Here is a 144,179-nt window from a genome sequence, read left to right as displayed (position 1 = left end):
GTTTCACCATTGTAATTTTTAATGGTACCCATCCTAAAATGAAAATGCATGAAATAAAGTATCACCACACCAAATTTGGTGCTTTTATCACAAAGTGAACGACCATATGACTTAACCGCCCCACTATAATGATTACCATTAATTTTATACTTGAGAGAACAAACACATTTTTCTGGTAGGAAACTTAATTCTGGCCTTTTCCTGTTGAATGCTTCTAAATCATGATAGAATCAAGTGTCTCAGTGATAATGATTTGCCTCTTTTTGGTTTTGCTGGAGTGGAAAAGCTCAGTTAATGTACCCTTTCTCCAGCTAAAGTACATGAAGTGCAAACAATTTATCAGGTGCAGTATTACAAAATGTTCCATAACATTGGTGCCAATGAGTTTTATACATAAAGAAGTAATGTACGTGTATGTAGATCATCAAAGGTAAGCTTAATAACTAGCACTTACTATATACTTGCAGAGTATGTCACAAAACACTCAATATACAGTAAATAGCATATGTGTGTTTTTCATCTATGCTTATTAACTGTCTGGTGTTTAGATTCTTCACACCTGTTCCACTATCATCTAACTCACTTAGCTTGTTTTCAAGAAATAATGGAAGTTATGCCTTCTTTGGGGCATCATATGTGGTATCCATGCAGTACAGTAGCTGTCTCTTGTACCCCCTATATACCCTGAAATGTGGACACCGTGATAACTAGAATATTATTTTGTTTAAGGTCCCATTTGTATAAAATACGCATACAATTAAGCCTCTGAGATCAGGACAACTTTCCAATAAAACAGCATAGTGGGGTCTCAGAATAGTATTGTGGGAGCCTCTAGCTATATTTTATATAGCTAGAGGCTCTCACCATACTATTCTGAAGCCTCTGAGATCAGGACAACTTTCCAATAAGAACAGTATAGTGGAGTCTTAAGGTGTCCAGAATAGTGTTGTGAGAGCCTCTAGCTATATTTTATATAGGATACACACACACGTATGTATGACTGTTTGCTACTCCTAAACAATATTTTTTATGTACAGTAAATAGATCATAACATGCCCTTTGTACTGAAGTTGCTCAATCGTTTCTGTCTGTACCTTTTGTTATTTCACTGAAATGGCCATCAAATCAAATTCTTTAGGTGTGCTATTCTCCTATACTTTAATGCTGTTCCTTTTACATGAGAATTTTGGTAACCTTACAATTTGGCATGCAAGAGAGAACTTTCAACGATATAAAAGTGCTCAATGTACATTTTGTGACCGAATTTGCAAGAAAGGTATTCCACACACCAATTTTTACCACTTTAATGATACATAACTTAATTTAGATTGGAAAGAAGTTATCGATTGGAATTTTGCAGCTTTGAGCTATAACATAGGGCAATGGAGGAAGAAAATTTTCAGAAACAAAGTTATTCATACAATTGGGAATTGCATGTGGAAGACACAAATCCAGCCTTTAAGAGCATTCATCGCATTATATGGCATAAACAAAATTTGACTTAAAAGTTCCTGCTGCCACCTATTTGCTCCACTAATGATTTCTTCTATCGGCATTTATCAACAGCATATATTGGGGTCAGCAACAGCCTGCCATATACACACACATATGCGGTACAAATTTAGTTTTACAAATAATTCAAAATAGTGTATGCTGAATGCGCACATGTACGTACATATACAGCTGGTGTTCTATGAAGTGCAGTGGTAGACAGGGACACTGCTCTGGTACAACAAATCCATAACAGTCAAGCTGTGCAAAAGGTGTAGTGGTACTACAACTGAAGTTAGCTATAAACTAAAAGTAAAAAGTATTGGTCTAGCTGAAATTTTAATTATTGGAGCAATTTCTTGGTGATTTACTTCACAGTTTGGTTATTCTGTCTGCAGCTTGGCTATTTTGGCATGGATCCCATCATTTACTACTTTACATCTGCTCTACTCAAGGCAGAAAGTGAAGCTGATGTTGAAAACAGAACTGACAATTTACTTATGTCTAAAACCATTTAGTTAATGAGATTACATAATTTAACTAGTATAAATTTACTTAATCCCTCAGCATAAAAGTAATAGGGAACGTGTTCATTCTGGTCACCTCTGCCAGGCCTGCCTTATTAAGGAGGTGGTTGCATTAAACATGTTAAAGTCACTGTGGACACAAATGACACAATTAGGAGACTGTTACAATGGTCAGTTTACATCAGGTGACCTTATTATACAGTGATCCAGATGGACAAGTTTCACTGTATAGTAGAATATTAGAAGTATTGCGCAATCACAAATGCAGTAAAAATGCCACTAAAGCAAACAGGCATAACACGGAATGTGATCAAAGGAATCAAATGAAACTTGGTGTATGACTTTTGACTCTTGATACACTGTCTTTGTGCCAATTTTGAAGAAATTTGAAAAGAGTGGGTTAACATTTTAATTTCTTTGATAATTTAGCATGGAATTACCAAAATACTAGAATTTCCTAAGTTAATATCCCAATTTGCCCAATGCTGACGGAGGTCCAGCAGGTGGTTTTGAGTAGTCCATAGTATGGAGAAATATTTTGCGGCATAAAATAAACTATAGACCATATTGGAAGGTTCAGCCAAAAAAGCCACTTATTCTACCGGACTATATTGGTGCATCACTAGTGGCACTTAGAATATACATAAGAAATACATAGTGTTTACAACTTTTCCAACAGATCTATGGTACTATATGTATTAAGACTAACAGCAGATGGATCAACAAGGTTCCAACGTTCACTTGAAAATATAAGAATTCTGGTCTCCAGCAGATACCTTTCTTCAATTCGCAAATTCCTCGTGACCACAATAAATTATTTTTAAAAACTAGTAAACAATGGAAATCACTACGCATGATGAGGTGACGTACTTTGTTTGTATTTCTAGACCATTGCATGTAGCATTCTAGTACTAACCAGATATGTATATTCTTTAGGCAAACAATGATTTCACCCATTGTTACATCAGTGATATGTTTACAAAAAATAAGGATTACAAATAACTCATTTTATTTTAAAAGCTAAAATTTTTTAAAGAATGGATCATCTCCAGTATTTTTTTATATAAACGTCACGAGCGAACCTTTATGCAACTGAAATATATTATAGATTTACTATTATTAACACTTTACAGTGACCAGCACTGAAGGTCTGACAGCAACATGTGCTGTAGCCTTAGGATTACCTAACCTAATTTCAGGGACTTAGACCTAATGACTTGACTTACTGACTGACTGATAAGGTGTAACAGAAAAGGGGCCAAAGTAAGGAAAAAAATCCCTCCAACCCCAAGATTCGAACCGCAGGTCACCCAATGTCTAGTTGGGGCCACACTCTAGTCTTCCTCCAGGAGGGATGGATTTTCTTCCTTAAATCGAAAGTATTTATTATTTACAGCAATGTAGTTGCATTATTATTCATACACCATAACCATGGGATGCATAAATAAAATGAGATCGATTTCAAACTCCTAGATAGTCACTTAATGGGAGTAAAGCAGGGATATGATGACATTCACAATCCTAAGGCAAATAGGGTACTATTGGTAGAATGTAACACAATGGCAAATGCCCCACTCCATCTCTCCCTATGTATTCGTAAACTTACTTATTTAACACGATCTCCATTGGAACTCCAGTCTGCAATGAAACAAATTACATAAAATTAATTTAGAATACAATTACACATAAATTTAGTGTAGCCACCTATGATTTGTTTATACTCCCTCTAAGCCACCAACATTATAATGCACCTATCAATGTAATGCCTGACTACCACTAATACAGGCTGAGGGTGGGGAAAGGTCAGGGATGGTGGGGGAATTGATCGCTATAATTATTTCCCTGACATAATGGGGATTTGTCTTCACTAAACTGAGAAATTCACTCAGACAGCAAAGGTGTGTGCTTACAGTTTAGGAAGGAGTGTCTCGGGTACTAGCTATTACGTTCATACTAGAATCCACTCGAACTAACTCATCACTAGACCAACGCCACACGACCGTACAAATCTCCTCCTAGCCGCCCCAGTATTCCCGGGGTTTGCATCACCAGTATTTCCCCAGTAGGTGGGGAATTGTAATTTTCAATTTTGCTAATCCCACATCAGCCCGTATTAGTGGTAGTCGGGGATTACATTGATAGGTGCATAATAAATATACCCTCTGTGGTGACACCACAACACGAGCTTACCTTAACAAGCGCCACTTTTAGCCATGCTGTACCGAAGTCGATAGATATCACCGCCACGCCATCTGTAACACGAACACGTGGAACATTCAGAACCGTTAATGTGTGTTCATACCAGAGCTAAGAGACAGGAGAATCACCCCAGGGAAACTAACAGTAACACGTTTAATATTCTGCCTCCACCCATCAATGTTGACCAGTCAAGATCTGATTTTTGAGTTCCTCAGACACTTCTAGACACCTACTGTATTCTAATGATTTTGCGTGCGGTGCGCGGCACTGAATGATTGGTTAATTTTAAGCGCTCATTAAAATATTTATGCGGACTTGAAAAATTGTTGCCTGGCAGTCCTTTGTGGGAGTTGAACTGTGTTTCATGCTCCCACTCCCTGCAGTTTGGTCAGTATAGTCTGCAGGGATGGCTGTGTGTATGCTGGCGGTCCATGCGGTGTTTTGTAGGTCTGTGTAGCTATGTTTAGCTGCTTTTTGCAAGTGGCTTTTTATCTTTTATAAGTTTAACAGAGATCGGGGCGGATAGGAGTGCCACTAGGGCCGGAATAAATATATATATTTTTTAAAAAGACTTGAAAATTTGAGATTGTAAAGCCGTACACATTACGCGCGCCCTTTAAGTCTATGCATAGGTCTGTGGAAGATCTAGAGCTGTCTCAGGTCAAGTTTCATAGAGAATGGATAGTCCACTCTCCCACGCTTCACATTTGAACCTTCGTTTTAATACTTTGTTAGCTATTTGGCGCCGCCCGCCTTTTGCAAAAATGTAATAACAAGCGCAGACTTTTGTTTTTTATCAGTTAGGCACTGGAAGGCGAACACTGGAGGCTATTTCGAGCATGTGGCTACCGGATAATAAATTGACCACCGGATCGTTTTTCTGTGCCCATGAGATCCAATGTGCCCAGTGCAGGGGCGGATCCAGGGGGGGTTCCATGGAACCCCCCTTTTGAAAGAGCCTCTCTTACTCGAGATACTGTAATAGAGCAGTCAAATCGATATACTCTAATAGAGCAGTCACAGTAGTCTTTTGAGGAGCAATGTAGCAAGTTATGTATCTAGATATAAATAAGGAAATATAGTTGGTATGGGTATCTATGGTGAGGGGTAGCTGTTGTCAGTAGGTGATGACCTTTTTTAAACCAGGCGCACGCCCACAGCCGGCCGAAGGCCGGCTGTGGGCGTGCGCCTGGTTTACTGTAATTGTTTTCGTAAAAGTGTGTGTGTGTGTACCTATCTACCTATGTTTGTCCGTACGCACCCACGTGAGCAAAATCGTTTAATAACGGTAAAAGCAGCTTTTACGTAAGAAGTAAAAGTGAAATGAAGTCTGTATTAAACTTCTGCACAGGTGAACTTTGCTCTGAGGTGGTTTCTTTTCGGCGGACTGAAATACGGGTGTGGTGACTTTCCTCAGACTACCTTCCCCTTGAGGTTTTCAGGCATTTAGCAACTGAAAAACAACGGTGCAGGCCTCGTACACTGCCAGGAATAGCCTATCGCTTCGAGTTGAAAGGGGGCGTATCCCTTACGTACGCAAACGAAAATGAAGAGCAGCTTTGAGGCTTTGTCGAGAGAATTTGTGGGAAAAAACACGTTAGTCACACTATAAAACAGTTTAGAAGATAGTTTTGTGCGTAATATGTTGGTAAAAGCGGTTTATTTAACAAACGCTTCCTTAGTAGTGCATAGCAACGTAATTGAACGAATTACGAATATTTCATGAATTACAAAATACGAGAAATAGCTAATTATATTATTGCACAACCCAAACTACCCTATTGTAAAGTAGTAATACATAGTTGGTTAATTCATAGTAGTATATACTGTCTATAGTTATTCCAGATGAGTTAGCTAGCTGCATGGCGCCTGGTTTTTAGAAGTAGCACAACATCAACTTGTTTTTTTTTGGTCTTCAACTTACAGTTTGCAATTCCAAAAATAGAACCCCATTTTTAATAGTCTGGATCCGCCCCTGCAGTAGGAATACTGCTTAAGGATTTTACTGAAATTGCTGATGATGATGATGTAATAATTTAATTATAAGTCAGGAGTCTAGTCTCAGAGTCCATCCTCCTCAAGATGACTCCGGAATGAGGGGGAGAGGACTTTGCCCCAAATGCCCCATCCTGGATCCGCCATTAAACACATAGAAAAATGTGTATAACAAATGTAGCTACTAGGAATTTTCAACTAGAAAAGAGACCATAGCACATCGATAAAAAGTACTGAAACAAGCTGAAGTAGTGCATGATAAATCACAATAAAACAATAAGAACTGTTATACCCCTACTGTGCATTTCCATTATGGTATCTTGAGCACAGTAGAGACTATATATATAACATTTCTTGTTGATTTAATATCGTGCACTACTCCAGTTTGTTTCAGTACTTTTTATCGATGTGCTATGGTGCCTACTCTAGCTGAAAATTCCAATTTTTTTGTGTACTTGTACACATACAGTTGGAGGCATAGTACACAGGTACAATCCCAAGATCAATCAGAAGTATCAATACTCTCCATTGCTGAAGTCACACCAATATACCCATGTTATGTATATCAATGCAGTTATAATAACTATTGCAAATACCGTCAAAAATCCATAATAGAGATTTTGTACCATATATTAATTGGGAAGGTTTGGTGCTTAAATTTGGTGAGGAAAATAGTAGGCAAAATTGTGAACTTCATAATTGGAGGGTTTTAATTTAGTAAATTTACCAAAATTTGCCAAACAATTTCCCTGCTAAACTTTTCTGTTATTATTCTGTATAGTACTTGTCTGACGTGTATAATTTCTTTTGCAGGATCTGTATGTAACATTTTTGATGTCACAGCTATACTTCATAAAGTCACAAGAAAAGCTCCAGATGGGGAACAATACAGATATTAGCATCACAGATACTATAGCAATTTAGTATAGACTGCATGTCTGTGAGATGAGACAGTCTATACTAAATTGACCAAACAGTATATAGACTGTCTGTAACTGTCATTTAGTATATATATAGACTGTCTGTGAGATCAGACAGTCTATACTAAAAAATAATAATCTTTTTTGGTTGATTGGTTTTGAATGGCCCCCAACAGGAAATTAGACATTACCTGCTGTAGAAAGTAGTCTAGTGACATAACCACACAAAAATATATAATAATTCATGCATGAATACATGGCCAAGTCCACAATTCCAAGAAATCTACAATTACAAGATTTATCGCACTGCAATACAGAACACAGTTTTTACTTCATAGTAATGATTCATTGCACAACAAGGTGAAGCCAAGGAAGCAGCTGATAGTTGTGTACTGTGATATTATAGTATTTCTGGAATTCAGCCAAGGCCACCCTTCCATCCCAAATATGTAGGTGTAGCTTGTGTCCACATGCCCTGTTTTCATTGGCCCATGTTGTGATTTTTGCATTTGTTTTGCCTGGGCAATTTGAAACAGTGGAAATGGAAACTGGCAACGGAATGTGGAAATGGAAAGCGGAAATGGTCAAATCGTCATATAAATGTACCCTAGAATAAAACCCTTGTTTAGTGGCCACCTCTTAAATACCACCTTCTTATAAAGACCACCTCTGTACAAAACCACATTGTAATTAGATTTAAAAGATGACTAAGAACCACTTTATGTTCACCTTTGATAAAGACCACCTCTTTACATCAAACATGTATTTCATGACTCATATCAATGTCATCTCTTTGTCCACACTTCACTCAAGTCATATATCATCATCGCTTAGTTTGTACCAGCATAGATAATACTATGATACCAGAATGTGTCATACAAACATATTCCACAAGTAAAATGTAGTTAATTACACTACAACCTAGTGAAGAGCCTAGTCTTTTTAGTTGTTTTGACAAAGCGATCTGACATAAGATGTTTGGAACCTAGCTATTATTGCAATGTGAAGAGGTGGTCTTTATAAAGCCATCTTGGAGATCAAATTATAATGTGGTCTTTGTACAGAGGTGGTCTTTATAAGAAGGCGGTCTTTAGGAGGTGGCCACTAAACAATAGTTTTACATTTATATGATGATTTGACCATTTCCGTTTTCCACTTTCCGGTTGCCATTTTCACTGTTTCCAATTGCCCGTTTTGTCTTGTAAGTAGTTGACTAGTTGTGTATTTTCCATTACCATGTACAATGCAAGTGCCCAGGTCTACATAGTTAAACTGGTCACCCATGATGTAGGAACCACCACAGACTACTGAAGTATTATGCTAAGCGGAAGATTTCACCAGTACTGTTTGATTTAGCTACCTTTGGCTTTGAACTTTAAAAATTTGCATTTTGTGGTTACAGTATATGTTCTACCACAATACTGTATTAATTTAGTTTTATATAGTTACCTGGTTTTAAGCTTTCATGCTAGTCCATAACATGGTGTAATGGTAGTTTACCTTTGTGTTGTTATGCTCCATAATTATATTTGGGATGGAAGAATGGCCTTGGCCAAATTTCAGAAATACTATAAATCACATTACACAACTATCAGCAATTTTAGCTGCCTCCTTGGCTTCACCTTGTTGTGCAATGAGTCATTACAATAAAGTCAAAGCTGTGCTCTAGCTGCATTGCAGTGTGACGACTTCTTGGAATTGTGGATTTTTGATGTTAACTTGACCATGTATCCAAGCATGAATTGTTATAGATTTTGTGTGGTCATGTCATACTATGTCAATCACTACTTGCTAAGTCTGGTAATGTTTAATTTCCTGTTAGGTCATAGTATCATTATAAAATTTAAACCATGCAGCATAATATATGATATATTACTGTTAATTCAGAAGACCTTTAACATTCAGCAATGCCATAAGACTTGAAAGCAAAACAATAACACATTTATGTGCATAGTTAAACAGTCATACCATGTGGCCCCACTATCTTTAACATAAACATATTTTGGAAGAGACAGATTATCACAGATAAACTCCCACAATAACCGTAAATAAATTTAGGGCGCTCGCACCATTTTAGAAGGGGCTTCAGCTGAAACCATTGCAACCGGCCCCACCCTCCTGTATCCGCCACTGGTAACTATATAATATTCTAACCTCCACTTGTTTAGGACATGAAATTGAAAAGCAGCCAGATTAGTCCAGGCCAAATACAACTGTTCTTACAGCAGCTCAGTCAGCGGTACAGTTTTGTCATAGCCGTACCTGGCGGTTTCAGACGTCGATCACTCACAGAAGGCACAGCTCAGCTAGCTATAGCTACAGCCATTCAGCAAAGTTCACTTGGTCCCCACAACTGAAAGAAAAGGTGAGACGCCGTAAACACAGTCAAGTTTCAGTTAGTCGCGTTCCCGGGGTTTATAGCTAGTAAATCTATGGTCGAGTAGCTAAAACGTCCCGGCTACTCGGCAACCGTGGATATAGCACACTACGTAACGGTAGCTAACTTGCTTAGCCGGTATATATGACTCTTTACAACCCGAGGCCATCTAAAATGAAGTGGAATGAATACTAGAAAAGTCAAAGAAATGGTACATATATAGCTATCACCTTTCCGTTGTATATCAAGAAGGTCACACCATATACACTGTTAAAATGAAGAGTAACCACAACTCTCAAGGAGTTCCCAGTGTAGGGAGGATTTAACACCCCTGGAGAGTAACCATTACTCCAAAGGAGTAACTGGGGAGTAACACATGCTCTGAAGGTGGTGTCACTTACTCTTCAGAGTAATGGTTATTCTCTTCAGAGTGTTGGTTACTCTCCATGGGGTGTTAAATCCTCCCTACACTGGGAACTCTCAGAGTGGTGGTTACTCTTCATTTTTAACAGTGTAGCTATACGTATATAAGGTATGATGGTATCACCAGTGACCAATTATCGACATCCTAGGTGAAGGGACCTAGGTCCTGTGAACTCCTAGTTTTCACTGTCCACGAGTCTGCTAGGTGATCTTTCAGCTATAAAGTACGTAGTTATGACCCCTTTTATTGTAGCTAGACCAATTTACGTATTTTAATGCTCTGCATGGTAGCTACACTGAAAGTAATCCACTGCCCAGCGGTATACAATTCAGTGTGAGGATCTATACGTATGTGGGGCTGTGTGTTTCCATTGTTCACAGTACTGGTATAATGTTGATCTTGGCCCTTTTGAATGATTTGTCACTTTCTTTTCCACTGCAGTTTAAACCTATAGTAGAAGAGGATAGAAACCATCAGAATAGCCCAGCAAACAAGTACATGTAAGTTTACAGGGGAATTAGTTATTTTTATGGGGTCAACAATACATAGCTACTAGTCAATAATCAGTTGTTTACACTATAGACTGCCCCATTATAAACTTTTTGATTATAATAAGGTAGGGGCGGGCGTTTCCGGACAAAGTTTGTACACGTATTAGAAAATTGTTTATTTCTCCTCGAGAGAAGAACGGATTCTAACATGCTTGGTGCCGAATTGTAGCCAACGAACTAGGCTATTGGTGGTATAAATTATGAGTGGTAAAGTGTAGGATGCTAGGAGAAAGAACGGCCTGAACTTGCAATTTGAGAAAATGCTAAAAATTTATGTGGCTGGGGTTTCCGGACACCGGTAAAAGTAGGCGTACCTGGCATTGCTATGGGAATTGCTGCACTCCACTGAGTGCCGTGGCCCAGCAGAGACTGATAGCGTTCTGTTTGGCTGGTTACTTTGTTTATGACAGCGATTTTTTTAGCAGCAGAATTGCGTTATGCTGCTCCGGACCTTGCAGTTGCCGGTCTTACAACGCTTTCGAAGATTCGACGTTTGATCTACTGCCTGGAAATCTGTACCAGCCCTTACCTGAACACACAAACAGCATACTTTAGCAATGTGGCCCAGCGGATCCTTGCTGCAGGCTTTTCCCGTTCTCCGGGCTGCTGGTTGCGAGGTTGATTGCGCATTCAAGTTGACACGACTCAGGTATTGGGCTTGGAATCCAGTTGTACTATCTTTAAACCGTATATTCGTTCACTGTATAGTGTGATTGACAATTTGTGGTGCATATGGTCGCTTAGAATTACGAACGATGCCCTCAATCTACTGTTAACACGCGTATAGAAAGTTTTTTACACAAAATATTCTACATGCGCAAGCAAATCGTGACGAATCTCAGTAATCCTTGAAGCTATCGAGATAAAACTTTGGTATTTTATAGCACACAAGTGTGGTACTTAGGTACTCAAACCATAGCCTGATTGGTTTCATTTCATCCTTCAGTAGCGGATTATAAACGAAGTGTCCGGAATACACAGCTGTCCGGAAACCCCCTTACTTACCTTAGTAGTTACTGCATGTAGAATTTTTTAGACACGGTTAGCTATAGCTACACAAACCTTCATATATAGGTAGTTCTTTGTCGTACTATTATACGTACTACTCTATAAGGTCATTTACATTATTGAGTTTCCATAGCTGATGGTAAAAAACTTGCACAGGCTTTTATTTTAGGCTGTTGATATTTAGCCGGTCATTGCAATTTTTTTTAAAAACTTTGAAAAAATCGTGACACAAAAAGGTTTAAGAAACGAAGAAAAAAAGCGTGACGTGACCTAGACTCGAACCCACACATCCAGGTTTAGAGTACCAACTTTCTATCACTGTACCACCGGTGCTTGCTGGCTACTCCTTTTGTTTTTGTACTATTTAAATGTTACAAATATAAATATTATATAGTCTAACCATACCAGTGAAGAAGAAACCAAAGCTGAACCTAACCCTAACGCTAACCTGACGTTTGCCTGTAATAAATGTAATGATGACTTTCACTTCGCTCCAACCCTAGCTCGCCTCGAACTCACCCAAAAACTTACCTTCATACAACTAGTGTGTTGATACTAGAGTTATAGGTGACACTTCCCAACAAACGACTGGCTAAATAAATATTTGCACCGTGACCGGTGACCGGCTAAATATCCATTTCGTTTATTTTATGTAGGGCTATGGTTAACATTACATAAATTAATCACTTTTTAACAAAATTAGCTGGAATGGACCTGAAAATGTGGACACCGGCATAATTTGAATGCTAATCAGCTGAATACATTGCTAATTAGCAGATTTTATTGTCTCAACTATGATGATCACTGTATATAGCAATACATTATTAAAGCTAAACATGTGTGCATGGTGCATAGTGGGCACGTGCAGGAAGTTGGCTTCTTTATTTTCTGGGTTGAATGAAGAGGAAGTATATCTACTCCATATCGGGACTTCTGTCTTATAACAACTATCTACTATTGCAGCACCAGTTCATTCTCTTAGAAACATACAAGGCTCATAACTGTCTTCATTGTTCAGTAAATCATGTATCAAGACACACAATAGTGTGTCGTGCGGCCCAAGAAGCCGGCGCGCCACACCGTGACAGGAAGAAAGAAAACGCCATTTTCACACCTTTGTATCTCGGTGATACCTTATCCGATTGGAACCAAATTTGCTGCAGAGTTTCCCGCCAGCTAGGGGAGACCACATTCCACATTTGAAGGAAATCGCTCAAGCCATTTCCGAGATACAATCAGCCAAAGTTTCGGGAGTTTTTTTCCATTTTTTTTCTTTTTTTTTCTCCCTCTTATATTCTTCTTCGTCTTTTCGCACACTTACAAAAATTGCTATAAAACGCAAACACATACTCCGATAGCCTTGACATTTGGCACACAGAAAGGTAGTCCAACAGCGAATCCTAGTATCAAATGTGGTGCAAATCCGATGAATGGTTAAGGATTTATGACCAATTATTCGCGTAAAACAAGATCAATTTGTTGTCACGCCTACAAGGTAAACCGCTTTATGGAATGAGTTGAAAATCGTTTTGTGGATAGATCAGCCATTGTAGGAGTGCCTTTTGGTGGTTTGAAAGCAATCGAAATAAAGATCTTGGAGATATGACACGAAACCGAAAGTGTATGTTGGAGGTCCATGCGGTGTTTTTGTAGGTCTGTGTAGGCACTGTAGGTTTAGCTGCTTTTTGTCTTTTATAAATTAAATTAGGTTTAACTTCTAGCAAAAAAAAAAAGGTGTAACAATTACGCAATTGAGATTCTTGAATAAAAATACCAATACTTTTCACGCCTACCAGGTAAACCGCTTAGAGTAGTGAGCTGAAAATTGGTACGTAGCTGGAATAGTCATCATAGAAAGTACTTGCAGTATTATTATTATATTATATTGTTTAATTAGCAGTGCCCGCCTGGGGCATAAGTGCTAATGTACATTAAAATTAAAAGTGATTGTATAATAGTACAGAAGAATAGGATTTCAAACTGCTGAGTTATGATTCCAAAGCCAACTCCGTGTAGCAAATGCGATATCGAGATACTCAGTCATCCTAATAGAACATTCAGCTAGTTCATGACTTATTGTAATGCTCATTAGCGTGTTTCCCCTAGTGGGCTTTGTTAATTAACAATAATAATAATAATACTCCATTATAGATTTCTATTACATTGCAAGTTATGCTGTAGGGAGTTCAGCAGCAACCAGTTAATATTGTAGATAGTTCAGCTACAAGCAAGTCACCCTGTAGAAAGTTCAGCAACAAATATATCGCTGTATCAAGACACGATAGTGTGTCGTGCGGCCCAAGAAGCCGGCGCTCCACACCCTGGTATATTTACAGGAAGAAAGAAAACGTCATTTTCACACCTTTGTATCTCGGTGATCCTTTATCTGATTGGAACCAAATTTACAATACAGTTGCCCGCCAGCCGGGGGAGTCTACATTCCAAATTTGAAGGAAATCGCTCCAGCCATTTCCGAGATACGAGCTGCCCAAGTTTCGATTTTTTTCCCCCTTTCTTTGTGTTTTCGTGCACTTGCAAAAATTGCTATAAAACGCAAACACGTGCTCCGATCGTCTTGAAATTTGGTACACAGAAAGGGAGTCCAACGGCGAATCTTAGTTTTAAATTTGGTGAAACTCCGATGAATGGTTGAGGATTTATGACCGATTATTCGCATAAAACAAAATCGATTTGTTGTCATGCCTACAGGGCAAACCGCTTCATCGAATGAGTTGAAAATTGCTATGAACATGGAGTAAGGCCACTCCAATTGGTAATTATGTTTCTGGTCTACCGCCTGCATCCTTTTTTACAGAAAGTGAAATTTCAGAAATACATGGGGAATATGCCCGCATCAGATTTTTGAAAAAAAAGCTGGATTTCAGAAACAAATATTGGGCTGCCACAAACATGCCAAACTACTGCTTATGGGTCACTATATCAAGACACACGGTAGTGTGTCGTGCGGACCAAGAAGCCGGCGCGCAACCCCGTGAGTATATTGACAGGAAGAAAGAAAACGCAATTTTTGCACCTCCGTAGCTCTGTGCTGCCTTGATGAAACAAGACGAATTTTGCTGTGTACAATTCCTCCAACTTCAGTACTCCACATTCCAAATTTGAGCGAAAACGTTTCAGGCATTCCTGAGATATGCGACTTCAAAAATTGTCTTAGTTTCTTCGTTGTTTTTTTCTTCTTATTTTTCTTCCTCTTTTCGCACACTTACAAAAACTGCTATAAAACGCGAACGCGTTATCCGATTGCCTTGAAATTTGGCACACAGAAGGGGGGTATAAAGGCGCATCTCGGTACTAACCTTGGCTGGAATACGATAAACAGGCAAAGAGTTATGAGCGATTATGCACGAAAAATAACACCAATATGTTGTCACGCCTACAGGGTAAACCGCGTATGGGAAGAAGCTGAAAATCGGTGGGTGAATAGGTTAACTATTGAACCTCAAACCTTTTGTGGTTTGAAAGAAATCGAGCTAAAAACCAGGAAGATACAACAACAAAACCAACAGTGTGTAGCAATTACGCAACCGAGATTAGCTAATAAAAAAAGAATACTTGCCACGTCTACCAGATAAACCGCTTGGGGTAATGCTTTGAAATTCACTGTACAGATGGAGTAATCATCTTAGAAAGGCTCTTCAATGGTGTAGAAGAATCAGACTTAAAGCCACGGAGTTATAACACGAAATCCAATTTGGTGTAGCAAGTGCGAGATCGAGACACTCTAATAGAGCAGTCATCCTAATAGAGCAGTCACCCTGAACAGAATTCAAGAGATCAGTTAGAAATAAGTAACCTGTATAGAGATCAGCTACAAACAAATCACCCTGTAGAGAGTTCAGCTACAAACAATTCACCCTGTTCAGACATCAGTTAGAAGAAGTTTTCTTGTCGAGAGTTCAGTTACAAACAAATCACCCTATTGAAAGATCAGCTAGAAGATGTCACCTTGTAGATAGTTCAGTTACAAAGAAACCACCATGTAGAGAATTCAGCTACAAACTAGTGACCCTGTAGATACATCAGCTAGAAGAAGTCACCTTGTAGAGAGTTCAGCTATAAAGAAACCATTCTGTAAAGAGCTCAGCTGCACACAAATCACCTATACAGAATTCAGCTACAAACAAATCACCCTGTAGAGAGATCAGCTAGAAGAAGTTACCTTGTAGATAGTTCAGCTACAAACAATTCACCCTGTACAGAGCTCAGTTAAAAGAGATTTCCTTGTAGAGAGTTCAGCTACAAACAAATCACCCTGTAGAGAGATCAGTTAGAAGAAGTTACCTTGTAGATCGTTCAGCTACAAACAATTCACCCTGTAAAGAGATCAGCTAGAAGAAGTTACCTTGTAGAGAGTTCAGCTACAAAGAAACCATCATGTAGAGAATTCAGCCGCAAACAAATCACCCTGTAGAAAGATCAGCTAGAAGAAATCACCTTGTAGAGAGTTCAGCTTCAAAGAAACAATCATGTGAGAGTTCAGCTACAAACAAATTGTCCTGTAGAGAGATCAGCTAGAAGAATTTACCTTGTAGAGAGTTTCAGCTACAAAGAAACCATCATGTAGAGAGTTCAGCTACAAACAAATCACCCTGTAGAAAGATCAGCTAGAAGAAATCACCTTGTAGAGAGTTCAGCTTCAAAGAAACAATCATGTGAGAGTTCAGCTACAAACAAATTGTCCTGTAGAGAGATCAGCTAGAAGAATTTACCTTGTAGAGAGTTTCAGCTACAAAGAAACCATCATGTAGAGAGTTCAGCTACAAACAAATCACCCTGTAGAAAGATCAGCTATAGAAGAAATCACCTTGTAGAGAGTTCAGCTACAAAGAAACCATCATGTAGAGAGTTCAGCTACAAACAAATCACCCTGTAGAAAGATCAGCTATAGAAGAAATCACCTTGTAGAGAGTTCAGCTACAAAGAAACCATCATGTAGAGAGTTCAGCTACAAACAAATCACCCTGTAGAAAGATCAGCTATAGAAGAAATCACCTTGTAGAGAGTTCAGCTACAAAGAAACCATCATGTAGAAAGTTCAGCTACAAACAAATCGTCCTGTAGAGAGATCAGCTAGAAGAAATTACCTTGTAGAGAGTTTAGCTACAAAGAAACCATAATGTAGAGAGTTCAGCTGCAAACAAATCACCTGTAGAGAGTTAAGCTACAAACAAATCTCCTTGTAGAGAGATCAGCTCGAAGAAGTCACTTTGCAGGGAGTTCAGTTACAAAGAAACCACCATGTAGAGAGTTCAGCTGCAAACAAATCACCTGTAGAGAGTTCAGCTAGAAACAAGTCACCCTGTAGAGAGATCAGCTAGAAACAATTCACCTTGTAGAGAGTTCAGCTAGAAGAAGTCACATTGTAGAGAGTTCAGCTACAAAGAAACTACCATGTAGAGAGTTCAGCTGCAAACAAATCACCCTGTAGAGAACTCAGCTACAAACAAATCGCCCTGTAGAAAGATTAGCTAGAAGTTACCTTATAGGGAGTTCAGCTACAAACAAATCACCCTGTAGAGTAGAGATTTCAGCTACAAACAGATCATCCTGTAAATAGTTCAACTATAGATAAGAGTCACTCTGTAGTAGGAGAAGTCATCTCGTAGAGAGATCAGCTAGAAACAAGTAACCTTGTAGAGACCAACTACATAGAAGCCATCCTATAGAGAGTTCAGCTACAAACAAATCACCCTGTAGAGAGTTCAGCTACAAGCAATCACCCTGTAGAGAGTTCAATTACAAACAAATCACATTGTAGAGAGATCAGCAGAAACAAATCTCCCTGTGTTGAGAGTTCAGCTACAAACAAATCACCCTGTAGAGAGTTCAGCTACAAGCAATCACCCTGTAGAGAGTTGAATTACAAACAAATCACATTGTAGAGAGATCAGCAGAAACAAATCTCCCTGTGTTGAGAGTTCAGCTACAAACAAATCACCTTGTAGAGAGTTCAATTACATTTCAAGTCCCTTAGTAGATAGATCAGCTGCGAACAAGTTATCCACTAGGGAATAATAGACATGTAATAAATATAGGTATATAATTTGTATAATTACTGATAAAATCAAAAACAGTTAAAGTATTAAAAATTTGCTTCATCTTTTTATTCTTCCTGTGGTAAAGAAAAACGATAGGTTAAAAAAGCCCCAAGTTTTGGGGTATACAAATACAAAAAGAAGTGATATCTAATCAAAACAGCCAAGCTGTAAAAAAAGGTGCGGCCCATAAAAGACCATGGTGAAAAAAGATGTGAAATCCAAGGTGGAGGCCAAGAAATGGCTGTGATGGTAGGTTAATGGTAAAATTTTTAATAATCACAATTCAGGTGAATTAGGTGCCGAAACACAAATATAATTCACATGAATTGTCGTTATTAAAAATTTTACCATTAACCTACCATCACAGCCATTTCTTGGTCACCACCTTGGATTTCACATCTTTTTTCACCATGGCCTTTTAGGGGCCGCACCTTTTTTACAATTTGGCTGTTTTTGATTAGATTTATATTACAAGTCACAGTCATTGAAGAGAGTTTAGCTATCAACAAGTCATACACCCTGTAGAGAGTTCAGCTACAAACAATTCACCCTGTAGAGATTTCTGCTACAAACAAGTATTCATGCAGAGAATTGAACAACCAAAATTCACCCTGTAAAGAGTTCAGCTTTACTAACAAGTTACTCTGTAGAGAGATCAGTTAGAAACAAGAGAGAGCTCAGGTAGAAAACGTCACCTTGTAGAGAGTTCAGCTACAAACAAATCACACTGTAGAGAGTTTAGCTAGACACAAGTCACCCAGTAGAGAGATCAACTAGAAGAAGTCACATTGTAGAGAGATCAGAGAAACCATCCTATAGAGAGTTCAGCTACAAACAGATCACCCTGTAGAGAGTTCAGCTACAAACAAATCACCCTGCAGAGAGTTCGGCTACAAAGAAATCATCATGTAGAGAGTTCAACTGCAAACAAATCACCCTGTACAGAGTTCAGCTACAAAAAGATCACCTTTAGAGAGTTCAGCTAGAAGGATCACCTTGTAGAGAGTTCAGCTTCAAACAATTCACCCTGCAAATAGTTCAGCTACAAACAGGTCACCCTGTAGAGAGATCAGCTAGAAGAAGTTACCTTGTAGAGAGTTCAGCTACAAAGAAACCACCGTGTAGAGAATTCAGCTGCAAACGAATCACCTGTAGAGAGTTCAGGTACAAACAAATCACCCTGTAGAGAGATCAGTTAGAAGAAGTCACCGTGTAGAGAGTTCAGCTGCAAACAAATCACCTATATCTTTTCTTCTTCCTGTGGTAAAAAAAAATAGGTTAAAAAAGTCCCAAAAACCGGCCATAGGCCGGCTTTGGGGTATACAAATACAAAAAGAAGTGAAATCTAATCCAAAACAGCCAAGCTGTAAAAAAGAGTGTGGCACTAAAAAACGCTATGGTGAAAAATGATGTGAAATCCAAGGTGGCGGCCAAGAAATGACTGTGATGGTAGGTTAATGGTAAAAATCATAATAACGCCAATTCAGGTGAATTTTGTGCCAAGACCAAGCGCCACCAAATTCACCGTTATTAAAATTTTTACCATTAACCTACCATCACAGCTATTTCTTGGCCGCCACCATGGATTTCACATCTTTTTTCACCATAGCCCATTTGAGGGCCACACTCTTTTTTTACAGCTTAGCTGTTTTGGATTATATTGATATAGGCATGCCTCAGCATTAACGCATGTTGGTAAAGACACTGTAGTGGTCTCCATCCTTCACATAGTCAAAATTATTATTTTGTGGTAATACTTCCCACCATAGTAATGCAGTGTAGGAATACCATGACTAATTACTTGTCTTAATAGCTGTCCATGTATTCACTGTATTTTATATTTCCAGGTAACATGAATGCAATGATGAGGATTTCATTCATTATACTGATTACATCCTTTCTGATAACACTGGTTACTGCATTGACTGGTAGGTTCCTCTATGTAATGCATGTGTAGAAAATTAAAAATTTTGTAAATGGAGGTTTTGTATAGTAGTCCATCTTACACTGTATAATATTTATATGTTTTAAGTTCATTAGTCACGAGGTCAGGCAGACATATTATGAGAGAGCCAGTTACCTAGCACCAATCTGCTTACTTCAACTATTGGAGTAATATAAAGTACAAACATTTTGAATGATTCCGGTCTTATTCTTATTAGATGGATGACACTGAGTCATTAACATGTTAACTGAAAATGACACTTTGTGTTGCAAGCAAAAATAAATGGGACTGTTCCCAAGCAGCATACTGTTTATTTCTGCCCATATATATTTGGCGAATTACAATATGTACAATGTACAGTGCAAGGACTTACCATACTCTTCCTGTGTCCATTCTGTACTGCTGATTATAGCAAGTACTGATGAATCAAAGCTTAAAATGTGACCGAATTTGGAAAATCACCCATATGGGTGCATTTGACTCCTAAAATATTTAATGATCAAATCACAAACTTTATAGCACAAATCTACTTTTTGATGGTTTTAAGCCATTCTCAATACATTAAATTACAAGAAAAGTCTTGAAATATTTTCAAAACTGTACCCTGCTCTTATTAGCAACCCACTAAACATGAATATTCTAATTATTTCACGTCCACCCATATGGGTGATTTTCCAAAATTCAGTCACAGTTAGTGATAGTTTTAGTTTGATACTGACAACTATGTGTGCTATAAAGCATTTTAATTCTAAGTATGGAATTTAAATCACTGACAATTATTACATATGGTGATATTTAACTCAGGTTTTCAGAAGCCCGGAGTGGCACTGACATGTTCCAGTGGACCAACCAATAATATAGTGAGTGTGACATGGAGTCCAGTACATGAAGAGCATGATTCAGTAGAGGACATTTCAAAGTCAGAGAGATTTCAGTATTGCATAGTTGAAATAGATTGTGAAAATGGATACAATGAGGTATGCATACAGTAAATTATGTAACCAGGCCTGCAAAAACAGGGCACGTGGGTACATACTTTTTCAACTTTTTCATGGCTCGATTCTTTTTCCGTTGTGCTATGGCCATGACTTTTTTTCCTCTTATTTACAGAATGCTATTCCAGTATTGAGTTATGACCTGTTATGTGATTAAGTATGGTTTGTGGTTTTGTGCACTGTTTTTGCAGGCCCACACATAATCGTGACTGGATCTGCTAAAGGGGTCTTGTAGCCTTTCAAGTTTGATGAGTCATAACTCATCATATGTTTGACCTACTGTCTTACAGTAAAATTACATCCAAGAATATAATAATGCTATTTTAGGAGTGTAAGGTATTACAAGCATTAACGTTACAGATACTTATTGTGTACAAAGAGAAATATCAGTATTACATACAGTGAATCTCAAGAAATGCAGTCATGTAACATAGATGTGATCAGATATGCGAAAAGGGGTTGTATAGCCTTTCCAATTGCATGTACTTGGCAATCCATAACTTGATGTGTGAGCATGGTAATAGCCTGAAATTTGGTCACTAATTCATCATATAAATACATCAGCCACCATGTAGAAAAATTCTATATCATATACCACAAAGGTTAAGTTTGTGTCATATGAAGTATATCACAATTATTACATTAATTGCAATTATATAAGCATATACATACGTCCATACTCTTCATTGCACGTATGTTAAAATTTAAGCTGGAGTTATATACCACAAGTAAAAACTACTCATGTTTACCAAGTTTTTACTACTGCCATCTGCTATACAGTTGAGACAAGTGACTGGAACTACATATGTGGAAACCTTAAAACCTCTAAGTTTATATTGGGAATGGCTTGTGGCCACCACTTAACCATCAACATTAACTACTGCATACCATAAGTCTGGCATCCCCCAGTTTCCCACACCATAAGACTATGCACTTAATTGCATCATTATACTGACCAGTGCATAAACAAATATCAATTTTAAGCTTCAAAGGTTTGGATTCAATCTCCAAGCTTTGATGAATATAGTTTTCATTTTTCACACAGTTGGTAATGGCATAACTTATAATGTAATGTAACCTTATTCGACAACAACAAGAATTATGGGTTTTGGAAATTGAATTTGTTGTTTTAGCTACGTTTGGTACAATAGTTTCATCTGTATAACAAGATTGGCAGCTGGAGAAAATACAAAATCAAGATGTAGCTGCTGCTACAAGATCTTACTCAAGTACACCTGTACTGACTTGACTTCTCCATTAGCGGTGGGTATGATCACAAACCAATTAACTTTTCAAACAAAGGCTTTGCACACAACGATGTACTTTCAATTACTTTCTAGAGTCTCAAGTGTTACTCTCCGCAGCAAAATGGTTCACATTGTCAGATTCTTGTAATCTTATACAATAAATTCAATCACTAATATGAGCTAGTTTGCTCATGCACTTATTCAAACATCATTTGCACCATTCAAACAATGCATCCTTAAAATCATTGAATAAATGCAGTACATTTGTTTGTGTACTACATTATGTATAACTGCAATGCAACAATTGATATAACCAGGATCTCATATTAAGTACTTATAAACTCCTGATATAGCTGATTGGCCAGATCTATATTTTGTGGCAGGACTAAATAATAACATCAATACCCACAATATGTATTAATTTATTCTCGGTAGTCAAAAATAAGTTACCTAGGCTACACATGTTGTGTCATTCAGATGTGTAGTTACAAACTTGTTAGTATGTGTATTGTGTTTACTGTAGAAAGTTGATCAGTGTAGGAGAGGTAAAGTTGAGAATCAAGTTTATGAGTGGAGATCAGTTCCCAAATCAGAAAACTTTTGCAGTGTCACTGTTAAATATAGAGATTTCTATGATTCAGATGGAACAGTGTTGAGTACAAAGAAAAACTGTTATTTTGAAAGTAAGCATACTGCTGTGAGCATGCATAATGTATAGTACGTATTTTATAATCACTTGTTAGAAAATTTTGATTCTTCTAATCCTTGTACATTTCATTACCCATGTCCCTGCTATAAATGTATGTATTCAATGTACATACACCTAATTAATTGTAGCTACTTTAGTTTTAACTATAGGCTACTATAGCACAGCTAGTAGACCTTCAGTGTATCCTTTACTAATCTCAGTGTTTGTAACCATATCCTTTTTTGTATTATACACTGTAAAGCATTAATAGTAATAATAACTATCGTTAATTTCAAGTTTAAGGCTCAGCCTGTGAAACCTGTTCACATACGTACAGTAAAAAGTACAGTAGCAAACATTAAGTTGCAAATATAATATTAAATCATCCCATGTTCATCTACATACGTAATTGAGATCTAATTGTTGAAACATTAGCAATGGAGTAAGGTAAGCTTTTCCAGTCATTTATGACACAAATACTAACAAATGTAATCTTGAACAAAAACCAGTATGAAAATCTTGTAATTATGACCACAGGTAGCATTGGGTGAGAAATATGTTGAGGGGTTTACATCAATTAGAAAATGGCATGCATAAAGTGCTTTGATCTTTGGGAGATAATGAGGTCATTAAAATCCACTAAAGTGGTTAAAAACCTGCTAGTAGAAAGTACCTCAAAGCATCCAAATTTCACTTTTGATCATTTATTTGCTATGCATATTACAGGCTAACAGCCTGCAGTGGGTGACTTCACACAAGCCAACATGAGTTTGACCACTCCATTCCTTTTATATGCATGCCTAAAGCAATTCAGTTATGGGAGGTGCTGTTTAACATTGTAGCTACATTTCTAAGGATGAACGGAGAAGTTCAGTAATATGACAGAAAATTCTGTTTATCACCATCTGTTTTCTAACAAGTATATGCAATGATGTTCACTGAGCATACTCAGCATGGAAAGCATGCTGGAGGTGCATGCTCCTCAAGGAAGTTGATCAAGCAAGAAACAGTTAGAAAGAAATAAAACTGACTCCTTTATTAGAATATCTGGCTGTTCTAATAAAGTATCTCAGTTTATTAGCTCGCTTTTTGGGCATCAAGGACATACTAGCTGAGCCCCACAAAGTGGTCAGGTTACATACAGCCTGACCAATAAGATCAGTGGTACCACCCCTGGATCCATCAGGTCACCAGGGGCGGATCCAGGGGGGGGCACAGGGGGCACGTGCCCCCCCCCCCCCCCCCCTCCCTTAAAAAAATGTATATAAGATCGAGATACTCTAATAGAGCAGTCAATCACCAATCACTCTAATAAAGCAGTCACAGTGTTCATGGGGAAGTGTAGCTTACTTAGGAAGCTATAAATAGGATTTTATTTTACATAACATACGTGATATAATATATTTGGTAAAGGATGACTAGCTATTATTGTTGTGACCTTTTTTTTTTTTTTTTTTTTTTGCTCTTCAACTTTTTTTCAGCAAGGTGCTCCCCCTCTTTCCAGACTCTGGATCCGCCCCTGGTCACATTTTGTGTAATTACTAATTAATCTTAATCGTATTCATCAACAACCCACAACAAATAAATATGTGTAAATTTCAGCAGAACTATAATATTACTGTACTTCAACTCTCTTTAGTTTGTGTACCAGCAGTTGTTATCTATATAGTCAAAGGTGTCATAGTATTTTAAACTGCTGTACATCTAAAGTAGGTTATAAGGTTATAATTATGAGATGAAGCAGTACTTTTGTCTGAAAAATGAGATTGGTACAATTATTGTGAGAATCATACTTACCATTTGAGTTGTCCTTATTTAATTACTGCTGAGGACTGACTTTCTTTTGTGATCTCTCGCAATAAGCAAAACTCTGTGATTTAATACATGCATATAAACAAAGTTTAAAACTTGTACATGGATTAACACTTTAGCACACATCTACTCTCCACAGATCCTATAGTTAATGTCAGTGTTACTCCAGTCAATACCACCACTTTGGGTCAACCACTGATGTTGGAATGTACTGTAGTCACATGGAGTGGTCTTCATGACAGTGCGGAGGTTGTGTGGATGACCAACAATAATGAAAGCAGAAGAATAACTGTACAAAATGTGGCTAAATCTTCTGTGAATAATTTAACAATGTATACAGACAATTACAACACCTCTGACATTACTCTACAAGACAATGGAGATGAATTTTCTTGTCAAGTTGAATTCAACATACCATCATCAGTAAATTATTCAAATGTTTTTATTCTTAACATTACTGGTAAGTAGTGAAGTGTATACAGTAGTGAGTATTTTATGTAGTTGTATGAAACAATTGCCACATAGATAATTATGTGATCATAATTCTCAGTTTTTTAAGGTCTTGAAATCTTTGGGTAAAGATGTGAATTTTATTAAGTTTTTTAAAAAAAACTGTATTATTGAACATTTTTGGCAAATTTTGTGGTAATTTTATCTAATCCAAAACAGCCAAGCTGTAAAAAAAGAGTGCAGCCCTCAAAAAGGCTATGGTGAAAAAAGATGTGAAATCCAAGGTGGCATGCAGTCAAGAAATGGCTGTGATGGTAGATTAATGGTAAAAATTTTAATAACAACAATTCAGGTGCTGCTATATCTACCATGCATACATATTCACACATATTTTAAAAGATGTGTGTGCATGTAAGCAATTGTTGAGTTATATCAGGCTAACCTTCATATACTAGCTGATGAATTGCTCTGTGAAGGGATGCGTGATCTACCATGCTATGAGGTGTGAGCAGTGTCATAGTGATTAGGCATTGTGCTATACAATAATTGATTTTGATGTCAGACTCGCATAGTATATAAGCATAGCTACTGGAATCAGTGGGTGTGGTTACAAGTTAGATTTCATAAGACATCAATGCAACAATTCAAATAAACACCATTATTAACATTATAGAGGATAGCTATACAATGTTTATATAGCATAATATTATTGTAGTTGATAACTATATAGCATAATATTATTGTAGTTGATAACTAGTTATCAAGTGGTCAGCGATGTAGTAGAGCTAGGGAAGTTTGTTCTGTTGCAAACTGGGCTGCCACTGCAATAAACTCTGCTAGCCAGCTGAGACTTTTTATCAAGCTATATAAAATAAATGTGTTAGAAACAATATAGGCATGCATTAGAGAAAGAACTTCATCACCAACTCGCATGTTCCTTGCAGATGACTTATGAGTAGAGCTCTTGCAAACTAAATCTACTCATGATTCTGCAAGACGAGAGTACAGCTTTACTCGTAAATCGCTAAAGTGACTGAAGAAAGCAGTGCAAATGAGTGTGACATTGCATTTGAGCAGTGCTGTATATAAAAAGGTTGTACTACAGCTGCAAGGGAATTTTCTGTATAAAAAACTTGAAAACCCAAAGACTGTAGTCCCAAGGGTGAAGAGTGTATATATCAACAAATCCCACTTCAGTTGTGATAACATTGATATACATCAGACTTAATTATATACATAGCCAATATTTCCAAGTAATTGTGAAGAATATACAGTGTATGGAAGCATGTTTGATGATTTTCGGGACTGGAAGCTGACCTTTATGATTCATTTAATGTTGGTCAGTAAAAACTGTAGTATGACCACTATCAGTGATTTGTCTCTAGCTGACATTGTTCACTTGTCAACTACCTTCCAATGATAGTGCCTGTTTTGGTTGGTGTGCAGGGTTCCATATGATTATGCAATAGAACCAATGATATGATCAGCCATATGTAAGTCCTGATTGTATGAGGCTTGGGGGAAAAATACCTGGGGGTTCCGCAAATTTAAAGCCATAGGGATTTCTAAGCCATCACACCTCAAGCTAATCTTGGGATGGAAGAGCTACCCTTGGAATGGGGGGGAACTGGACTTGATTCTGCCACACAAGACTCCCTTCAGTGTCTGCACAATTTTTCCCTTGGTAGAATAATACCATAATCCCATACTATTTGTTTTTTATCATCATTTAATGTAATTGGTTCCTTTTTTACATATATACTACCAGCCACAATGTTGAAGCAACCCATACACATGGTGTGCATGCGCTACACAATTAATACCTACTAATCTATGCTACCTCTAGTTCTGTGATGTAGATGTTCTGCACATATGGTACATAGCCTTTATATACTCTCCCGGGTTTTTTGCTAGCTGCAATGCTACTGCACAAGCACACATATTACCTCCCTTCATTAATTTTGTTTAACAAGTTAAACTCCATACTGTGTATGTACACAGTATTATTGTATTAATTTTGCTTTACACTTTATGATAGTAATGATGCGGTCAGCCTGTTTTTTATACAAACACATTGCCTGTTTTTCTTCTCTACACAGTTGCTCCATATAATGTAAACATCACTGGTAACATCACATACCCTCATGGGAGTCAGTTACAATTACATTGTTCATCAGAGGGTGGACCACAATTAGAATACAGTTGGAGCAGGACTAACACATTGTCAAATGACACAACTACTAACACCAACAACCTTACTATTAGTAAAGTAACTGCACTTGATGGAGGAAATTACACTTGTACTGTCACTAATGATGCTGGATCTAGTAATAATACTGTCACTGTCTATGGTGAGTTAGTTCATATCACATATTTCTGCCGGCATTTCTAACTTAAGTGTATTTGTGCGAAATTTTGAGTGAGTGAATTAGTTAAAATATCATTTGATGTTGTTAATAGTTGGACCAGTGTTCACTACTCATCCAATGAATCAGGAGGAGGTTATTAATAACAATTTTACACTACAGTGTAGAGCAGAAGGATTCCCTACACCATCTATGCAATGGTACCTCAACAATACCATGATCACTAATAGTAGTAATAGATATATTGTTGACACTACATCAATGAACAGTATTACTAGTGTACTGAGAGTTATAATGGCTGACGTTACTGATACTGGCCTGTACCACTGTGAAGCTAATAGTAGCGTGTTTGTTGATAATGTGAACAGTGACATGATGAATATCACTGTAGTAGGTGAGTGTGGATTAGTACAGTAGTATACAAGTACATAATGTTTCCTGCAAATATACAATACATTGACACACTGCTGTACAATACACATACTTTATGCATACTTCAACAAAATGTAAAACAAGGCTTCCACACACATCCAATTTTCTGACTTTAACCCACTGTAACTTGACTACTCAGCAAGCTATTGGCCTAAACATTTCACAAAGTCCTTCCATGGTGCAGTATAATACCAGGTCAAAATTTGAAACTAATGGCATACTCCTACATTGAGTTATGGTACTTCAAAGTCATAAAAGTGGACGTGTGTGGAAACCTTGTTTTGTGAAATTCAGTCACGCATAGATTTGGTTTGCTCTTGACCTCATAATAAAAGTGATCACTATGTGGAATGGCTATATAGACTAAAGTGCTTTGCCAACATACAGTAATAGTAGCATGCTATTTAATAGTGACAATGTGAAATTTAAAGCCGCAATACATACTGATATGCAGTTTTTTCTCACACCATTACTAAAAAATACAAAACCATAGCAATCCACACTAGATCAAAACCTATATTAAAATAGTATTCAGTGTATCATTAATTAGTAGAAATAAGCCCTCTAAACCTCCTTCTAATTCAGCATGTTCATTTAAATGCCCATGCATTGCCGATATTACAGGCATGTGCTTGCTGTGTTACATTTTGAAGTAAACTACAAACTCATTGTTGTGCCTTGATAGCTACTTGCAAACAGGAATGCAGCACTGAGTAAACAAGCCCATTACACCTCCTTCTAATTCAGTATGGCTGTTGCTTTCTATTTATAAGCCCATGCATTTCCAATGTTACAGGCACCATATCCCATACTGGATTGGAAAGTGCTAAGCACCACCTAATATCTATCTGTACTTTGCGCCCCTTATACTGTACACATGCAACACTGGGAGTGGATTTTATAAAAACATGTTTTGCTTACTGGTGAGTAGTAGGTGCACTGCTATGTATAAGGTTTGGCCTATTCATGTACTTATGTGAATTAGGTAAAACAAGTCAAAAAGTCGATACGAGAGGCGGGGTTTGTGAACTTGACTAAACTGAAGTGAATATATCATGAAACCCATACCAGTACATGTAGCATTAGTAATTATACCTCAGCCTTAAACTACAACCCACCATTTTCACAAACATGTGCAAATACTTTTATTTGGAAAGTACCTATACCAGTAGTAGGCCAATTGCCACCCACGAAACAATCTATATACTAAACTTACTAGTTAAAGCAACTGAGCTGTATCCAGTCAATAAAACAGAATCTTCTAATGAAAAGGAGTGTTTTAAAACTTTAGGTGCAAAACGTGGATTGTCACGTAGTTCTGTATGGGAATTATGTGTACTTTCAATCCAGGTAGTGGTGTCTATTATCTATGCAGGCACATAATTGCCATGTTTCAGACCTGAGCATGCCACTATAGGATTTAGAGACCAGGTTTTTCAACCAATCAAATTTCAGTATCACACTTGAGTATATCATATTTTCACAATTCTTTACCAGGGTCAGAGCCCACAGTCCAGCTGGTCTGGCATTGGTCTGGCTACTTTTCAGTTTGTAAACTGAATTAGTGATCAAGACACTTTAATAGAACAGTCATCATAGGGGTAAGTAGAATTCTAGGAAAACGGAAACAAAACGGAAACGGAAAGCGGAAACGGAAACGACCAGCGGAAAATGCCTAATAAAGGTTATCATGTCAATATACGGGTTAGATTTTACAGCATGATGCTTCTTTGTAACATTGTTGGACCCTTTCGCACTGTTCCGCTAAAGCGATCGAAACTCTTTAATAGAGCAGTCACCGTGCATTAAAATACTCTACTAGAACAGTCAAGAATGTTTTGTAAACTACGAGGACCTTTAAACCTGTGAATGATGGAGCAATTATGGCTGGCAGATTAGGTATGTAGACTAGCTAAGTCATCAACACTGACGGTTAACTATTCCTTTAAAACTATAAACATTTTAAAAGATCCAACACTGAAACATGCTTGAAGAAGTTTGTGAAGTATTCTAATTATATAGACTGAAGACAGTGTCTATATAGGCTATGTGCTTACACGCAGCTTCCCGATAAGAGTTATGTATGATAAGGTATGCTGTTAGCTTGCTTGTCAGTTCCAAGACGTGCATGGCTGGTCTCATATGGCACACACTAGCTATATCATCAACACTATAAATATTTAAAAAGTATCATCAACACTATTTAAAAAGCTGAAATAACTATACTCCTTGAAACCATACAAAAGATTCAACAATTAAGAATGAAGAAATTTACAAAGTATTCTAACCAATTGACAGTGTTTACATAAAAATGTTAGAAGGTGTATAGCTGCAACCTTGTCAAGATAAAAGTTAGGTATGTGGTAGATACAGCAGCGGCGGAGGAAGTAGTTGATATGAGGGGGGGCTCCGCTGAGCTGACCCAGACTTATTTCTATAGTTTGGTAAGGTGAGACCAAGAAAAAAAAAAAAAAAAAAAAGGTCACAACCAACTGACAAGAGCTTTCCACCTCACCAGCTACCATTTCTAGCTGATAAACTACATAAAAATCCTTACATAGCTCGCTACACACTGACTACTTTATTAGAGTGACTGCTCTATTAGAGTATCTCGATCTTTATCACGGTTTTCAGCCCCACTCCAAGAAAGATAATTTCGGTGTGATATCATTCTGAGGGGGGGCTAAGCCCCCCTCAGCAGACCGAGGGGAGCTTTAGCCCCCTAGCCCCCCCTTTCCGCCGTCTATGAGATACAGTATGTGTCAGCTTGAGGTGACTCCAATGAAGAGGCTGAGGGTTGCCAGCTACAGTACTATGATTCACAAGCTTTCAATACTAAAAGGCCCCTGGTGAGATACATGGCTTGCAAAACATTCTGTGACTGCTCTATTAGAGTATTTTAATGGACGGTGACTGCTCTATTAGAGAGTTTCGATCGTCTTAGTGGAACAGTACGAAGGGTCCAACAATGTTACAAAGAAGCATCATGCTGTAAAATCTAACCCGTATATTGATATGATAACCTTCATCAGGCATTTTCCGTTGGTCGTTTCCGTTCCCGATTTCCATTTCCGTTCCGTCATAATATTGAACATCATATTATTGAACAAACCTATTACTTATTTGATCACCTAATTCAAAATGTCCCCAAGGCAAAATATCTAGGAATAACATTTGATGAACATCTTACTTGGAAAAATCATATTCATAACATCTGTCATAAGACCAATTCAACCTTAGCTTTTCTGAGGAGGAACATCAATCATTGTCCAATTTCTGTAAGATCTCATTGCTATAAGTCCTTTGTCAGACCCATACTAGAATATGCTTCACCTATATGGGCTCCTCACCTTCAATCTGATATTTGTGCCATAGAAAAGATTCAACGTAGTGCTGCAAGGTATACAATGAACATTTACTCCTGGAGAAGTAGTGTTACTAATATGCTCACATCACTTAATTGGCCCTCTCTAGAATCACGACGTACATTTTGTAAACTAGTCATGTTTTATAAGATAATCAATTGTCAAATGGAAGTCCCATCTATCTCATTAACATCAATGTCATCAGTTACCAGAGGTCATTCACAACGTTTCAGAATCCCACAAGCAAGAATCAACTCGTACTTATTTTCCTTTTTACCATCCACTATTAAATTATGGAACACTTTGCCAGAAGATGTGGTCGATCAGCCATCTATAAACTGTTTTAAGGACGTTTTGTTAAACCATCTGAATTGACTTTGATTTTGTTTTGTATCTCTGTGTTGTACTCCTTGATGGAGTCATACACAGTAATAAATAAATAAATAAATCAATAAATCTACAGTATTCAGGAATGGGTTACCAATAAGGATATGTTGAATTCCACTTGACAGGAAAATTCATAATGTATAGTGTACAGTAATGAGTATCTATAATCCAAAACTGCCAAGCTGTAAAAAAAAAGTGTGGCCCTCAAGAAGGCTATGGTGAGAAAAGATGTGAAATCCAAGGTGGCGGCCAAGAAATGGCTGTGATGGTAGGTTAATGGTAAAAATTTTAATAACGACAATTCAGGTGAATTTTGGTGCCGCTTGGTCTTGGCACAAAATTCACCTGAATTGTCGTATTAAAATTTTTACCATTAACCTACCATCACAGCCATTTCTTGGCCACCACCTTAGATTTCACATCCTTTTTCACCATAGCCTTTTTGAGGGCTGCACACTTTTTTACAGCTTGGCTGTTTTAGATTAGATTTCACTTCTTTTTGCATTTGTGTACCCCAAAGCCAGCCTATGGCCGGTTTTGGGACTTTTTTAACCTATTTTTTTTATCACAGGAAGAAGAAAAGATGAAGCAGATGTTAAATACTTTAAATATTTCTGATTTTAACAGTAAATGTACAATTTATATATATATATATATATAATTCGTATATTAATACCATACCTGTTTCACTGTCCATACAAAAGTCTCAATAGTAGCAGTGAAATTTATCCCGTATTTCACTGGTAGCTGTGAAAAAGTTGTAATTGCAATTTCATTGGCTAGAATTTATGTTAACAATGTAGCACCAATTAGTGTTGACACGTGTTTAGTACATAGTGACAAATTGCGTACATAGCAATGCTAATGCACAGCATGCGTATATGCAGCGAGTATGGTATTAACTGGGAATAGCATGGATAGCAGTGAAATTTGGGATAAATACCATGAGTGTTGTATTGGAAATTTACCCATGCTATTACTAGTATTTATTACAGAGTTATATACATGGTTGTTTCTTTGTAACTGAACACTCTACAAGGTGACTTCTTCTAGCTGATGTCTTTACAGGGTCACTTGTTTGTAGTTGAACTCTGTACATGATGGTTTCTTTGTAGCTGAACTCTCTACAAGGTAACTTCTTCTAGCTGATGTCTCTACAGGGTCACTAGTTTGTAGCTGAACTCTCTACATGGTGGTTTCTTTGTAACTGAACTCTCTACAAGGTGACTTCTTCTAGCTGATCGTTCTACATGGTGATTTGTTTGTAGCTGAACTCTCTACAAGATAAATTCTTCTAACTGATCTCTCTACAGGGTGATTTGTTTGTAGCTGATCTCTATACAGGTTACTTATTTTCAAGCTGATCTCTTGAATTCTCTTCAGGGTGACTGCTCTATTAAGATGACTGCTCTATTAGGATGACTGCTCTATTAGGGTATCTCGATCTCGCACTTGCTACACTAAGTTGGATTTCGTGTTATAACTCCGTGGCTTTAAGTATGATTTTTGTACACCATTGAAGAGCCTTTCTAAGATGATTACTCCATCTGTACAGCGATTTTCAAAGAATTACCCCACTGGTAGGCGTGACAAGTAGTCATTTTTTATTAGCTGATCTCGATTGCATAATTGTTGCACACTGTTGGTTTTTTCATTGTATCTTCCTGGTTTCTAGCTCGATTTCTTTCAAACCACAAAAGGTTTTAGGTTCAATAGTAAACCTATTCACCCACCGATTTTCAGCTTCTTCCCGTAAGCAGTTTACCCTGTAGGCGTGACAACATATTGGTGTTATTTTTTGTGAATAATCACTAACAACTCTTTGCCTGTTTATCGTATTCCAGCCAAAGGTGTTACAGTGATGCGCCTTTATACCCCCCTTCTGTGTGCCTATTTTCAAGGTAATCGGATTAGGCATTCGTGTTTTATAGCAGTTTTTGTAAGTGTACGAAAAGAGGAAGAAAAATAAGAAAAATAACGAAGAAACTAAGCCAATTTTTGAAGTCGCATATCTCGGGAATGCTTGAAGCGAGTTCACTCAAATTTGGAATGTGGAGTACTGAAGTTGGAGGGAGTGTCCACAGCAAAAATCGTCTTATTTCAGCAAGGCAGCACAGAGCTACATTGGTGAAAAAAGTGCGTTTTCATTCTTCCTGTCAATATACCCAAGGGTGTTGCGCGCCGGCTTCTTGGGCCGCACGACACACTACCATGTGTCTTGATTTATATGTAGCTGTATGAAGCTAAATTCACATATATGCATCATGGTAAGTCACAGTTTTAAGGTCTTAGCTAAAGGTCCTTGGGGAAAGATGCAAATGTGAATAAGTTTTTTTTTAAAACTATGCTAGACTTTGTGATGGTTTATCTAACCAGTACTGATAGACTATTATATAAATACTTTGATGCCATATTTACTTTCAGAACAAACTACTACTTCTACTGTTACATCAACCTACACTTTAGTATCAGTACCACCAACTACTGCAACAAGTGCCACTCCAACTGTAACTGACAGAATGACATCAACAACAACTGGTATGTACTGTATGTGTATATAGAAGGTGTAGGCGAGCACCATGCACAATGTAAAGAACTAGCATTAACCTAATAGACCACATATTGCTGACAAAATACTCTAATTATACTAGAGGTGACAAGAAAGTGAATGTGCCATCAGCACTCTAGCTAACGACACATCCAGTGTATCCAAAGAGTAGAGTGTGGCTGTTCTTGAACATATGTACTTGAAAAGGGGAAACCTTGACCTTTTACAAATTCTGCACTCTTTCAATACAGCATGGATAAATACTAATCTCACATTGCCAGACCTAGGCATATGTTAATATTTTATATGCCAGCTGGTGACATTATGACTTATTTCCAGTTTTGTAGTGCTGACAGCATATGGTGTACAAATAATGGCACACGCATTCACAGGTAGGCTTGCGTCAATTATGCCAGCATAATTTTTAGCATAATAGGGGATGAAAAACATAAAGCAAAATGCTGGAATAATGGAGCATAATCATGAACATAATGGGAAAATTTCCACTACCATAAGTGTAACTTTTGCTATAACAGTCACAAAGTCAAGGCTAACCTGTTTTGAATGGTGAAACAATTCCTGATAATGAGTAGTAAAATGCACTACAGTCTTCTCAAGGGGTAGTCACTTCCATACAGCCAATTGATGCACTCGTGACTGAGATCAAGAAGTTTGATCGCCAAAACATTGCCTTGATCACTTGATTTCATCTTTTCAAGAGCATCGTTAATTGTAAAAGCTTAGTAAATTCTTTCAAAGGTGCTTGATCCCACTTTTGGAGACACCTTGATCACTTGATTCACTGCAAAAATACCCCTTGATCACTTGATTAAATCTTGATCCCAGTCGCAAGTGCATCAATTGGTGGTATGGAGGTGACTACCCCTTGCTTCTTACTACAAGTTTACACTCGACGGAACGAGTCAGTACTTTTCATTGTGGGTTTGAGCTTTATAGGACACATACAGTCATGTGCCAACTAGTACCAAGGCATGGCAAAGCAGTTTATAGCTATATCTAATGTGTCTCATATTCTGATTTTGAATAAAATGTGATATGATGATTATGATTATTGAAAGCTCGATTGGAAGACGATAGCTACAAGAGAAACTCTGATGATAATAAGGTTAGTGATGAGTCAGTATAGCTAGTGAATGTCTGGAGATTGAAAATAGTGAAGTATTCGAGATTCTCTAATAGAACAGTCAAACACTCTAATAGAACAGTCATCGCATGCAACAGAGAGAATGAGAACCATTAAGTGTTTACCCAGGAGGCTAATATGATTTGGCATGGTGGTGCAATGCAAGTTGCATAATGAGCAGTTGCTGTCCTTTGAATACCAATTGCTAAAACTCAGAAGATCTATCATAATATTATTTTTATCGATAATTATTTGCATACAAATCTACAGAGATATTAGACAACAAAATGTCTATAGCTTTTAAAGGACTGTATAGATTTGCCCCCAAAATCCTTGCTCTAAATGCCTACAAACTCTGGAGCAAATCTCAATTTCAAGCCATTGCTAATTTTTATATGTTGAAGATTGAAGTGACACTTTTCATTCACGTTCTATTGTATGAAGAACTTTTCTCATTTAGAAAAACTCACAACATAAAAGCATAATTCATTTCTGAAAAGCATAAAAACAAGCATAATAGGCAGAAAATTGGGGAAATGCCAAAAAGCATAACAGGCCAATTTTGGAGCATAATAGACTTAAGCCTATTTACAGGGTTTGGCGATGAAGAGCTATCGTTACCAACAGACAACAGTAATTAGTAATGATGTTGAGCCAGCTGTAACAAAGCCCCAGCACTACTAGCATAGGGATGATGAAAGTTTGCAAAAATAACATTGACCCTAGAGACTAGCCTCACAAAACCTTCATGGCACTTTGACCAAATTGGTTAGGTAGAATCAAACCCAAATGTATTATGTCTTCAGAGTAGTCAAAAATGCTCCAATAAGATACTACAGTGTTTAATCATTTTATTTAACACAATATTTCCACTGACTGACTGACTAACTGTCTAGCTTGATAACAGCTAAGGTGACAGGCATGATTTTTCATATTTGTAATGGAAATCACCCATGCTTTCTGTAGTGGCTGGAATGATTGCAGAGGCACTTCTCGTATGTTCTTCATTTGTTGGTTCACCAATCATAATCATGTTACAAGAAAGTTTACAAACCAGTAGAATGAGAAGCTAGAAATTTTAAGAGATCATAGACATAATAGGGAAACAGGGGAGGTCACCTACACCTGTAGATATACTACTTGACATTTAATACCTAATTCAAGGACTAGCTACTTTTATTTAAAATTCTTGTAATTTTTCCTTGTATTTGTTAGTGTTGATATTCTGTGAACAGGATAAATGTGCATGTCACTTTACTCCTGGACTCTCTCCCTTATTTACATTATAACATGGGCTCTTGAATAATTACACTGTAGAAGCAAGCATACCTTGGCAAACATGTTCAATTTTTTATCTTAGCTGTATAAATATAAATAAGCAGCTATTGAATTATGCTGTTGTAATAATACTAGCTATTTAAAAATTCAAAAAAATTAAAAGGAAGTAGGAATTGGTATAATATACATGCTAAAAAAAGTAAGGAAACAAGTTCAAAAATATTACAGTTGAAATGAGAAATGATCCAGCAGTAAAAAGTAAGGAAACAAGATTAGACGACTACATGCTAAAACAAAACACAGCTTAATCCTAAACTAGCCAAAAGTAGGGATTAAGCTCTGTCTCATTTTAGCAAGTAGTCGTCTAATCTTGTTTCCTTACTTTTTACTGCTGGGTCATTTCTCATTTCAACTGTAACATTTTTGAGCTTGTATCCTTATTTTTTGTAGCATGTATATCAGACGTACCAATCCCTATTTCCTTTAATTTTTTAAAAAAAATTGCTAGTTAGTTTACTTTTTTGTCTAGCTAGCTAGCTAGCTATATTATACTGTTTGTTTTCCACATATTATAAATATCACTTGACGCAGCTATCTTTTACCTTCGTACGTAATAAGCGCCTCTAAAATAATTATTGTTTTGTCTTGAAGCTATTTACAGTAACTGTTAAAGACTCCAGCTGGATCTCTATAATGGTGATGTTAAAGTAAAACATCGCTGGAGAGCCAGCCACTAAGAGTGGAACCCTCGCTTTTAGAAGTCTGGATCTCGAGGTGGATCCGCCCTCAAAGACATTATTAGCTAGCTTCCTTACAGAAAGCTAAACTGGTAATTAAGCGACTACCCAGCATTAATAAATGCTAGAGACAACTCCTTTGTAGTGCACCCGTTCACCCTCATCTTACGCACACATACTCATGCTTCGTTAAAATCACGTGTTTGGGTTGTGGCGCATGCCGCAACTATTAATTATTCTTCAAGAACAAAGAAGAGAATGAATGATGCAAGCAAACAACATAGTGCAGTAGACAGAATGTAATCGGAAAACGGATTCATGAATCCGCCGTCATTACCTTAGCTGTCTGAAATTTCTGGAGCCATATACCTAGTGCAACCGGGTCATACCGTACACAAGGAAATTTTGACGTGTCAAATTTAAATTAGTCAATTGTTTACAAACACCTTTAAAAGTACAGGTTTTACCTACAATTTCTTAATTTTCATCAACATTTTATTCGTCAAATCTGCTGAAGTGTGAATTTGTCAAATTTTTCTTACGTCAAAATTTCCTTGCGTTTGGTACAGCAGGCCAGGCAGGCAGGCAGACGAAATCCAGGTGAATTTCAAAAATTTTAAAACGCACTGTACATCGAAACATTCAACTTTTCTCTTCGTTTACCCAAGGTACAGCATCATTACAAATGTATTTCAGGTGGTTTTTTCAGGTAAAATGTATTGCAAGTCCGCTTTTAAGGTGCGAAAATCCATGAAACCATATGCCAACCTCTACTATACAGTACTATTGTACAGTATGATAAGATAGCTAGTCAGTTCTCATTATATTTGCATAAAATGATATTGATGTTTTTGTATTATATACAATAATACTCATGTTCACTTTTACTATAGGGTCTATCCTGGTAATAACCATAGTGACGTCATCAACAATCATTGTAATTATAGTGATTGCTATCATCATTTGTGGAGCAATCGTATTGAGAAATTGCAACAGGTATAGATCTAGTATAATGATATTGACATGCATACTTAGAGAACATGCATATAGAGCAGCAATTCCCTCTCACTTGAATCTGTAAAGTGAATGACTGTAGTAGTGTTGGACTTAAAAGTCTTGTTCTAAATGAAGGCCAATGAAAGCAACTACAAAAGGTTATAGTAATTTTAAAACAAAGCTTTCTGCAACTTGTTATTAGCTTGTCGAAACAATTAAAAGAACAACATGAATTTATTAGCTGTGTATGATAGATTAAAGAAAATAATTGTCCAGAATTCTAGTTATATGAATAAATGTTATGTTCATTTTGATTTGCATTGAGTAGGAAATACAAAGCACTTGTGCATCATAAAATTATTTAAATGTTTTTGCTTTGTATAGCATGTTCACTAAAGAAATAATTATAATCTTATTGTGTGTACATGTACATCTTAGTTTTTACATATAGAGAGACTAAACAGCCATCCAAGAAGCTGCCAAATTGGGTAAGGCCATTACCATATAGCAGAAAATTTTGGCAGGAGAAAATTTTGGCGAATTGATCATTGTCAGAAATTGGTGAATAATATTTTGCGAATACATCACATTACTTTGCCCACACCAATTTAATCTAACAGCGTTGGCAATGAAGCTTTGCAATGTCTACGGATGAATTACTACAGTTCAAGTCCTCTCATTCGAATTGATGCGCTCTTCTTATGTAAATAGCTAGCTATAACAAAATCAACATGCACTATTGTAGCTTGCTAAGTCAGTAATCAAGACTGGAATGCATGTGGCGAGGCATGTGCATGGGCAGCTGAATTGCCCATCTGTCTGAGCTATTAGTCTAAAACCATAATCTATTCAATGGGATATGAGCGGAAGACTAACCACTCACTGCTGTAACAATATTCACTCACTTTTGAAGAGTAGTGTCTGCTACACTTTCAATGTTTAGAAAAATGGCGAGTAAAATTTTAGCGATTCCATGCATACTCGCCAAATTCGCCAAAAATTTTCTCCTGCCAAAATGTTCTGCTATGTGGTATTATTGTTATTTGTATGATAAGTCTCTCACATATACAACAATTTTATTAGCTTACTAACTATCCTGTTTGAAGAACTGGCTGCCTTACTTGAATTTCTTTTCACAGGTGATAGATAAATAAGGTAACATTTGTTACCATAGATACATTGAAAACTTAACATGTCATATTGACTATACAAACTTTGTTGACTCAGTGTATTGTGCACTTGTTGTATCCACGTTGCCTTCCTGTACTTGTGTATTTGTGAACTTGAGCACAAGTACTGTTTTAGTGCTTAGTTTAAGTAAGTGGATGTTCTATTAGAGTAGTAAAATTTACTGTTTACCATGCAATATCCTTTAGCATACCACACACACACACGCACGCACGCACACACACACACACATGTGCAATACTTATTGCTATATCGGAATATCGCGACACTCCAGCTGTATCACGATAACGATACACACGTATCGATATTTTGATTGCGCCATCACGGAAATATGAAGGTCTGGCTTTCTTCAATTTAAGAGTGTAGCTGGGTTTTTTTATCTGTTCCCTAGACTCCTTAAGCTTGTTATATAACAGTGCAATGGTGTAATGGCTGATACTAAACAATAAAAATTTATCGGCAGGTAACGCACTTAATTAAACTTGGCTTCTTTGTACAAAGGATGCACTGTATCGCATATCGATATAGTATCGTGACTACACAGCTGTTAGATACAGATACACCATTTCAGGCGTATCGCACAGCACTACACACACACACACACACACACACACACACACACACACGCACACATACAAATGCACGCACATACACACACAACACAATGTTTATTACTGCATGTTACTAACCTCACAGACAACACTTGCTGATAATGATTACTACTCAGTAGTTGGTACAGATGAACCAAGTATATGTGAAGATGTTGAAGGAATAAGTTTGTAAGATGAAACAGCTGGTGATAACAAAGAAGAATACAAAGCTATTACTGATTACAATTTGCTACTAAGATCCATACTTTATCCCAAGTTCACAACAGACTTTGAAAAGGTAGCATACTTGCATTTTGTTTTAAAGTCAAGTGATCCATTTATTGTTAGGTCATTTCAATTTTAGTAATTTTTTCTGGTCCACTATCTGCATTCTGTTCTGCAAGCCTCAAAAAAATTTGATATAGCTATATACCATGTTGAAATTTCAGATTTCATATGTCGGGCTCCAACAAATAATCCAACTATTGGTGTGTGGCATGCTCAACTGTTTACTACATAGATAGCTATCATCGATGAAAAACTACAAGTTATTGACATCTCATAAGGTATAGTATACGAGATGCTCTAAAAGTAAACCCCATACTTTATTTTTATTCTTGGTTTGTTACTAAACTCCTCACTAACACACATTTAGAACTCACACCAGAAACATAATTACCAGTTGGAGTGAACATAGTCATATTGTATGTTCAAGACTGTGGCTGGTGGTCATTGATCTTGATAGAGTACAGACACAAAATTTCAATTTGTAGCAAAGTATCAAGGTAAAAAGTTTGACATTTGATGCTGAAACCAACACGTTCTCTTGAGCTAATTATATACGTAGCCTTTTGTATTACGTTGTTTATGTATAGGCTTTACTATGACTTTTACTAACACACATATAAGGCAATGACTCATGTTTTACAGATGTGGCGGGTCAGTGTTGTGGCAAACCAAAAACAAATATAAATTAATATGTGATCTCTTAAAGGAAGTACTAATATGGTTGTAGACTCTTAAATGTTGCACAAGTAGGTAGCAAATGGGAGGGAAATGGAGCTCCCTTACTTTAGTTTGGAAGGGGTTTAGCACCTGCATCTGTAAAAAGTGAGGTACTCTAATAGAAGAGCCATATACTCTAATAAAACAGTCAGCTGCATCTAAAATGATGTACATTTTTGTCTATTTATTTGACCTGCCAAATCTCTACTAAAGGGTAAATAGTTTATGAAATGTATGATTAATTTGGTATGTCTTAACTACTAACAATATTGCTATCTCTATAGCTACATCTTAAATCCTCAATGACCTCTTAAATCATACAATTGCATGAAAGCACTTGGTATACTATTTGTGTTTACTACTTAGGAATGCCAAGAATCTTCTCAAGGAAATTTCCATGAAATAGTTTCACCAGTAATTTCCACTGGAGCTTATATTCATGCAGAAGACAGTCTTGGTAATCTTGCACATGACAATGATGACAACCATTGTAATGCTACAGAGAAAGGGTCAACTACTGGAACTGCAAGTATATCAGAAAATGAAGGACTTGTAAACCAAATTTCAAATCCACAACAAAAATTTCAAGCAATGCCAGAACATTTTGATGAAACTTCTACTTTTGATCAAACTCGCAATTTCTTGTCAGAAGATAGTGGTGACCTTGTAGGTCAGTATATAGGTGAACAGTCTATCAGGCCATTGTCAGCAAATGCAATATTAGCAGATCATTCTTTTTCTTTGCAACAATCACCTCACCCAAAATCAGCAACTGGGGATTATACATTTCTAAATTCTAACTCAAAACAATCTGTTTTATCTGATCAAGAGCTTTCCATGGAACAAGGCCTTCAACCAACTTTAGCTAATGGAGAATATGTACATGAATTGACTGCCATGGCACAAACCTTTAGGTCATCTAATGATGAAGAGCATAATGATATCTCCAAACAAAATATTCGATCAACATCAGCAACCGGAGAATACACAGAACTGTCAACAAGTGGCAAATTTATTTCCTCCTCAGAACAAAGACTCAGTCAGTCATAGGGACCCGCCGATTATGCTCATAATTTTACCTATTATACTTAAATTTATGCTCAATACTTACCTATTATGCTCAAATTGTGCCCAATTATTTATGCCTCAGTTCTCATGCTCTGCTGATAATTTCCAGTTTATGGATAAATAATAAGTGGCTGAAGCACAAATCTACTTGTCAAAATGCATATCACAGAAAAGATCGATATACTCTAATAGAACAGTCAGCTATGTGATTGTTCTATTAGAGTTACTGACTGTTCTATTAGAGTATATCGATCTTTCTGTGATAGCTATTTTTAAAAGCAAGAATTCATACTGTTACAAAATATTCTACCTATTATGCTAGCATTATGCTCAATGCACCTATTATGCTCATAATTATGCCAGCATAATCGGCGGGTCTCTAGTCAGTCATCATCAAATGACACACTCTCGACTCATATTCCTACTTCACTACAAGGTCTTCGACCTACATTAGCCAGAGGAGAATACTTTGATGATTTATCTACTAGAACAGATCTTGTCTCTACAAAGAAATTCAACTAATGGAGCGCAGAATCTAGATGCAATTAATAACAATGATAATTATGGAAATCCAATCTCAGTGATAACGCTACATGCACAACTAGAGTTGCCTCTTAAAGTAAACAAGAATGGCTATGTTGAGGAGACTGTAGTTTAATCCCAATCATAATGATTGTTGTTAACTTCCATTTAAATTATGTACTCATTTTGTAGTTTGTTGAATTGTTTCTCAGTGTTTACCATATATTGTTGTAAAGTCTGGTGTATTTGATAACTGCCAAACTACACTGCATATAAATACAGTTACACGTTATTTATGACTGGCTCTGTGCAAACCTGTCTTATAGCCTTGGCTGACTTGACTTATTAACTTGAAATCATAACAGACACACATGCTCTGTTGTATAGTCAATCTGACCAAACATCAGTTAAATATTATAGACTCACAAACTCACAAAAAAGAAAGCATCAGCCAGAAAGTTTGGACTTTCGAAAAGACCATGGAGCTGAGCAGAGCCAGTCACATTTCACTCTTTTTTTAACATCTGTCTTGCATTTTTATATTATAGATGCAACATACACAGTCATGGATGCCATACTGTAATTTTTTTTTTTGAATTCTGAGTATTACCAGAACCAAATACAGTGGACCCTTGGTTATCCATTTCTCAGGTAGTGGTGTATAAAAGTGTTCAGATAAGTGATTTTTTTCACATAACTGAAGCCCATTCATTTATATACAGAGTTCTGTTGAAATACTCTAATAGAACAAACACTTGTACTCAAAATACTCTAATAGAACAGTCATTTACAATTTCGGGTAAACAAGGGTATGGATAAACAAGGAGATAATTTAATTTAAAGATGCAATAAATTATCATTCTGCATCATTTCAGTGCTAATTGCCTAGGATAGCTACAAAGGCTTTAGTGGTGCTTACATCGACCAATATAACATTTTTACATAATGATGTGCATTATGCTTACATATTACATTATTATTTGGGGGGAAACATTTGTGAGTTTTGACAAGCTTAAAAAGTGTGCTGAATGAGAGAAAACAAAGTACAAAACCTCCATGATCCCTAACATACAGTACAATATAGCAAACAGTAAAACTGCATTGATTCTTACACAGGCAAATAAATATATTTATAATAAACTTGGACACTACTAGCTGTACTATAATTGTTCAAACTGGCTCATTTCATTTAATATCTCACATGTGCTTTGCTTTGTATGATTATGAGGTTCGCATTTTCAATCATAGATCCATGCATGTTGAATTATAATTGCACAAAATAATTCACTGTATTAGCAATTGTAGCTGAGCCACTATATATTTTAATGCATGCCTATTCTAAGTCTGTATACACATGCACTTAAGATCATGCATGCAGCTAGTTAGTAGCAAGATAGCATTAAGAAAAGGTAGCTAAGAAAACTTCTTACAGAGCTAAACTAGATCGTCTTGTCCTTTGTGTTACAAATAAAATTGGACTTGGCTTAGAGAGGATAATTGTCACTGTGAAAAAGGTGGGATATAATATGGTATTTCCAGTGGCTTATTGAATACAAATAAGCCTTAATATAAATCCTGTATTATACTCATCTTATACTTTAATATAATTCATACTATACTATTGCATATATGGTTTCAGTTTATTTACCACAATACCTGAAATAGCTTATATCTAATATAATGCCCACACTATACCATCACATATGTGGTCTCAGTCTGTTTAACACATTAACTAAAGCCTTACATGTGCTTGTTAGTATACTACAGGTTATATCAAGCCTTTTTGTATTCAATAAGCCACTGGAAATACCATCTTATATCCCTCATTTTTCACAGTGTGTGTTTGCAGTGCAGGAACAGGCTGTCTCTACCAATGTGATCAAAGCACACAGTTGCAAGTTACTATGCTCTTCTAAATATAGACTTTGCGGCATTGCTGATGAAACCATTGACCATTATTTTAATAAGTACTTGTTCCTACTTAGTACAAAGAGAGTGCAAAGAAAGACATAATGTTATTGCTTCTCTAATACACCGGACACTATTGAAGCAAACTGGGTATCGAGTTCAGAGCCCATGGTGGAGACATTCTCCTAGTGCTGTTTGGGAAAATGATGAGTATTTAAGTATTGTGTGGCACTATACAATTGTAACTGACATTGGTATTCACCATAATAGACCTGATATCACTTTTGTGTGAAATACATCAAACAAAGTGTATCTGATTGATGTAGCCATACCTGGAGAGTCACGTATCTCTCAAAAGAGTGTTGAATAAATTACTAAGCATGTTGACTCAAAAATTGAAGTTTCTAGATTGTGGAGAACTAAGCAAGTTTCTATTGTACCAATTATTATTATTAATGGTGCACTTGGTTCCATTCCTATTGACTTGTCCCATTATTTGGAAACACTAAGCTTGCTACTCTGTCTGGTTTCAACTTTTCAAAGCACAGTTTTGTACAGATACCCCACCTTTGGAATTCTCTACCTACAGTGGATTTTAACAGCTCAAATAACATCTATCAAGCACTAATTGTACATCTATATGTGGAATCACTTCATTAATGACAATGATGTACATACCTTCCACTACCTCTGTCCCTGTAGCCAGTGTGTTAGAACGACAAAACCTCCACTTTACGACAAATTACCACAACTTTACCTCCCCACTTTTCCTATAAGAAATCAATCAGTTCTGTAACTAATTAATTATCTAATTTTATCCTAGTGTACTTTAAGTTTTGTCGTTAATTAATTTTATGTTAGTGTAATTTAGCCTTTGGCAGTACTTGCCATTGGCTTTCAGTACCTATGTGCTGTAAAACATTAATAATAATAATAATAATAATAATTATACAACCAAGTAGTAAAGATAACACGACACAGGGTTAAAATTACATCTTAAATAAATAATTCTATGTCGTGACGAGGTTGCGTACATGACAGTGTATTTGGCTCCATATTAAATATCGTTCAATACTCAGTAAATTTTAAAGCACCTCTATTAATAATCAAGCTCACGTGATAACAGACAAAGGTAGATGGCTTACTACCTTTATTTGATTAATCATCACAGACATGTCCTTCCTTCATACTTGATTAAGTTACTGATGGACTCATTAGTTATGTCTCATATGCAGTATGCACTGTCTGTATGGGATCCATCTTTGAGTCAGAATCAGCTGCTGTGTTTACAATGACTTCAGAACCGTTCTGTGCGACTTGTGTTTTCCATGAATAGGAATGATCATATATCTGACTATTATCAAGAGTTACGTTGGCTTAAGGTTACCCAGCTCATTCAGTTTCGTTTAGCTTGTGTAATGTTCCATCAATATCATGCAGCCAGAGGAATCATGTTCGTACCACCAATAGAGTTTGGAAACCGTACATCTTACAACACCAGAACTCCATCATATTTTGCGAATCCTAATCAAACCCGGTTATCTCAAACTCAAAAGTATGCTAGACATCAAGGTAATGTAGTATGGAACAATCTGCCCCCTAGATTGAAGGAACCAATGTCTTTCACAAACTTTTATGATGCCACCAATACTTTTTTTTGTTTTTTGAATGATTTTGTAATTGTTGTATATAATTTACGTACATGTGTGTTGTATTGTTTTTTTTGTTTTGTTTTGTTTTGTATGCGTATTGTTGTTCTGTTATTATGTATGTTTGGATTGTACTGTGTGTATTTTGCTTGTATGTATATGTTTATGTATGTGCTTGTATGTATGTCCCTCCAATGAGGAAGAGCGGATGTGCCGATCATTGAGAGGTTAAACTTATCAATCAATCAACAGTCGGCCTCTTATTTTTCTCGGCAGAGGTGGTTGTTTATTTTTGGCGCCATTATTTTAAATGTGTATTTCAGCCATAATATTACTCCTATGGCATTTCTTGTGCTTCGTCAACCATTATCAATCGTCGAGAGAGCTTGTCCATCAAGGAACGCAGAATTTGTTGATTGTCTCAAAATCCCGCCTTTTTCCCTATGGCTATTGAGAATGGACTGATAGTCGGACTGATGGCTCTATTTGTGATATATGATGACTCATCGATGCTGGCATGGAGGTTTAAGGAACCCCGACCCGGCCAGTGTGAGTGAGGGATCGCCACCATCTACCCACCGGTACTTAGCCAAGTTGCCGATTGGACTGTACTACGCGCTACCGCACAGTTCGCCTGACAATTGATTCTGGACTCCACTCAGTACGTCCGGAACCATTCATATATATATATATATATATATATATATATATATATTGTTTCACTTCGTTGGTGGGGTAGTGCTAAAAGCCGGAATGGGGCGCGCGCCAAATTAATAAATCGTTTTTGCAGATTGTGCACCGTTTCTTACCATTACATAGTGACTAGAATTGTGCTGAAGTTAGTTTTCTTCTACTTGTAGGCATGCTAGAAATCGCTCGCTCGGAGTTTCTATTTAATTCCCACTGCACGAAAGCGTTTTGCAATTACCTACGCTGAAAAACTATCATTTAACCTGCTACACTATTTTGTAAGCACTGTAAGCATATGATTCACAGCCACTAACATACACTGGTTAACTCTCGTAAATTATTGCTCATGCTGGCAGACTTAGAAAACCATCCTCGCTGTTACTAAAGAGTTGGACATGACTATAACATGAAAATACTACAGTAGTTTACCTTTTAGAATGATAAGGAATCAATTCTACATCAGGATTAAACAGAATTTGATGGATTGGTAAGAGCACATGCTACGTGGCGGGCATTAAATAGAAACTTCGAGAGCGCGATTTCTAGCTTGCATATAAGTAGAAGGAAATGAACTCTAGCACAATTCTAGTCACTGTGTGGTAGTTGGAAACGATGCAAAATCCGTCTCAAACGATTTTTCTATTTGGCGCGCGCCCCAATTCGTTCCGTTCCGGCTTTTAGCACTACCCCTGTTAGAAAGGTGATCCCCTACCTTGAGGGATGTACATAGGTCAGATCGAGCTAGTGTACAGCTATCACAGCTCGCCAGCCAAGCTGGGCCTATGTTATAGCAAGTCAGTACAAGCTTGCATATAGACATGCAATAGCTTGCCAGCTACAAAAAAATGCTGGACATGTTGGAAATATGATCCCCTACCCTGAGGGATGTTAGATCGAGCTAGTGTACAACTATCACAGCTCACCAGGCAAGCTTGACTTATGTTATAACAGGTCAGAATGAGCTTTATACAATAGCTCACCAGCTACAAAAGTGCTGGGCCTGCTAGAAATATGATCCCCTATCTTGAGGGATGTACATAGGTCAGACCGAGCTAGTGTACAGCTATCACAGCTTGCCAGCCAAGCTGGGCCTATGTCATAGCAGGTCAGTTCAAGCTTGCATATAAACATGCAATAGCTCGCCAGCTACAAAAATGCTGGGCTTATTAGAAATATGATCCCCTACCTTGAGGGGTGTACATAGGTCAGACCGAGCTAGTGTACAACTATCACAGCTCACCAGCCAAGCTGGACTTATGTTATAGCCGGTCAGAACGAGCTTGATTCAATAGCTCGCCAGCCACAAAAATGCTGGACCTGTTGGTAATATGATCCACTACCCGGAGGGATGTTAGATTGAGCTAGTGTACAACTATCACAGCTCACCAGCCAAGCTGGACTTATGTTATAACAGGTCAGAAAAGTTTGATACAATAGTTCGCTTGATACAATAGTTCGCCAACTACAAAAGTGATGGGTCTGTTGGATATGATCCCCTACCCTGAGGGATGTACATAGGTCAGATCGAGCCAGTGTACAGGTATCACAGCTCTGGACCTATGTTATAGCAGGTCAGAACGAGCTTGCATATGGACATGCAATAGCTCACCAGTTACAAAAGTGCTGGGCTTGTTAGAAAAATGCTCACCAGAATATGGCTACCCTGAGAGATGTAAAATACCTCTAAGTGCCTGCTTACATGAGCTAGAAAGCCAGCTGGGTATCGGCTGGTGTTGAGTTATCTGGAACTGATTTCCTCAGCATTAGGTCCAGTAAGGTATGTTTTATTCAGCTTTTTTGTTGCAAATTGCTGTAATCTTACACTGTAGCTACATGAACAGTCTCTTGTGCATGTATAAGATTATGCTTTTAAGTAGCTAACAGATATAACATCAAAATTGGCTATCAATTAGCCAGGTGACACACAGAGTAACAAGGAGAAGGTTTTAGTCATGCAGTTTTCAAGACATATTCTGGAGGATGAACATTCATGACAAATAGCCTTTGGTTCATGTGGTCAAAATGCTATCGGACCTTACACATCGAAGCACGTGTCTATATAGCAGTACTATCCAGCAGGACTGCTTCTAGCTGAAATATGAGCCATACCACTACACCAAAAGCACCACATGAGAGGGTATATTATCAAGCATTGGGGCACCCACTCATCAGTGATTGGGTTGTGTCAGCACCATGAAATAGTACCTCCTGAGTCCATGGTACTTAACCTGATGCCAGTTTTATTTTAGGAAAACTGCTTATTTCTAGCAGTGACTGTGTGTGTATTTAATACCAATTTGACCCACTCACTTACAGCAAAGAATAGTTTATTCTAGCAAATGTCTAAAACTCAAGGACATTTGATGTCTCATAAAGTGCACCTGTATTTGAGAGGTGAAGATCTTAAATATATATATATACATTCTCAAATAAGCAACTACTACAGGCCTACATTATAAGGCTGCTAACAACCACACCAAAGGTGTCGTTACGTTAAAAAGGTATCAGACTATTATGTGAAATGAATGCATGCAATATGCAAAATATTTTATATCTCACAACAATAACAAAGACAGAAACTGAGAATTACTGTGAAACAGGCTCTGTGGCATCCATGCAGAGGAATGGTGTTCCCAACATTGGCCTGATAATCCTCTTGTACTAGTCTGGCTCCCATTTCGCTACATGCAGTTTTAGTATGCTAAATTTTAATATGTTAGGATGCTCTCAAGGGGACATTTTTCGGTCAAATGTTAGAACTAATATGGACAACAGAATGTTTTGTCTTATATATAGTAGCTGTCAGTTGGAAAGACTATACTTATTTACACTTTTTTTAAATCAAGGATGACTAATATGCACACTCCAACATTGTTTTGTGTTATTCGTTACAATGTAATGTGATGTTGTGATCAGTTTGCAGATGATACTCTCGTAAGTTGTAAGTGGAAAAGTATCTTACCCTCTTAGTGGCATCTATTCGATAGTACCCAAACATAATTTTGAATTGCAGCATGTGAGTCACATGCAATTAGATGCAATAAAAGGTAGTCCATGATTTTTGGACCTCAAACAGTATCTAATGGTACAGTGTCTCAGTACATTTTTCTTTTTATTTTACTGGAAGACCTGTATTCACACCAGCTACAAAACAGATGCATATTGTAGAATTACAAGTTTTGTGCATAATTATATATATATACATACAACTTTGACACCTCAGATCAAAGGAAACCACAGGGTTATATATCAACTATTATATCTAGATATCACCCTGTGGTTAGGGCAATATCATGATATAGCCCTAACCACAACTGCCTTTGATGCTGAGGCAGCTACAAAGCATCAGTTCCCTTTGATTATTTATATAGAGATGCTTAAAGTTTGCATTGTGGGTTTGAATTAGAGCTGCTTAAAGTTTCGCATTGTGGGTTTGAGTTAAACATTTTGATTTAGTTAGGGGCATTGTTGTGAAGTAAAAAGAATTGAGTGAGTCAGCATTGCATAGTTCAGTTACTAAGCATCACTAAATGTGACTGGGCCTGCGAAAATAGGGCATGTGGGCACATGATTTTTGCCTACTTTTTCAAACTTTCATCACTCATAACTTTATGTACCATTATGCTATGGCTCTGCAATTTTCAGCTCTTAGTAAGCAGTTAATGGACAGCATGATGTAAGTTACAGAATGGAAATATACTTTTCCAATACTGAGATATTCCCTGTAGAGTGACGGGATGTAGTTTGTGCCCACATGCCCTATTGTTGCAGGCCTGGTCACAAATAATCATTTTTACAATGTGGGGGTTGTTTTTCTACAGAGTACATTTCAACTGCAAGAAAAGATACCTCAAACATTCACAACCTATATGTCTAAGTGTTTATTTTAGCACCTTAGGTAACTTTATTCATCCACAAAGTGATTATTTGGTTTAAAATGGTATCACTACAACCAGTGAAACCCACAATCATTTCTTTTTTGTCAGCCCACAATTTAAACTCACGATCGATTTTTGCAAACTTCTGTATAAAAGTAATGTGGTGAATGCAGGTTTGTCTTCCTTCACCTATTAGGTGAGCATGCCAGAGTGGTATATATTACTTATACCATGGCCACTATTAAATACACCCCTGTGTAGGAAGGTGGTTGCTGACTGAATGGATGATTCTTCACCAATTCTTGGGAACAACATTATCGTGTTTTTATACTTTCCAACAAATGAAATTAATTTTACTGAATATATATATTCAGAAAAGTACTTGCTGTGTGTAAATGGAGAAAGCATAAGACAAGGCAACTGGGCACTGTGCAGTTTGGTTTTATGCCGCAAGTTGTGCCATACTATATTGTCACATTATTGTGGGATAAATTTTCCTGGATTTCATGGACATTTTATCCAAATTAAAATACAGCGAAATCTTGACTAAGCCAGTTATCTTCTGGCCAAGTTTTTTTCTTAGCACCACAGCTAACACAAGTGGTACTGAATATTTGAAAATAAATACAGACTCAACCATACTCCCAAATGAACTAGAGTATAACTACTAGCCAGGTGCTGCCACGCAAAGGCTTAGTTTGTGGGGCTGCAGTGATGACGTTGCAGAATATTTAGTACTTTACATGCGCTTCAATATGGTAAAAGCCATAGCTGAATATGATCAGTGGTTTGCGGACAACCTGCCCTCATGACATCCCTGAGAAGCTTAACCCTCATTTCAAGGTTTCGTTTGACATGTTTATTAAACATGGAATAAAGAGAATGGATGTTCTCAGGAGGCTTTGAACTCATACACTGTCATGTACGCAACCTCGTCACGACATAGAATTGAAAATCTCACAAGGGTCCAGAGGACCTGATGTGAGATTATAATTCTATTAGTGACCAGGTATGTACATGACAGTGTATTTCCCTCCCTAGAAATAATACCCTCCCAGCTACACTGTCATGTACTATTACTTTTTTCTTTTCTTTTTTCCAACGATATACTTATTGTTTCAGGTTATCTTACAGCCTGAGACTTAATCCATGCAGCTGGATAATTTAGCTCATATGGTACTACTATGTACTGCTAGACTAACACTGTAAAGGATCAAGAGTTACTACTTGATGCTACATAATGATTAGTATGTGGATCTCGTGAGCTAATCTAGTTTAGGGGTATGATGAAATTTGTACCGATGCTATCAGCATTGCATGGCGAGCCTGCATGCATTCTACTGCACATTATTACAATGAAAACCACAAGAATTTAACAAATTACTCCATATTGTATGTTGGGGCTCGCAAAATGCTCACCCAAGAGGAACACATCCTAGCCTCGCATTAGAGGCCAACCATTATCACATGAGCTTGATTATTAATAGAGGCGCTTTAAAATTTGCTGAGTATATTGAACGATATTTGGGGCCAAATACACTGTCATGTACTTACCTGGTCACTAATAGAATTATAATCTCACATCAGGTCCTCTGGACCGGGTATTCAATTTGGTAAAACCGGGAGGGGAGCGGGAGCGGGAGATTGCATGGTAAAACAGGGAACCGGGAGATCACGTGCCGTGATTGCTGTACTTGATATCCCTCTAGGGACCGGCAGGGAGACAACAAGTTAGCCTATGAAACCAGAAGATTTTAACCAAGAGATAAGATTTTTTGCTTTAGCTAATAAGAGGCTGATTAGGCAGCATGAAAATCCGAAGTGAATGACAACATGCAATTAGCTATAGCTACATTCGTGACACCTATATGCAACACAATTGTAATTGTAAATTTTGGATAGAGGCGTAGCCTGTGCATCCAAATCATACACACAAAAAAGTAGCTATATACATTAATAATCATACATTATAATACTATAGTGTCTGTCCAGCAGATTCTTAAATTGATTAGGGGAGTTGGGGTCAATCACTGATTGGGATAAAGAATTCCAATAATTACAAAGCTAACACTGAAGAGTAGCTATAATCTTATGTGGATTTAGCTAGCTATGGAATGTTGCATTCTGGCAAGGTTTTTTAGTAAGGTAAATCAATCGGGTAGTAGCCAACTGTGAAAAGACTGAATCAGTGAATCCTGATGCGCTTATTTGTCGTTAGAAATCACAAGAAACTATAAGCTCAAATTTGAATTTGGTTCAACTCACAGCTGCAGATAGTTAACAGATTAAAACACAAATATCATGTATTAATGCATGAAACTAAATCAATTAAAGCTGATTAGCTATATTAATTTATGATGGAGGTCATGCAAGCATATCTCTTCTATATTAACGATTCACTCCTTAGTCATGCCACATCAGGGGCGGATCCAGACTTTTTGAAAGGGGCCAAAACATGGTAATTGCAAATGCAGCCTAGCTACTTAGGCTTGATGCAACCTAGCCTTGATTTTGGTATACTGAATTAGAGAAAAACTTGATAGCAGTTTAAAAAGTAATATTAAAGCTCTTCCAAAAAGGGTTTTCTATGGAATTCCCCTGCACATGGGAAAGGTATATATATGTATGCAATAGTTAATGGCACTATTTGAGTAATTATACAGTGTAAATGAATATTGATTTACAATTACTATAGTGTATGCTACCATACAATCACACAAAACACCAATAAGTCACAAAAGCAAATTATGTACAGGGTTATGATAATCACTTTCTAAAATAATATGCATACTATCCAGTTTTGTTCTGAACAATTTCCAGCTTGAAAGGCTGCATTTGCTGGGATTTCATGCCATCATAATACAACGTCTGCCCGTACCAAAAACAAACTGCAGTGAAATGATTCCTACTACTAACAGTACTGCCAGCAAGTTGATACACATAACCAGTCAGAGTTAGTGGGAGCTCCAGAATTGCTTCACTAGTTAGAGACTGAATGTCAACCAAGGCACTTGATTCAGAAATGATGATGATATTATTTTTGGAACTCCACGGGATTCATAAAAAGTTTCTCTGGCTCCGCCGGACAGATTTAGTCGATCAGTTATGGCATGTGGAGATTCTTTAGGTGGTTGGCAGTGAAATTCTGCACCACAGTAGCCCAACATACCTCCTGTTGTTGGGAAAACTTCATTTAAGTTATCCAACTGTGAATTCAATGAAAATGTTGATGGGTATTTAATAACCTCTGCATTTTGGTTTGGACAATACTTTGAGGTGCATTTCAGTTTAATAATTAATTTCCAAATGTGAGTGAGCAAACATAGACATCTACTATTTTCACCACCGAAGCAGTCATATTTTGAATTCTCCCTTTCAAGATTTAATCTCGATTGAAGCAAATGCAAAAAGTAGTGTTTTCCCCTCCTGCAGCTTTCCTTGCTTCATTAAAATTATTGCTGCCTTTAGAGTGTTTTCAGCATCACTGTCACCGATAGTATTCAGAAAAGATTTGTGTTGCTTGCAGTGGAGCAATAGTATGGTTAGAAAGTTATATGAGGTACAAGTGTTGGTAAATTCTTCGTGTATCCATTGAAGGGAATCTGGTACTGTACAGGAATTGCAAATAAAATCAGCATTTTGTTTGGGAATGTCAATGCCATAAACAGTTAACAATACTTATGGAACTAATCGTCACATTTTGAACAGTTGTACATGTTGAAGTCTCACTGTAAATTACCGTACAAAGCAGCAGATGTTGATCCATCTACCCAAGGTTTTGCAATAACAGGAAAGCTGAACTTTATCTTCCAGTCTCTTGCGATAATCCTTTTAAACTACTGAAACGCCATCAATTTTATCTCCAAGCAGCACTTTACCCAACTGTGGAAACCCTTTCACTAAATCAATGCGTAGTTTTCCTAAGTCTGCATCTGGATGTTTACAAGTGTATAGCAGCAAAATTGCTGTTAAAATTTCAGCCTTGGTATTTATTGTCTTTACTACTTTGTACTCCAACATGAATTGTTTCCAGGCACCCAATATTAGAACGTGCGGCTGTTCCTGCATGATAGTTTAGTTCTGCAAAATCAGGATCACTGTAACTTGATACAACCTATAAAACAAAATTCATGATCACATTTAGATTGTAATAATTATGATTGTGGCTGCCTGCAATTTTGTAAGTGAACACTAAATAATATTGAGATGCATGTGACTAGGATATAGTACATACAGTATATTTTATACTAACTGCCAAAGGACATTAATTACATATGTGTATATACATATAACGCTTACCTCCACTCCAGGTGTGCAATCTTGCTTGTTGTGTATTCGTCTAAGAAAGGCAATCTGATTGTTTCTTTTAGTCTGAAGCACCACAATCTTTCCAATGCTAAGATCAGTAATTTCCTGTTGAAGAGTGACAATTTAATAAAGGGTTTTTATGTGTGGATACATGAAGTTACATACCTTGTCAATGCTTACTTCCAAAGCATAATTAAGCAGCAGAGTATCTTGAAATACAACATGTAGCTTAGATAAAAACTGGTCCCAGCAAAATTTGGTATTTAAAATTTGACATGTCATTCATATCTTTTTGCTTTGGCACTGCTAGTCTTCTTTGTTTGTAGCAGAGTGAATGGGTGACTTTGTACATGTGCCTCTTGAAATGGCTTCCTCTGCCCATAACAAAAATTATCACAGTGCACATACATATTATATGCTAACCTTTGACTTTCTTTTTAGGAACATGCAGCAGGTTTTCTCCATCACTACTAGCATCTGCATTATATATTCACACTATTACATTTACTTACACATGTGTATTACTCACTGTTTTGGTACTTTCTTTTCATGGGACAAGATTTCTTCTCTGTGCCTAGAATGTTAAAACCAATACATGTATGTAACAATGTAACCATTGACTACATGCTACGTACATTCTTCCTTAATAGTAACAAAACCTTGGCCGTCAGTGTTAGTTTCTTCAAAACCCTCTGCTTTATCTGCAAGAAATCATCACATGTACAATGATGGATAGAGTACACAAACAAGCAAAACATAAGTTCCAATTCCATCAAACTCACTCATGACATGTACATAAATATACAAGTACATGAAAAAAATTGGAATTTTGAGTAGGGACGACAATACATTGATAAAAAGTACTGAAAAAAGTGCATAGGGGTAGTGAACAATACTAAAATACAGTTAAATAATAAGACGTGTTATATCCCTACTGTGCATTTCCATTATGGCATCTTAAGCACAGTAGGGATATAACACGTCTTATTATTTAACTGTATTTTAGTATTGTTCACTACCCCTATGCACTTGTTTCAGTACTTTTTATCAATGTACTGTCGTCCCTACTCTAGTTGAAAATTCCAAATTTTTTCGTGTACTTGTTTGTAAATAATTTTATTATAGCTGGTGACCCCACGCATACCACATTTGAAAAGGCACCGCGTGCCCCAGCTATATCAATTATTGTGTGAAAAGTGAAGTTATCATTACACTTCGTTGTCAGCTATGTTCAACTTGTTACACAGCATTTTAATCAAGAACTTTTTGAAAGCATTCCGGGTCGATCTGAAAGCTTGTTTGGGTTTAGTTTTACCTCACCAATACTGCCTCATCGTTGTAAGGGAAAATTGAGGCTGATGTTTGGGTGATATTATTTTGTGGGTCACGCCTACTCCTTTGTGGTCCCTACTATACAGTTACTATGTACTGTATGATAAGCCCTACTCTACCTTTTACACATTCGTTAGCTATAACTTTGTTAACAATGATGTTACCAAATAAGCTATGCTTTCTTTGTACCTGTCATAGGTTAGCTATACAGTACACATTGATCATTGTAGTGGGAATATGGTGGAACACAAGAAGTAATTGTTGCACATAAGGACGATGCTGCTGGAGCGACTGACAACTGACAAGGAATTGTGACAAAACATAATATGCAGGGTTTCTATGAGATTATGCACTTAATACATTATTATTCATGCATTGAATTAGCAGTTTTGTATATACATTTTACACTTAATAGTGTTAACAGCTTTAGATAGTTATTTGACTATTCCAATCATGTATGTATATGGTTTTGCTGACTTGTGTAGACAATAGTAAGCACATGCAAGGATACATAAAGAAGTGTTAATACTGTAATAGCGAAGAATGTGTTAGTCGCAAAGAAATGCGTTTAGAAACGCAAGCAGTTAAACCTAGCTGCTAAACAACAAACACACTAATACTATTATACTAAACAAGATGTCTTACGCGTGTATCTTGTCGACGACGTACGATAGATTCTGTATAAACCAAACGTCAAATCACAAACGTATTCTAAAAGTTTGGTGCGATAACACGTGTATTCACAATGATTATGGAAGCCCTATTGATATGGAAGCCCTACTGCTGAGCAATGGCCGCGATAAAGAAGGATCAAAGGAAAATCAGTAAGCAATAGCGCATACATTGTAGGATATTTAAAATACTAAAAGTTTCATCTCCATGAAATTCGAAGCATTTCCGCCAAAGAAATAAGGTTGTAGCTGTAGCCAATTTTCCGCTACGCTTGACTGAACGCATCAGGCAGGCAGGCAGAAAGGCAGTGAGGCAGTAGAAAATTCGCGAAAATATATATATTTTTTTAAATTTCGTAGCACCTAATCGAAAATGCTTCTGGTCGTTCTGAAGGCATATTACACCTGACCAATACTGTCAAGTGGCCGTGAAGGGTTTGCAAAGATGATTTTGGCTTGATTTATCTTTGTAGACCACACCCACATCTTCGTCGTCCCTACCATACAGTACTATCGTACTGTATGATATGCATGGTACCATAAATGGCAAAAGTTTGGTGAAACTTAAGTTTGGCGAATCAGCATCCACAACAGGTTAGTGGATAAAAGATTGGCAAATTTACCAATATTAAGTAACATAAAATTATTGGTAAGTAGATTTGCCAAACCTTAGTCACATAATGCAGTTTCATCATTTACGGCAGCATCACATACCTTTTTTTATTTCCTGTGTAGGATGATGGTCTTTTAATCTAGGTGGTTTCCTTCCAGATGGCCACTCTTTATTCTTTCTTCTGCTTTTCTGCTGCAGCAAGGTCATGTTTGGATTAGAAACTGGGTCAACATCTTGTCCAATCATTATCTTGCATGCAAGAATATGATAGCATGTACTAGTAGCAGGACAAGAGCAACTCTCCTTAGGATACAGTCTGACTGCATAAGGAGTAGTGCCATCTGTACAGTTCCTGTGACCATCCAACAACCAGATTGTACTAAAGACAATTGTTTGTTCTGTATAGCTTGATAAGCTAATCCAAGTTGGCTATTTGGTGCTTTGTTCATTAGTTTGTCAATAGCACTGTCATCCTCATTTTCATTCTCAGCATCATTACTATCATTCAAGTGAAAAGCAATATCTCCTTTGGCTTTGGCTACAATCTCTCGTGGATTAATTACTTTGGGTAACAATGGCATTAGTGAAGGGTCTCTTTCACAAAATGCGAACTCATCTTTCAGCTCCCATGAACCACATTGATGTAACCCTCGTACAATTTCTCGTTGATAATAGCAACACATTTGAAATAATGAATAACAAATAATGTCAAGTGGTACTTGTTTCCAGTTTTGAAGTCGGTGAAGCACAGCATTCATGGATTCTGAAGAATTATTTGTGATTCCATTGTGTGGGTTTACTACACCAGTAGATTTTGATACCCATATAGATGAACTCTGCTGGAACACTGGCAGCAAGGTTTTTTCAAAATAGTTACAAACTACAGCCTTGGTTTGAAAAGGGCTCTCTTCTTTAAATTTATCCCAGGAATCATTAAACCAAGAGTACATAATATATATATTTAGGGAGAGTGTCCAACGCTGCATTGCTCCATCAAAACGCACTGCGTAAAAGTGTTACATCATCTCCCATATATCTCAGTATAACGTCAGTAAACTCCAGTACAAGGCTTCGCCGCGAAAGACTCGTTGATAGGCGTTGATAGGCGTTGATATATCAAAGGCAGTGAAAGCGAAGACCTGCAACCTCTTAGAGTGCTTGGTATTAGTCACTGCGCTTGGTTATGGTGCCTATTATAAGTCACAGGCGCTTTGCGACTAGTGACAAAATGGCGGCTTCCAGTGGAGGTGAGTGCAATCGTGATTTAAACGGACAAACGCTTAACACTGGCAACTATCGCTTTGTTTCGGCACACATTTGTGATACAGATCGCCTGCAAGACGGAATAGTGATCTCGAGTCGCGTTGTAGCGCCTCGGAATCTTCCTGCCATTCGATCCATCGCTACCACTGGAGAGGAAGAGGTAGTTCAACGGAATGATAATGTCGAGGATGCTGTAACGATCACTGCAACACAGTCAGGTATTATATAAGTCTACATGCAGCAAATGAATCAATTTCACATTTGTTTACTCTGAAGGAGGAGTGGTGATGCAACCAGGTGGTGTGTTAAGACAGAGTGGAGTATTGCCAGGTATGCAGCAGGCTGGTTTGAGACTTATGCACCTATCAATGTTATCCCCCACCTACCCCCTCCCGGGCATAGTGGGGGAAATGGTGGGGATTTGACTTTTTGAAAAATCAAATTCTCCACCCATGGGGGAACGACTAGTGGTCAAATCTCCATGTAGTATGGCTGTAAGGTACTTTAGGAAACAGGTCAATTCCTATAGCTTTCAAGTTAAAACAAACGCCTAAAGTTTCGAGCGGTCAAATGCCCCACTAGTGGGGCAGAGTTTCAGATCAAATCAGGTCAAAATCCCCCACTAATCCCCTAGTAAGCCCGGGAGGGGGGTAGTGGGGCTTAACGTTGATAGGTGCATTAATAACTACAAAAATTATTCAGAAGGAAGTGGAGCTGCGTGTATACAGTTGCCTGGCAGTCACACAAGCTGTAATGCAGTAAGTTTCCCCTCCTTCAATCCCTTTGCAGTGCACAGAGAAGGCCAAATGTATGCTGCAACACTGCCAGGTATGTCAAAGTCTACTTGGAAGTGATTGAATCAATGTCACGTTTGTTTACTCTGAAGGAGGAGTGGTGATGCAACCAGGTGGTGTGATAAGACATAGTGGAGCATTGCCAGGTATTCAGCAGGCTGGTTTGAGACTTAATAACTACAAACATCATTCAGAAGGAAGTGGAGCTGCTTGTATACAGCTGCCTGGCAGTCACATGAGCTGTAATGCAGCAAGTTTTCCCTCCTTCAATTCCATTGCAGTGCACAGAGAAGGCCAGATGGATGCTGCAACACTGCCAGGTATGTCAAAGTCTACTTGGAAGTGATTGAATCAATGTCATGTTTGTTTACTCTGAAGGAGGAGTGGTGATGCAACCAGGTGGTGTGTTAAGACATAGTGGAGCATTGCCAGGTATGCAGCAGGCCAGTTTGGGACTTAATAACTGTAAACATCACTCAGAAGGGAGTGGAGCTGCTTGTGTACAGCTGCCTGGCAGTCACACAAGCTGTAATGCAGCAAGTTTCCCCGCCTTCAATCCCTTTTTAGTGCGCACTGCCCTCAGAGAAGGCCAAACAGTTCTAGGTGCGTACTTATGTAGCCTACTGTTAACTTGTAATTTTGTATCTTTCCCCATAAGGGAGTGGAGCAACTGTGCAGTCATCATGTATTCCTACAAGCTGCAGTATAGTGAGTGTTGCTGGAGATTTGCCTTTGAAGGTGATGGAAGGTCACAGTGAGATATCCAGAGATGATGTAATTGAGCCAGGTATGCAACAAGCCAACCTTGTCTTTTGCTGATGTTACAACAATTTAGAACGAATTACAGCTACCCAGTCATCTAGTAGCCTTACAAGCTACATATCCCAGGGTGAATCACACTATGAGGATTTGTGTTTCATACCCAGAAAGTGCTCGGATAGTGCCTCGAGTAGGCCTATCCTGGAAGTAATTCAGAAAACTACATTTGATGTACCACCAGCTGGGCACATTTCAGTTGCTAGGGTCCTTTTGTATCGAATGGAAGCATCCTACAAATACGAAACACAAGTTTTGTTTACCACTATTAACAATGGCACTATTTCTACTGCTAAGGAATTCTTAGATGCTTGCGGGGTGATATCGGAGAAGAATGGATACAAATTTTGTCCAGGGCTCAATGTGCAGCTTTGCTGTTATCAGATACCATCTGGAAAGTTGTCGTTTGTGGGAACACCCCTTTAAACGTGTCGACTCCAAAAATTGTTCGTTGTGGCATAAACTTCCAGTGCAAGCCCCGTTGAAAGATCGTAGCAAAAGTGCAGTGTTGTGCCGAGGATGCATGAGACTCAATACTAACCTAGAACACCAACGGAAGAGATCTGATGTCAGTCCAGCTAAACGTGCTAAGCGACTGCTGCCATCATCCAGCTTTAAACTCAAGTACTTATCCCCAAAGAGTGTGGCTAAACGAAAGCAAGCCACACAGCGAGAACGCTCACGGGATAAAGTGGCAATTGCAGAAGCTAACAATGAGGTTGTACTTGAAGATGACCAGAGTAATGAAGTCAATCAAATCATGCAGACCATAGTGAAGCTGCTACTGAGCTCGATGAAATACTGAAAGAGATGCCAACTGGTCGCAGTATTTGGAATGACGATAAAAGAAATCCAAAAGCGGAATTCTTTAAAGATCAAAGGCTGAATCGTAAGTAGCTGAAATTTACCACTGCAATAATTATAAGTCATTTACCTTTTTGTGTATTTTTAGGCAATGGGAAAAAGCAAAATCAGTGGAGTACTATCACCATCAGGATAGGTAAATATATGCAAAATAATAAGTTACTAGCTTAATTTCTTTTTTTTCATTTGTGCAGCGCTTGCTGTGTTTGTCAGAAGCCCAGCTGCCTACGAGGCATTGAAGAGTTTCAATATCTTACAATTGCCATCACGATCAACTCTTCAAGCCTATACTGGTGCTTTCTTACATGAGGCTGGTGCTGCTGCAGAAAGCATTGCAAAGCAAGTTGAAATGTATGCGGCATCGGTGGCAAAGTGTAAGAAAGAAGGAAAACTAACCCCACAGTCAGATGGCACACTTATATTTGATGAGGTCAAGGTAGTTAGTGGCTTAATTTGGAACTCCCGAAGTCAACGAATAATTGGACTAGCAATGACTGAACGGGACCAAGCTAGCTTACAAGACGTGTTTCAATCCCTTTCTCCAGATCAACATGTCCAGCAAACTACCCACATGCTTCAGTTCCTGTGGAGGGATTTGACCTCTGGTTTTGACATAGTGGGGCCTTACTACAGTTGTTCTGAAAGCATGTCATCGAAGTTTGTTTTAGCCTGCATTTTAGAGACAATTCAACTGTTTCAGGTTTGTATTTTGTTATTAATCTAGCAGTATAGTATGACAATTTTTTGTCACTGTTTTTTTTTTCAAGAATATTTACTCGTGTACTGCAGGTATATGATCTGAGAACTAGCTTATTAATTTGCGACGGATCTTCTGCAAATTTGGCAGCTCTTAAGGCATCTCATGGCCACTTTACTGGGGCATACAATAACGACCATTCTGGATTGGATCCTTTTGTGATTAAACCATACTTTATCAATCAATATGATCCACCCAACAAAATTCATTGGCTGATATGCCCTAGCCACCAGGTACACATGTTCATAAAGTTAATCAATGTAATGTTTTTTGTAATGCAGCTGAAGAACATGATTAATGCCTTATTCTCATCTCAAAGTGGTGGCACTAAAGGCTTTCGGTATACTATTGATGGTGAACAGTTCGGCTGGAAGGTTATTACTGATTTGTATGCGAGGGAATGCCAAAGGAGGGAAAGTGGAGAAGCAAGGCTGTTTCCTAAGTTGCGAGAGGCTTTTGTCCTTCGTGACTCCTGGACAAAATTGAATGTGTTGCCTGCAAAGATAATGCAGGTTAGAGTAAAATTTTATTTGTGCTACACTGTTAGTAAATCAAGGATTTATTTGCTTGCAGCAAGAGCTAGTTCTTTCAGAACTATACAAGTACTGCAAACAAGACCCAGCCCCATCTGATTCGGTCAGTGTTGAACTGTGTCTGAAGTATCTTGAGGCTTGCAACAAGCTCTTTGAGAATGGATATTTGAGCCACAAGAAGATAGTTAGTTTGCAGTCTCCAGTGCTAAAATCCATTGAAGATGGTTACTCCTATTTCACCACATGGCACAAGAATCTGTCTACAAAGGGTAAAATAATAGAGAGATTTTATGAATTACCTGCTGATGGTATTTGTAATTCATAGGACCAATGAAGTTACAAGATCCTAGGTTTCTGAGCTGGCAAAGTACGTAAGCTTTTAAATAATGTATTTGTTGTGTGGTGTTACATGTATGAAGTGTGACTTGTATTGTTAAGTGTTGGTATGTTGAGGTACAGTGTAACTTCTATATAATGCACCACTTAAGGTCAACAAACTTAGATGAGAATTCACTGTTACCATATGGTTATTTGATTTTAAGGCTTAATAAGATAAGACAGCTTTCTACAAAAAACTGAACTGTATTATCAGCAGTCTATTGGGAACTCAAAAGCTGTGCTTTATATAGAGGGGTTGAATGCTCAATGGACTAAGGATCCTTCAAGAGCGATTCCACTATACATGGGCATGTATGTCTGTTTGGGTGATGCATACATCATATCATATTACATTGTGTTTTTTTTTGTGTTTTTTTGTAGCATGGGACCTCCTACGTGTTTGCGTATATGGATTCAAGAGCTTTGCAGCTAATTTTCTTGAAAAATACCCAGACCACTTTATCAGTCCAGTGAGACTCTCGGGCAGTGCAGTGGAAACACTTTTTAGTCAATTCAAACACACCGCTGGTGGCAAGCTGAGTGCTACCAACTATGCCAATACTCGAGCTGCCCACTTGATTAAACACTGTGTGACCGCCCACCATAGCTCAGTAGGGTACCGAGATGCCACCCTTCAACTAAGTGAATGCACTCTGGAAAAGAAACAATATAACAAAAAGAGTAAATAATTTTATTGCTGTTGATTATCTATCCTACATTAAATTTTCCAAAATAATCATGGTAAACATTTACAGTTGAACCTGTCTAAGCCAGTCACCTTTGCGACAAAATCTCTTGGCCTCAGTGAACAGGTGGATGCTTTAGACAGGTGAATCAGTTCATAAATTTTCCGAGTCATGAAATTTGAGGTATTTAAAAGAAGTGGCCATTAAAACAGGTTCCACTGTGTAACATACCGGCATGCACTGAATCTTTAGTCACAAGATCTTAAAAACATTGATTGTTACTTACACACCTCACATACATTTTAGCAAACTCTTACAAATATAGTTTATTGTTTCGTGTGAGTCTTGAGATTTATGTGGTGACTCAATAAGCTATCCCTTAGGTTCTGCCCTGCTAATGTTGCCATCCCTTTGGAAGCAGCAGTTGTTTGCTTGAAAGAATCGATAAACTTATTAATTCTAGTGTTGCTCAACTTGCGTACAAATTCACAGTACACGCTCTGGATGGAGACTTGACTCAAATCATCAAATTCAGGTACCTTGGCTAAAAGTAGCTCCACAAAGAGAGATTTGATGTGGTTTGCTTCTTGAAGAGAAGTAGTGACAATGTGCAAAAGCTCAGATCCGTGTTCTTTAAAACCAGATTCGTTTACATTTTCTCGGGTGGTTAAATCGACAGCTGTTAGGAATGGTTTTTTTGGTTTTTCCACCTCTGGCCTTTGATCGTGAAGAAGCAGCATTACTTCTTCCTTCATTGTCAGCTCCAGCATCAGTGCTAGTGGACGATTTTACCTTCTTGCGAGGTTGGACCGATCCTTTTTTTCTCCCACGTTTCGCTCTGCCGGTTGGTTCTGGTGGAACATCATTGCTGCTTTCTCCACCAGCTGGACAATCTGTAGTGTTCGTAGATTGCGATTTCTGGCGAGAAACAGCCCGCTTTCTTCTCCCACGTGAATTGCTTCGTTCCACATTTTGAGCGACATCGTCATCGCTTCCCTCATCCACGCTCACTGGGTCTTTTGTAGCTTGCTTCGCTATATTACTAGAAATGGCCCGCTTTGCTTTAACAGGTTTTGTACCGGTTGGCTCTGGCATAGGCTCTGGCATAGGCTCTGGCATAGGCTCTGGATTACCATCACTGCCGCGTTCGAAATCTTCACCAGCCATAGTGTTCTTCGAAAGGTCAAGCTTCTTACAAGTAGCACTCTTCTACCTTTCGTGAGAGAGTCTGGTTCATGAAAATCGTTTGCCTCGTCACTATTAAGCTCTTCGGCTTCTTCATCGAAGATAGCAGATAATATGGCAGCATCTTCCATCGTCCGCCACATCCTTACGCGCACTGGAAAATAAATCGCGTCTGCATAACGCGCATTCTATGCGTACAATAAGCGTTTTATGAACATGTTGTGCGCTTATATCGGCTGAAGGAAACCTTATGTAAATTAGTACCTTTTGGTGGTGATGGCTATTGCGTAAGATTTTTACGCAGTGCGTTTTGAAGGGGCAATACAGCGTTAGACACTCTCACTAAATATATATATTAGCTATGTACTCTTGATTAAACTCTATCTCTGTGGTTTCTTGCATTAATTGCTTCAGGACATTAGTAAAGTAACTGATTTCAACGGCATTGCAGTTGGCTTTTTGCTTCAGATAATAATGAAGATCCCGTTCAAGATGGTTCCAACAAAAAACTTGCTGTGCTCAGTAATGGGAAAACTGAAGAGAAATTGAATTCTCTGTCACAATTATCACTCTCTTTGATGCTAACAATGGAGATGAGGCATGAATTGCTTCCATAAACTGCAAATGGTCTTCTTGGTAGCGTCTAGTGTGTACTAGAAATCCAAATGGTAGAACTGGACAGTTCTTAAACATGGTATGTTTAAATATGAGAGTTGACAAGTAAAAATCACCCATGTTAAACACAGTGTCATAGTGAAGCATTACAGGCTCTGTGGACAACTTTAATGCAGTTTCTAATTCTTCAACAATAGGTTGTCCAATCAATTGGACAACAAGATTGGGATAAACTTACTGAGAATTTTCTTATAAAATCAATAGATTCACCTTTTCGATTATTGAACTTTAGTTGATGGCACAAGTGATAAGTGTTAAACATTGCATCATGAGATAGTCTATCAACTTCTTTTCGAAAATTTCTGACTTGGTTTTGGTCTCTGGGGGTGAGTACTGCATGCCGAGGTCCACCACTGCTTTCATTTACCAATTCTTGATAGACAGTTCTGTGTGGCTTCAACGAATCTTTCTGTAATATCTATAACACACAGTGCCTGGGCTTACTTTAGTTTAGCACATATAAAACTTTATAACAACTTTCATTTGCTTTATTTATTTCATTCAAAGCTAGGATCATTGTGAAGGCTGCACAGTCACTATTAGTGCATTAAATTCATTTTAAAAATTTCCTGTACTTTTTCATTCAACAAAATTGGCTATAATTATAATTCAGAAGGCTCAGTCATACATATTGAGGGTGTTTGGTCAGTTCTCTTAGTTGAACAGCCCATTGATATGTACAATTTCACCTTCTTCATAAAATTCCAGACAGCTGGCAGCCAATCCATGGTTTGAATTGTTTATTAATTTAAAAGCTACCATAAAAACCATGCAGCTAGATGTCAACATGGAGCAACTATAGTGTTTCCTAACCTTTTCCTTTACATGTGGAGCTGATCTCACAAAAGGCTTATAGTTCTTCTTACTGTTACGATGGCTAAATCCTTGATATAAGGTATCATCCCCAACATATGTAGCATAAAATATGATCCAATACCCCAGAACTCAAATCTTCTGAATTCCTTATCTCACCTTTTCTGTCCTCTGAGTCCAGATCTATAGTACTGCTTTTCTTCCTAAATTCACATGATCTATGTTTGATTTTGTATGACCCTACATGCACCCATCTGAACTGGTCGCACCTAAATTGTATGTTGATCCATTGAATTGGCTATTATTACAGCTGTAGCTAGATACAGACGTTTGCAGTGATCTGACATTAAAGACATTACATGTATATATAGCTAGTTAATGAATACCAGACTAAGCTATAGCCCAAATTAATTAGTTAGCTAGCAGCTACCATAGGCAACCAAATAATTGCTCTATAGGATTTTTGTTGGCAATTTTTTTTTTATTATTATTTTTTTTTTTTTGCTTTTATTGAGAACTGAGGGCAGAAGGAAGTCAGTGAGCCATGCACATAATTGTTATTGTTATTAGTGCTTTATAGTGACCATCACTGACAGTCTGCAGGGGCAGATCTAGGATCCAGAAGGGGGGTGCTAACATGGACATTTATATGTAGCAAGATAGTTGATACAACTAGTGTGAGAAGCATGCTCTATCTAGGGGGTTTGGGGGCATGCCCCCACAGGAAAAGTTTGCAAATTTGGCCTATTGAGATTGAATTTGGTAGTAATCTTGGGTGAAAAATGATGTCACTTTGTTTATGTGATACCATTCCCCTACAGCTTGTCAATATAACTAAAGGGTGCAGCCATGTAGCTAAAATTCAATGTTAGACTAACATCTTAAAGAACTAGTAGTGGAAATGTATGGGTATCAGCTGCACATGATCAAATTTAGTGTTTTGAAGTATAACATAATTTACAGTGTCATGGCTCAAACTACACTAGCTGTCCAAACAGTATAGAGGGTATACGTAAGTGGGAGTGGAGAGGGCAAATAGACTGACTCACCAGTGTATGGAGCGCATGTGCACTCAGTTGTATATAATTCTCCAGTTAGAGGGGCTCTAGATCTGGTGGCATATATACTCCCAGACCCCCTGGAAATTTTTGGAAAATGGCTATCACAAGATTGTATCAAGAAGCAATTTTTAACCAAATGTGGGTACAAGATAAATGAGTTCAGGTGGAAGTAATTTTAATTTGAATGAGTTCAGTTGGAAGTAATTTTAATTAAAAAAACAGAACTATGCAATGTTTCTTGTTATTGGATTTTAAGAAAATGTATAGTGGCTTGTCAAAGAGAATAAAGAGTGTATAGACAGTATAGTTAATTGAATGTAAGGTCAAGGAGAATATTTAAAACACAGGATTGAATCGATGTTGCAGCCAGAACTGCATAAAAGCTAAGAAATATATGACTACTGTTTTACTTGCAAGAGAAGCATTCAAGAATCAAGTTTGTAGTAGAGCCTAAAAAACTTAAAACTATTTGACAGAAAAGGTTATTTTCAGAATAGATTTTCAATTAATGATGTTTTATACAATTTATAGTACATTAAAGGTATAAATCTTTTACCTGAAGTGATTGATATATGGCAGGATGTTTGGTACAATGGTGAGGACAGCAGTGCACAGGTCTAGAAGAATAGGTTTAATTTCAGCTTACACTCTGGTAACTTCTTGAAAATTAAAATTTTAATGTTGGATGTTCTATTAGAGTAGTTGACTGTTTTATTAGAGTATTTCAGCTTTAGCAACTTCTCGGGTAAGACTCACTCCAAAAGTATAATTTTGAACTCCTTTTAGTAATTCTTGGATAAGATTAGCTATTCCCTTTGCTCTTTCCATCTTTTCATTGCCTGTATAAAATGCAGCTGCACCTGTAGTACAGCTTCTAAAAGCTTCCTAGCTTGCTCATTGTAAAATTTTGGAGGGGGGTGCTTTAGCGCCCCAAGCCTCCCCCCCCCCCCCCTAAATCCGCCCTTGGTCTGACAGCAACATGTACTGTAGCCTTAGCTAACAAGATATATTTCATAGAACCTCAGTTTAGGCAAGAAGCAAGAGCTTCGCAGTGTAGGTCAATACTAAGCTCTGGATAGCTATAGCTAGCTACAATGCAAAAACCTTAGTTAGAACTATCTCACAACTAACCTTAGCCTTTTCTTTGTTTGCTCCCATTTATCTGAATTCGGCCCTAGATCGTAGATGTACACGCTACCAGCTTTTGGCTGAACCGGAGGTTCTGTGCTGACTTGTAGCTCCCTTCTGGTAGCTTGTGAGAAATAATCGTACGCCTCTGCAGATGTCAAATTATCAAAAGCATCTTCTACTGCAGGAACACATTGTTCATCTTCTTCCATTGCGCAGTCACTAAAGCAGTGATTCGTACTTGCAAAAACACGCTCGTGATAAGCAGAACCTGTAGAATCAGGCTAGTGATAGGCAGAACTTGCGCAAAATAAGATGTGTGGTTGGTGGCTCGTGATTCCAAGTCAGTAGTTGCACGTGATCTCCCGGTTCCGTTTTACCACGCAATCTCCCGCTCCCCTCCTGGTTTTACCAATACCCCTCTGGACCCTTGTGAGATTTTCAAATAATAATTAATAAATAATGTTCTCGAAAACTACGAGGTCTAGAGACATGAATTAACCGGGGATAGATTCGCCTGTGAATGAAGGCACAAACGTATAATCCATGCAGAGATGCCAATTTGCTGAAAAATCTATGAGTGAGACCCTTCCTGGATGTAGCTAGGACTTTCCCCATGCATTACACTTAATCAAATTTACAATAGCACAGCCCCCATTGTTATCTTAGGAGAGCTGGCAAAACAAAACAGCCCATCTTCATATGGGCTGCATATTAGAGCTCTACTGCATATAGGCATGTGAATTTCAAAGTGTACATTTTTGTAACACTTAGCTAAGACTTAAAGACAAATGTGCAAATGCATTATAGATTAGACTACAGAGCTCGAATTGAGGGTATACTAGGGTATACTAAGTATAACTTGATACAAAATTACTTTAAAAAGTATACCTTGTTGGCCTTAAGGCTAAAGCAGCCATGTAACCAATATCCTACCATATTTACACCTTGTTTTAGCTTACACTTCATCTTCTGCCACTCTACCTGGTCCTGGTTAGCTCCCTCAGCCTTTCTCAGTGATCATTCATTGCTCGGTGTGCATTAATTAAAAATACCATTCATTGCTCGGTGTGCATTAATTAGAAATCGCTACTACACGTGATAATTGATGCAGGTTACATTGGCCAAGTTTTTAGGGTTAAAAGAAAGAGGATATCCAGTAGAACAGAGAGAGGAAACTAAGGAAAGTGATTTTGAGAGTGATTGTGAAGATGAAGATGGAGCAGGAACTCCTGCAACTGATGTTGAATCTGACCATGATGAACCACTACCTGTAGAAAGTATAGATGTGAGTCAAACAAGTAGTCATTTTCCTAGTTGTTGGAGTCACAAAACCTGGCTAAGTAAGAAAGAGCAGTATCCATGGCTTACCTGTAGCAACTCCAAATCGGGCTGTGTTATATGCAAGGAATTTTCATCCTTGGGTGTACACACAAAAAAGAGTGTTCATCTTTCAAGTCAGTGGAAATTAACTGAAGTGAGTGCATGTGGTCATACAAAAGAAAAGCAGCTGATGTCTTTAAGAAATAAGATCAGGAAGCACAGTAGGTCCAAAGCGCACATTGAAGCACAGAAAATTAAGCTACAATCAGCTAAGGAATCTATTGAGACCACTATACACACAATGAACCAACAGAAATATACTGCAACAGAAAAGATCTTTCGAATTGCTTACAAAATTTGCAAAACAGGTCGACCTTTTACTGATTTGCCAGTTGACTGTGACATTTACAATCTCAATGGAGTTGACATAGGTCGGACACTGCAAAGTGACAAGTCGTGTCACAATATCTGTGAACATATTGGCAATGAGATGCGAACAAAGATATGTAAGTTGATACTTGATGGTAAAAGTAAAATTTCCATTTTGATAGACGAAGCTACTACAGTAAGTAAAAAGTCAGCTCTTGTTGTTTATATAAAAACTTGCCTTTCTGGTACCGTGGAGCCTGTCACATTTTACCTTGATCTCATTGAGCTTCCTGGACAGGATGCCGAGTCCATCTATAAAACACTATTAAAATGCCTTGAGTCTTGTGGATTTAGCTCAGAAATATTGTCAGACCAATTGATTGGCTTTGCATCAGATGGTGCTTCTGTTATGTTTGGCTCTCAGTCTGGAGTTGCAAAGCGAATACAAAATGCTTTCCCAAATGTTGTTATTTGGCACTGCCTTAATCATCGCTTGGAACTAGCGGTTGGTGATGCTGTTTCAGAAATCAGTGGAGTTAATCATTTTAAGATATTATTTGATAAGCTATACCATACTTACCATACTTCAGCTAAAAACAAAAGGGAACTGGAAGAATACTGTCAGGATTTGACTACGCACTTCTATTCAATTGGGCGAGTACTTGATACTAGGTGGGTGGCTTCAAGCTTTCGTACTGTGAAAGCGGTGTGGACTGTGTATTATCCATTGCACTGTCATCTCATCAAAGCCAGCAAAGATACATCTAGAAACTCACCAGAGCAGAAAACTTTTCTTGGTCTAGCTACTAAATTATCATCTGCAGCATTTGTTCTTAATCTTGCTACCATGTATGATTGCTTAGAAGAGCTTTCAAACCTTTCAGAGGATTTACAAGAAAGAAAAATTACATTACCTAGAGCTCAGGCCTTAATTTACAGAGCCATTAGAGTGTTTCATTCTATGGTTGACTACCCAGGAGTTAAATATAAAGAGGCTAAGAGTGCAGTTGAAAAGGTTGGTGAAGATCGGAAGTTTAAAGGTGTCTTATTACAAGACAATCGAAAATGTGACGTGATTCATTATGGTCAATTTATGAGGAGTCTAGCAGCAAATCTTGAAGAACGGCTTGTTGCATTTAGAGACACTGAAAAAGAATTACCAAAGCTATTGAATTGCATTACTGTATTGAACCCCTCTAATTGGCCAAAGGAATGCCCTTTAACTTATGGCAATGAAGAAATTCAGTACATGTGCGACACATTTCATCTTAACGATGTTACTGCAAGAAGAGGATTTCAAGAGTATATAGATAATGTTAGGGAAGAAGGTTTGCTAGATCCTCCAGACAAGTTATTGGATCTTGTAAAGGCCACGAAAACTTTACCCGTTTCAACTGCTGCATGTGAACGAGGCTTTAGTCAAATGAATGTCCTAGCTTCCTCCACTAGATCATCACTTTCTATAAAAACACTTTCAACTTTAATGTTCATCAAGTGTGTCGGGCCACCACCTCAACAGTTTGACCCTGCAAAGTATGTACGAACATGGAAAAATTCACTTGCAGATGACTCTAAGGCACGTTCAAGGAAACGAACTGCTAATGAGGAACATGATTATGATTTCATTTGGAAAAAACTGAAGTAACATGATGCATGTATTTAACTTGTGCAATTAATTGTGCTATGTACTGTATATATTAAAACTACTCTCAGATGCAATCTCAGAACATCTATTTTTCAAAATTTTCTGGGGGGGCATGCCCCCAGACCCCCCTAGAGGGAGAGCATGCTTCGCATGCTCTGAGTGCGCTTTGCGCACTGTGTACGTATACCCACAGCATACCCTCAGGGAATTCTGATCCTCAACTGTCAGCCTTACAGGCTGAGCATACAGGCCCTGGCATCACTACAACTCAGGCTACGCCACTGCCCCTGGACCCCCTAGTTTGTATAGTATACCTAGATAGTATTTTACAATTCGAGCACTGTTAGACTATATCCTCGAGTAAGATCCTAAATGAAGGCCACAAGTGCCGCTACTATTATGTTAAGTGCAAGAAGAAAAAGATCTTGGTATTTGGTGCACTGAAGACTTGAAACCATCTCTACAGTGTCGTAAGGCTGCAGCAAAAGCTATGCAAGTTCTTGGTTTGCTAAGAAGGTCCTTCAAACTTTTTTCTGTTGACTTGTTGACTTTTTTGTACAAAATGTATGTCAGACCTCACTTGGAGTATTGCATCCAGGTCTGGAGCCCTTACTTGGCGAAAGATATTGATCTCCTAGAGAAAGTACAGAGACGTGCCACCAAGTTATTACCTAGTTTATTTGATTTACCATACGAAACTCGTCTAGAGAGACTTGGTTTATATTCACTGTATTGTAGACGTCAAAGGGGAGATCTAATTGAGACCTACAAGATATTGAATGGTTACTATGACATCAACCCTACCTCATTTTTCACTTTGAGTAATACGGATACCACCAGAGGTCACCACCGTAAACTCTTTAAATTTCGATCTCGGCTGCTAGTGAGGCATAATTTTTTCACCAACAGAGTAGTTAATTTGTGGAATTCTCTTCCAGCAGATGTTATTTCTGCACCAACCGTGGCATTGTTTAAGAAGAATCTTGATGATTTATGGAGAACAACAAGATATGGGCACTCTCAAAGGCCTGCGGCCTAGCTTGACAGTCTTGTACTGCCAAGCAATTTTTGTCCATTAATAATAATAATAATAATACACTGGAAAAACTGGCTTAAGGAAGGTGTGGAATCAGATTCGCCAGTGGTAATTTACTTCAGACTTCCCCATCCAATTATCCCAGAGTCATTCACTTTCACCTAGAGTCAGCGATTAGCTAGTTCATAGTTGGGGCATTCGACACCTCAGTCTCACGCCACCCGCTGTGCGAGCCGCTGTGACCATTCAAATCAACAACTAGCCTTCAGACTCGCTTCCTCCTGCACATCAGTCACTTTACTCGTTAGTTTCCACACTGTGTCTTCTAGGAGACAATAGATAACTGGTTAGCTACTTTTTTCTGAGTCTAGGAGAATAGAGATTAAACCACAATCACAATGACTCCGCCAAAAATTTCCAACTAATGCACACTTGGCCCGGAATTCTTAATATTGCTCATCAAAACTGTGCGAGGTACTGCAGTGGCTGAATGACAGAATTAGTGGATTGAGGGTCTAGAACAGGCACCGGTTTCCTAACTACTAGGTAATAATTTTATACGTAGCTATTTTTTGTAGTTTTAGCAGTGTTTTGTATGATGCCAGTGTTACGAAGATATTAACTGAATGAGTTGCAATGGGAACCACCTAGGGAACAGTTTAGTTTGATCATGCTCTGCTACATCCTAAAACTGAACACCTATAATCTACCGTATATTCGGTTTCACTCCCATGGAGGCTGTCATCCCCGTGACAATATAAACCAGATCAAGCCAGATGTTCAGATTAACTGTAATACAGGCACCTACAAGTACTCCTTCTTAATGTCATCACCAAGATCATGGAACTTTCTGCCATGCCACATTGCTGAATGCAGCAGAATGTGAAGTTGTCACAGTAGCTATTGATAAATACTTTCTTGCTGACTGAACAATGTTCGGCTACCAGTCCTATACTCATTATTCACATTGTGTTGGCCTCAGTGGCCTGATGCTTCGTTACATTATTCAGTAGTGTTTGATAGATAAGCCATTATTAGGATGTTTAAAACACAATTACAAATACTATTAATCCTATATCTATGTTCACATTTATATATTTCACTGTTATTGATCATCATGTTACACGGCCCCAAGTACCGAACTGGCATCACTTAAAGTCACTATAGAGCTATTCTACACTACTGACTACTACTGCTGGTAGTAATAACAGTAGTAGTAGTAGAACCAGCAGCAGAACTTGCAGAAGAGCTAGCAGTAACACTGATACTAGCAGAGGCACTGCAATGTGCTCTGTTGTATTCCATCGTAGCTTTCTTAGCTGTGGCCAGTACTTCCTTGGATGGCTCATATTTGTGCATGGCTCTGAATTTCCCAACTTAATAGTTAAAATACTCTGAAGTGTGCCTGCCATACCCAAATTAGGCCTAAATGATGTTTTGTTTTCAGTTACCATACTAAATACCCTCTCCTCTTCTACATTTGAATGTGGTAATGTCAACACTAGTCTTGCTACTTTTGAGAGTTTTGGGAATCTCATTGTGCCATCAGGGTTTTTGGTGATACTTAGGTATGCCCAAATAACATCCATCCTGTATATCTTCTTTTCCTTATCTTCTATTATGATTGCAGATTTCCATACATCATTAGGTATTTCTGCAGTGAGCATCAGCTGATAATCCAAGAATTCTTCTTCAAGTTCTTCATAGGTATTAGGAGATGTATAAGGCAGCAAGGTAGGATATTTCTGTATAAATATTCTATCTGTGAAACGTAAGCATGTTCTCGTTGTGGAACGTTTGCAAATCTGGCATTTTTAAGAATCTCATCTTTCAATGGCAGATTCTGTAAGGCATAATCTGTAGCTTGTATGTAAAAGCTGCGTACAGCTTGATAAAACACTTTAACTTGATGTGTAGTGACATCACCTTCATGCTCAAGCAGCCGCAAGGCATTTCTTGCAAGAAAACCAATATGTAGTTCTTGATCTACAAACATAAAGTCGCTGTATATATCTATATTCTTACCTGTCAATTGGTTTTCACTCCTATAGTCAATAGTGGTAATATCAGAGGCAGCTCTTCTGATGCAATCAACTCTCACAAATTTTCCCACAAGCTTTTTTATGAAGCTGTTAGACTGATTCCATATCACTGGAATTATGGGGTCTTCACTTTGCAAAAATTTGTTGAACTTTACAAATAGCTGTAGTACAAAGTGGTAAAACATCAAGTAAACTTCAGCTAGTGGGTGTGTATAAGCTTTCTTAAGTCGTTGAGAGCGATCACTTGTGTCATCTTTAATACCAGACAATGTGCATTATTGTAAGGTACACTGATAGTAGTTGACTTACCTAATGATAAAAAGTATGACCTGAGTGCTGGAAACTGCTGCAATGTCTGAGCAATAGCCATTTCTAACGACAGCCATCTAACATTGATGTGTTTTAGAATCTTCCTGTATTCTATGTCACAGAATGCGCAATACTCCAGCAAGCCATTTTTTCTTTTGGTGCTTTTATCAAAGTAATAGAAATTATCAATTAGGAGTTCTTCAATATCAAATTTAGTCACCTATATAGTTATGAGTTTAGATATAACATGGAATACATCGCATTACACGTTACCTTTGCAAACTGTTCTGATGCTTTTAATGCACAATTATGTATGATGTGGCAAGGGCAACCCATGAAATATATAGCAGGGGTTTTCTGTACTACTCTTGTCATGATGGAATTCCTTACTCCCAGGTTGACAGATGTGTTGTCTGTGCTCATTCCAATACAATTCTCCCATGAAATATGGTACTTCTGCAATGTCTCATCCATTTTGCTAAAGATTGTTTCAGCTTTACCACAGTCAGTGCCTATACAGATATCAGTGTGTATTATGAGACTTATATTAGTGTTTTTGTGTATATATATATATATATATATATATATGATTACCTGATGTTAAGCACATATCTAAAAGATTTGTAACCACCCTTTTATTTTGTAAATCAAAGATTCTAACTGTGAGAGGGTTCATCTTTTCCATACCATTGTCATTGGATCCATCAATGGCTAATGCAAATGGAGAGGATTTCATTGCTGTCACCAAGCTGTCTCTGAAATATGGACTAAGAGATCCGTTAATGATGCAAGTTGTTTTGGTCCTAGCAGATGCATAGCCTTTGCTATGGGGCTATCAGGAAAGATATTCTTAAACAAAGGACTTAAGTGATCCATCACACTCAGTGGAATATTGTGCTCCACAAGAAAATTAGAAACTTTAACTTCTGCTCTAGTTATCTATAAGTATGTATTAAGTACAAAGTTATACATAATTCAATATTACTTTCTCTTTTAGTAAGAGTGCTTCGGAACTAGGCAAAAAACTCAGCTTTTGTGTATGCTTCATTGCTTTAACTGCCTTTGTATGCTGAGTGCTTTTGATGTGCCTTACGACGTCAGTTTCTCCTTGATGTGCACAAGAATTGTCCTTGTTACATACACCACAATGAAACTTGCTAGTGTCATGAGCTACTGGGGTTAAAAATGGATATTTCTTTTGCCACTGTGCTTGAAATTTTGACTTATACACTGCTGGTCCTGCTTTTTTCTTTCCCTTTGGATCAAGTTTTTGTCTCTTTGCAGGCACCACATCTGTATCTGATTCCTCTTCCTCAGAGGAGTCACCACTCTGCTCAATTATTTGAAGATCATCTTCACTTGAAGAATCCAACACATGCTCCATCGTATTACGTCACATTAAGATAAAAGCACCGTCTAAAATTAATTATTTAAATGTAAGCGCAGTGCTTTCCAAATTTAAGCGCATGGAAGCAGAATGCAGTATGGTGACACAGCGACAGTGACTGTTGGAAGATCAGGAAGAATGAGTGAGTTAAGAGTGAGAAAGTATGTAAATGCGTGAGATTGTAAAGGTTAGGCGTGAGAGCGTGAAGTTCCAAGCAAATGAGTGAGACTCACGCCTAATGCATGACAGTTGGCATGTCTGATAATCGTCGCTCCTGTTCGTGCTAATGACTTCACCATACGTGTAATTCTATATAACGTCCAGTACCACACCCTTGCTTAATTATTTACAGATTTCGCGAAGGAGAAGATTAGCGATCTCTGCTGAGCCAGACGCCACTTTACGTGTAAAGAAGAAGATTACAAGTAAGTTTTTATGTTTGTAACATCTCAAGTCTCCATGCCAGCTGCCAGTGGATTCATTCACGTAAATAAACAATACAAGAAAACATTAAAATATATGCCACACTCTTTACAATACACTTGAGTTACATATAAAATACAAGTAAACAATTTTGTTTTGTGCAGCTGGCATGGCGAACTTCTTCACCACCTAATAGCCTCACCAGGGGGTTTTCACGTTGGTGTATGTACTTGGTTGTATGTGACGCGGTCCTAGTAATAATAATAATAATCGCGGCTTAAATACTTTTTGGAACTTTTAGATATGAGCTCACTAAATGTTTATCTGTTGCAAAATACTGCGTTGTTAGGAACAGCTACCACTCTGCGGAAGGTTTTGCAGCTCTCAGGATGTGGATAGCATCCCGAGCCGAGACATTTCAAACACCAGTTCATGTACATTGCATGTTCCTGTGATATATTCAGTAGTAATAGAACTACTTCGATTTTAAGGCAATTCTTAAACATTTGATTTGTTTGTTTGTATCCTCTTTTCTTGGTTAGAACTAGGATTTTATATTACTAGCATTATTATACATCCCTTGTATGTATGTTTGCTATGATAAAATGAAATAATAATAATAATGAATACAATAAATTGACTTTAGCATGTTCAAGAATGATCATCCTCATAAACGTCAAAGTGAGTACTATACAATTACATACAGTAGCTAGTACTGTACATTGTGTGCTATAGCAGTATTGCTCTAGATCTTGAAGTTGCATCACACTGGCTACAGTAGGGAAAAATTTCTGAGCATGTGGGGTTACTAGTACAGTCATCATTGTCTTACTTGAGATGGACTTGCTAAAGACTGAAGATGATGTAAACCACCAATGTTATATGGCTTGGAATGACAATAGCTGTGCATTTGGTATTTGCAGATCTGATAGGATTCATATTTTGTACATAATTTATCCATATATGTGGGTTCAAGAATGTGTAGCATGTATGTAACATGTAGCTACATGTGTTTTAATTGTGCTGTGCACTTACATGTATATACTGCAGTGTGCATAACAGTCAGTAGGTGTCTGCATGTGTATGTGTAGGTCCATATCTCTGATCTGTATAGTGCGTATCTGACTATCGATAATGTGTCACAATGTGTTGGTGTGCCATGTGGGCTGTGTGGCATATGTTATGCCATGTGGGCTGTGTGGCATATGTTATGCCATGTGGGCTGTGTGGCATATGTTATGCCATGTGGGCTGTGTGGCATATGTTATGCCATGTGGGCTGTGTGGCATATGTTATGCATGTTAGTGGGTGTACATGAAGTTATATGTAAGGTTTAGTGGGTGAGCATCTAGTTTATGTGCTTGCATGTGTATAGTTCATCTCCTACATGCACTTTGTCACATTATGTATTTTCAACCTACACACTAATCCTTTCAAGCTGATGATAAGGGAATCTATGTCCTAAGGTGAGAATGGAGTGATATCATTGTGTTAAGCTAAAAGGATATACATATATGGATTATAGCTGTCTGGAAAGAAAGTGATGTTGACACAGTAGCAGATGCATCCAGTCACATTGTCCAAGGTTCTGTAATACATGATACCAAGATAGTTTAAATGTACACTTAAACTTGGAAAATCAATCACCATGACAAAGAAATTCATACATACTTCACACTGCTCTCCACAGTACTGCTGGTAAAGTTACTTTGGTATGCTTCCTGGCTGTAGTCTTGCATGGCCCAAAAGCTTATTTCTTTTGTGTGTGCCAGTGTGCATACAAAAAAGCAGTGTGACCATGTGAGGAGACTATCCCGGCGCTTCCGTATATACAAATACAGTACTATTACAGGCAAACTTGACATCTGTATATGTATAATATACATGCAGATATATCTATTAGCCATATACAGTTTATTACAGTCATCAATAGATTGGTTGTAGCTCTCATTACTCAGCTGAAGGTACACTTTTCCATTCTGGAGTAAGCTTATAGCTACACACTGAATACATAACAATACGTATGCACATGCACAAAAATTACACCATCACAAACACACTATAATTGTAAATTGCAGCAAACCAAAAAACTTTTAATCAGTAAACATCAAGAATGTCTCATAAGCAGATCTACTATTCTGATTTAGTAATCCAGTAGGTGGTTAACCAGACCATTCTTTCAAATAAATTAGATTTTGATGAATTCCATGCTGTAGTCTGGTGCTGTATAATGACTAAATTTCTTTCAATAGCACAAGTATTAACAAACCATGTATGCATGGTGAACATTTAATATGCTTACGACAAACCAAGTAATTGTTGGATGCATCAACATAACCTCTTCAAGATAGTATAATATTCCAGAAGTAGCCTACAATGACAGCATCAGCATGAAATACTATAAGTGAGAGACTGCACAACTTTGTACCCAGCATTATAATATTATGTCTGTACAATTTACCACCAGCATGCACTTATTGAAGTTAAAACTTCAAACAATGCCGTACAACAATTCTGTCAGTCTACGACAACATAGCAAACAATTCCAATCTATGCATTTAAACAGGTGAGAAACACCAGTAACACATTGTAAACACACAATTGTCACTCTAGTGATAGGTAACTAGCTGCTATGTTATTCCTTGTGTGTAGCTATACAAGTGCTATAATTGTATTTATAGGTCTATCACCTCATCTACAAGACATTATTGTGTAGCTAGATGCCTTATTTGGTATACTACAGAATATGATACTGAATACTAGACATTTTATGAATACCGCAGTAACACTTAACACTGTTGTGAGGAGTTGTAACATATAAATATTTTGACTACTACATATATATATGCTGGCAATTGGTGTTCATACTGTACATTTGAAGGTACAATTGCATAATCACTGCGATTGACAACATGATACTTTGTTTACTTGTAACAATTATGTATGTAGCTATATAGTAGAGTACAATGGCAAATATCTACAGACCCCAGCATCCACACAAATGTTTAGAAGAGCTAAAAGTAATCAGAATATGACATAATTAAAGCATAATGTTATGCATAAATAATGTATTGGATTGGAAGTGGTAAACAGCATGGTTATTTTGTTAAACTAACTTGTAACACAATACTACACAGTACAGCATGTATGTACAGTAGCTACTCTACACCCCTTCACAAATTTTGAACCCCTAAAATGGCAGTATATATAAGTATGTCATTCATGCTGTTAGCTAGTAAGAAATGCAGAGGTTGTTTGAAAAGTTACATACAGTATGCATAGATGTATTCCACCATACTATAAAGAAATCCATACTTCACACATTATGTGGCAAAAATTTTAGCGACACCCAAGTGAACCAGTATATAAAGGTACATCAGTATACTTCCTGCATGACTCTTCCCTATAGCCCGTAAGGGTGATTTTCCAAAATTTGGTCACATATTATATTGTAGAATTAGAGAGAGGGGAAGGAGATGGTGGCTGAACCACATCCTTATAATCATACATGTACATTAATCTGTATGCCCTCAAACTTGTTATCTTAGCTGCTCCATGGCACAAGCATTACCCCATTTCATGGACCACTAATGGCATAAAATCAGATAAATAACTAGTTGTGGAAGTATCTATAATGATCATTAGAAGAATTCTGCTCAAGTTAAGATGCACTATTTGTACCAGCTGTATAATTGGTTAACATCATCATTAATTTTGTAAATTTCATTCATAAACTTTACTAGTTAGATGTACTGGTAGGTTTACCATAAGCCAAGAAGCCTAAAAATTTTGCAGAAGACATACACAAATCATGAGATAGTCAGTTTTACTTACAGAAACAAAGACTGCAATGTCACAGTTAATATGTACAAGCAAGAGTTCATAATAATAGAAGAGAGCCCTTACTACTGAATTATGAACTCTTGGTACAAGTTATGTAAGTCTCTGTACCCTCCAGGTAATTTAAGTTATGTAGCTTAAACAGATGATACACAACTGCTGCAGCACAAGTTGCTGTAGACCTTCAGTGCAGGACAGTGTAAAGTAGCAATAATAATAATTAACATGTTGTATATGTTCAAGTGGTAACTATGGAAATGAAGTGACAGACTTGTAAATAAGATGTACAGCAATTACAATGTAAAACAATAGTTAGCACACTGTACCAGACATTCGATATATGCTGCAACGTCCTTATTTAACCTTTAATTAGTTTTAGTCACAGAATAAAGATACTCTACACATGAGTACTGAGAAATGACCTGTTATGTGATGAGATGTAGTTTGTGCCCACATGTTCTGTTTTCACTGAGCATATGTTGTGATTTTTACAAGTGCCTTGTCTTGTATTGTTATGTCACATAATTATACGTATTTGGGATTGCCCAAATTCCAGAATACTGTATATTACATGACACAACTATTCGCAAGTACATGTACTTGGCTTCACCTTAAGCTTGTTATGCAATGAGGTATTACAATAAAGTCAAAATTGTGTTCTGCGTTGCAGTGTGATAATTTCTTGGAATTGTGCATTTGTATGAATTAGGGAAATTACTGTAATTTGGTCATGTATCAATTAATGAATTGTTAGTATGGTCATGTCATACCACAGTATGTCACTGGACTACACTGTGCAAAAAATTGTGTTTCCTGAGATTTCATGCATAACGAATTGTGGCATTTCCTTGAGTCAGAAATGTCTGAATGTATGTATTTCCTGAAGTATAGGAGATGTAAATGGAATTGTGAAAGGCATTGTTACAGTTAATTTACTTTTCGGTTATTATGTAATAGAATGTGCCAAAATTATACTTTTAGGAAATGTCACCCCCTAAGTTGATAGTATTTAATTTACAAATTCACAGCTTGAACTGAATTACTCAAAATCAACAGTGATGTGGTTCAGGATGTCTAAACATAGCCAAAGACTTCTTTATCCTCCTAATATGGTGAATAATGTTGTATTGAAAGTTGTTTCAAGTCAGAAGTATCTTGGCCTACTATTTGATCATAATTTACTCTGGGACCACCATGTCTCACAAGTCTACAAGAAAATGTCGAATATTATTTGCTGTCATCGGAATGTTCTTGGTTCCAAATTACTGAAACTTTTGACTGAGGCACTCATCTTAACTATTCTCTTCCAGTGTGGGGCACTTGTCTACATACTTAATCATTACAAAGACTCAAGAAGATGCAGAATAGGGCAGTGTGTCTTTGTAGGAATTTGTACAAGTACAATCACATCTTGGAGCACTACGAGCATCTTCAGTGGCTTCCACTGGACTCTTCATACAGTATCATTATTAATTTTATGCTTTATGTATCACCAGTTTCATGGAATGCGGTGTATACCACTGCAACCACCTATTCTATTTGGTAGGCATCACCATCATAATACTAGAGCATGCTCTTTCTTTGCTAATCTGCCTAGATATCATTTCACATTTTCACAGAAATTTTCGTTACAGGACCTCATAATGGTGGAATTGATTGCCTAATGATGAGAATTTTACTGTTGCTATTAATGACAGTCGTTCTTTTTTTATTTTCATGTAATTTGCTCAATCATCTTTGTAATTTACCTTAAAGTTGTCGCATTTGTTTTATTTTGTATTTGTGTCCATGTATTTGTTCTGTGTCCATGTGTTAAGCTTTGTACTTGTTAGCTAGCTATGTGTATTTGTCTGTATTGTATGCTGCTCTGGTAAGGAAGAATAGTAGTCACTGATTGTCAGAGGGTAATTACAAAGCAATCAATCAATCAATCAATCAATCAATGTGTAGTCATATAGTGGCACATTGCTGTACACACTAAAAGGATCAACACGAACAGCAGTGATGTTCCTGTATGCCTCCCTCATGCATGCAGTTACTCATGAGAAGTCTCAGTAATATGATATATACTAGGTATAAATATTTATATAATGTAGATTACACGCGCTTATATCTACAGGTGAATTGGTTGTGGTGGAATAGGATAGATCATTAAGTGCAGATTGTTGAAATTGGCTGTTGTGTGAGGCAGAACTTTAATTAACTGACCCACAATCTAGGGGTAGATTTAATAATCTCACCTTCCAAACTACCATGGTACTTTGTGTGTGTATTCTAATTTTCTATAATATTAAGTATGTTTGTTAGTTACATCATCAAGACAGAGCATAGAATAAATAGCTACTAATAATATAAGCATATTAAAGAGGCAGACAACGTTCACTATACAGCACATCATAACACTAACTGTTAACCTCAACTATTAGCCATATATGCAGTAGTGTTGTAGTGTGTGGTATATATGGCGTATCAATTGCATACAATGGCAAGAAAAATACACAGTGTATTTAGTGTCTTGATAGTCATGTAGTCACCTACTGTATTGAGAGATTATGTGTAGAATTCCACCAAGGGTTACCCCCATATTATGAATATATATTAGATATGAGGTTTATCATTTCACCTGTGGTAAACAAAATGTGCATTGTACTACAGCAATAAAAACTTTTAATATGTGTGAATACCAAACTGGTTGCCATGCACACATGCAGCCAGACAATTGATATGACTTCAATCGCACATGTTCACATACATTTAGTGCTGAATGGTGGTATCAGTATCTACTCATTTTTCCTAACTTTCTGAAAGGTTTGGTGGATACCTGCGTCTGTCATCAATACATGCTGTATATCTCCAGTATGAAAATGTTGTCTTGGATGCATATATTTACACTTTGTCCATAGGCATATGATCAGTGAAAATGGTGACACCTTACTTGGCCACGTGCGCCTTACTACTCATCAGTAAAACAACATACTTCACAATCTCTATTAATTTTATTTGTTGGTCATAAGTTCTGCTTTCCCCTGTCTATGTAGCTACAGTACATGTATGTTTGCAATGTATTGATGTGTACAGCTATTGTGCATAATTTGAAATTTGATGCATAAGTAACCAAGTGGAATGTAATATTCCTACACAATGTAGACCATAATATTGTGGCAACATTGTAAAAATGGTGTGGGTTATGTCCCCCACAACACATTAATGTGTAGACAATATTAACTGCTGGTATTTAGACAATTCTGTAATTAAGCAATTATGTTGTTTACAACATTACTTTTTATTGATTAGTGTAGTATTTAATGAGATGGAATTCAGCTATAATAAAATACGTTTGCATTATTATGTGCAAACATTTGAATATTTCATTAGCACCAATTATTCATTCAGTGCGTAATGCTTAAGTATTTGAAAATTTTATGATCAGCTGTAACACAATTTTTTTATTATATCAACCACTCAGGTTAGTGTTACATGTATCTGCAGTGTAAATTGTTACTATCAGCTGTCAGGTCTTCACGGATTCTCAATGTCTACTAAATGAGTAGCTATATGATCGTACTGTAGTAATTAAACAATGTTTGTGCATGTAATGTCAGTTCATTTATACAGGCCCATCTACAGTAAGCTATCATACGATAGTGTACTAAGTATCACATGTTACGATATGTATATATATATATATATATATATATATATCACTGTTACAATGAAGAGTAACCACAACTCTTTCCCAGTGTAGGGAGGATTTAACACCCCTGGAGAGTAACCATTACTCTAAAGGAGTAACACATGCTCTGAAGGTGGTGTCACTTACTCTTCAGAGTAACGGTTATTCTCTTCAGAGTGTTGGTTACTCTCCAGGGGTGTTAAATCCTCCCTACACACTGGGAACTCTATAGAGTGGTGGTTACTCTTCATTTTTAACAGTATAGCTAATCATTAATTTACATACCGTACCAATAATTTTGGTCGTACTACAGAGGTAGGTAGCTGCACTGAGGTAAAACTTCCCATAAAATGAGGAAATCTCGCTATTTTTACTGAGTTGGTAGCTAACTATCAATTGCAATGCCTAAGCAGCCTGGTAAGTTAACTAGCTATATACGTAGTTAGTTGTAAAGTCGTTGCTAGGTTGTGTAACTAAGTACGAAAACTATGCAGCAAAACTGTTTAGCTAATATAATTCATTGGGTGCTAAATTACTCCTGACAGTAGTGGGTTTCTGACCTACAAGACATGGTATTTCAATCACATTCCTAGAGCAACTATATAACATTTCAACCACCACTTGTTTAGATATGGAGTGGAGAAACAGCCAGCTACAACAGTGCTTACAGAAGTCAGGTAGCTCAGTGCAGTTTTGTGTCACAGCTACCCGCGGTTTGGCAGACGACGACGTTCACAGAAGGCAGAGCTCAGCTAGCTACCTGCTTCCTACAAACCATTCAGCACAGCTCACCTGGCCCCCATGATGGAAAGAAAAGGTGAGATGCCCCAAACGCAGTGAAGCGACGGTAGGCTAGTAAACTCGAGTCCGTGACACTGTGACATCTGGCCTGTCACAGTACAACCAATCAGTAACGTGAGTTTCTTTGCTATCTAATACCTCACGTGTTTATATATCTGGCTGCATAATGTTCTCAGAAGTTGTCAGAACATGTGAAGTCTGAAGCTAAAATGCACTACTGACTGTGGCAGGTCTAGCCAGAGGAGCTAGGATTTTAGATAGGGGTCTGAAATTAATACTGAGACCATGCAAAGTAGAAATTATTGACTACTGGTACAGTTCAAGATCTATAAAACCTGAAGCTGTGTGTTTCCATTGTTCACAGCACTGGTTTGTTGGCCTTAGCCTTTTTGGATGATATGTCACGTTATTTTACTAGCTGCATTAAAATCTATACAGAAACCATTAGAATAGCTTAGCAAACAAATATGAGTTTATGGAAAATTGTTAGGTCAGTAATACATACTAGTCGATAATCAGTCACTTAGGCTGCCCCATTATAAACTTTTTGATTATTTAGTAATTACTGTAGATAATTATTTTTAGACACACTTATATTGGTACCTAATGTACATGTACATAGGCCATTGTTTTTAGACACTAATGACTGAGTATGAATGCATTGATCAGCTGTGGCTGTACAGGATGAAATAATTTACCTACAGCATGGCTCATGCAGTTCACAATTCTAGCAGGCAACAAAGGAAAAATGACGCCTTGTTGATTATGTTTTTAAACAATTACATTGGTGTTTACTGTGTTTTCATAATCCAATTCAATAAAATTAATGTGCATGTGTTGTAGCTACTGGAAACAAGCAATAACTTAAAAGAGACCCATGGTAGCTTTCTGTGTATCTCCTCCTCAGCTGGTTCACTTAGGTAACCTCTCTTATAAGTGTGGTATGCTTGGCCAATATTTGTATTCATTAATAGCTTTTCACATAAAAAGTATACATACACATGTAGTTTGTATGCATAATTTTGTAGATCATTGGTATAATTGTAGATTGTAGATTGTTGGTATTCACACATCTATACTGCTGTATCATTTGTATATTAAGTTTCCATAGCTGGTGGTAAACACCTCACACAGGCTTAATGTTAATTTTGTATTATTATGACTATGGTTTTATCTGACAGTCCATAAATGGCTTTATAAAAATTAATAGCTGGAACTGATCTGCTAATGTGGAGGCCTGAAAATGTGGACACTGGTATAATTTGAATCCTAAACATAAATCTGATCAGCTGAGTACATGCATTGCTGACCAGCAGATTTTAATTTGCCTCAATGATATTAATCGGTGATGATCTCTATATCATTATTTTATTAAGGATAAGCATGTGTGGTGATAGCAGGCATAAGAAGTTGGCTTATAGAAAGTAATTACTTCATGTCAGCATGGGGGACTTTTGTCTTATAACAGCTATCTACTATTGCAGCACTAGTTCATTCTCTTAGAAACATGCAAGGCTACAGTGTCAGTATTTTTTTCTTTTTGTTAATGCTAAAAGCATGCCATTATCACCACATGGCTGTCATAATTTTACTGACCAATAAAGACAATTATGAGTGCTCTTCTTCCTTTACAAAGTCAAGATTATCATTTTGAGGTAATACTTTCCAGCATAGTAATGCAGTGTAGGTTTGGCAGGAATAGTATGATAAAGCACTTGTCTTAATAGCTCACTATATTTTATATGTCCAGGTAACATGAATACAATGATGAGGATTCCATTGATTACACTGATTACATCATTTCTGATTATGCTGGTTACTGCAGAGACTGGTAGGTTCCTGTGTGTACAGGCACATGTAGACAATTAGTAATATAGTCTTTGCAATGGAGTTTTGTAGTCTATCTTTCACTGTATAATACTGATTTATGTTTTAAGTTCATTAGTCACGAGGCAAACCAGGCATATAGGTTGTTATGCAAATTACTAGAGGGCTTGGTATGTACATCATTATTGAATATCTACACCACTGCATCCCGGACCTGGAGCCAGATGTAATAGCACAACAAAAAGGTTAAAGCAGTGATTTCACTTAGTGTTCAACTATGATCTGGCCCAGTGCATAGTCCTTTGTTCTTGACTGTGTGATAGACAACACACAGAATCATTGACATGTTAACCACAAACTGACACTTTGTGTTGCAAGCAAAAATTAATGGGACACAAGGGAGTAAGTCCTTGCAATGTACATTACGTGTTGCCAAATATGTATGGGCTGAATTAAACAGTATACACTGCTCGGGAACAGAGCCATTCTTGTACTGCTGATCATAGCAAGTATTAATGGACTAAAACTTAAAAATAGCAATAGTTTTACAAGTTGTAGACTGACAACTATAGTATAATCCTTTAAATTTTAAGACTTATAATCACTGACTATAGATTGTATATATACTTGTTTGTTCACCTTAAAACAATCATTATGGTAATATTTAACTCAGGTTTTAAAGATCCTGAAGTGGCACTGACATGTTCCAGTGAACCAACCAATAATATAGTGAGTGTGACATGGAGTCCAGTACATGAAGATCATGATTCTGTTGCGGACATTTTAAAGTCAGTGAAATTTCAGTATTGCAAAGTTGAAATACATTGTGAAAATGAATATGACAAGGTACATATAATTATCTGTAAATGGGTCTGCAAAAAAAAGGCACATGAGTATAGCTACATCTTTTTCATGGTTCATAACTTTTAATGTTTTATTCCATGGCCATTTCTTTTTCCCCTTATTAATCATTTAATGAGTTTTACAATGCAACTTACAGAATACAAATGTTCTATTCCAGTATTGATGTATGACCTGTTGTGCTTTGTGCACTGTTTTTGCAGGCCCAGTCATGCCTGCATTTTTTGAGATTCGCTGCATGTAATATTGGTATTTCTCTTTGAACACGCTAACATTAATGCTTGTAATACCAATGCATCAATCTATCATATACCAAAAAGGTTAACTTTGTATAATTATCACACAGTATATATAGTAGTACTGTATAATAGGAGTTGGAGTTTTTCTGGTCAATAAAAATCACCCAAAAACCAGCTTCACAATACTGTCCTGGTACCTTGGCAGCATTGGTTAAGTATAAGCAAGCCCAAAAGTGCCTTCAGTACAACTATAATGCTTCCAATGGGTAGCTAAAAATTTTTTGAATTAGAATTTTCTACTGACTGACTAGTGACTAGCTAACTGCCTGCCTGCCTGCCTGCCTGCCTGCCTGCCTGCCTGCCTGCCTGCCTGCCTGCCTGCCTTCCTTCCTTCCTTCCTATGCATGCCTACTAGCTTGATTCCTTCAGGCAAGCATAACTCGATAACAGCTAAGGCTATGGGCTTGATTTTTTCACTGTTTGACATCGCTTCATCCGTAGATGTGCCTTTTGGCATACTGCAGTATGTAAAATGCACACATCATGGACTTATGTGTTTTCGTTTGTATGCTGCGTAATGGGCCAAAAATAGGTGAAAGCAAAATATGATGACCACTTCACTTTTGAATCAGTAATTTATAGTTGGGGCCTGTGAATCGACCATATTTTTCATGGTGGATAGATTGATTGCAGAGGCTCTTTTACTGCTGTTGTTTGTTTGTATAGAGCACTGTGCGTAATGGGCTGAACATAGCTGAAAGCAAAGAGTCAATAATCGATGCATGTTCAGATAAAAATTTTAACTCTGGCGCCATAGTGGGTAGTTATTCTCAGCAGTCATAAACAATTTTCCTACAAACTGTGTCATTCAGATGTGTAGTTGCACACTTATTAGCATATGCACTGTGTTTACTATAGGTAGTTAATCAGTGTAGTGGAGGTAAAGTTGAGAATCAAGTTTATGAGTGGAGATCAGTTCCCAAATCAGAAAACTTTTGCAGTGTCACTGTTAAATATAGAGATTTCTATGATTCAGATAGAACAGTGCTCAGTAAAAAGAAAAACTGTTATTTTGAAAGTAAGCATACTGCTGTGAGTATGCATAATGTACGTATTTTGTAATCACTTGTTAGAAAATTTGATTCTTCTAATCCTTGTACATTTCATTACTCATGTCCCTGCTATAAATGTATGTATTCACTGCACACACACCTACGTAATTAATTGTAATTACACCTAGCTACTTTAATATAGACTACTATAGCACAGCTAGTAGACCTTCTGTGTATCCTTTACTAATTCAGTATTTGTAATCATATCCTTTTTGTATTATACTTTAATAGTAATAACAAGTATCGTTTAAGGCTCAGCCTGTGAAACCTGTTCACATACAGTAAAAAATACAGTAGCAAAAATTAAGTTACAAATATATAATAATTATATTGAATCAGATTTTTCCAATGTTCGTAATTGAGGCTTAAACTAATAATTGTTGGAGCATTAACAATGGAGTAGGGTAAGCTGTTCTCATTTATGACACAATTCCTAAAACATGTAATCTTGAACAAAAACCAGTATGAAAATCTTGTAATTATGACCACTGTTAGCATTAGGTGAGAAAAATAACGAGGGGTTTACATCAATTATAAAATGGCATGCATAAAATGCTTTGATCTTTGGAAGATAACAAGGTCTTTAAAATCCACTTAAGTGGTTAAAAACCTGCTAGCAGAAAGTACCTCAAAGCATTGCAAATCTTACTTTTGATCATTTATTCACTATGCACATTACAGGCTAACAGCCTTGCAGTGGGTGACTTCACACAAGCCAACATGAGTTTGACCACTCCATTCCTTTTACATACATGCCTAAAACAATTCAATTATGGGAGGTACTGTTTAACATTGTAGCTATGTTTCTAAGGATGAACTGAGAATTTCAGTAATATGACAGAAAATTCTGTTTATCACCCATCTGTTTTCTAGAGTGTTTTCAGCACATTGTGCAGTATATACAATGCTTACTGAGCATACTCAGCATGGATAGTATGCTGGGGGGTGTGCATGCTTTACAAGGACATTGATCAAGAAGAAACAACAGAAAAAAATAAAACTGACTGCTTTATTAGAGTATCTGGCTGCTCTAATAAAGTATCTCTGTTTTACTAGCATCATAAAAGCATCACTTTTTGGGAATCAAGGACATATACCGTAGAGTCTGGTTGTTAAGCGCATGTACTTATTAAGCGCATATTGTTTGTTAAGCGCACACTCGGTTCTGGTACTTAACCATGGTTGATAAGCGCATGTATGGATGAACACGAAAATCCAGCGCTAGTTGCAGCTGTACAAGAGAAGAAACGCTAAGGGTTCGCTAACAGTGCAAGGCACGAATTTTAGTGCGATATATGGAGGTGTGGCCATCGATATGGCCTAATAGCGTACCTTCCATGAAAGTAACGGTGTCATCTAAACTATAAATTCATGCTATTCACGAAGGATTTGAACACAAACTGAGCCAAACTGCGAAGCAACTGCAAACCATACCACCACAAGAGGAACAAATCCATCATAAAATGTTTATTAGGCGCATGCGCTTAACAAGTATATGTTAATTTCAAATTTTTTCGTCAAACATTTATTAAGCGTATGCGCTTAACAACCAGACTCTACGGTATATTAGCTGAGCCCCACAAAGTGGTCAGGTTACATACAGCCCAATCAACAGGATTAGTGGCACCATCCCTGGATCCAACAGGTCACATTTTGTGTAATTAATCTTAATTTTATTCAATAACAACCTACAACAAATAAATATGTTTAAATTTCAGCAGAACTGTAATATTACTGTACATTCAACTCTCTTTAGTTTGTGTACCAGCAGTTGCTATCTACATAGTCAAAAGTTTTATTATATTTTAAACTACTGTACATCTAAAGCAGGTTATAAGGTTATAATTATGAGATGTCAAGCAGTACTTTTTTCTGAAAAATGAGATGGGTACAATTATTGTAAGAATCATACTTACCATTTGAGTTGCCTTATTTAATTACTGCCAAGGACTGATATTACTGACTTTCTTTTGTGATTTCCAATAAGCAAAACTCTGTGATTTAATACATGCATATAAACAAAGTTTAAACTTGTACATGGATTAACACTTTAGCACACATCTACTCTCCACAGATCCTATAGTTAATGTCAGTGTTACTCCAGTCAATAGCATCACTTTGGGTCTACCACTGATGTTGGAATGTACTGTAGTCACGTGGAGTGGTCTTCGTGACAGTGTGAAGGTTGTGTGGATGACCAATAATAATGAAATCAAAAGAATAACTGTACAAAATGTGGCTAAATCTTTATTGAATAATTTAACAATATATACAGACAATTACAACACCTCCGACATTACTCTACAAGACAATGAAGATGAATTTTCTTGTCAAGTTGAATTCAACATACCATCATCAGTAAATTATTCAAATGTTTTTATTCTTAACATAACTGGTAAGTAGTGAAGTGTATACAGTAGTGAGTATATTATGAAACAATTGCCACATAGATAATTATATCCATATAAGTCTCAGTTTTTTTGAATCTTTGGGCAAAGATGTTAATATTTTTTTAAAACTATATTATTGAACATTTTTGGTAAATTTTGTGGCAATTTTATCTAATCCAAAATAGCTAAGCTGTAAAAAAGAGTGCAGCCTTCAAAAAGGCTATGGTGAAAAAAGATGTGAAATCCAAGGTGGCAGCCAAGAAATGGCTGTGATGGTAGGTTAATGGTAAAAATTTTAATAACGACAATTCAGGTGAATATTGTGCCAAAACCAAGCGGCGCCAAATTCACCTGAATTGTCGTTATTAAAATTTTTACCATTAACCTACCATCACAGCCATTTCTTGGCCGCCACCTTGGATTTCACATCTTTTTTCACCATAGCCTTTTTGAGGGCCATACTCTTTTTTTACGGCTTGGATATTAGATATATATATATATATATACTGTCATAATGATCTCTCTCACCGCCAAATCGCCATCCATGCCTACATACACTGTAGCAGGGTTACATATTAGACTTTTAACTCTCTAACATACATTTAATATAAACAATACTGGTTACTATTTTGTTGCTACTAACAAAATAAGGGAATTGCTGTATCCAACACTTCTACTATAACAGGTAATTATATTGTATTTCATTTCTACTCTGTTACTATGTATGTTTTATTGATGATTTTTGGGACTGGAAGCTGCAAACCTTTATGATTCATTTAATGTTGGTCAGTAAAAACTGTAGTATAACCACCATCAATGATTTGTCTCAAGCTGATATTGTTCACTTGTCAACTACCTTCCAATGATAGTGGTTGTTTTGGTTGGTGTGCAGGGTTCCATGTGATTATGCAATAGAACCAATGATATGATCAGCCAAGTGTAACTCTGAGGTTTGGGGGCAAAATATCTGGGGGTTCCGCAAATTTAAAACCATAGGGATTTCTAAGCTATCACTCCTCAAGCTAGTCTTGGGATGGAAGAGCTACTTTTGGAATGGGGAGAACTGAACTTGAGTCTGCCACACAAGACTCCATTCAGTGTCCGCACAATTTTTCCCCTGGTAGAACAATACCATAATCCATACTATTTGTTTTTTATCATCATTTTATGTAATTGGTTCCTTTTTTACATATATACTACCAGCCACAATGTTGAAGCAACCCATACACATGGTGTGCATGCGCTATACAATTAATACCTACTAATCTATGCTACCTCTAGTAAGTGCTGTGATGTAGGTGTTCTGCACATATGGTACATAGCCTTTATATACTCACCTGTGTTTGCTAGCTGCAATGCTACTACACAAGCACACACATTATCTCCCTTCATTATGTTTAACAAGTTAAACTCCATACTGTGTATGTACACAGTATTATTGTATTAATTTTGCTTTACACTTTATGATAGTAATAATGCAGTCAGCCTGTTTTTTTTTTATCCAAACACACTGTCTGTTTTGCTTCTCTATACAGTTGCTCCATATGATGTAAACATCACTGGTAACAGCACATACCCTCATGGGAGTCAGTTACAATTACATTGTTCATCAGAGGGTGGACCACAATTAGAATACAGTTGGAGCAGGACTAACACATTGTCAAATGACACAACTACTAACACCAACAACCTTACTATTAGTAATGTAACTGCACTTGATGGAGGAAATTACACTTGTACTATCACTAATGATGCTGGATCTAGTAATAATACTGTCACTGTCTATGGTGAGTTAGTTCATATCACATAATTCTGTATTTCTATCTTATGTGTATTTTTGCGAAACTTTGAGTGAGTGAATTAGTTAAAATATCATTCAATGTTGTTAACAGTTGGACCAGTGTTCACTACTCATCCAATGAATCAGGAGGAGGTTATTAATGACAGTTTTACACTACAGTGTACAGCAGAAGGATTCCCTACACCATCTATACAATGGTACCTCGATAATACCATGATCACTAATAGTAGTAATAGATCTATTGTTGACACTACATCAATGAACAGTATTACTAGTATACTGAGAGTTATAATGGCTGACTTTACTGATACTGGCCTGTACCACTGTGAAGCTAACAGTAGTGTGTTTGTTGATAATGTGAACAGTGACATGATGAATATCACTGTAGTAGGTGAGTGTGGATTAGTATAGTAGTATACAAGTACATAATGTTTCCTGCAAATATACAATACATTATATGATGTAAGACACACTGCTGTACAATACACATACCTTATGCATAAATCTAAAACAAGGCTTCCACACGCATCCAATTTTCTGACTTTAACCCACTGTAACTTGAGTACTCAGCAAGCTATTGGCCTAACTTTTTCACAACGTCCTTCCATGGCGCAGTATAATACCAGGTCAACATTTGAAGCTAACGGCATACTCCTACACTGAGTTATGGCACTTCAAAGTCATAAAAGTGGATGTGTGTGGAAACCTTGTTTTATCAAATTCAGTCAAACATAGATTTGGTTTGCTCTTGACCTCATAATAAAAGTGATCACTATGTGGAATGGCTATATATAGACTAAAGTGCTTTGCCAACATACAGTAATATTAGCACGTTATTAATAGTGACAATGTGAAATTTAAAGCCGCATTACATACTGATATGCACTTTTTTCTCACACCATTACCGGAAAATACAAAACCATAGCATTCCACACTAGATCAATACCTATGTTAAAATAGTATTCAGTGTATAGTAAAAATAGATCAAAGCTGTTGAAAGTTGGTAGCTGTGTATCAATCAATATTAATGTGTTGTATTTTCCTTGTGTAGAGAGACCTGTGGTAACCCCTTCCACTCACAATGTTAGTTTGGGAACTAGCATAACATTTGAATGTACAGAGTTTGGTTCTTCACCGTTTACCTACCAATGGTTCATGAGAAATACATCAATGGAAGAAAGTGATAAGTTATTAGTTGGAGAGGATAAGAACACTTACAACATATCATCAGTATTGTACAATCACACTGGACTATATTTCTGTGAAGCTAGTAATATGTTAGGAATTCTTTCTAATTCAACTCCTTCTAGTCTAATAGGTGAAAATTGTTATGATGTGTACTTATTTCATTACCATAACATTATGCTGTTAAATTAAACAGTACTGTATGTTGATTTTGCTAGTGTATTTTTTTAAGTACATATATGATACTAGTATACCTGTATATCCCTTTAAGCATTACATTTGTAAATGTTATCCCAAACATTTGAGAATGATTGAATAACTCAGAAAATTGGCCTTTGCCCCAATTAACTATTGCCATTATTACAACACATTCCTTGTAACAAGAAAACATTTATCATGTATAGTTTTCTCTCTTATGTATATATTAAACAGTATGTTTAGTGGGGTTCTCCCATGCAATGACGGGCACCACCCAAAATGCTGACTTTAAAGTCATAATAGAAATATCATGCGTAATGAAAATCACCTTTGCAGAATTTTCATAATCCATCAATGTTAAATACAGTGTTAAAAAGAAGAAAACACTTACAGGCAGTTGGATATTGAATTTATAAAAAAAGTTTCCAAGACCCAAACTTTTGTCTGTCTGTCTGACCACAGTCACAAGGCTAGAGGCCAAATGAAGTAGCACACGGCCACCATTTCACACCACAATAGCAAACTCACAGTTACCATATGCCTTTTCTAATTCTGATGAGTGTCTGACTTCTACACTTTACTATTCCTTTATCTTCAATTACATGGTTGTGTTACTTTTCGTGCAAGGAAACTGTACCTAATTTCCATATTGACACTTTCCTTAGAGGAAAATACGTAGTTAAATGCCACAAAACTATCTGGAGCATTTTAGAGGGACTAGATATGTGTAGCTGCACTTTTAAAACAATCACAGAACCATGCCCTTAAATGATCATAACACACTACCATGCCCTCAATGATAAGGGCTACTGCAGGCAACCACTCTGTTTAATGATCTAGCTGCAGTCAGCTGTTGTTTTGCTATAGAAAGCAAGACATGGCAAAGATATTAATCCATAGTGAACATCATAGCTCAGCAGTGAGATTGAGATAATCTAATAAAGCAGTCACAGCCACGTATGTGTATAGCAGCTATGCTAAGTTGATAAACTGTTTAAATAATAAAGTATGGTTCCAGTGATAAAAAGTAGTGATACCAGAGATATGAATGATGATAGCTACATATGTGGGAAAATTCCTACTTTGGCATTGAACAGATAGTGGTAACATGCCAATGTAGGGATTTCCATCATCATTGTTTCACTATTTTTATTGGTGGTTCAGTAGTAGTGGCAATTGTACTAGTACATTATTCAGTAATTATATATCCTTACCTCACACAGTTCGTCCAAGCATAATTGAACATCCAGTGACAATACAGTCAGTCTACCCAGGAGAGATGGTGAACCTCAGTTGTAGAGCTGAAGGTTTCTCTACACTTAGTTATAGCTGGTTCATGGTGGAGTCTGGTTCTAATATTGTAGTGGAGATTGGGAATACAACTAATCCAACATACACTATTACTAATCCCATTTATAATCAAAACAATACTGGTTACTATTGTGTTGCTACTAACAATGAGGGAATTGCTGTATCCAACACTTCTACTCTGATAGGTAATTATATTGTATTTTATATTTAATACAAAATACCTTGTTATATACTTCATGTTATTATGTTTTGTCCTCTTCTGATTTAGCAGTATGATGTTATTTATACACCACTCTATGTCAGTTTTTGTAAAATGTTGATGTTTAACTTTATTTAGATGCTTTAAACATTACTCAGAAGTACTGTAAAAATAATTAACTATATGTAGATCTCATACAGTATATGGTAGTACCAAAGCAAATTGTTCGCTCCAGAATGGTGATATTAACAATCGTCAAACATTTTCATGGAAGAGTTGTAGTATATCTGACATTGAATCTAGTGTTAAAAATAAACCATATCCTTACATAATTACCTGTAGCATTTCTTATGAATCTTCGTAAGCAATTTCTTGGTTAGCTTACTTCCTGTACTTACCTACCAGTCTCCATGCCTGATTTCTCAACCAGACACTAGGTTAGAGACTAGACAACGCATCAAGCTCACTTCTGTGTCTCACCTAAACTCTGTGTCGTCTGTCTTACCTAGTTTTTTGTTTTTCCTTTAGTTTTTGATTTTTTCTACAGTAGCATTATAAGAAAAACCAAAACTGAACCATTACTGCTTAGTAATTAAAATTCTACATATATAGCCCTATGAAATTGAAGGTACTGTGTTGTAGTGTATGAGCAAAGTGGAGTGTTACTACAAGGCCTCGGGGTTACTAAATTCTGTAGAACACTGTGTTTTGAACCCTAATTAATTTAGACTGTAACTCATTATTGCATCTTAACAGCTTTTTGTAAATGATAAGTGTATCATTAATTAGTAGAAATAAGCCCTCTAAACCTCCTTCTAATTCAATGCGTCCATTTAAATGCCCATGCATTCCCAATGTTACAGGCATGTGCTTGCCATGTTACATTTTGAAGTAAACTACAAACTCATTGTCATTCCTTGATAGCTACTTGCAAACAGGAAATGCAGCACTGAGTAAAACAAGCCCATTACACCTCCTTCTAATTCGGTATAATGGCTGTTGCTATATATCTATTTAGAAGCATATGCATTTCCAATATTACAGGCACCATAGATAATAGACATCCCATACTGGATTGGAAAGTGCTTAGCGCCACCTAATATCTATCCGCACTTTGTGCCCCTTATTCTGTACACAGTACCAGGAGTGGATTTTATTAACACATGTTTTGCTTACTGGCGAGTAGTAGGTGCACTGCTATGTATAAGGTTTGGCTTATTCATGTACTGATGTGAATTAGGTAAAACAAGGGGAAAAGAGGTGGGGTTTGTGAACTTGACTAAACTGAAGTGAATATATCATGAAACCCATACCAGTACATGTAGCACTAGTAATTAATAAGTATCAGCCTTAAACTGCAACCCACCATTTTCACAAACATGTGCAAATACTTTTATATGGAAAGTACCTATACCAGTAGTAGGCCAATTGCCACCCAAGAAACAATCTACTAAACTTACTAGTTAAAGCAACTGAGCTGTATCCAGACAGTAAAACAGAATCTTCTAATGAAAAAGAGTGTTTTAAAAGTTTAGGTGCAAAACGTGGATAGTCACGTAGTTCTGTATGGGAATTATGTGTGCTTTCAATCCAGGTAGTGGTGTCTATTATCTATGCAGGCACATAATTGCCGTGCTTCAGACCTGAGCATGCCACTATAGGATTTAGAGACCACATTTTTCAACCAATCAAATTTCAGTATCAAACTTGAGTATATCATATTTTCACAATTTTTTACCAGGGCCAGAGCCCACAGTCCAGCTGGTCTGGCATTGGTCCGACTACTTTTCAGTTTGTAAAATGAATTAGTGATCAAGACACTTTAATAGTACAGTCAGCATAGTACTTACTCTAATAAAACAGTCAACATGATGCTGTAATAAAATATTCAGTAGAATATATTATCTACTCTTCTAATTACACTGCTTGGCCTAAGCCATTACAGCTATGTCAATTATGTTGGGCTTTTCAAAAAAAGTTCCAATGTATTATACTGTATGCATGGCATTATATTGGGGTACTTAATGCTTTTGCATTCACAAATTACTTCCAAATCTCAAAGAACCACATATTAACTTTCATTTTCAGAAGCACGGATAAAATTAGCTAGATACGAAATTGAATTGATTGCTCTGTAACACAAAATTACCAGGATATATATATCTAATCAAAAACAGCCAAACTGTAAAAAAGGTGCGACCCCAAAAAAGGCCATGGTGAAAAAAGATGTGAAATCCAAGGTGGCAGCCAAGAAATGGCTGTGATGGTAGGTTAATGGTAAAAATTTTTAAGAATGACAATTCAGGTGAATTTTGAGCCAAGACCAAGTGGCACCAAATTCACCTGAATTGTTGTTATTAAAATTTTTACCACTAACCTACCATCACATCTATTAATATTACATAAGTTAAATGTTAGATAGTCAGTTTCTCATTATATTTGCATAAAATATTACATTGATGTTCATATATAACAATACTCATGTTCACTTATACAGTATCTCCAAAAAGCTCATCACTACCCACCACCACTTCTACTCCCTCCATCCTGGTGATAACCATAGTGATGTCATCAACAATCATTGTAACTATAGTGATTGTTATTATTATTTGTGGAGCAATCTTATTGAGAAATTGGAACAGGTAAAGATGTAGTATAATGATATTGACATACGTACTTTAGAGAACATGTCAACATGCGTATGGTGTAGCAATGCCTTCTCACTTGCATGATGTTGTATCTATCAAGTAATTGATTGTTGTAATGTTAGTCTAGCTCTAAAATAATAAAGGCCAAGGGAAGCAACTAAAAAATGTTACCATATCTTAAATGTTAAAACAAAGCTTTCTGCAACAAATTGAACTTATGGTTGGCTAGTCACAACAATTACAAGAGCAAAATCATATTGTTTTCTATAGCATGTTCAGTAAAGAAATAATTTATAATGTTATTGTGTGTGGGTATACACACGCTATAGTTAACTGAAATACTAGTACATCTTAATGTTTACCTTATAGAGAGACTAAACAGTCATCCAAAAAGCTGCCAAATTGGGTAAGGCCTAGTATAAGTTATTATTGGTATTTGTATAAAAGCAACAACTTTATTAGCTTGCTTAGTATCCCGCTTTAACTACCTTGCTTGAATTTTTGTTCACAGGTGATAGGATTATAAAATAAATTAAAAAGCAAAAAAACACTCATAACATTTGTTACCACAGATGATGCTTTGACACCTTAACATGTTATACTGACATTAAAAATTTTTCAATTTTGCAAACTTATTCAGTCTGCTCAGCATATTGACAATTTATGCACATGTTATATGCACATTGCCTTCATGTTTAATGCTTGTGTATTGGTGAACTTTGAGCACAAGTACTGTTTTAGTGTTTAGTTTGATGCTCATGAAAAATAGTGTTTGCTGTATTAGAGTAAATGGATGTTCTATTTGAGTTGTAAATGTTTTTACTGGAATATCCTTTAGCCTACCACACTTGCAACACACACACATATGTACATGTGCACGTACACTTGCACACACACACACACACACACACACACACACACACACACACATACACACACACACATGTACACACACGCACACATGTACACACACATGTACACACACACACACATGTACACACACACACACATGTACACACACACACACATGTACACACACACACACACACACACACACACACACACACACACACACACACACACACACACACACACACACACACACACACACACACACACACACACACACACACACACACACACACACACACACACACACACACACACACACACACACACACACACACACACATACACACACACACACACGTTTATTACTGTATGTTACTAACTTCACAGATATCACTTGTTGGTGACGATTACTACTCAGTAGTTGGTACAGATGAACCAAGTATATGTGAAGATATTGAAGGAATAAGTTTGCAAGATGACACAGCTGATGGTAACAAAGAAGAATACAAAGCTATTACTGATTACAATTTGCTGCTAAGATCAATACTTTATCCCAAGCTCACAATAGACTTTAAAAGGGTATAGTACAGATTATGTATTAAAATTTAAGTGATCCATGTACACAATGATCTTGTTAGGTCACTCCAACTTTAGTATTTTTCTGGTCCACAGTCTGTATTCTGATATATACATAATATACCTTGTTGAAATTTCAGATTTCATATAATTATTGGGCTCCAACAAATAATTTTGCTGAATGTAACTGTTGGTATCTAGCATGCTCAGCTGTTTACTACATAGATAGCTATCATCAATGAAAAACTACAAATTATTGAAATATATATATATATATGCTGTAGATTGATATACTCTAAACTTACAGTCAGAATACCCTGATATACTTTCATTTTAATTGTTGCTTTGTTGCAAAAGTCCACATTTAAAACCCATAGAAACATAATTACCAGATTTGGTTATATAGCATGTTCAAGGCTGTATATAGCTAGCAATCATTGACCAAGATACAAAATTTTAATTTTTAGCAAAGTTTCAAGGTGAAAAGTTTGCACTCAGCTGACTTTTGATGTCGAAACCAACAAGTTGTCTTGTGTTTTATTGCTATTATAAATATGTAGCCTTCTGTATTATGTGATGGCTATGTATAGTTAATATGTACTTACACATACAGTATGGCCATTAATAATTAACTCATGTTTCCCGGATCCAGCCGGTCAGTGTTTTGGCAAACCCAAAATCACATTATCTTTATAGAAGTGCTAATGTAGTTGTAGACTGTTAAATATTGTGAAAGCAAGTAGCAAAGAGGAAGGAAATAGAGCTCCCTCACTTTATTTCAGAAGGACTTCAGCTGCTGAAACTGTAAATATTGCGATCCTCTAATAGAACAGCCAAATGCACTCTAATAAAACAATCAGTTGCAGTTGAAATGATGTACAATTTTATCCTTTTTGACCTGCCAAGTCTCTACTAAAGGGTAAATAGTTCAATGAATTTGACTTCTAAATATTATTATTCCAGAGTCCCATGTGTATTGTTATTGCTATGAATCCCTAGCTATATGTCTTGTATAGATGAATCATCAATATCCACTTAAATCATACAATTGCATGTAAGCACTTGGTATACTATTTAATACTTAGAAATACAAAGAATCTTCTCAAGACAATTTTCATGAAATAGTTTCAGCAGAAAGTTCCCCTGGACCTTATATTCATGTGAAAGACAGTCTTGGCAATCCTGCACATGACTATGATGACAACCAATGTGATACTGCAGAGAATGGGTCAACTCCTCAAATAGTTGGAACTGCAAGTATATCAGAAAATGAAGGATTTGTGAAACAAATTTCAAATCCACAACAAAAATTTCAGGTAACATCAACAAGTGGAGAATATTTTGATGAAACTTCTACTTTTGATCAAACTCACAATTTCTTGTCAGAAGATAGTGGTGACCTTGTAGGTCAGTATATAGGTGAACAGTCTAGTTTAATTGTCAGGCCATTATCAGCAAATGCAATATTAGCAGATCATTCTTTTTCTTTACAACAATCACCTCGCCCAATATCAGCAAACGAGGATTATACATTTCTAAATTCTAACTCAGAACAATTTGTTTTATCTGATCAAGAACTTACCATAGAGCAAGGCCTTCAACCAACTTTGGCTAGTGGGGAATATGTACATGAATTGACTGCCACAGCACAAACCTTTAGGTCATCTAATGATGAAAATCATAACGATATCTCCAAACAAAATGTTCAATCAACATCAGCAACTGGAGAATACACAGAACTGTCAACAGGTGGCAAATTTATTTCCTCCTCAGAACAAATTCTCAGTCAGCCATCATCAAATGACACACTCTCAACTCATATTCCTACTTCACTACAAGGTCTTCGACCTACATTAGCCACAGGAGAATATTTGGATCGTTTATCTACTACAGAGCAGATCTTGTCTCTACAAAGAAGTTCAACTAATGGAGCACAGAATCTAGATGTAATTAATAGCAATAAAGCTAATGGAAATCCAGTCTCAGTGATTAACACTTTAATGCTATGTACACAACAAGAGTTACCTCTTAAAGTAAACAAGAATGGCTATGTTGAAGAGACCAAAGTTTAATCCCAATCATAATGATTGTTATTAAAAACTACTACAAGCTACTGTACAATACCTTCCATTTAAATAGTAACAGTACCCATTTTGCAATTTGTTGAATTGTTTCTAATTTTCGTATGATTTACATGAATGACTGCTCTATTAGAGTAGTTCGATTTTATGTAAAAAATTATGTAAGAAATTTTCGTACAAATTTTGCATAAGAAAATTATATTATGGCAGTTCACTATAGTACATTGTAAAATGCCCTTTTTGATAACTGTTAAGGTATACTGTTTTAATACATATACGTAACTACACATTATTTGTGACTGGCTCTGTGAAAACCTGTCTTATATATAGCCTTTCTAGTCAGTTGACTTCACTGAAGCACAACTTCAACTTCATGTTAAAATGACTTATCAACTTAAAACTTTTACAGACACATGTGCTATGATCTATAGACAATCTGACCAAACTGTTAAATATTATAGATTGACAAAAAGAAAATATCAGCAGAAAGTTTGTACTTTTGAAAAGGTCATAGACTAGAGCAGAACCAGTCACATTTCTTGTTCTGGTTTTACAGAGCCATTCATGTTTCTTGGTTCAAATTATATAGCTAACATCTGTCTTGTATTTTTACATTATAGTTGCAACATACACAGTCGTGGGTGTCATTTATTGGACAGACCAATTACAAGTTAAACAATGATCTTAATGCAAATTGCATAATTGTCAAGTCAAGTTGCTAACCTAGCCATTACCTAGATTCTCTGATCTAAAAATTAAACTTAATGTTTTCAAATAAGGGTGTGGCCTTTCCTAAAAATGCTATATATCATTGATCAGTTTCAATCTAAGATAGTGTTCACTCCTAAGGTAGAATGCCTTATCATCTGACTATACAACTACACTTCCTGTACCCAATGGGATCTGCAGTTTAGGAGTGTCTGCTGTGTCTACTGTGCATTGTGTCTGCTATGTCCATTGAGTCTATACTGCATCTGCTGTATCCATTGTGCAGAACTTAAAAATTTGTTTTGCAACTAGCCCTAGCTGAAATAACAATTGGGAAGGAACAGGATGGGTATTAGCTACACATGGTTGAAACTATTGTTGTTTGGAGGAGGCAGGCCGAAGGGAGTTCTCACTATAAACATACAACTTGGGGTTGGTGTGTGCTCCCACACGAAATTTTGAACAGTAGCTATCACAATATTAAATCTGGAAGCAATCATTTGACCAAATATTGGACAGACAATAGGCAAGAGATATGGAAAAATGGAAATAGCTAGTGAAGGGAATTTTTAAAAAGAACTATATAGTAGCTACCTAGCTACAAGATAAGCAATTTGTTTTGAAAATTTTTGAATAACAACTAGCTATCATATTATAGGGGTAGTTTCAAGGCATTTCTAATCTTACTAGTGGATTGTAAAAGAGAAAATTTAAAAGTAGTTATTACTACACTGGAATATAAAACAAAATGGTGGACCACAAATAAAAGTGAAATTTTTCTATTTAGAGATTGGATTTTGAGGTACTTTTAGTCAAACAAGTGCATGAAAATTTTTGGGATTTTCAACTAGAGTAGGGACCATAGCACATCAATAAAAAGTACTGAAACAAGTTGGAGTAGTTCATGATATTAAATCACAGTAACACAATAAGAAGTGTCATATCCCTACTGTGCTCAAGATACCATAACAGAAATGCACAGTAGGGACATAACACTTCTTATTGTTTTACTGTGTTTTAATATCATGGACTACTCCACTTGTTTCAGTACTTTTATCGATGTACTATAGTCCCTACTCTAGTTGAAAATCCCAATTTTTTGTGTACTTGTTTGTTAACTTTTTTTGTAAATAATTTATTATGACTGGTGAACCCACGTATACCGCATCTGAAAGGGCGCCGCGCGTCCCAGCTATATCAATTGTCGTCTGAAAAGTGAAGTATATCCATTACGCTTTGTTGTCATCTATGTTCAACCCGTTACACAGCATTTCGAATCAAGAACTGTTCGGAAAGCACCTCTATAATCTACGCATATCAAAAGAAATGGTGCCGCGCGCCCCAATTTTATTAATTATCGTCTGAAAAGTGAAGTATCCATTACGCTTCGCTGTCGGCTATGTTCAACCCGTTACATAGCAATGCGAATCAAGAACTGTTTGAAAAGCACCTCTGCAATCAAAATAGCTACTATGAAAAAATACGGACAATTTCCGTTTCGAAGGGAATCCATCACGTGCTTAATCCGGGCTTGATGGACTGCCCTAGTGTGGTGTAGCCGACCCGCGCGCGTAGCGCGAGGGTCTGGTGTGACAGCCGCATTCAATACCTGTGCAGATGGAATGCAATTATAATTTGAAAATGCGCGAAATACGTGTACAATATTCTTATTAATTAATGCACCCGATCTTTCATTATCTCATAGATCCTTAACGTATCTGTCAGTGGAGTTACAACAACAACTATAGAAGAAGTCGCATCTAACAAGTAGTTATACACTCGTGGAAGACAAGCATAGTGCAAACTTTTCCCATAGCCTGTAGGAAGAATGGCGAATACATGACCAAGGGGTTCGACACCTTCGCAAATCTGTACGTGATTTGAAATCATTGAAACCTGATTTGTGATTTGAAAATTGATTTGAAACTTCACTTTAGATTGCCGTAGTGTGATTTGTGATGTTATTACTGTGTTCTGAAGGACAGTAGTTCATGATTAAAACTAGTATTGTACCACTGTGAGCTTGTTTTATTTTTATTTTTTTTAACTGCTTTTTAATGCAGGCAAGGCCTGCATTAATGGTCTGTGGGCAACTGGTGCCCACAGCCAGAAAAAGTATACGTACAACTTACATTTACAATTGAATGTATAAAATTACAGTCAAATTAAGTTAGCTGGCTAAGGTTATTACATACATTTACATTTGGTATATAGTTGAACTATCCTATAATTTTAAAACTTACATGTGTATTTAATAATAAACTTACTTATATAGCTAAGTACTTATTTTAAGAGAGAGCAAGAAAAAAAAAGATTAATTACTGCTGAAGTTTGGTGGGCGAGGAGACTTGGAGCAGGTACTACAAGGGCAAACAAAGTGCATACTGTGAGGATTGTCAGAGTTAAAATTGTTTGTAAAATGCTGCCAGAAGATCTTGAGTAACTGTGATTTAATGGTGGGAAAAGGTTGATTTAAGTCAAGTACTGGTAGACTGTTGTAGGTTCTTGGTAATCTGTTAAAGTAGAAGTTACTTTGTTTGTTGGATGATGTAAAATTGTGTTGAAGCTTGTTACTGGTGGAGGATCTGGTAGGATTGCGGCAAAAGTTAACATAGTTACTGATATTGAAATGATTAGATGGATGCTGGATTGATTTTACGAAGAAGAGTATGTCATAAAGATCATAGGTTGTATTGTTTAGAAATATGTTTTCGAGAGTAATTTTCAAGCAGTTTTAATTACTTACGTGGGCGAAACCGCTCGAGATTTCGTTGATTTGTGATTTGCTAGCTGTAGGGTGTACGTGATTTGGAGAGGTGTCGTACCCCTTGTACACCACTCCCCAAAACGAATTCCACTATAGCTAACGTCTCTTTGTTCTGGTTTCAAGGAAGAATACCCTAGTGATAATGCTGCAGATTCAGCAGCAGCCGGAATTTGATCTGTACAAACGGAAGTCATAGTGGCCTAAATTGGAAATCACGTCATAGAATGTTGTTAATTGGTCGCTAAGCGATCTGATTGGACGCACCAATTTTCCGTAAGGCAAGTACAGGTACTGAATGCGGCTGTCACCAGACTAGGACTGCTCTTGCCTATCACCCCCAGCACAAAAAAAGGCACGTGTTGGACAACTGTAAAAGACAATAGAAAAACAGAGTAACGCAGCAAGCATGTTACTATGACAAGCGGGACTCCACTTACACTAAATCCATTGGTGGTGGAGCCCTAGTGTAAGCACCAATGGATGAACCCGCACCTCGAATGCACTGAATAGCCGAACGAAACAGAGAAAAACCAAGACAACACCGAAGCCAACCCAGGACTACAGAGTATTCATCACCCCACTTAGCCGATAGGAGGGAAGCCAGACGCTTGTAGAAAACTGTGGTCTCGTGAGCCAACCCCTGTTGCCGACATAACGATAGGTGTAAAAGAAACATGCTCAACCTCACGAATTCTCTGACCATAATCTCGACGCTTGATATCCTCATGCTTCTTAAAGGTAGAAGAAAGCGATGAAGAACTGTTAGCTAGATGGGGCAAGTGGATTAAAAACACGAACATCAATAAAACCTCTCAGAACGACTACCCCAAAAACCATTCATGGCAATGTCCAAGCGAGCCCCTTCTTGAGTATTTGAGGTGGAAAGATGGAACTCATCAGGATTGTGGACGGGCTGCAGTTCTGGTTCAGTACACACCTGGGAGCACACCTCTGTCAAAAGGGTAGCATGCAGTGAGGTCCCTTATCTCATTGTGGCGAAGGGAAGGTAGTCCCCCTTTCGGACAAGAGAACACATGATCCACAGAGAATGAAGCCCCACAAGCACAAAAAGTTGGAGTACGGAGGGGAGGCCAACCGTAATGCAAAGCCAAGACATCTTGAAAGGCGGACTTATGTAGAGCAAAACCATGCTCATTCAAGGGGAGAGTTGTAAGCCAATTCGAAGCCCCCTTCACAGATGCTAGCTCCACTGCACGCTGCAGTGTGGGTTCCAACTGCTGACGCAATTCAGAAGAAGTCTTATAGAGTAAGTGTCTAACTTTGTTTTGCACACAGAAGATTTTCTAGACTGTTGGAAAGAAATAGCCTCAATGAAGCTCTTAGAATGGTCATGAATGCATAAACAACGAGGCTCAGTAATATGATGGGAAGCAGCCAACTCATTGTTACTTGTGATAGTTGGAATAAAAATACCAGGCCTCCACAATGAGCAGGAGGAGCAAACAATTGTCATAAATTAGCACAAGGCGGTGGTCAGCCTAATAAGGTAGGAATAAACAGTTGACAAATCACATCCTCAAGAGGTTGAAAGATCACACTGTCAAAGGGGACAGTCCGAGAAACAAATATCCAATGGCTCGACAAATCATGCGTAAAAGCACAGTAAGCAGCATGGGGCTGACTCTCCGCAAATCTAGCCTAAACAGTAATCTCTTCAGACCAGCCCTTGACCTTGTCAGCAACAAAGGATTGTATGTAACTCTCTGAACCTATGACAGCCCCTAAATAAGAACGGCCATTACTGGTAACTCTGATACCAGACCCACTGGAGGAAGAAATAGAGTCTTGAAACAAATGATCCTTCGTAACCAGCCAATTCTTGGCCACACTGACAAAGTACCCAAAAGAAGGGCCTAACTCACAAAGGCGGTCCCACCATTCACGCAAAGCACCTAATTTCCCACAAGCACAAGCATCATCAGCATACCAAATTTGTTCGACTCCTGATGGCAGTTACTGTATCAATGGAATGGTTGCCAAGGCATACAAAGGCATAGCTAAGGGGTCACCCTATGTAGTACCTTCTTCAGACATTAAAACCTCTCCAGAGATGAATAAACAAGCAGGAGATCAATATAATTATATTAATTAAAATTGTTGCAAAAGGAGGACAAATCTGTCTCACATTGTGCAAGGCCACTACTCTACAGCCAAATCGACACCTTTCCCTGTCAGGAAAGATGAATGGGACACAAAGGAGGACACTGGTTAGTCCATGAAGAATGCATTGTACATACTGCAGTATGCCAAAAGGTATCTGTTGGGCTGAAGCTCGGTGACGTCGAACAGTGAAAAAATCAGGCCTGTAGCCTTACCCATTATCGAGTTACGTTTGTCTGAAGGCATCAGTCAGTCAGTCACTTACTCAGTCAGTCAGTAGAAAATTCCATCAAATAAAAAAATTTTAAAATTCCGTAGCAACTTGTTGAAAGCGTTTCAGGTCGATCTGAAAGCTTGTTTGGGCTTAATTTTACCTAACCAATACTGCCTCATCGTCGCCAGGGAAATTGAGGCTGATTTTTGGGTGATATTATTTCGTGGGCCACGCCTATACTCCTTTGTGGTCCCTACTATACAGTTACTATCATACTGTATGATGGTAGATTGTGAAACCATATAAAATACACACAAAAATAACTTGACTTTATAGTTACTGTTTTGTGGTGCTAGGTTGCTATTTGAGTCTGACTGTTGTAATTAGTCCTAACGTGGATGCAACAGACACAGTGGACAAGGCAGTGCTGCAGCAGACACAAATGAAAAGACACAGTATAGTGAGTCTTTTTGTCCATTATCTCCTTCGTATCTGTTTCCTCGTTGTGCCTGCTGTGTCCAGTGTGTTACTGTGCCAGTTCTTTCTTCTTTGCCCTTAGGCCTGTGCCTAATCTTATTATGATGCTTACAATGCATATGTGAACAGTGTGTCCATTGCACCCAGTGTTCCTGCTAAGTTCAAGGCCTTTAAAATTTCAACACATATTAGGCAATTTAGTGGCTTCTATCAGAATGCAAATATTTTACTGCAGTACTGAAATATGTCTCCTGTTGAATGGCAGGGTGTAGTTGTGCCAACATGCCCTATTTTGGCAGATCCAGTCGCATTTATGCACTTCAAGGTTACCACCAAAATTAAATTAATGGACTTGTACAGAGCAGCTCATTTTGTATTTATTACTGTGTAGAACCTCCATCAGGGAGTATAAGGCACAGGAAAAATTACAATTATGCACAATAGATAGGATGATTAGCTACAAACTAGTTAAATAAATTATTATGAAGTTTATGATTGTTTAAATCTCTCAAGTGTTGTTCCTACTGCATCAGGGGGGTAAGTTGCTCCATAACTTTAGTGCTGATGGGAAGAGGGACAGTTTATTCTTGGTAAGGGTCTTATCATGGCCTTGAGTTGTGGTATGGAGAGGGATTAATTCACTGATGTGTATTGAATCAGTTTGTTGACAATTCTATTAAAAGTTATATACAAGTTTCATGTTATCTCTTCTTTGTGATAAAGGTGGGAGCAGTAGCACTTGCTTGGAAGGAGTAGTTTTTTGCTATAAAAAGAGTGGCTCGATGTTGCACCATTTCAAGTTTATGTATGTGGGCTCAAAGCTGTACAAGTATAATCCAAAATTGGCCAGACCATTGTAAGGTAACAATTATTTTTGACAGTTGAAGTACAAAAACTTAAGTAATTAGATCTCTTTTGAGAAAACCAATAGTTGCATTTGCTTTTGTTACCACTCTATCAACATGATTGGTCCATTTGAAATGTTCATCGATATGTATATGTTGCATGAGATGACTGCTCAATTAAGTTCCGGCCAATGTAATATTTGGTAGCTGATAGGGAATGTCTATTACATATCTGTACATGAATACATTTAGATGGGCTGAAGGACATTAGCCAATGGTTTGCATGACCATTGGATAAGTGTATTCAAATCTTCCTGTAATGCCAGATGGTATTCATCTGATATGAATTGTCCTATACAGTAGCATATATGTCATCTGCATATAGCTGTACTTTGGATTTATCTGTTGAAGCCAACTTGAAGGTATATCATTCACATAGCAAATAAACAACAAGGGGGTTAGGACAGGACTCCTGATAATATTTCACTCGAATCATTACAATTACACTGTACCTCCAAGTATTTGTATGTTGTCATCACTTGAGTAGGCAACCTTACACCTTTGTAAAGAAAGTACTGGTTTGATTTTACTCTGCAAAATAGCTAATCAGCCATTGTATCTTACAAATTCTATCTAATTGTCTTCCATCTTCCAACTCCATCACCAATTAGCCAGATCAAGAAATGACATAGCAGCTAAAGTTCCCCCATTGTCAGCCAATCAAGATCTTTTTAGCTGAGTATTCCTTATTTCCAAGAACTATCTCCAAATGGAACTAATCAAAATAATGGTCACACCAACACCAACCCATTATTAGGTAGAGAATCTCTTTTATCTAGAATTGTTCACCATCAAGAGCCAGCCATACAAATTCCACAATATTTTTTGCCACAGACCTCCACCACCAGACAATTCCACCAACTACATTTTATATTACCATCATCACACTCCCAACATTATCAAGAATGCTTTTTTTACAGAACTGTTAAAGAATGGAATGAGCTGCCACCATCTAGTTATGACGAACTCCTGGACCAACATTTATAAGTCAATTTATATTATTGCATATATCAGCACATTGCTGTCTTTCCACTGAATATAATAAATCATAATCACTGAGTGTGGCCCCGACTAGACATTGGGTGACCTGCAGTTCGAATCCTGGGGTTGGAGGGATTTTTTCCTTACTTTGGCTCCTTTTTTATAGAGCGGTAACACCTGACGTCACGGCAGTTACATAATCACTTCCGCGGGGCAGAAAATGTACGCTTGCATGGGTTTACTTCGCCTCAGGTTAGTCGAAACTGTCTTTCTAAATGGAACCACGTTATCAGAAGCAAAGAAGAGAGTAGTATAAGAGATATCCAAGTAGTGCCGATTGGTTTGATCCGTGCTGGGCGAGTTACGGCTGATAATTGGCAAAAATCTCGCAAAAAATGCCGTGCATGGGCACAAGGATTTTGACACTTTCAAAAGTACGATAGAAAACGTTTTTATCAGCAAATCGAAGTACAATAGTTTACTATTGACTTTGCCCCCACTTCTTGCCCCGCGGAAGTTGCGGTTACGCATTTTAACGTAATATTGTGACATAAAAGTTATCGCTCTATTACACCTTTTCAGCTATAAGTCACTTAGTCTAAGTCCTTGAAGTTAAGTTAGGTAATCCTAAGGCTGCAGCACATGTTGCTGTCAGACCTTCAGTGCTGGTCACTGTAAAGCACTAGTAACAATTAACATTCTTACTCGGTGATCAATAATCAAGACACACGATAGTGTGTCGTGCGGCCCAAGAAGCCGGCGCGCCACACCGTGAGTATATTAACAGGAAGAAAGAAAACGCAATTTTCACGCCTATGTAGCTCTGTGATCCCTTATCCGATTGGAACCAAAGTTGCTAGATACGTGCCGCCCAGTTAGGGGAGTCTACATACCAAATTTGAAGAAAATCGCTCCAGCCATTTCCGAGATACGAGCGAACAAAATTTCGTTTTAATTTCTTCGTTTTTTTCTTCTTCTACTTCTTCATTTCGCACACTTCGCAAAATCCGCCATAAAACACGAATTCGTGCTCAGATCGGGCTGGAATTTGGCACACTTAAAGGGCTTATTAAGGCGCATCTCTGTACCAACTTTGGTAGGAATCCGATGAACATTCACGGAGTTATGACCGATTATTTGCGTAAAATAAGGTCGAAGGTCTGTCACGCCTACAGGGTAAACCCCTTGAAGGAATCAGTTGAAAATTGATATGTAGATGGAGCAACTATCGTAGGAGTGCCTTTTTGTGATTTGAAAGGAATCGGAATATAGACCATGGAGATATGACACAAAACCCAACCTGTGTTAAAATTACGCGATCGATTTTTATGAATAAAAAACTATTAGTTTTCGTGTCTACCAGGCAAACCGCTTAGAACAACGAGCTGAAAATCAGTATGTAGCTGGAATAATCATCATGGAAAGTTCTTGCAGTAGTACAGAAGAATCGGATTACAAATCACTGAGTTACGATTCGAAAGGCAACTATGTGCAGCAAATGCGAGATCGAGATACTCTAATAAAACAGTCACCCTAATAAAGCATTCAGCTACATGTATAATTTACTCAGTTATATTACATTGCAAGTTATTCTGTAGGAAATTCAGCTACCAACAAGTCACCCTGTAGTCAGATCAGCTAGAAGAAGGTACCTAATAGAGAGTTCAGCTACAAAGAAGCCATCATGTAGAGAGTTCAGCTGAAATAAATCACCCTGTAGAGAATTCAGCTACAAACAAATTGCCCTGTAGAGAGATCAGCTAGAAGAAGTTACCTTGTAGAGAGTTCAGTTACAAAGAAACAATCATGCAAAGAGTTTAGATGCAAACAAATCACCCAGTACTCAGAAAGTTCCGCTATGAACAGATCACACTATAGAAAGTTCAGTTAGAAACAAGTCATCCTGTAGAGAGATCAGCTAGAAGAAGTCACATTGTAGAGAGTTCAGTTACAAAGAAACAATCATGCAAAGAGTTTAGCTGCAAACAAATCACCCAGTAAAAAGTTCCGCTATGAACAGATCACACTGTAGAGAGTTCAGTTAGAAACAAGTCATCCTGTAGAGAGTTCAGCTAGAAGAAGTTACATTGTAGAGAGTTCAGCTACAAACAAATCACCCTGTAGATAGTTCAGCTAGAAACAAGTCACCCTGTAGAGAGATCAGCTAGAAACAAGTCACCCGTAGAGAGTTCAGCTAGAAGAAGTTACATTGTAGAGAGTTCAGCTACAAAGAAACTACCATGTAGAGAGTTCAGCAGCAAACAAATCGCCCTGTAGAGAATTCAGCTACAAACAAATCACCCTGTAGAGAGTTCAGATAGAAACAAGTCAACCTGTAGAGAGTTCAGCTACAAAGAAACTACCATGTAGAGAGTTCAGCTGCAAACAAATTTCCCTGTAGAGACAAACAAATCATCCTGTAGAAAGATCAGCTATAAGAAGTTACCTTGTAGAGAGTTCAGCTACAAACAAATCACCCTGTAGAGGGTTCAGCTACAAACAAGTCACCCTGTAGAGAGTTCAGCTAGAAGAAGTTACATTGTAGAGAGTTCAGCTACAAGAAACTACCATGTAGAGAGTTCAGCAGCAAACAAATTTCCCTGTAGAGAATTCAGCTACAGACAAATCACCTTGTAGAAAGATCAGCTAGAAGAAGTTACCTTGTAGAGAGTTCAGCTACAAACAAATCACCCTGTAGAGAGTTCAGCTAGAAACAAGTCACCCTGTAGAAAGATCAGCTAGAAACAAGTCACCCTGTAGAGAGTTCAGCTAGAAGAAGTTACATTGTAGAGAGTTCAGCTACAATGAAACTACCATGTACAGAGTTCAGCTGCAAACAAATTTCCCTGTAGAGAATTCAGCTACAAACAAATCACCCTGTAGAAAGAACAGCTAGAAGAAGTTACCTTGTAGAGAGTTTAGCTGCAAACAAATCACCCAGTAAAAAGTTCCGCTATGAACAGATCACACTGTAGAGAGTTCAGTTAGAAACAAGTCATCTTGTAGAGAGATCAGCTAAAAGAAGTTACCTCGTAGAGAGTTCAGTTACAAAGAAACAATCATGCAAAGAGTTTAGCTGCAAACAAATCACCCAGTAAAAAGTTCCGCTATGAACAGATCACACTGTAGAGAGTTCAGTTAGAAACAAGTCATCCTGTAGATAGATCAGCTAGAAGAAGTCACTTTGTAGAGAGTTCAGCTACAAAGAAACCACCATGTAAGAGAGTTCAGCTGCAAACACATCACCTGTAGAGAGTTCAGCTAGGAACAAGTCACCCTGTACAGAGATCAGCTAGAAACAAGTCATCCTGTAGAGAGTTCAGCTAGAAGAAGTTACATTGTAGAGAGTTCAGCTACAAACAAATCACCCTGTAGATAGTTCAGCTAGAAACAAGTCACCCTGTAGAGAGATCAGCTAGAAACAAGTCACCCTGTAGAGAGTTCAGCTAGAAGAAGTTACATTGTAGAGAGTTCAGCTACAAAGAAACTACCATGTACAGAGTTCAGCTGCAAACAAATTGCCCTGTAGAGAATTCAGCTACAAACAAATCACCCTGTAGAAAGATCAGCTAGAAGAAGTTACCTTGTAGAAAATTCAGCTAGAAACAAATCACCCTGTAGAGAGTTCAGCTAGAAACAAGTTACACTGTAGAGAGATCAGCTAGAAACAAGTCACCCTGTAGAGAGTTCAGCTAGAAGAAGTCACATTGTAGAGAGTTCAGCTACAAAGAAACTACCATGTAGAGAATTCAGCTACAAACAAATCACCCTGTAGAGAGTTCAGCTAGAAACAAGTCACCCTGTAGAGAGATCAGCTAGAAACAAGCCACCCGTAGAGAGTTCAGCTAGAAGAAGTTACATTGTAGAGAGTTCAGCAGTTTAGCAGCAAACAAATCGCCCTGTAGAGAATTCAGCTACAAACAAATCACCCTGTAGAAAGATCAGCTAGAAGAAGTTACCTTGTAGAGAGTTGAGCTACAAACAAATCACCCTGTAGAGAGTTCAGCTACAAACAAGTCATCCGGTAGAGAGATCAGCTAGAAGGATCACCTTGCAGAGAGGTCACCTACAAAGAAATCACCCTGCTTCATCTTTTCTTCTTCCTGTAGTAAAGAAAAAATGACAGGTTAAAAAGCCCTAAAGCCGGCCATAGGCCAGCTTTGGGGTATACAAATACAAAAAGAAGTGAAATCTAATCCAAAACAGCCAAGCTGTAAAAAAAGAGTGCGGCCCTGAGAAAGGCTATGGTGAAAAAAGATGTGAAATCCAAGGTGGCGGCCAAGAAATGGCTGTGATGGTAGGTTAATGGTAAAAATTTTAATAACAACAATTCAGGTGAATTTGGTGCCCCTTGGTCTTGGCACAAAATTCACCTGAATTGTCGTTATTAAAATTTTTACCATTAACCTACCATCACAGCCATTGATGGTAGGTTAATGGAAAAAATTTTAATAACAACAATTCAGGTGAATTTGGTGCCCCTTGGTCTTGGCACAAAATTCACCTGAATTGTCGTTATTAAAATTTTTACCATTAACCTACCATCACAGCCATTTCTTGGCCGCCACCTTGGATTTCACATCTTTTTTCACCATAGCCTTTCTTAGTCTCGCGTGGCCAGACCGCTTTTTCTTCGTCACGGCGCTTATCGATTAGAGATTATAAGCGCCTACTCCGAAATAGGGTCTGGTCCAGAATCAATACGTAAACCCGTTTTCACACCCCAAGCAAGAGCTCGGGGTGTTTAATCAAGTTTCGTAATAAAACGTATACTTCCTTTTAAATTTCAAGCCATGTACGCACTGGAAATGCCATGAACGATAGCCGGTGGAGTTGATGAGACACTGGGGCTGGTTTTCTACGGTTAAAAAGGTCACGGATCAATTCCTTGTGAAAACGAAAATACTAAAGGCGGAGTGAGCAAGGAATCAACCCGTGTTCTTTTTAGCCTTAGAAAACCACCCTCAGTGTTTCTCATCGACTCTACCGGCTATCGTTCATGGCATTTCCAGTGCGTACGTGGCTTGAAAATTAAAAGGAAGTATACGTTTTATGACGAAACTTGATTAAACACACCGAGCTCTTGCTTGGGGTGTAAAAACGAGTTTACGTATTGATTCTGGACCAGACCCTATTTCGGAGTAGGCGCTTATAATCTCTAATCGATAAGCGCCGTGACGAAGAAAAAGCGGTCTGGCCACGCGAGACTAAGCCTTTCTCAGGGCCGCACTCTTTTTTTACAGCTTGGCTGTTTTGGATTAGATTATATATACTAGCTACCAATTACTAAGAATAATACGAAATGCGGTTAAAATTACGTCATAAATAAATAAGGCCGTTGCAATTCATACGACGATTGTGTGTGTGTCTTACTTCCATTGACCAATTTGGTGACCATCTTCTAGAATGTTCTCATGGTCCTATGAGAATTCGTCGCCATGATGCTCTAGTTGACATTGTTTGTCATACTTTGTCCCAGACTCACTCAGGAGTTTTGAAGGAACAACGTGTTTCTTATGAAGATAATTCTCGCCCAGGTGATGTGTACCACCCTGACTTTCAGCATGGTCGTCCAGCTTATTTTGATGTGTCTGTTCGCAGCCTTCTCACATTTCATTTCTTTTTCTTCTTCTTGTGCTGGGGTAGCTGCTGCAGCAGGTGAGTTAGCCAAGGACCAGAGACATCAAGATGCTGTAGAGGAGGTAGGGTGTGACTCTGTCCTACTTGTTGTAGAAACTTTTGGTTTTTGGTCACCATTTGCGCTTCAGACCCTTCGTACCATCGCTGAACGCACCACAGCCAGAAATGGTGCATCAACCAAACAGGCTCGTAAACATTTGTTACAACAACTTTCAGTTTCTTTATGGACGAACAATGCCCGTATGATTTTACGGTAGCTACTGGGCTTTGCAGTGTGAAGACTCTGATTTTCCTTTCCCCAAACCCCTGTTGTAATTAATTGTGTTTGTAGTTTAGTTGTAGAGTATTGTAACTGTATTATAAAAGAAAGAAAGATTACAATCAAATGTCAAAAAAAAAAATTTCATACGACGATACCTCACATACTATTCGTACGACGATACGTAACATGCTATTCGTATGAATAGCTTTGGGGAGATCACCTTATTTCCGGTGTCACGCCCCCTATTATGACAATGTCGTCTGCTGAGATCTTTACTGCTATTCCACTGGTGTGTTTGATGATGATATGTGCATTTGCAGATACCGACTTTGGTGAGATTTAATTAGTTGCCTGTATCATGTTGTGGTAGCTACGTAGCTACGCATCAGCTAGCGCCTACGGTGTATCTGCAGACTGCAGTAGCTAGAAAGGGGAAAAAAGGAAAAGAAAAAACAAATTTCGCACTGCTAAAATGGCTAGCGCGTCTTAACGGTGCACAGCTAGTCATCTGCACTATATCTTGTCACTCTCCCCTTGCAGATTATATTCCATACGATGTGAGGTGTGCGGTGTCGCCAAAGAATGGCTATCGTCATGCGGTCAACGTGTCCTGGATGATCAGCCCTAATGTTGCTACTACGGTGAGGAGGTTCAACGTGAGCTGCAAGTGTCCTGAAGCTGGCTACGAGGCTGAAGAGAAGGTACTATAGCTAGCAAACACAGTAGGTGGTGCATCGCGCGTGTTGTGTGTGTGTGTGTGTGTGTGTGTGTGTGTGTGTGTGTGTGTGTGTGTGTGTGTGTGTGTGTGTGTGGGTGTGTGTGTGTGTGCCAGTGTGTGCGTGCGTACGTGTGTGTGTGTGCCAGTGTGTGTGTGTGTGCCAGTGTGTGCGTGCGTGCGTGTGTGTGTGCGCGTGCGTGCTGGTGTGTGTTTGTGTGTTAGCCTGTGTGTGTGTGTGTGTGCGTGCGCCTGTGTGTGTGTGTGCCAGTGTATGCCAGTTTGTGTGTGTGCGTATGTGCATGCTGGTGTGTGTTTATGTGTGTGTGTGTGTGTGTGTGCCAGTGTGTGTGCATGCGTGTGTGTGTGTGTGCACGCGCCTCTGTGTGTGTGCGCGCCTCTTTGTGTATGTGTGTGTGTGTGCACGCCTCTGTGTATGTGTGTACGCCTCTGTGTGTGTGCCGGTATATGCCCATGTGTGTGCGTTTGTGTGTGTGCATGCATGCTGTGTGTTCGCCTCTGTGTGTGTGCTGGTATATGCCAGTGTGTGAGTTTGTGTGTGCGTGCGTGCGTGCGTGCGTGCGTGCGTGCGTGCGTGCGTGCGTGCGTGCGTGCGTGCTGGTGTGTGTTTGTGTGTTCGCCTGTGTGTGTGTGCATGTGCGTATGTGTGTGTGTGTATGTGTGTGCCAGTGTGTGTGTGAGTGTGCCAGTGTGTGTGTGTGCCAGCTAGTGTGTGTGTGTGTGTGTGTGTGTGTGTGTGTGTATGTGTGTGCCAGTGTGTGTGTGAGTGTGCCAGTGTGTGTGTGCCAGTGTGTGTGTGTGTGCCAGTGTGTGTGCGTGTGCCAGTGTGTGTGTGTGTGCGTGCTGGTGTGTGTATGTGTGTACGTTCTCCCCACCCCATACTCCTTTCAAAAACACAAACAAATTTCACACAAAAGATCAAGATACTTATAATAAATTGACAGCCAGTCGAATACACTAAAAGACCAATCATTGTGATCGCATGTACGTAACACCATTAAGAATCCTCCACTGAATACGAAATCTTGCATCTCCAGCACCAAACTATGGGAACACTTAGCTATATAGTCTGCTAGCAAAGTAAATGTAACTGTATGGCCCAACTGTTTGGCCATTCTATATAGCTACGACTATAAATCATCCCTATACATGTAGCTCTTGGTTACTATGTTTTAGCATAAAACTACACTACATTAAAAATTTCAATCCTGAAAAAATGTGAGGGGAAAATTCCTGCCTTATATAGCTATGCATGCCATCCAGGTCATGGTGCACTTCCCTTGCCAAACTCTGAATCTGCCCCTGACTCGCATGCTGCTTTTTTGACATTTAAGACAGTATCATGCAAAACTAGAATAATCAGTTTCTAGTCATGCATCACGTGCTCCATCATTTACTCATCAAGATTGCAAAATCAAAACTGTCTGTGTGAACTACACTAGAATTAATTCAAATCAGATTTCACACTCCACTGCAAGAGATACACATTGTACTTTTGCAAGTTAAGTACATACTATATAACTGAATTTGCTTAATAATCATGTGGTCCGACATGACTTTGCACCCCACATTTGAAGCAAAAATTGGCTGTATAGTTATAAATACAAATTGTGCAATTAATTATATGTACCATTGTATGTATTTTCCTTTATTAAGTATCTCCATTTCTGTGATGGGATTCATCCTTGTTATCATATCATGGAGTTCTCCTCACCAGTGTGCTATGACCTATGTCACTGTAAAGTGCAAGCAGTTAAAAGAACTGTAAATGGTGCCATGAACTGGTCTGACATCACCATCTGCTACATAGGACCAACGGGTATACAATATAAACTAAGTTTATTGAAGTTTATACTATGACATAATTTTTATTGCATGTCATGAAAATATCACGATAATGACCAGATTTGCGAAAATGAGGACCTTTCACACACATCAAATTCTATGAATGGGAGAAACTTATACTTACAAACCTTAAGTTTTCTCCATCCTTTAAGGTATGTTGGTGCTCACTACTGAGAAAATTTCAAGTCGATAACATTGGTTATGTATCATCTAAATTGGATATGTGTGGAAAACCCCTTTCACAAATCTGGTCATTTTACTACTGTTACTGTCTGTATGTGTGAGTAATCTCCATATTTGTGCATAGCATGTGCACCGCTCTAGCATCAGTGCTCAAGCACTACTCAGTGTTTAACTAGCTTAATGCTCAGCCAATTTTATAGGTCACTTCTTTGATGTCCAACCAGTTCAAAGATACTATGATGGTATGCTTTGATATGGTACATTGTGAGATTTAATATTATTTTAATATAGTTGAGTGTAGTCGTAAAATTATGACTAGTTGATTTTATTAAACTATATTCTATAATGCCAGAGCAGGCTAATAGCCCGCACTGTGCCAGGTGACCAAGCACCACAGCCAGTATGAGCACAATCACCTGAAGCCTTGAATGATGATTGCTTACGATTAGCAGTAGGTAACGTTGTTACTATGAATGGACAAGTCTTGGGCATACCACAAAAATCTGATTAAGTGCTACAATTGATTGTGAGTTGTGGGCAAACACAGTTGACTGTGAGTTGTGGGCAAACACAGTTGACTGTGAGTTGCCCACAATATTTAAAACTAACTAGAGTATATGCTAGAGTACCTATAGGTTGCCAATTAAACACATGTAAGTTACTTACATAGATAGTTTGTACACATATAGACTGTAAGTACTTGTGTTAATTATGTATCATATGAACCATGGCTACTTTGGTGCATATATGTTATTGCACTTATATACACCCATCATTCTCAGTCATCAAAAGTTTACTGTTGATAAACTGCTTTGCCTTTGGCTCAGGGTTTATCTACAATTTGAGAGTGTCTGCAAAAACAGGGCATGGTACCACATAATATTTGCATACTTATTCAAGTTTCATAACCCATAATTATTAATGTTTAATGCCATCATGCCATTGCCATCATGCCATTGCCATGCAATTTTCAGCCACTATTAAGCAGTTAATTGGCTATATAGGTTACAGAATGTAAAATATTCTTTTTCAGTACTGAGATAATTATGTACTGTTGGGAGTAGTTTGTGCCCACATGCCCTATTTTTGAAGGCCCAGTCACAAACATAATTATGTAGTCTATCAGTGTGACTATTACATATGACCATACAGTTATATGGTGTATATGCAGTATAAAATGATGGTATAGTGTGTGATGATGTTTGTCATTGAAACAAAGTAACTTGTCTAAACCAGATAGTCACCTTCAAGCCAAAATTTCTTGGCCTTAATTGAAAGGTTTAATTGATTCAGACACTTGCTAGGGGCTTTAAGTTTGCCTTTTTAAAGAGGTACCCTCCTATTCAACTGGCTATTAAGTTCCTGAAACCATTATTTAATATGTGTACCATTTTTCAATTGTTCACTATAGTGATGGAATTTTTCATTATAGCACTGAGCAATATATGTGCTGATATCATGACCTGTGTTGTGTGAAAATGAAAATTTTATTACATAAACAGGTCATTCACTTTCATCAAGCCATCACCATATTAGGATATAATTGTTAATACAGTTTGAATTCCAGGAATAGGATATTCCCATATCTGTTGTTGTTGTTAACCACATCACTCCACCATGTAATATGATAGCATGTACTAATTTGATATTCTTTAAATAGCTCCAAAGGGACCACCTGTTATAATAGATGTAACGTATAAGGATGGAATGTCTGTACCAGTCATCTTCCAGGTACAGTATTTATTGTATGTAGTTTAAATTTTTTTAGAGAAACAATGATACTAATACTCTGCTATTGCTAATATTGCAGCTACTGTACAACAAAAGTGTACAGCACTGTTTAGTTGCTGCATATTATACATAACTATGCAAACGTGCATATCATAAAATGCAGTTCTCATAGCCCTGAAGAACATTGATTTTGAATAACAAGAAAATTGTATAGCTAAACATTCATATACATGAAACACTTCATCAAACTCTTTGAGCTCTATTAGTGCTCATACAAAATACCGTATATGGTCACACTAATGACCACTTAACAGTATTGAAGTTATAGTAATTCCAAGAGAACCTGTCAAGTTTTGCCTATTAATACATGGTATAATAACTCACCCATAGAATAAAATTAGCCTTACTGCAAACTGTATTGTGTGTTTCATGGAAAGATGTGTTAGTACTGAAACATACACACACATAGCTTTCCCATTTCTGGGATAACCTTTGTGCATTTATTATGTAATTATGTAAAGTGTTTCTTATCATAATAGAGAAGTTAAATCATTCTTCAAGTTGAAAAGTATTATTTGAATGTGTTATATAGACTGATGGAGACGGGTATAGAGTCGATAGCCAACTGCTTTATTCCATGCAGGCATGGAATAGTAAACATGAGTTTATATGCATGCACAACACCAATAATGGGAGAGATCAGTTGTGGAAATAGATTGCACTGTGGAGTGTAAAACAACTTTGTATAATGAGCTTGTAGGGACTCCATTTTTTGTTAAAGGTTGTCTTTACCAAAGTTTAGACTTTATTGTTGTGGGCTAAAGGTGAACCTGATGCAGTCATGGTATCACTCTAGGCACACTTGATAGGTAACAATGCAAGCACTCACCCTGTTTGTTTCATACATCCTTATTTGATTATCGATAGTGGTTTTAATGGCGTGGGCTAATAGCCCTCAGAATTTTATTGATACCGTATACAGCAAAACGTTCGAGGGGGAAAACATTAGCGGTTTTTGCGGTTATGCTGCCAACCGTGAATGTTTTCCCCTTGAATATTTCGTGTGCAAAAAACCTAAAAACTATATATAATTGTACCTTTTTGCATTTTGTAGGTCTTCATAGCCAGAGCAGCAGTTTATCAAGCTCACACATTTGACATTCTTTAATTGGAGAACGATAGTGTTTGTTTGGGAACACTCCGTTTTTTAACGCTCAACACATGGTGCTGCTTAAGTATGTCAAGCTCAAGAAAGCGACTTTGCCAGATCTAGAGGGATCCTTAAGTGCTTATCACATTTCACCAGGCGCTTAGCAACTATCCACGAATGTTTTCCCCACGAATTGCAGATTTCTATGCAACCGCGAATATTTTCCCGCGAATAGCAATGCTTCTGTGCATCCGCGAAAATTTTCCCCCTTGAAAGTTTTGCCGTATGCGGTATGTTATATTTCTACACACAATTCCCATTTTGTACTCCATTAAGCATACTAACTTTGCAATTGGGACAGTAAATAAGTTACTACAGTAAGTTAAGTAGTGTAGTTAGGCCTATTTACTTACCTACTTAAATCTAGTTTTCCTCTTTGTGTTGTTCTGTGGTCTGCTCAATGGCTGACATGTGCTGGGTAGAAATATGTATCCACAAAATACCCAAACAATTATTTTACTGATTAGATAGTAACTATCAATTAGTTGACACTTGGCAACACTGAGCCTACCCTAACCTGTAAACAAATCCCACAGTCACTCAATATGATGAGTCAAAAGGTACGATATTTGGATATTCAGTAGTACTTTTAACTATGGCTGTAAGAAGTACTTCTCCTACTAAAGCTTCTCAAAATATGATCCCATTGAACTACTGTATGCTAGTACAAGATAAATTATTTTATTAATCCACTAATATTCAGTTCATGATAAAGGTATTTCTGAGGTACACACTTGTTATACAAAATTGTAGAAGAATGCAATATAGCTCAAGACGTACATGTACTTACTAGTAGTCAACCAATAGATGAGGCATTCCTTAGCAGGACTCAGCTATTATGTGCATGCCATGATGATTTCCATTGTGTTTTTAAAGTTAACAGAATGACACCAAGCGTAGAAGCATACTGACCATGATCTTGAGTAGCTTCATTGCTCAACATCACTTTTACCCATTCCACATTGAGATATTACCAATAGAGCAGTTACCATAATAATTGTGTGACTGCTCTATTAGAGTATCTTGATCTTTTAGAGTATCTTGATCTTTTAGTTTGATTTTGTCCTTGCTTCTCTGCTACATATATTGTTTCTCACAAACTGTTAAATTACATGATTGATTTTGTTTTTGAACACAGCATCACTCCTAGAAATAATTTTGGGAATAATTCCTGAGCATAGTTTTGGAAATAATCAAAACAATTTCTAGAAAGAATAAATAGAATCTTAAAAGTACAATCAGCTGATCATTACCTCTAGACCTATTAGTTTAGCATTCTTCACGTGCTAGTATACTGCTAGTGTGCTTTACACACTTTCATCAAATTCAATATAGATGACTGTTATTCCTTGACCAAATTGACCTGCGCATACAGTCCTTGACATCACTGGTTAATTATGTCTCTGTTTAGCTCAGCCCTCCTTAAAAAGAATAAAAATCCTAGATCCACCCCGGGAATTATTTATGAGTGAGGCTGAATTAAATTAACACATGCCATGTATCACCAGCCACACTGTATAGTAATATTAACTTCCCTTCTGTCACCATCTTTGTGGTGTATATATACACAAACCAAAGATGACATAAATTGTGTCCAAGTATGTGTGGTACAGTGCATCGTGGACATATATAAATTATGTTTGTGTTCATCAGTTTATCTAACATATTTTACAATTACATTGACAGTTACCAGAAAAATCATTCTACTTTTGTGATGAGATAAGCAACTTCAACAGGATAACAGCTAACATCAGTGATCATCAAGGATCATACCAATACATCACTGATCAATATGATGTGTTAAATCTTACTGCAAGAACTTTCAGTGTTATTCTTCAAGCAAACTACTCTGCATTTTCAACACCGTTTATGTTTTACTTGTCAGTGGAGAATTCTGTTGGTGCCAGTCCCTTCAGTAGTAAAATGTTTGCTATAAGAGCTATTAATAGTACGTAATAAAATGTGACTGGGCCTGCAAAAATAGGGCCTGTGGGCACATAAAATTTGTCTACTTTTTCAAGCTTTCATGGCTCATAATGTTTGATACTAATAAGATATGGCCATGACATTTTCAGCACTTATTGCTCATTTAATTGGCTTTATAATGCAAGTTATAGAATGCAGGTAGTCTATTCCAGTACCCAATCTATTCCAGTACCCAATGGGTTGTTCCCACATTCCCTACAGTATTTTTGCAAGCCCAGTCACAAATGTGTTTTGTGTAACTTTATAAGCCATTTGCGGTGTATTTAAAATAGCAGTATATGCAATAGCTTCTCAACTTGCATACATGGAGTACACATTTTACCAATCCTGTCTTACTACTTGTATACTACAAAAATTAATAGCTAAATGTATGAAAAATGTGCCTCCTTAATAATTAGAAAATTGGTGAAAAGCATCTTGTGCTGCTAATTCTATTACACTACACTGCAAATCTGATTGTCTGGTTAAACTATCATGTGCAATAAAAATTAATTTACCTTTATAATATGTATTAAGTCATAAAGTAGGTCAGCTATTATACTACATGATTCCATGTATACGTTTGATAACACAGTGCAACAATATAATTATACTCATGTTAATTTTATTAGCATCTACAACAACTTCGTTGCTTCTCATTCTCACCACTTCTACTCCCATGATCACTTCTACTCCCACAAACACTTCTACTCCCATGATCACTTCTACTCCCATGGTCACTTCTACTCCCACAATCACGCCTATACCTTCTGATCCTGTTAATGATTTTTCAGGTGTGTGGCAAGTAGTAGTATATTGTAGTATATTGTACTCCATTAATATTACTATTCCACTATAGGCTCTATCCTGGTGATATCCATAGTGATATCAACAACACTCATTGTAATTATAGCGATTTCTATTGTTTGTGGAACAATCTTGTTGAGACATTGGAACAGGTAAAAATGTAGTATAATAATACGTGCTGCATAGTCTCGGTATATTAGTGTATGTATGGTGAGATGTACCACGAAGCATGAGGCACACAGCCAAGTTGCTAATCTAGCTGAGTGCTATATGTTGGCATCAAGGGCAAACACTACCTGAAGTCCAGGTGGTTTTGATGGCTCAGAGAAATCTCTATTTCAGTGGCAGAAATTAAAAACCATAAAAAACTTACAACTCTGAAGCTCTCAAGTAGCTACTTGCACACTTGCACCCATATAGCCACAAATTTGGTCAAAACGTCTCTTTTGTTATTGTAGTTCCTCTGACAGTATTTTTGAGGATCCTATGTCTCAGTATGGAATTTGAGCTAATACTTCAATCTTCCCCAGTATTACAGGCTCCAGATTTTAAAGGGATAGTTTAAAGTAGTTATCGACACAAGTGAAGTGGGAACAGGTGCAGTGTGATAACAAGAAAACAGCTAATTTGTTACTTTCAAAGACATTCCATGAATATCAGCAGAAGTGCCTACCATATACGAAGATTTTTATATCCATGATGCTCACCATTTTGATGCATGCTTGAGCACTACATACCACCATGCCAGTGTTATTATAACCATAGATAATATATACCTCCGGTGTCCGGAGGTATATATTATCTATGTTATAACCTGACAGTTTTCTTCACAAGATGGTGATCAAGGGACTGTAATCAAATAGGCTTGCGCCAATTATGCTGACATAATTTCGAGCATAATAGACTAGCAAAAGCATTATGCCAGCATAATAGGACAATTTTCAAGAATTTTAATTAAAACGCGCAATCCATGTGCCAAAAATACTGCACAACATGAACACACTACACATTATTACTGTATTTCATATCAACAGCCTTGCAGTTTTATTATTTCTTGACTGATTATTCACACTTTATGGAAATGAGATCAAGATACTCTGACTAATAGAGCAGTCAGGAAATGCAGATATACTCTAATAAAACAGTCAGCTCTCAGGCATAACTTGATTTTGAGAGCACAATTTTGAGCATAATAGGCTGGATTCTAGAACACTGCTCAAAAGCATAATAGGCAATTTTCAAAGCATAATTGGTTCAAGCCTAGGCTGTTCAGTTAGAGCTCATTGTAACATTGGTAGCTAATGCCAAACAAGTCTGTTATTACACTTATGTTTTTGTAATATGATTAATCTCACATGTTTTAATATAGTATGTCAAGTTTTGTGGATATTTACAAACCTAAATGAATTACATATCAATTTTTACCTTATAGAGAGAGTAAAAAGTCATTCAAGAAGCTGTCACCTTTGGTAAGGCCAAGTTTAATTCATTATACTAGATTTGTTATTTGAACCATGGAACTATTGTGCATGCATGAAACAGTCCTGATAAAGTGGGCTGCCCATCGCAAGGGCATAGCTAGAACCCAGGCCACCTGGGAAATTTTTGATTTATCACTCTCTTGGTGGTTAGCTTGGAAGAACTCTAAAATTTAAGGTTGAGATACCCTAATAGAGCCATCACCCTAATACAACAGTCAATAAATTTTAAGTTATAAAAACTTGAAATTGCTTACATACATATTTTAGTCTCAGAGGGTTTAATTTTCAGACCCCCATACTTCACACACTAAGGTATGCCTTCCCTATATTACATGGCTACATAATGTTATGTAGCTATGCCCTGGCATCACCAAAAGTCTGACTACACTCCTTAGACTTTTCACATGGACAAACAATAAGCTAATTTTAATGCACCGTTTACCTCACTGTAGTAGTAGTGGTTTATTCTTGTTGGCATTAAAGTGTTGTCTCATTTACATTCTGGTGTTTAAGTGGTATTTGTAAGTGCAGTGGTCAGAAATGATGCCTTACAACATCAATAATTGTTATAACAGGCTGCATTGACAACAAGCAGTTTTACAGCTTGCAACCTTCAGTGCATTGTCCATCTATCCACATAACATGCATTTTACATTAACACTGTCTTGAAATTACTCTGGGATGTCTGTGCACCACTCAGGCACTTGTGTCTTGTGTAGGAAAATCCTCCTGGGGCAGGACTAGTGACCCCCAGCAGGTATCATGGAGAGAGGTCGTTAAACCTGAAATTCCAAAACAACCAAGGACAGTTGGACATTTACTTCCCTAGTAAACACCAATTTCCCCATTAATGTTACAGCTGGTTCCCAGTTAACACCAGGCCACCAGGTCCCCATTATACAGCTGGGTATACTGGAGCAAAGTTTCTTGCTCAAGGAAACAACACCAAATTGGCATAACTGGGCATCAAACATATAACCTTTTGATTACCAGGCTGATGCCACTTAACCTCACACACTGACAATACACCACACACATGTATTATACAAATACACACATCCTATGCATACACCCAACTATTTTTGCACATGCTCACATACAATAGGTATCATACCTATAATAATTATGTGACTGGATCTGCGGATATAGTGCCAGCCTGAAATTTGGTCACTTTACACTCTAACATAGCACTATTCCTGGATGTATTGTAATTTTAAGACAATAGGTTAAACACATGATGAGTTATGACTCGTCATACTTGGAAAATTGGAAAGGCTAAAAGACCCCTTTTTCGCAGATCCGGTCACATAATTATATGCTTTGTTATTTGTTATTATATGCTACTGATCTCACAGCTTAACATTGATAATGATTACTACTCAGTAGTTGGTATAGATGAACCAAGTATATGTGAAGATGTTGAAGGAATAAATTTGCAAGATGACACAGCTGATGATAACAAAGAAGGGCATAAAACAGTCACTGATCACATTTTAATGTTGGGATCCATAGTTTCTCCCAAGGTTTGTTATAAAGGTGTAGTATACATATGCACAGTCACCCAGTGTAATTTGTAAGTGTACAAACACTCACGATCATTACATATGCATACCCAAAAGCATTATCAGTGTAATTTCATCATTTGGCTATGAAATTGCATTAAATTCTTACAAAGTTTAATGGTGATTACAGTGCAATTTCAATTTTCAGTGACATAAGAAATTGTTTGGTTAATTCCATGAACTGTAAATGAAATTGATGATGCTAGCTATCGTGTAACATAAACCTACAGTAAAAATCCTTGTAAAGAAAACAGTTTTTATGCATTTTCAGTAGTGCCATACGGATCATGATGGATGATTGAAAACTTATAAAAATTACACTTTTCATGGTAGCTATTTTTGTGGCAATTATTTACAACATACAGTTATAGCAGCATTATCCATGAAAAGTTACATTTCATTGGAAAATCCATAATAATTATTTAAAATTTCATGAGTATTTTATGACACTGTCTCTGTAAATGAAATACAATTACTATTTACTGCTTAGAAATACAGGTACCAAAGATCTTCTCAAGGCAAATCGAATGAAATATCATCAGTCAAAAAGTCTTCTGTTCATGTGAAAGATAGTCCTGCAGATACAGATTGTAGTGATCTCTTAATAAAAAATATTCGATCAACATCAGCAACTGGAGAATACACAGAATTGTCAACAAGTGGCAAATTTGTTTCCTCCTCAGAACAGATTCTCAGTCAGTCACCATCAAATGGCACACATATTCCTACTTCACAACAAAGTCTTCAACCTACATTAGGCAGAGGAGAATACTTGGATCATTTATCTATGGGAGAACAGGTCTTGTCTCTACAAAGAAATTCATCCAATGGAGCACAGAATCTAGATGTAGGTAATAGCCGTGATACAGCTCAGAGAAATCCAGTCAAGGTGATGAACACTTTAATGCTACATAAACAACAAGAGTTACCTCTTGAAGTAAACAAGAATAGCTATGTTGAGGAGACTGAAGTTTAATGTCTTAAACAATAGCTAACTTATAAAATAGTATGCTGCAATCTTCATAAACAAGCACTTTAATGACCGCAGTTATACATACTATTACTCACATTTTTATTGTACGCATATACTTTGTGTTTCCTTAACTTCCTATTAACATTGAGTTAGCCCTACAAAAGTTAACAAACATTAAATTCAACAAATAATTTCTAAGGCTTCTTTTGTGATTTGGGGACTTTCTAAGGTGGTGTTTAGGTGAGTGTTCTATTAGGATTTAAGCAATATAATTATATATAAATAGGCGATCTCTATTATGAACCACAGTAGTGGTTCATGATTTTACTCTCAGGAACATCTTACTGTTTCATTAGAGTACATAACTGTTGTATTGTAGACTGTTTGTCCCAATCTCAAAGGCACATACCATCTCCTTCAAATGAATGCGGAGAGGCTGACCCATGCACCTCTACTTTTGATGATTGCACATTCAAAGTCATTACTATAATAGCTAATAATGGATAGCTGTAGTTACACATCATTGTGGCTGAAGTTGTATTAAAGGTAGATGTGTCATGGCGAACATAGTTACTATCATTCAGCACGTTACATACTGCTACGTCTGGCCTGCTTATTCTGTAGATTGATTTTGGAAGCACACATTCATAGACTATTAAACACACTACTTTCTTGAATATAATTTCTAGTGCTATTCTCTTCCAGTGTTGCCATTTGCCCTCCGTTTTGTATGGTAAGCTCTTCTTCACATCCAAGTTTTCATTTTCATTGCAAACCCCTTTATTTACCACTGACCATGTATACAATTATTATTATTGTAGCTAGTAGTGCTACATTTGTACCCAAACATTGCTAGTTAACAAACTATTTTATACCAATCTGAACAACAAATTGGCTGTAATTATAATACTAGCTTTACACCACAACAGAATCATGCATGATGAATGGTAGCTTTTTATCATTGTGTCCAGCCTGTGTATAGACTGAACAAACATATAAGGAGGTACTATCACTTTTTCTGTCACTTTCATTGACACCATTATAGTGCTTTAATCTGGTATTATCAATAAAACAAGTTAGAAACACATATCTACTCTGTATCAGTACATGTAGTTTTACTGGGTTTTATATTTTTATGCTAGATTGAGTAATATATACTGTACATATTAAATTGCTATGTGCAATAAGAAAATAGTCTTTAATGAATATAAATATTTGATATGTACGTATATACCATATGATATTTACCACTAGTTATGATTACATAATATGCAATATTGCATAATACATAGCTATATGACTGACCAAAGAGGACAGCTTACTGTAGATAGGCCTGTATAAATGAACTGGCAGTCAAGCATTATTTAATTTTCCTCCATTATGATTGTATAGCTAGTCATTTAGTAGACATTGAGAATCCTTTTAGACCTGATAGCTGATATTACTTCAGATACATGTAAGAGTGGCTGACAATAATTTTGCTATAGCTGATCATGTTTCAAATACTTAAGTATTACACACTAAATGAATATTGGTACCAATAAAATATTCAAATGTTTGCACATAATAATGCAAATGTATTTTATTATAGCCGAATTCCATCTCATCAAATACTACACTAAGCAATGTTGTAAACAACATAATTGCTTAACAAACAGAATTGTCTAAATACCATCAATTGCTATGGTCTATACATTAATGTTGTGGGGGGACATAACCCACACCATTTTTTACATTAATTGCTACAACATTACGATCTATAGTGTGTAGGAATATTACGTTCCACCCGGTTACTCATACATTAAATTTCAAGTTATGCACAATAATTTATGTATATACAATCACAACATTACAAACATAGCTACATAGACAAATATTGAAACATACTCTATACCTTGTTTTTCAGGAACGCATCAGCTGGTTGGTCACACCAGGAGCGCATATTCTGGATAAATGATTACAAACAATACTGACATTAAAACATGGCTCGTAAAAACATAGCTACTTGTAATCTTGTTGTTTACATATATGGTGGCCTCTGGCTCTCCTGCAATCACTCCACGGACGGCGGCTAATCTTTTCATGGGTATGGACAATTAGTAGCTGGGAGTTATTATAGAATTAAATGTTCGTTAAAGTCATCTGCATGAGCAGGCATAATTATTATAAGTTTGTGCCTTCATTCACAGAAGAATCAGTACATGTCTGTAGACCTCATAGTTTTTGAGAACATATTTTATTATGTAGTCATTATTTGTTTAACTATGACATAATTTTAACCGCATTTCTTATTATTCTTAGTACTTGGTTGTATAATTATCATTGTGTATTGTGCAGGAACCATGTGTGTACAGGTGTGATCATAAAAGTGTATTAATCATTGCAAAACTCAGTGTATGTGGGAATGTTAACAATGTTCTGGGGTAGATTGTTCCATAGTTTAATCACTGAAGGATAAAAGGAAAATTTTATAACAGTCCACTCTAGTATTTAGTTGATTAAAATAGCCATTTCGTAGAAAGGGGGGAACGAGATACGCACACACTCAAGCAGTAGCAGTAATCGGTATACTTCACTGTATGTGCAATACTAACCAATCCACTAAGATAGCTTCATCATCAAAATTTTCATTACTACAAATCCTCACTTCCACATCATCCATAGTAGCCATATCCAACTCCCTATAGAACCATGGTTGGTTGGGGTTATCACAACAAGTGTTGCCAGTAGGACAGTCAAGACCATCCCACAGAGAATCAAGCAAGTAATATGTAGCCTTATTAGGACTACCACTACTCACTCCACTTTCACAGTAAAAATTGGAGCCAGTAAAAGCATCTGCAGCTGAGTTGCAATCACAATGTGCCTCATTGGTACTAGCTTCATATGTCCATATATGTTGACGAGGACTACCATGTGTTATAAATAATGCATCATTTTGGATGATCCCATCAATGAATCCTTTCTGATAACCTCTAGCCATTCCACAAATTTTCTGATAACTTATTCCTTTAGAGGAGAATAGTATGGGATAACATCCAAGATTGTCATTTGGTGATCTACAGAAACTGATGCCATCTTGTGACCTCTTGTTCCATCCAGTTGGACATTCATCTCCTCTGGTAATGTTAACAGTAGCAATTCTAGTCCATCCACCGATATTACCACATACTACTCGTTGCTCCATATCACAGTATACATGACGAGGAGGATTAATAAGCCAATAATATCGTGACTTATTGTGAGTTTGGGGGTTCCAGTTGTAGATCTCCTTACAAGACTCTCCGGGATAGAAAGGAGATAAGTATCACATTGTTCAGTAGCTGTTACTAACTTGCTAGTACAATACAATAATATCACTAGTGTTAACATTCTGTCATAAAGGTCAGACTAAGTGCTGCAATTTGTTTCTGTTATGTCCTTGATCATGTTTTATACTATCTACTCCCATGTACACTTGTAAAGCTGCATTTCCTTGTTACCTAAAATTGGAATGGAATGTGGTCAGTATAGCTACCACAAAATTAATATAGAACTGTAGTAGTTTAATGGCTACATTTTAATTACATGTGTGTTTATTTAATATTATGTCCTTCAAAATGTTTGATCTTTGACATATTTAATGGGAAACGTGCATGAAAGACCTATGAATGGCAGTATTTCTGGCAGGATAATTTGTTTCACCTGTACCACAATCATTCATGTATAAATGTGTGGTACTACCTAGATAGGTATACTGATCGCTTATAAATACGTAAGTTTACTTGTACAGTAGCTAGCCATGGTATTACACAGTACACCGTATTCAGCTTCATGGCATGTTATATATACATACGTAGATGAATAACTCACAGCATTGGTGGAAGGTATTATAATTGTATTGTGGACTATTATTAGAAGATAGTAACAGCTGTAGCTGAATATGAACTGAGGGCTCCATACTTATCATGAACCACAGTAGTGGTTCATAATAGTGATCGCCTATGTTTTAAAATCCTAATAGAATACACTACTAAAATATATTGGCCTCTCGTTATGTCCATATCTGATTTATGTCTGAAACATATCTAGTTTTTAAAGTCATTAACTGATTGGGTGTTAATTACATCACTGGGTAACTTCCTGCTTACATTGTGGTAGCCCTACTGACATCCAAGTTTACAAACATATGGTATGGAGATGTAGTTGCTCTTCAAAGTAATTTCACTAAAATAATATAAACAAGATAACTTCTAAGGCTTCTTTTGTGGTTTGGGGAGCTTTATATGGTGGTGTTTAGGTGAGTATCTCTATTATGAAGCACAGTAGTGCAGTGCTTATTGTAGGGCTGTTAAGGGGGAACTTCCCCACACAAATCTCAGACTCACCCCCTAAAATTGTGAGAGACTGCTACACTGCATTTAGGTTAAGCTTGTTTTTAAAATGGCGCACAAACTTTATCAAAAATGCTCTCAAATTCAATCTGAGGGTGTTAAATTTTCCCAGGTTAAAAGTTGCAAACACAACATTAAAGTGCTCTCAGATTCAGTATCAGATTATTAATTTTTAAAAATCTCCTAGGGTACATGTAGTATATGACTAACAAAAATTCATACATAAAGTGATAGCTATTCAATATCTGAGAGTCCAAGTTTCTTCTCATCCTTAAATTCAATCTAATCCAAAACAGCCAAGCTGTAAAAAAAGAGTGCGGCCCTGAGAAAGGCTATGGTGAAAAAAGATGTGAAATCCAAGGTGGCGGCCAAGAAATGGCTGTGATGGTAGGTTAATGGTAAAAATTTTAATAACGACAATTCAAGTGAATTTTGTGCCAAGACCAAGCGGCACCAAATTCACTGAATTGTTGTTATTAAGATTTTTACCATTAACCTACCATCACAGCCATTTCTTGGCCGCCACCTTGGATTTCACATCTTTTTTCACCATAGCCTTTCTCAGGGCCGCACTCTTTTTTTACAGCTTGGCTGTTTTGGATTAGATTTCACTTCTTTTTGCATTTGTATACCCCAAAGCCGGCCTATGGCCGCTTTAGGGCTTTTTAACTTGTCATTTTTTTCTTTACTACAGGAAGAAGAAAAGATGAAGCAGGGTGATTTCTTTGTAGCTGACCTCTCTGCAAGGTGATCCTTCTAGCTGATCCCTCTACCGGATGACTTGTTTGTAGCTGAACTCTCTACAAGGTAACTTCTTCTAGCTGATCTTTCTACAGGGTGATTTGTTTGTAGCTGAATTCTCTACAGGGCGATTTGTTTGCAGCTAAACTGCTAAACTCTCTACAATGTAACTTCTTCTAGCTAAACTCTCTACGGGTGGCTTGTTTCTAGCTGATCTCTCTACAGGGTGACTTGTTTGTAGGCTACAAACAAGTCACCCTGTAGAGAGATCAGCTAGAAACAAGCCACCCGTAGAGAGTTCAGCTAGAATAAGTTACATTGTAGAGAGTTCGGCTACAAAGAAACTACCATGTAGAGAGTTCAGCTGCAAACAAATTGCCCTGTAGAGAATTCAGCTACAAACAAATCACCCTGTAGAAAGATCAGCTAGGAGAAGTTACCTTGTAGAGAGTTCAGCTACAAACAAATCACCCTGTAGAGAGTTCAGCTACAAACAAGTCACCCTGTAGAGAGATCAGCTAGAAACAAGTCATCCTGTAGAGAGTTCAGCTAGAAGAAGTTACATTGTAGAGAGTTCAGCAGTTTAGCTGCAAACAAATCGCCCTGTAGAAAATTCAGTTACAAACAAATCACCCTGTAGAAATTGTAGCTGAACTCTCTACAGGGTGATTTGTTTGTAGCTGAACTCTCTACAAGGTAACTTCTTCTAGCTGATCTTTTTACAGGGTAATTTGTTTGTAGCTGAATTCTCTACAGGGCGATTTGTTTGCAGCTGAACTCTCTACATGGTAGCTTCTTTGTAGCCGAACTCTCTACAATGTAACTTCTTCTAGCTGAACTCTCTACGGGTGGCTTGTTTCTAGCTGATCTCTCTACAGGGTGACTTGTTTCTAGCTGAACTCTCTACAGGGTGATTTGTTTGTAGCTGAACTCTCTACAAGGTAACTTCTTCTAGCTGAACTCTCTACAGGATGACTTGTTTCTAGCTGATCTCTCTACAGGGTGACTTGTTTGTAGCTGAACTCTCTACAGGGTGATTTGTTTGTAGCTGAACTCTCTACAAGGTAACTTCTTCTAGCTGAACTCTCTACATGGTGACTTGTTTGTAGCTGAACTCTCTACAATGTAACTTCTTCTAGCTGAACTCTCTACGGGTGGCTTGTTTCTAGCTGATCTCTCTACAGGGTGACTTGTTTCTAGCTGAACTCTCTACAGGGTGATTTGTTTGTAGCTGAACTCTCTACAAGGTAACTTCTTCTAGCTGACCTTTCTACAGGGTGATTTGTTTGTAGCTGTATTCTCTACATGGTAGTTTCTTTGTAGCTGAACTCTCTACAATGTAACTTCTTCTAGCTGAACTCTCTACAGGATGACTTGTTTCTAGCTGATCTCTCTACATGGTGACTTGTTTGTAGCTGAACTCTCTACTGGGTGATTTGTTTGTAGCTGAACTCTCTACAAGGTAACTTCTTCTAGCTGACCTTTCTACAGGGTAATTTGTTTGTAGCTGAATTCTCTACAGGGCAATTTGTTTGCAGCTGAACTCTCTATATGGTAGTTTCTTTGTAGCTGAACTCTCTACAGGGTGATTTGTTTGTAGCTGAACTCTCTACAAGGTAACTTCTTCTAGCTGATCTTTCTACAGGGTGATTTGTTTGTAGCTGAATTCTCTACAGGGCGATTTGCTTGCAGCTGAACTCTCTACATGGTAGTTTCTTTGTAGCTGAACTCTCTACAATGTAACTTCTTCTAGCTGAACTCTCTACAGGATGACTTGTTTCTAGCTGATCTCTCTACAGGGTGACTTGTTTGTAGCTGAACTCTCTACAGGGTGATTTGTTTGTGGCTGAACTCTCTACAAGGTAACTTCTTCTAGCTGATCTTTCTACAGGGTGATATGTTTGTAGCTGAATTCTCTACAGGGCGATTTGTTTGCAGCTGAACTCTCTACATGGCAGTTTCTTTGTAGCTGAACTCTCTACGATGTAACTTCTCCTAGCTGAACTCTCTACATGGTGACTTGTTTGTAGCTGAACTCTCTACAGGGTGATTTGTTTGTAGCTGAACTCTCTACAAGGTAACTTCTTCTAGCTGATCTACTTTTCTACAGGGTGATTTGTTTGTAGCTGAATTCTCTGCAGGGCAATTTGTTTGCAGCTGAACTCTCTATATGGTAGTTTCTTTGTAGCTGAACTCTCTACAGGGTGATTTGTTTGTAGCTGAACTCTCTACAAGGTAACTTCTTCTAGCTGATCTTTCTACAGGGCGATTTATTTGCAGCTGAACTCTCTACATGGTAGTTTCTTTGTAGCTGAACTCTTTACAATGTAACTTCTTCTAGCTGAACTCTCTACAGGATGACTTGTTTCTAGCTGATCTCTCTACAGGGTGACTTGTTTGTAGCTGAACTCTCTACAGGGTGATTTGTTTGTGGCTGAACTCTCTACAAGGTAACTTCTTCTAGCTGATCTTTCTACAGGGTGATATGTTTGTAGCTGAATTCTCTACAGGGCGATTTGTTTGCAGCTGAACTCTCTACATGGTAGTTTCTTTGTAGCTGAACTCTCTACGATGTAACTTCTTCTAGCTGAACTCTCTACATGGTGACTTGTTTGTAGCTGAACTCTCTACAGGGTGATTTGTTTGTAGCTGAACTCTCTACAAGGTAACTTCTTCTAGCTGATCTACTTTTCTACAGGGTGATTTGTTTGTAGCTGAATTCTCTACAGGGCAATTTGTTTGCAGCTGAACTCTCTATATGGTAGTTTCTTTGTAGCTGAACTCTCTACAGGGTGATTTGTTTGTAGCTGAACTCTCTACAAGGTAACTTCTTCTAGCTGATCTTTCTACAGGGCAATTTATTTGCAGCTGAACTCTCTACATGGTAGTTTCTTTGTAGCTGAACTCTTTACAATGTAACTTCTTCTAGCTGAACTCTCTACAGGATGACTTGTTTCTAGCTGATCTCTCTACAGGGTGACTTGTTTGTAGCTGATCTTTCTACAGGGTGATTTGTTTGTAGTTGAATTCTCTACAGGTGATTTGTTTGCAGCTGAACTCTTTTACATGGTGGTTTCTTTGTAGCTGAACTCTCTACAAAGTGACTTCTTCTAGCTGATCTATCTACAGGATGACTTGTTTCTAACTGAACTCTCTACAGTGTGATCTGTTAATAGCGGAACTTTCTACTGGGTGATTTGTTTGCAGCTAAACTCTTTGCATGATTGTTTCTTTGTAACTGAACTCTCTACAAGGCGACTTCTTCTAGCTGATCTCTCTACAGGATGACTTGTTTCTAACTGAACTCTCTACAGTGTGATCTGTTCATAGCGGCACTTTTTACTGGGTGATTTGTTTGTAGCTAAACTCTTTGCATGATTGTTTCTTTGTAACTGAACTCTCTACAAGGTAACTTCTTCTAGCTGATCTCTCTACAGGGCAATTTCTTTGTAGCTGAATTCTCTACAGGGTGATTTATTTGAGCTGAACTCTCTACATGATGGCTTATTTGTAGCTGAACTCTCTATTAGGTACCTTCTTCTAGCTGATCTGACTACAGGGTGACTTGTTTGTAGCTGAATTCCCTACAGAATAACTTACAATGTAATATAGCTGAGTAAATTATAAATGCAGCTGAATGCTTTATTAGGGTGACTGTTCTATTAGAGTATCTCGATCTCGCATTTGCTGCACCTAGTTGCCTTTCGAATCATAACTCAGTGATTTGTAATCCGATTCTTCTGTACTACTGCAAGGACTTTCTATGATGATTATTCCAGCTACATACTGATTTTCAGCTCGTTCCTCTAAGCGGTTTGCCTGGTAGATACGAAAACTAATAGTTTTTTTATTCATAAAAATTGATCGCGTAATTTTGACACAGGTTGGGTTTCGTATCATATCTCCATGGTCTTTATCCCGATTCCTTTCAAACCACAAAAAGGCACTCCTACGATGGTTGCTCCATCTACATATCAATTTTCAACTGATTCCTCCAAGGCGTTTACCCTGTAGGCGTGACAGACCTTCGACCTTATTTTACGCAAATAATCGGTCATAACTCCGTGAATGTTCATCGGATTCCTACCAAAGTTGGTACGGAGATCTGCCTTAATGAGCCCTTTAAGTGTGCCAAATTTCAGCCAAATCCGAGCACGCATTCGTGTTTTATGGCGAATTTTGCGAAGTGTGCGAAATGAAGAAGATGAAGAAGAAGAAGAAGAAGAAAAAAACGAAGAAATTAAAACGAAATTTTGTTCGCTCGTATCTCGGAAATGGCTGGAGCGATTTTCTTCAAATTTGGTATGTAGACTACCCTAACTGGGCGGCACGTCTCCAGCAAATTTGGTTCCAATCGGATAAGGGATCACAGAGCTACATAGGTGTGAAAATTGCGTTTTCTTTCTTCCTGTTAATATACTCACGGTGTGGCGCGCCGGCTTCTTGGGCCGCACGACACACTATCGTGTGTCTTGATCTCAGAGAGTGTAATGTTTGTAAAAAGTTTTAGCCAGTTTACTTTTAAAATGACATGCACAGCCAACAAAAATACCCCAGATTTAATCTCATAAAGCCTGATTTAAATGTTTTCCTTGTTTTGCTACGGCATATGGTTGTCCTAGATATTACATCATTTTATGTCATCACTACTACACTCATGCACATACGTCAAACTCTACCAACCATAGGATCTGGCTTCACCCAATCACAGAAATCAACAACTATGTATACAATCAGTATAGATTCTATATATAGGCTTTTTTATCTGGTCACCCTCCAACTTTCTGATCCCCTCCACTCAAAGAGGAAATCCTAGAATAAACACTGCAGTAGAGGTTCATGATTATACTCTCAGGAGCATCTTACTGTTTCATTAGAGTATATACATAACTGTTGTATTGTAGATGGCTTGTCTCGATCTCAAAAGTTCATGCCATCTCCTTCAAATGAAAATGGAGAGACTGGTCTACCTCTACTTTTGATGATTGCACATTCAAAGTCATTGCAATAGCTAAGAATGGATAGCTGTATAGTTACACACCATCATGGCTGAAGTGGTATTGAAGTTAGATGTGTCATGGCAAACATGGCTACTATCATTCAGCACCTTACATACTGCTAGCCTGGCCCATTCATTCCATCAATTGATTTTGGTTATTTTCATAGGGGGTTTCAATGTATGCCATTGCAACCCCTGTATCTACCACTGACTTTGTTTGTAGTAGCTACAGTAGTAGAACTAAATTGTTAGTTAACAAACTGTTTTATGCCAATTTGAACAACTAGTTGGCTGTGACTATATAATATATATATCTTCATACCACAACAGATTGTATCATGTAGCTAGTCATGCATGATGAATGGTAGCTAATATTATTGTGTCCAGTCTGTGTATAGGCCGACCAAACATAATAAGCTATTAGTGGAGATACTATCACTTTTTCTGTTACTTTCATTGACACCACCAAGTCTGCAGAGTGCTGTAATCTGGTGCTATCAATAGTTGAGACACATAGCTACAGTATCAGTGCATGTACAGTTTTTACTGGGTATTGTTATATTTTTATGCTAGTAGCTAGCTTGATGAGTAATAGCTATGCATGTGTATACATTTCATTTTGTCATTCTTGCACCACATTTGATTTGGGTAATGTACTAAGGAGAAGATCATGCGTATGTTTTATAGTGTTAAGTGCTTGTTTACATGTACAGATTTAGGAGAGAGGAGAGGGCTTTTCTATATTAGTAAACTTGGCCATCATAACCCAAATTCATCAAAAGCATATTTATTTCAAGAACTACACTATTCATTAATATCAATACAAATAATGTCCTATATCTATTGTTTAACAGTGCTCCAGTAGGGGAATACTAAGCTCTTTTCTTCAAGAGTTCTTCAAGAAATGGTTCGATTGTTGGTTGCATCTCATGCAGTTGTAATTGTGGGTTTGTTTTTATTCAATAATTATATAGCAGTGCTTTCTACTGCAGCTGTAAGAGGTAAAGTATGATTCTATTTTAACTATTTAAGAGTGGTTTCAAAATCTTAGTTGTGTAAACTTAGCTAGAGATAATTTATATTAACGGCTAGTAAAAGTGTGGTCTTGGTATTAATTTGAACAGTCTGATAAGGAGGCTATATAGCATAATTTATTTAGCCGCTGTTGTCTACTATAAAATTTTGTAGGTGTATTTAAGTTAGTCTTATTTGTCCGGCAAAAGTAACTCACAACAGCAATTTCAGAGAGCTCATCACTGCTTTAAACAAGAAGCAGAAGAATGCAGTGAAGCACAAAACATACAGTGTAGCTATACAGTGTACTAGTAGCTGAAGTAGTGCAATCTATGGATCAGGTGTTTGTTAGCAAGATACAACTATAGCTACACTTTAATTTGGTGCTTAAAGTGTTCAATCACACTCTTTAATCATACACTGCTACTTAGATATACCTCACAGATTAAATTAGAAATGTAATCTATACCTTTCTTCCACATAATTTGACGGCTGGTGCTAGATGAATCTTATCACTTGACTTTGTATTCATAATATCCCTTGGCATCGCAAAATGTTTGGCTAGCTGTCATGGGTGTACTTTTCCTATGACAGCACATTACATACATACAATAGCAAGTAATTGCTTATGCAAAAAAGAATTTGCTTAAGTGTTAATGATCATCTTCTTCCTTAAAACTTGAAAGCCAATGGATTTTGCCCACTAACTATCCTATACCTAAGGCATATAGTTAGCAACTATATTATATATTATTCCATTCACAAACATGCGTGGCTTCCACTTATATTATTAAGTACAATGGTTACCTTTGGTAGACCTGCATCAAATATGCCATCATAATAAATGTATAATAGGCTACACTGCTTGAAGTATCTTAGTTTACTACAGTGGTATATCCCCAGTATATGGAACAGTTAATTGTTTGTTATTTTAGTAGTTTTTCAGTAAATCCGCATTCACTGATGTTTTACTGAGAGTTTAAAAGTTAGTAAAATAATTATGTTCCATATACTTAAGTTTACTGACACTTTACTATCAGTATAACTACAGTAAGGCATCTTAACAAATTAGTAAACTAAGAACCTTCAAGCAGTGCTAGTGTGTTATGCCAGCATAATACTAGCATATTAGTGGATAATTCAAACTATAGAGCTTGATTTCTTGAAAATAGGTTGATAGATCCTTAGCTTGACTCTCTAATAGAACAGTCACTTTGTAGTGAAATACACTAATAAAGCATTCACTGATTGGAATGTTCCAAGATTATTGTGAGAAATATTTCTAACCTAGGAGCAATGGAAACACCTGAAGAGTAAAACAGGTTAAAAATTTGAGCATATTTGACTCAGGCCTAATCATTGGTGCTTTATGGATCTCAGCAACGTAGAATGCTGCTATTATTAATGGTGTGTTTATGACTGGCTCAACAAAAAATATTCATGTTGAAATTTCGCAGTGAGGTAACTAAGATGTATGCTGAATTATCAACAACATTACACTACACCGTATAGCCACAAATCTTGTATAAAATTTTATACTCTATACTGATCACCAACACTGCTTGAAGGTTCTTAGTTTACTAATTTGTTAAGATGCCTTACTGTAGTTATACTGATAGTAAAGTGTCAGTAAACTTAAGTATATGGAACATAATCATTTTACTAAGTTTTAAACTCTCAGTAAAACATCAGTGAATGCGGGTTTACTGAAAAACTACTAAAATAACAAACAATTAAGTGTTCCATATACTGGGGATATACCACTGTAGTAAACTAAGATACTTCAAGCAGTGCAACCACCTGCTACACACTGAGGTCCATATCATGTGACCAGATTTTTAAAATCAGCCTTAATGTCACATTAGGAAATTCAGATATATATTTATAATCAAAGCAATTAAGGCATTTCAAACTATCAATCAGTTTTACAATTCCAATCGATAGTCAGTTCCTTGAATTACAGGAAATTCTGTGAAATAATCGATTAGGTGTTTACCTGCCTTAACAGCAACACAGTCAATATAAGATTCTAATTGTTTCATGCATGACATTAAGACTGCTTTTTCAAAATTGGATCACAATAATACAGTCACCATATTGTCAGTACCAATGCTACAGTATGTGTACAAAATCTGGCCAGCCAAACAGTTGCAGTAGAGCTACTGTATGCAATACTAGGACCTTAAAAACAACAAGTTATATGTAAAACTAGTTGTTATTGTTATTAGTGCTTTACAGTGACCAGCACTGAAGGTCTGACAGCAACATGTGCTGTAGCCTTAGGATTACCTAACCTAACTTCAAGGACTTAGACTTATATATACAGTGGCGGATCGGGGGAAAGGGGGCACGTCCCCCCCCATCCCTTTAAAAAATGTATATAAGATCGGGATACTCTAATAGAGCAGACAATCACCAATCACTCTAATAAAGCAGTCACAGTGCTCATGAGGAAGTGTAGCTTAACTATGAAGCTATGATGAGGATCTGAATAAGGACTTTATATACTTTATAGTATATACACTTGGTAAAGGACAGCCATTATTGTTGTCAACCTTTTTTTTTGTTTTGTTTGGTCTTCAACTATTCAGCAAAGTGCACCCCACTCTCCAAACTCTGGATCCGCCCCTGATATAGACATAATATCACTACAATACTTATAACACAGCTTTGGTAGTCTATAGTATGTATATACATAAAAGCTACAAAAAGAACAAATCTTTTATAGAGTGCATAATTCCTCCCAAAGTAGTAATACAGTATCACAATAGAATGTTATCACAGATGTGTTACTGTACAGTCCTATTTGTTGATGATAATGTACATGTTTATGGGATATCATTACATGATTTCTTGTATCTGTTATAAAGGATTGTGAGAAAGTAAAAATCTTGGCTAGTTTCACCTACACTGATACATTCTGCATATGTACAGTAGCTACATTGGACAACTTTTAAGAAAAATGGTGTACAGCATATATAAAAAAATTGCGACGTCACTTCTATACTGTATATGCATATGATTATTATGTTGAAATCATCCTGAGTATTGAAATCTGTTATCTTTGTTGCAGGTTAGCTAGTTAGTATAAAAGGTTATTCCACCCCACATCTACATACTGTAATGCTATCTGGAATCCTCCTTAATGTGGCTTTCCTAGCCTTAAACTTATATTTAAAGGAGGAGGCTTTGCACAACAGTAGTAAAGCTGAATTTTACATTGCTGGTAGTCCTCAATATGAAGACATTGGCTATTGCTACTTACCTCTATGTAAGCGTGGCTTTTGTATCAACTGGGGAATCCAGTGAAGAATGGATTGAATGGAAGAATCTTTATGAAAAGATTTAGGAAAGTGAAAGAGAAGAGCTCACACACTATGCTACTTGGGTAGTTAACAAAGCTTACATTTAGGAACATAACAAGCACTCTGATAGGCATGGGTTCACCTTGCAGATGAATCAGCTTGGTGGATGTTGCTTGTGTGCATACAGTTTTATGAATGTCTTTTTTTGTAGAGATCTAAGGAGTTTGCTAGCTTGTACACTAGCCCTTAATGTTCCTGTTTATGTTCCAGCTAAAAAAACTCTTCCTTCCTCCACTGACTACAGGTCACATGGTTATGTAAGAGAGTCAAGGATCAGGTACAAATGAAGTGCATGCTTTCCAATGGAATTAAGTAGCAATAACCATATAGTGCAACCGGGCGTGTACTTCCAAAAAGTTAAATTTCATGTTTCTGGTTATAACTTGAGACATACATCACACATCTTAATTCTGTTTTTTTTTTGTACATGGTTATACTCATGTATCTGTACATATTTGTACAAAGGTTACCATGGCAACAACCACAATTATCTCGCAAATGGTATATTTATGGTTTTCGGTTTTTTCGTATCTAGTTTTATATACTTTTGAGTTTTTCAATAATTTTCTAGTAGATAAAAGGTCTCATCAAGTCCGACAGTTAGTAGTGCCAGATTTGTAAAAAAATATTTTAAAAGTAAGTTATGGTGATTTTTGTGATTTTCATAGGGTTTCG

The 144,179-nt window shown here is 37.3% G+C and overlaps 9 protein-coding genes and 2 long non-coding RNA genes across 24 annotated transcripts in view; 8 read left to right on the top strand and 3 right to left on the bottom strand.

The window, feature by feature from the left end:
* The window catches only part of LOC136257291 (hypoxia up-regulated protein 1-like), a 146,564-nt gene extending 142,094 nt beyond the window's left edge, over positions 1 to 4,470 (bottom strand). Inside the window, exons 1-3 of the mRNA XM_066050412.1 lie at positions 4,321 to 4,470; positions 4,209 to 4,270; positions 3,625 to 3,656 (exon numbers count right to left, since the gene is read on the bottom strand). The gene's annotated coding sequence lies outside the window, so the exon portion shown is untranslated. The remainder of the gene's footprint in view (positions 1 to 3,624; positions 3,657 to 4,208; positions 4,271 to 4,320) is intronic.
* Positions 4,471 to 9,324: 4,854 nt separating this feature from the next.
* LOC136259195 (uncharacterized) lies at positions 9,325 to 42,868 on the top strand. The gene is made up of 15 exons (XM_066052705.1): positions 9,325 to 9,497; positions 10,375 to 10,433; positions 19,399 to 19,479; positions 20,301 to 20,473; positions 22,262 to 22,421; positions 24,378 to 24,698; positions 26,788 to 27,039; positions 27,149 to 27,448; positions 33,663 to 33,776; positions 37,839 to 37,941; positions 38,393 to 38,429; positions 39,826 to 39,908; positions 39,978 to 40,062; positions 41,091 to 41,772; positions 42,184 to 42,868. Exons 3-15 carry the CDS (start codon positions 19,404 to 19,406, stop codon positions 42,312 to 42,314), a joined length of 2,517 nt encoding a protein of 838 aa, XP_065908777.1. The 5' UTR covers positions 9,325 to 9,497; positions 10,375 to 10,433; positions 19,399 to 19,403; the 3' UTR covers positions 42,315 to 42,868.
* A 10,217-nt stretch (positions 42,869 to 53,085) lies between these two features.
* LOC136257259 (uncharacterized) lies at positions 53,086 to 60,580 on the bottom strand. The gene is made up of 7 exons (XM_066050352.1): positions 57,465 to 60,580; positions 55,383 to 55,448; positions 55,277 to 55,321; positions 55,171 to 55,224; positions 54,913 to 55,121; positions 54,739 to 54,852; positions 53,086 to 54,553 (listed from the first exon to the last, which is right to left on the bottom strand). Exons 1-5 carry the CDS (start codon positions 57,607 to 57,609, stop codon positions 55,054 to 55,056), a joined length of 378 nt encoding a protein of 125 aa, XP_065906424.1. The 5' UTR covers positions 57,610 to 60,580; the 3' UTR covers positions 53,086 to 54,553; positions 54,739 to 54,852; positions 54,913 to 55,053.
* Positions 58,467 to 60,667, top strand: LOC136257206 (uncharacterized). Of its 11 annotated transcripts, none has more exons than XM_066050319.1 (9): positions 58,467 to 58,610; positions 58,692 to 58,844; positions 58,903 to 58,956; positions 59,329 to 59,454; positions 59,513 to 59,566; positions 59,615 to 59,740; positions 59,799 to 60,023; positions 60,079 to 60,207; positions 60,256 to 60,667. In XM_066050319.1, exons 1-9 carry the CDS (start codon positions 58,547 to 58,549, stop codon positions 60,660 to 60,662), a joined length of 1,338 nt encoding a protein of 445 aa, XP_065906391.1. In that variant the 5' UTR covers positions 58,467 to 58,546; the 3' UTR covers positions 60,663 to 60,667. The 11 variants fall into 11 exon arrangements, with proteins under 11 accessions (XP_065906391.1, XP_065906396.1, XP_065906375.1 ...); XM_066050324.1 differs by having other exon boundaries at positions 59,513 to 59,740; positions 59,796 to 59,852; positions 59,904 to 60,023; XM_066050303.1 differs by having other exon boundaries at positions 59,513 to 59,740; positions 59,796 to 59,852; positions 59,901 to 60,023.
* Positions 60,668 to 61,037: 370 nt separating this feature from the next.
* LOC136257198 (uncharacterized) lies at positions 61,038 to 63,504 on the top strand. The gene is made up of 8 exons (XM_066050272.1): positions 61,038 to 61,125; positions 61,189 to 61,236; positions 61,295 to 61,800; positions 61,890 to 62,090; positions 62,139 to 62,369; positions 62,431 to 62,659; positions 62,716 to 62,757; positions 63,150 to 63,504. The coding sequence occupies exons 1-8, from the start codon at positions 61,047 to 61,049 to the stop codon at positions 63,455 to 63,457; spliced, it is 1,644 nt and encodes a 547-aa protein (XP_065906344.1). The 5' UTR covers positions 61,038 to 61,046; the 3' UTR covers positions 63,458 to 63,504.
* Positions 63,505 to 69,137: 5,633 nt separating this feature from the next.
* On the top strand, positions 69,138 to 71,730 carry LOC136257188 (E3 SUMO-protein ligase KIAA1586-like). Its single transcript, XM_066050262.1, has one exon. It carries the CDS (start codon positions 69,425 to 69,427, stop codon positions 71,651 to 71,653), a length of 2,229 nt encoding a protein of 742 aa, XP_065906334.1. The 5' UTR covers positions 69,138 to 69,424; the 3' UTR covers positions 71,654 to 71,730.
* A 1,344-nt stretch (positions 71,731 to 73,074) lies between these two features.
* On the top strand, positions 73,075 to 79,525 carry LOC136257273 (uncharacterized). The gene is made up of 3 exons (XR_010701878.1): positions 73,075 to 73,235; positions 78,289 to 78,316; positions 78,376 to 79,525. It is a non-coding gene; the product is annotated as an uncharacterized lncRNA (long non-coding RNA).
* Positions 76,470 to 77,975, top strand: LOC136257267 (uncharacterized). Its single transcript, XR_010701877.1, has 3 exons — positions 76,470 to 76,569; positions 77,497 to 77,531; positions 77,600 to 77,975. It is a non-coding gene; the product is annotated as an uncharacterized lncRNA (long non-coding RNA).
* A 5,483-nt stretch (positions 79,526 to 85,008) lies between the features above and the next one.
* On the top strand, positions 85,009 to 102,663 carry LOC136257311 (titin-like). 3 transcript variants are annotated; one of them, XM_066050432.1, is made up of 13 exons: positions 85,009 to 85,180; positions 86,915 to 86,995; positions 87,665 to 87,837; positions 89,010 to 89,169; positions 91,278 to 91,598; positions 93,129 to 93,380; positions 93,486 to 93,785; positions 94,446 to 94,712; positions 96,001 to 96,273; positions 98,785 to 98,929; positions 99,305 to 99,341; positions 100,175 to 100,366; positions 101,449 to 102,663. In XM_066050432.1, exons 1-13 carry the CDS (start codon positions 85,165 to 85,167, stop codon positions 102,433 to 102,435), a joined length of 3,204 nt encoding a protein of 1,067 aa, XP_065906504.1. In that variant the 5' UTR covers positions 85,009 to 85,164; the 3' UTR covers positions 102,436 to 102,663. The 3 variants fall into 3 exon arrangements, with proteins under 3 accessions (XP_065906504.1, XP_065906515.1, XP_065906524.1); XM_066050443.1 differs by having other exon boundaries at positions 85,009 to 85,278; XM_066050452.1 differs by lacking the exon at positions 91,278 to 91,598.
* A 14,090-nt stretch (positions 102,664 to 116,753) lies between these two features.
* LOC136257170 (uncharacterized) lies at positions 116,754 to 129,175 on the top strand. 2 transcript variants are annotated; one of them, XM_066050246.1, is made up of 10 exons: positions 116,758 to 116,851; positions 117,060 to 117,220; positions 118,912 to 119,074; positions 120,944 to 121,014; positions 123,911 to 124,172; positions 124,822 to 124,983; positions 125,049 to 125,148; positions 126,429 to 126,465; positions 127,833 to 128,000; positions 128,530 to 129,175. In XM_066050246.1, the coding sequence occupies exons 1-10, from the start codon at positions 116,767 to 116,769 to the stop codon at positions 129,013 to 129,015; spliced, it is 1,695 nt and encodes a 564-aa protein (XP_065906318.1). In that variant the 5' UTR covers positions 116,758 to 116,766; the 3' UTR covers positions 129,016 to 129,175. The 2 variants fall into 2 exon arrangements, with proteins under 2 accessions (XP_065906324.1, XP_065906318.1); XM_066050252.1 differs by lacking the exon at positions 117,060 to 117,220 and having other exon boundaries at positions 116,754 to 116,851.
* Positions 129,176 to 131,300: 2,125 nt separating this feature from the next.
* On the bottom strand, positions 131,301 to 140,738 carry LOC136248652 (uncharacterized). The gene is made up of 2 exons (XM_066040423.1): positions 140,609 to 140,738; positions 131,301 to 132,494 (listed from the first exon to the last, which is right to left on the bottom strand). The coding sequence occupies exon 2, from the start codon at positions 132,197 to 132,199 to the stop codon at positions 131,585 to 131,587; it is 615 nt and encodes a 204-aa protein (XP_065896495.1). The 5' UTR covers positions 132,200 to 132,494; positions 140,609 to 140,738; the 3' UTR covers positions 131,301 to 131,584.
* Between the last annotated feature and the right edge of the window lie 3,441 nt (positions 140,739 to 144,179).

Source organism: Dysidea avara, chromosome 1 (genome assembly GCF_963678975.1).
Source record: "Dysidea avara chromosome 1, odDysAvar1.4, whole genome shotgun sequence".
Lineage (NCBI taxonomy): Eukaryota > Metazoa > Porifera > Demospongiae > Dictyoceratida > Dysideidae > Dysidea > Dysidea avara.
The sequence above is the reverse complement of the archived record's forward strand: the minus strand, read 5'-3'. Positions and strand labels throughout refer to the sequence as shown.

Excerpts from the sequence above, each read along its gene's own strand:
- LOC136257311 (XM_066050432.1), top strand. Across the intron at positions 94,713-96,000 it reads AACTCCTTCTAGTCTAATAG|TTCGTCCAAGCATAATTGAA; the intron begins GTGAAAATTGTT and ends TACCTCACACAG. Across the intron at positions 99,342-100,174 it reads CCAAAAAGCTGCCAAATTGG|ATATCACTTGTTGGTGACGA; the intron begins GTAAGGCCTAGT and ends CTAACTTCACAG.
- LOC136248652 (XM_066040423.1), bottom strand. The coding sequence starts at position 132,199 with ATGGAGCAACGAGTAGTATGTGGTAATATCGGTGGATGGACTAGAATT.
- LOC136257170 (XM_066050246.1), top strand. The coding sequence starts at position 116,767 with ATGACAATGTCGTCTGCTGAGATCTTTACTGCTATTCCACTGGTGTGT. Across the intron at positions 124,173-124,821 it reads TGCTATAAGAGCTATTAATA|CATCTACAACAACTTCGTTG; the intron begins GTACGTAATAAA and ends TAATTTTATTAG. Across the intron at positions 125,149-126,428 it reads TTGTTGAGACATTGGAACAG|AGAGAGTAAAAAGTCATTCA; the intron begins GTAAAAATGTAG and ends TTTACCTTATAG.
- LOC136257259 (XM_066050352.1), bottom strand. The coding sequence starts at position 57,609 with ATGATTGGACAAGATGTTGACCCAGTTTCTAATCCAAACATGACCTTG. Across the intron at positions 55,449-57,464 it reads TACACAGGAAATAAAAAAAG|ATAAAGCAGAGGGTTTTGAA; the intron begins GTATGTGATGCT and ends GATTTCTTGCAG. Across the intron at positions 55,322-55,382 it reads TGTTACTATTAAGGAAGAAT|GCACAGAGAAGAAATCTTGT; the intron begins GTACGTAGCATG and ends TTAACATTCTAG.
- LOC136257206 (XM_066050285.1), top strand. The coding sequence starts at position 58,547 with ATGGTGCCTATTATAAGTCACAGGCGCTTTGCGACTAGTGACAAAATG. Across the intron at positions 58,957-59,328 it reads ACAGAGTGGAGTATTGCCAG|AAGGAAGTGGAGCTGCGTGT; the intron begins GTATGCAGCAGG and ends AAAATTATTCAG. Across the intron at positions 60,208-60,255 it reads AGATGATGTAATTGAGCCAG|AACGAATTACAGCTACCCAG; the intron begins GTATGCAACAAG and ends ACAACAATTTAG.
- LOC136257198 (XM_066050272.1), top strand. The coding sequence starts at position 61,047 with ATGCCAACTGGTCGCAGTATTTGGAATGACGATAAAAGAAATCCAAAA. Across the intron at positions 61,237-61,294 it reads TACTATCACCATCAGGATAG|CGCTTGCTGTGTTTGTCAGA; the intron begins GTAAATATATGC and ends TCATTTGTGCAG. Across the intron at positions 61,801-61,889 it reads AGACAATTCAACTGTTTCAG|GTATATGATCTGAGAACTAG; the intron begins GTTTGTATTTTG and ends CGTGTACTGCAG.
- LOC136259195 (XM_066052705.1), top strand. The coding sequence starts at position 19,404 with ATGAATGCAATGATGAGGATTTCATTCATTATACTGATTACATCCTTT. Across the intron at positions 19,480-20,300 it reads ACTGGTTACTGCATTGACTG|GTTTTCAGAAGCCCGGAGTG; the intron begins GTAGGTTCCTCT and ends TATTTAACTCAG. Across the intron at positions 27,449-33,662 it reads GATGAATATCACTGTAGTAG|AACAAACTACTACTTCTACT; the intron begins GTGAGTGTGGAT and ends ATTTACTTTCAG.
- LOC136257188 (XM_066050262.1), top strand. The coding sequence starts at position 69,425 with ATGCAGGTTACATTGGCCAAGTTTTTAGGGTTAAAAGAAAGAGGATAT.